The 128,243-nt window shown below is 44.8% G+C and overlaps 11 protein-coding genes and 1 non-coding gene across 22 annotated transcripts; 6 read left to right on the top strand and 6 right to left on the bottom strand.

Annotated features, from left to right (window-relative positions):
- Positions 1-1,354: 1,354 nt before the first annotated feature.
- ppp1r13bb (protein phosphatase 1, regulatory subunit 13Bb) lies at positions 1,355-18,697 on the bottom strand. Its single transcript, XM_062559758.1, has 18 exons — positions 18,448-18,697; positions 15,902-16,049; positions 15,016-15,135; positions 13,720-13,790; positions 11,948-12,049; positions 10,833-11,007; positions 10,495-10,694; positions 10,226-10,366; positions 9,113-9,305; positions 8,515-8,619; positions 6,648-6,952; positions 6,048-6,501; positions 4,751-5,532; positions 4,503-4,640; positions 4,269-4,402; positions 4,011-4,177; positions 3,655-3,854; positions 1,355-3,291 (listed from the first exon to the last, which is right to left on the bottom strand). The coding sequence occupies exons 1-18, from the start codon at positions 18,610-18,612 to the stop codon at positions 3,250-3,252; spliced, it is 3,642 nt and encodes a 1,213-aa protein (XP_062415742.1). The 5' UTR covers positions 18,613-18,697; the 3' UTR covers positions 1,355-3,249.
- Positions 18,698-22,723: 4,026 nt separating this feature from the next.
- LOC119194550 (adenosine 5'-monophosphoramidase HINT3-like) lies at positions 22,724-25,268 on the bottom strand. Its single transcript, XM_037448659.2, has 5 exons — positions 25,058-25,268; positions 24,873-24,990; positions 24,391-24,460; positions 24,117-24,243; positions 22,724-23,828 (listed from the first exon to the last, which is right to left on the bottom strand). Exons 1-5 carry the CDS (start codon positions 25,142-25,144, stop codon positions 23,781-23,783), a joined length of 450 nt encoding a protein of 149 aa, XP_037304556.2. The 5' UTR covers positions 25,145-25,268; the 3' UTR covers positions 22,724-23,780.
- Positions 25,269-26,450: 1,182 nt separating this feature from the next.
- Positions 26,451-28,453, bottom strand: LOC119194978 (adenosine 5'-monophosphoramidase HINT3-like). 3 transcript variants are annotated; one of them, XM_037449526.2, is made up of 5 exons: positions 28,327-28,453; positions 27,672-27,789; positions 27,354-27,423; positions 27,048-27,174; positions 26,451-26,801 (listed from the first exon to the last, which is right to left on the bottom strand). In XM_037449526.2, the coding sequence occupies exons 1-5, from the start codon at positions 28,417-28,419 to the stop codon at positions 26,730-26,732; spliced, it is 480 nt and encodes a 159-aa protein (XP_037305423.2). In that variant the 5' UTR covers positions 28,420-28,453; the 3' UTR covers positions 26,451-26,729. The 3 variants fall into 3 exon arrangements, with proteins under 3 accessions (XP_037305423.2, XP_037305425.1, XP_037305426.2); XM_037449528.2 differs by having other exon boundaries at positions 27,058-27,174; XM_037449529.2 differs by having other exon boundaries at positions 27,672-27,766.
- A 1,768-nt stretch (positions 28,454-30,221) lies between these two features.
- LOC119195043 (nuclear receptor coactivator 7) lies at positions 30,222-39,435 on the bottom strand. 4 transcript variants are annotated; one of them, XM_037449635.2, is made up of 17 exons: positions 39,284-39,435; positions 38,183-38,387; positions 36,008-36,165; positions 34,651-34,724; positions 34,447-34,554; positions 34,230-34,331; positions 33,787-33,900; positions 33,495-33,679; positions 33,012-33,166; positions 32,230-32,718; positions 31,880-32,048; positions 31,617-31,764; positions 31,396-31,521; positions 31,131-31,283; positions 30,959-31,054; positions 30,799-30,872; positions 30,222-30,669 (listed from the first exon to the last, which is right to left on the bottom strand). In XM_037449635.2, exons 2-17 carry the CDS (start codon positions 38,218-38,220, stop codon positions 30,534-30,536), a joined length of 2,325 nt encoding a protein of 774 aa, XP_037305532.2. In that variant the 5' UTR covers positions 38,221-38,387; positions 39,284-39,435; the 3' UTR covers positions 30,222-30,533. The 4 variants fall into 4 exon arrangements, with proteins under 4 accessions (XP_037305532.2, XP_037305530.2, XP_037305533.2 ...); XM_037449633.2 differs by lacking the exon at positions 39,284-39,435 and adding an exon at positions 38,782-39,016; XM_037449636.2 differs by lacking the exon at positions 39,284-39,435 and adding an exon at positions 38,868-39,016.
- Positions 39,436-39,563: 128 nt separating this feature from the next.
- On the top strand, positions 39,564-39,635 carry trnae-cuc (transfer RNA glutamic acid (anticodon CUC)). Its single transcript has one exon. It is a non-coding gene; the product is annotated as a tRNA-Glu (tRNA).
- Positions 39,636-51,411: 11,776 nt separating this feature from the next.
- Positions 51,412-56,914, top strand: gata4 (GATA binding protein 4). The gene is made up of 6 exons (XM_037449647.2): positions 51,412-52,013; positions 54,843-55,009; positions 55,131-55,256; positions 55,341-55,422; positions 55,548-55,687; positions 55,977-56,914. Exons 1-6 carry the CDS (start codon positions 51,479-51,481, stop codon positions 56,100-56,102), a joined length of 1,176 nt encoding a protein of 391 aa, XP_037305544.2. The 5' UTR covers positions 51,412-51,478; the 3' UTR covers positions 56,103-56,914.
- Positions 56,915-56,929: 15 nt separating this feature from the next.
- Positions 56,930-63,223, bottom strand: LOC119195049 (uncharacterized). 2 transcript variants are annotated; one of them, XM_037449644.2, is made up of 3 exons: positions 60,051-63,223; positions 59,815-59,931; positions 56,930-58,973 (listed from the first exon to the last, which is right to left on the bottom strand). In XM_037449644.2, coding segments are annotated over exons 1-3 (1,314 nt in total). In that variant the 5' UTR covers positions 60,053-63,223; the 3' UTR covers positions 56,930-57,778. The 2 variants fall into 2 exon arrangements, with proteins under 2 accessions (XP_037305541.2, XP_037305542.2); XM_037449645.2 differs by having other exon boundaries at positions 60,200-63,223.
- On the top strand, positions 61,898-67,303 carry fdft1 (farnesyl-diphosphate farnesyltransferase 1). 2 transcript variants are annotated; one of them, XM_037448921.2, is made up of 8 exons: positions 61,898-62,028; positions 63,631-63,728; positions 64,492-64,675; positions 64,862-64,990; positions 65,161-65,352; positions 65,472-65,648; positions 66,121-66,273; positions 66,378-67,303. In XM_037448921.2, exons 1-8 carry the CDS (start codon positions 61,930-61,932, stop codon positions 66,600-66,602), a joined length of 1,257 nt encoding a protein of 418 aa, XP_037304818.1. In that variant the 5' UTR covers positions 61,898-61,929; the 3' UTR covers positions 66,603-67,303. The 2 variants fall into 2 exon arrangements, with proteins under 2 accessions (XP_037304818.1, XP_037304817.2); XM_037448920.2 differs by lacking the exon at positions 61,898-62,028 and having other exon boundaries at positions 63,418-63,728.
- Positions 67,304-67,447: 144 nt separating this feature from the next.
- LOC119194664 (cathepsin B-like) lies at positions 67,448-70,925 on the top strand. Its single transcript, XM_062559563.1, has 9 exons — positions 67,448-68,644; positions 68,716-68,801; positions 68,887-69,001; positions 69,106-69,221; positions 69,296-69,381; positions 69,458-69,601; positions 69,687-69,803; positions 70,116-70,244; positions 70,323-70,925. Exons 1-9 carry the CDS (start codon positions 68,531-68,533, stop codon positions 70,397-70,399), a joined length of 984 nt encoding a protein of 327 aa, XP_062415547.1. The 5' UTR covers positions 67,448-68,530; the 3' UTR covers positions 70,400-70,925.
- A 539-nt stretch (positions 70,926-71,464) lies between these two features.
- Positions 71,465-76,525, top strand: LOC119194663 (phospholipase ABHD3-like). 2 transcript variants are annotated; one of them, XM_037448922.2, is made up of 9 exons: positions 71,465-72,044; positions 72,559-72,719; positions 72,815-72,997; positions 73,235-73,280; positions 73,950-74,062; positions 74,159-74,332; positions 74,416-74,464; positions 74,545-74,710; positions 74,978-76,525. In XM_037448922.2, the coding sequence occupies exons 1-9, from the start codon at positions 71,925-71,927 to the stop codon at positions 75,190-75,192; spliced, it is 1,227 nt and encodes a 408-aa protein (XP_037304819.2). In that variant the 5' UTR covers positions 71,465-71,924; the 3' UTR covers positions 75,193-76,525. The 2 variants fall into 2 exon arrangements, with proteins under 2 accessions (XP_037304819.2, XP_037304820.2); XM_037448923.2 differs by having other exon boundaries at positions 71,467-71,790; positions 74,978-76,524.
- A 742-nt stretch (positions 76,526-77,267) lies between these two features.
- On the top strand, positions 77,268-85,343 carry prkg3 (protein kinase cGMP-dependent 3). 3 transcript variants are annotated; one of them, XM_037450297.2, is made up of 23 exons: positions 77,268-77,543; positions 78,669-78,783; positions 78,940-79,029; positions 79,155-79,217; positions 79,318-79,441; positions 79,530-79,696; positions 79,789-79,902; positions 80,015-80,120; positions 80,271-80,334; positions 80,608-80,685; positions 80,781-80,869; positions 81,391-81,456; positions 81,575-81,622; positions 81,715-81,756; positions 81,886-81,994; positions 82,202-82,338; positions 82,451-82,540; positions 82,757-82,898; positions 82,987-83,150; positions 83,395-83,511; positions 83,812-83,874; positions 84,030-84,105; positions 84,579-85,343. In XM_037450297.2, exons 3-23 carry the CDS (start codon positions 78,942-78,944, stop codon positions 84,663-84,665), a joined length of 2,034 nt encoding a protein of 677 aa, XP_037306194.1. In that variant the 5' UTR covers positions 77,268-77,543; positions 78,669-78,783; positions 78,940-78,941; the 3' UTR covers positions 84,666-85,343. The 3 variants fall into 3 exon arrangements, with proteins under 3 accessions (XP_037306194.1, XP_037306192.1, XP_037306193.1); XM_037450295.2 differs by having other exon boundaries at positions 81,883-81,994; XM_037450296.2 differs by lacking the exon at positions 78,669-78,783 and having other exon boundaries at positions 81,883-81,994.
- Positions 85,344-92,274: 6,931 nt separating this feature from the next.
- LOC119195223 (potassium channel subfamily K member 2-like) lies at positions 92,275-112,444 on the bottom strand. The gene is made up of 7 exons (XM_037449992.2): positions 112,233-112,444; positions 110,705-111,018; positions 106,313-106,430; positions 101,974-102,134; positions 99,354-99,549; positions 98,493-98,635; positions 92,275-95,208 (listed from the first exon to the last, which is right to left on the bottom strand). Coding segments are annotated over exons 1-7 (1,290 nt in total). The 5' UTR covers positions 112,234-112,444; the 3' UTR covers positions 92,275-94,851.
- Between the last annotated feature and the right edge of the window lie 15,799 nt (positions 112,445-128,243).

The following is a 128,243-nucleotide window of genomic DNA, read 5'->3' as shown; positions in this document are numbered from 1 at the left end:
CAGGGGATGAACATTTATCGGATTGGCAAACATTTGCTTTTGGACCACATTCAAGAATCAATATCTTCAATAGCCCCTTTATGTCCCCTTATTCTCCCCCACCCTGGACACTGAACTCCATCTTCCATTTGCTTTTTTTAAAATCAGCTAACACATCCTGTGTGGTCTTTACTATAACAGGAGCTTAAGTACCAAACAATCACATGAATTTTAATGATAATGTAACCAACTGGCACTTTACACAACATGAATTCTCTCTCCTGTTTAACTATTTTTGTAGTTATGTTCTAATACTCCTCGCCCTCTTCTTCATCCAGTCTCTTCATTACCCTTGTCCAGAGTTGCCATGCCTTCGAGAGATCTCTTCCTCCTCCACACCCTCACCTACATACCAGTGAACAAACCCACGCTTTGCTCACATCAGATCAAACTCGTGATCCAGCAGAGCCTGCAGTCCACCAACTGGATATTGCGTTTGGTCTGAATGGTTGCAACGGCAGCTTCAGCGGGTCTTTGGGCACCACATCACTTCGGTACAAAAACAACTGTGTAAACCTCATCCCTGTTGAATCTGTAGACCTGTGTGTGGCGTGATGACAAAAACAAACAAACAAACAGGGGAACTGTTTCAGGAGAGCAATGTTCATGCTAAATGTTTGTGTCTGTGAGGAACAAAGTCCCATTCACCTGCAATGCACGCAGCTAAAAATGTCAGAAGCATGTCTGAAAAACTAAACAATTGCAAAGGAAAACAAATAGCATCACTTAAAATGGGGGTGAGGGAGTGGGAAGAGGGCTGTGCGTTAGTTAATACTCCTTGTAAGAGGATTTGGTGTCCTCTGGTGGTGCAAAGATAAAACTCCATCATTTGTGCATGAGCTGATTCTTTTGGCCAAATTCTATACACGCAAGTGTAAGTTTACAAGCAAAATAACTATTTTAGTTATAACATTTTCTTCTCTTAACTGCTGTGCCAACACATTGGCCATGAGAACAGCAAAGACTCCTTTTGTCACAGACTGGAAATAATCCACCGTGGGCACAGGAAGGCCCTCGTTTTCAACTATTCACTCCGATTCAAAAGAAACTAAAATAGCACTGAATTCTGCAGATTTGTTTGGTCAAATTAGACCACGAGGCCCACGACAGGCTCTAGGTCATTTGGCACAAACAGCGGTGATCCTCTTGCACCAGCTCATCCTTTTTCATTACGCACATTTCTTAAGACGCCGGCTGCTCAGTAAATCGCTCACGACTGCGTTTTTTTTAAAGGAAAAATAAATATCCTTTCCACAATTCATAAAACGTAACGCAACGGCACCCCCCTCGCTGATACAACACTGAAAGACGTGGGTCATGCCAGAGCTTCCGTTTTATTATTCACATTTACACAATTCAACCTGTGAGTACTGCGTTTGCACAGAAAGCCCACACAGACCAAATCTCCTCACACTATGTACAGATCAAGCCGTGGCGGAGCTCGCACACTTGGCATCACACTCAATCACTCGAGGTTCAGAACAGGTTGAAGGACTTTTAAGTGGTGAGACATTGTGTTACACATAACGCACGTGTGAGTGTTACTGGAATGGTGAATACCTGAAGGAGAGGGGGCCGCTGGAGGAAGAGAACCCGGGATTCACATTAAAGACAAAAAAAATAAATAAAACGTTCTCTTCATCTATCACTTTTTTTACCCGTCAGATCTTTTTTTTCTTCTTCCAATTTTGTAGCGTGTTGTACGTAGGTTTGGTACGCTACTAAAATGGAGAAGTTTGGTGGATAGAAAATATAAATATGATCACTAGTTTAGTGGTGGAACAGTGTCAGCAGCACCATGATGGTCCTGAGATTAAGTGTTTAAAGTGGGGTTTGTCAACATTAGACGACCAGAGACACACTCAGCAGCTAGCAGGGAAATAACTAGGTCATTGATATGCAGTGTTTACTTTGTGTAACGTGGTAAACAAAGTTGTGTAAGGGTTCCAGGGATGAAGTCAGGGTGTCCAGACTTCCTTCATTTTCTTGCACTTTGTCCATTTCATGGTCTTGCCATGTTGTCGAATTTAATTGTAGATCTAATCAGGTGCCAGAAGTCAGGAAAAACAAATGCATGAATCTTCAAAAGTGAGAACTAACTGATATGTTGGAAAACACTATACGGTTATTGACTTTAAACTATTACAGCAAACTATTGTGTTGCGGTCTCTGAGGAGCCGTTCTTTCCAGTGAAACCACTGTGAAATCCCTAAATGCAACAATACTTTAAGTAAGATATATTTTACACTTGCACCGTTATACAAAAACAACCTACAGATGTTGGGCAGTCACAGCTTCTAAATCCACCTTTTTTTTGGTAAAGCAAAATATATCCTGTCAACCATTTGCATCAAAGTATCCTTTTGAAAACTGCAGCATTTCAGAGATCAGACGACCACACATAAAAATTCTGTATTTCCACACACGCTTAATAGATCTTGGAATCCCATTTAACAGAAAAACTGGACTACCTTGCATCAACAGATGACGCTGAATGAAAAATAAAAAAAACAAGTCTTCAAATGACGTGTGCTGATAATTTATATTCATCTTTAATATGTGTGATTTGTTCCGAGTAGCCCTGTGTAGTTAACACTTTGGATTCACAACATTTTCCATTCTTAATCATGACAATATCAAGATGGATGTTAACCCCTGGCAGCTGTTCGTTAATGATTGGAGGGTGATTGTCAAATCTATATTCATCTTTTGGTGGTTAGACTTCAGCAAAATCAGAGCACGTTTTTTTTCTGTTAGTTTGTTTTTTTCGTGCCACCACAGAGCGCACGGCCGGATGAGTGTGATCACTGCGAGGAAGTACTGAGACACGGGTTAGTGTTTTATTCTTCTCGTCGACGACGGACACGGAGCCGACGCTGACTCGGGGAAACTCGCGTTGGGGCGGCGACAGAGCACTAGACTGGGGGGGGGGGGGGGGGGGGAGAAAACGGGATCAGGCGTAACAGATTTGGCCTTTGCTTGTGTATGTGTGTCGCCTATGGCAGTGTGTGTGTGTGTGTGTGTTTGTGTCAGAGTTTATTGCCCGCTGCATCGGAGAGAGAAATAAAAAAAAAAAAAAGAAGGGTTCTGGGAAGGTTCTGGGAAGGTTGTGGCCACGGCGAGCAGGCAGAGCACCGGGCCCCTTTGTTCTCGGCTCCTGGGGTTCTGTCACTGGTTGAGCTGATGGCCAGAGGTCGGTGGAGTGAGACACTATGCCAGAGAGCGCTGACGAGGCTTGATCCTTGGATAGAGCTGCAAAGAAAGCAGACAGAAACAGGTTTGGTTGACATGGTGGATTGGTATTCACCTTTGTTGGTATGTACTTTGTCGCTGGACCGTAGCCATGACTCAATTCATTTGTCGTAATCCTATCAAATTAAAGCATTGAATAGCGGCAACAACCAATGACATCCAGGTAGGAAATCAACCCGCCAATCAGTCACAAAAAGTCCTTTCAGGCTGCACTTCAACATCAGATGATAAGTGCAGATTTGGATCAGGCCCGTTAACAAGCAATTCGTTTTCTGCCCGTCACATGAACCATTCATGATTTCAGACCACAACCGCTTCAGTTAAACTGGACAAAATGTGACCATTCATATATTTTGTCGTTACCCCCAGCAGGTTGCGTGGTACGTAGCCCTCGTTGTCCTCCAGCTGCGCCCACCACCACTCGGTCTCACTGTCGTCCTGTCGGCGCAGAATGGTGATGGCGTCCCCCTCGCCGAACGCCAGCTCGTCCTGGTTCTGAGCTTTGTAGTCCCACAGAGCGTACACGGTGCCCTTGTTCATGACACCCATCTTCTCCTGAACACCTGCAGCGGAGTGTCAGAAACAGACGGTCAATATCACCCCATACTTTAAAGAAACAGTCGAGTTTTAAGTTTTCGAGCCTTAAAGTAATTTGGATGGAGGGATCACGACCCAATTCAAATTGCAGTCTTTTTAAAGAGTGATGGGTTGTTTCTCACCGTATAGAAACTGGGAGCACTGGATGTAACCCTCTTCCATTTCCTCGCATTTATCTGCAGCCGTCTCCACGTCACTAATGGTGCTGGCAAAGATGGCCGCCCCCGACTCCACCAACAGCTTGCAGAGATGAACGCTGTTGCAAGAGGCGGCGCAGTGAAGCGGAGTCCTGTTGAGGCCGATGGGAAAGTCATCCAAAATATATAAATAAAAACAAGAGGAAAAATCCACCCGACTGATTAACATGTGTCATCACTCACCATCCGTCGCTGTCTGCAGCGTTGACATTCACACCAAAATCCAGCAGGAACTTGACTATGTGGTGGTGTCCCGCACACACGGCGTTGTGCAGGGGCGTGATGCCCTCGTCGTTGGCGGTGCTAGGGTTTTCCACCTGAAAAAAAAAAAAGGCCGAGATCAAAAGATGAGTGCGTATCACCGAATGCGTGCAATTGCAGATAAATCAAAAGTATACTCACACGGTCGTGACATACCTCATAGATGATCCTCTGGACGAGGTCGAACTCTCCCTCCAACGAGGCATCCAGCAGGAGGGCCAGCGGGTTGAACTTCACCCTGAAGCCGTGGCCCGTGCGCTCCGAGTTGGGCTTCTTCAGGTTGGTGCGCTTGTCCTGTGAAGGTGCAGGAAGGGGACCGTACGCCGACGTTAGTTTTTTTCTTTTTTTTTCAAAAGCGCTCTTAAAAGAATGCGACAGGCGGCTCATGGACGAGTGTCTCTCACCAGGGGCTGCGAGACCAGCGCGCCGCTCTCCTCCGGCGTGGACGCCTGCAGCACGGGGCTCGGCGGCGACGACTCCGAGCCTCCCGCGTTGTTGTTGTTATTGTCGTCGTCGTCGTCTTCCTCCTCCTCCTCCTCCTCCTCCTCCTCCTCGGCGGGATCCATCTCCGGCGGCTCGTTGTCGTTGCCGTCCGTGGATGGAGGTGGAGCCTCCAAGCCCGGCTGCTCCGCCCCCGGCGTCGCTGTCGTTTCCGGGGGGAGGTTACCGTTGTCTTTGTCGGTCACAGCGTCGCCTCCTTGATACACGGGAGGGTTGGCCGGCTGATAAAACGGCGTTCCGCTACCGCCGCCGCCGCCGGACCCGCTGACTCCGTTCCCCTCGATGCCCCCCGCTAGAGTGTTGAATCTCTGGTAGAGCAGTTTCTGGATGTTGGGCCCGCTCGGCCCCTCCGGCTCCGTGATGGAGCTGCGCTTCTTGAGTGGCCTCGGCGCGTTGGCCAGCTTTTTGCGGACCACCTCCAGGTCGGCGTCACTTTGGTAGCGCAGCGGGGAGTGCACCATGGGCGTCAGCTTGGTGGGGCTGAGCGGTCGAGGGATGTTCTCCACGCTGGGAGGAGGCGCCAACGGCTCCGGGTGCTGGAAGAAATCAGGGACATCAAATTCCCCGTCCAGAGCATCCTCGCCGCCGGCGGGGCCTTGGAGCAATGGGAAGGCCCCTCCCGCCTGGACGAAAGGCAGAGGCGAGGGCGGAGTCGAGCTGGGGTTCAGGACGGGCTTCCCATATACTGAGGACAAACAGAAAGTGGGAGATTGTACTGAAGGTCATTGACATCATTTTTTTATGAGACTATTTTCCAGAAAGACGTTCTTTGTCTTTTACTCACTATCCAAAATGTATTTCATTTAACAAAACACGAATCAGGGAAGAACGGCTGAAATAAGCCAGATTTATAGCATTTGTCTGTGACACATGATTAAGGGGCAACATTTCTTTATCAATTCCAACAGAAACAAAAAAATGTCAGTTTAATTGAAATTTTGAAACTACCTATCCGACTAAACGATTGATTTTTCCATTAATCACATAACATCTTACTTTCAATCCCAATACAGATGGAGATAACAATACCAATACCAATTTTGATTAATTGTGCGGAACAGATTATTCTGTCATCTAGTAAGTAGCAGCAACATTAGAAGAGATTGTGTATTGCAAAGCGGAACATACAAGATTCAAATAACCCAGCCCACGCCCCCTTATATGGAAGGTCTCACAAATCCCTTCAAACCCTGCTCTTACCGGCTTTGAGCGCGGACTTGAGCGGCTGGCTCTTTGGCGCTGCCTGCTGGAGGTACATGTGGTAGATGGAGCTCGAGTTCATGGTGGGTGGGCCCTTCCGGGGCGACTGAGGCCGCGACCCTCTGTCTGGGATGAAGGGGCGTACCGCCACGGCGGGCGGGGCCCCCTCCAGCCGCTCGCTCAGCCCGGGCGGGAACAGCGGCGCGTTGGGCTGGAAGGTGGGACTTGGCGGCACAGAGATCCGCTGCTGGATCTGCTGGGAGGAGGAGCCCGTGGAGGGGGCGACGCGGGGCCAAGCGGGAGCCGGCGGGTTGGGGAGCGGGCGGGGAGGGGGCACGTCCTTGCGCCGCTCCAAGGAGCTGGCCGAGTGCGCGGAGGTGAGGTGGGAGCCGTAGGGGGGCGGCTGTGGCTTGGAGACGGCGGGGGAGGACGCAGCCTTTTTGGCGTCTAGCACCTGTGAAGAAGCATGAAATCGCAGACAAATACCCATTAATGAAAGAAATACTTGATCAAGACACGGACTTTGGCACAAACTCAACATAAAACACTTATAGCTTAAAGCTGCAAAACACTGGGCGGATTTGAAGAAAGAGGACAAACCTTTTCTGCGCCCGCAGCGACGGGGGAGCCTGAGGGGGGGCTCTTGCCCTGGGTGTCAGAGTCCCGTCTCTCAGGGGGCTTTAGAGATGTGTTGGTCTTTCCTAAAGTAGGCCAACCTGAATCATTGGCTGGGGAACAAACGGGACACAGTGAGCGACGAGTGATTGAAGCACATCCACACATCAGGTAGGTCAAAACAATTGACCAATTACATTTGAAAAGATGTGACTTGATGAATGCGATGAACCACATGAAGTGGAATATGGGTGGCTTCAAGAACGTGAGCATGAGGAACATTTGTAATCACAAAGAACACATATCTGTACCATTTTGACCGAGGACTGGTGATGAACGCAGGGTTCAGGATTTTGAGAAGCCCATCCTATTAACCAAATGCCATTTAGAGACATTCAAACACATCGATTGTTGCCTTTTGTTGATTTAAGGGCGGCATATTTTACATGCATAGGCAAAGATGATGGGAGAATCAAACCAAGATTCTCAAAATGACTAATTCGTTAACGTTATGATACTTAAAACTGGCATTGCCTGAAGTAAAGGCAATTGTTTAATGTATCATTTGCTTATAACACAGGTAATACATACAATACTTAAATAAGAAACTTCCCGCTGACAAAAATCTGTTACTGGGCGAATTTTTTAGGAAGCCTTTAAACTTTTTAGGATAAGTTGTTCAATCAATCTATGAAATTTTAGGCCTCCGGCCAATTACAAAATGCCCTTATTTGTTGCAAGAAGGATCTCTTCTCTAATTTAAAATGAATGAAAAACATCACCCAACAAATGTTGCAAGATGAGCTATTGATCAATAGGATAAAAATCCTGAGCCTTCACTTCACAGCAATGATGAAAATGAATGTGCATTAGTAATTTGGTAAATGTGACTAAATTGTGAGTTAGGTTCTATGAAAAAACTGATTAAAAATACACATTAATGGGACTGATTGGGAAATCTGCAGCTTCCAATATATTCTTAGACTAATGCAGTAATTATGAAGCCGTTCTACCAACACTACAGGAGTCTGCAAGCAAACAGCTTGAAGCGTCGTCACAGTTTACCAGGGACAGTTGCTAAGTGAACACGATGACAATTTAACACGCACAAGTTCATTCCCTTGTAGCGTGTTAAGTGATACTCCCGGCTCGGTTGTCGTGGCAATGTGAAGTGATGGTTAAGGTTAGGCAGACTAAGAGGGGGATGTAAAATTAGCCCAAAACATTTTGTGTGTGTATTTAGGAGGCGCTCAACTCATTGAACCTTCTCAGTGCACAAACACAGACAGGGACCAGCAGCGCTTTGTCAGGGACACTTTCGTCTCGGGAGGCAGTACGGCAGCTACCACTGAGAGCCTCACATTTCTGCAGTTTGTCACTGCTGCTTTGACGTCATTAGCCAATCAACAGAGGAAACACTCCAAATGGGGAAAAAAAGTCAACATGCGCCTAATGAGGAGAGCTTAATGACGCAGAACAAGGACGCTGCCATCCGTCAGCCATTGTTTGCATTGACCGGGGCACAGATGCTCGTCTCCTACTCAGATTCTCCAGCTGTGCATGTCAGCTTATGGATGTGAAGCTTTAACAGTGAATTTGTTTTGCGAAGCATAAAAAGATCAGATGGGGATAAGACTGTAGAGGGGCTGAGGGAGCGATTGGACAGAGCTGATTTTGATAAATCTTTTATCCGTTGCCAATCAAACAAGAGTATGATATTTCCAAATGCAAAGATTTAGTATGGGGGTAAAAAAAAAAGAAACCTCCAGCGCACACTGAGGATGCTGTGCTACAACCAAGGGAGAAGGTTCAGTAGGTGCCATCTCTTGTTAATGCAGCGCTGTGCACTCACGGGACGCGCCGTCAGAGCCTGAGGAGGCTGCCGTGGAGGCCACCGGGTCCACAACGATGTCTAAATCGGACACCTTCCAGGGGCCGGGAGGCTTGCGTACGCCGTCTGCCCCGGGAAGAGTTGCCCCACCCCCCCGCCAAGCACCCAGTGAGAACAGAGACGTCACAGAGGAAGAGGAAAAGCACAGACGCGTCGGAGAGGAGCCGAGGAGAGGAAAAGGGAACCACAGTGTGCACAGCACAGGTAGAGACACAGGTTAGAGAGGAAGGAAAAGGAAATCAAGTGCAGGCAGAGAATTAGGAAAACAACTCTTTAACAGTTGGCGGCCCGGGGGGCGAGATTTCAGACATGCAAGATGTGTTGAATGTGTCGCTACACATCTGCTTGTGGGACCTCGAGAGTCCAATCTACTTTGTACCTGAATCCTAGACCCTATGCTCTCATTCATCTGTTGTCATAAGTTGTTCCTGCTTTCTTCATTAATCTTCAATCAAAACTACAATTAGTGCAGTTTCCACTGCTACAGAGAAATGCGTTTTATTTGTGGGGGGGAGGTGCCAAGAAATCTGCATGGTAATCCTACGGCTTTTCAACCAACCTGACTTAGTGCGGCCGTGGTTGGCTTGGTTGTTAACCCCCAGAGTCTGAGGCTTCAGGGGATCCGGTGGCATGTTGTAGCCTCCTTCCTGTCGACCCGGTACAGGAACCTGGATGTACGGCCCGACGGCGGCGACGCGGCCAAGAGTACCGGCAGCCGGCTGGGGTGAGGGAGGTCCGTTGGCTCTGTTCAGCTATGGAGGGAGTATCAGGACAGTCAACAGGAGAATAGGGATGGGTATCGTTTTTTTTTTTCTTCCGATACCGGTGCATTTTAAACGATACCGGTGCCTAAAACAATAGCGTTTGAAAAGCATTTATGTTAGATTGACTCTCCTTTTTTGTTACGATGTATTGACATCATGAATGCAGCAGGTTCAACACAGAAGAGCTGCATTAAGCACAAGAGCATATTGTTTATCTACTGTGTGATAGAATTTATTATTATTTCTACGTATAGTTAACGCTTTGCTGCGTAAAATAAAGAATCAGACGATCTGCCGTCATTCGCGTGAGGAAACGGAGTCACGTGTCTGCATCTCAATGCGGCTTGATGACAAACAACACGGAAGGAACGCCGCTACACCCTGGGTTTATTACTTTGAGGGAGAAACCAGCGGACGCACACTCTGTGTCCGCTGCTGAGCGTGTGCTCTACTGTGAACTCGCACGTGTCTGTGTATCCATCAGGGCGATAGTGCCGCACTGTGAAAGAACGATCACACTTTAATAACGGAGGGAAACACTGACTTAATAATAAATAGAAACAGAAGGTTGATGGCTAGCGAGCCGCTGGAGCTACACAAGCGCTAGGCTATCGTTAGCTGCTGCGAGGACGGTGTCATCAGTGTGTAAATGAAGTCTTTCAATCTGCTCAGGAACCGAAATCAAGCACAGAAATCTCCGTTGCGTTTCGTAGGACTCGGTGCTATATTGGTTCTCGGTACCCAACCCTACAGGGGAAACATTTAAAGATTTAAAAGGAGCCATCTAATGTATTAAAAACAAACCAGCAAGTCTGTAGTAAAGATGTCTTAGCATTATTTCTTAGTTATTAACTTTCATATCAGTTGCGCGCTCTTGTTCTTACGGGGAGGTTTTCTTTTTGACGTGCCTCAGCTTTTCTCTTGTAGAGGCGTTCCCGCAGCTCGCTGATGCGCTTGTCCATGAGCGTCACCTCCATGTTGCGTTTGTTGAGGAGATCCTTTTGTTGCTTCAGCTTGCTGTTTTGCTCCTGGTTCAGCTTGTTCCGGATCTGTGGGGGTGACAAAACGCAGCAGCAAAACTGCCATCACGGAATTCCCGGAGGGTGAAGACAACATGGCTGAACATGAAAAAACTATGAATACATTTGTAAAAAGGCGTATTCCTTGGACACGGTACCTGAAGCTCCTGGTAGAGTTTGCGGAGCTCCAGGGCGGCGGCGCCGGTGACTTGGCTGCCCAGGGCGGTCTGGATGCCGTTGAGCTTCCCCTTGCGCAGGTCCTCCAGCTGCAGGCTGAGCTGCTCCACCCTCAGAACCGCCGACTGTAGCTCGGCCTGCTTCTCCTGGAACAGGCTGCTGACTTGCTCGATCTCGGCCGCTGGATGTGAGGAATGAAACATTTAATTAAAATTTTTGTTTAAATAAAGACACGAGGTCAGCTTGTTTGATGTGGAAAAAAAACACTACTCTATCCTATTGAATTGTTGAATGATGTGCACATTCAAAGTATACATACACAAGTTGCCGTTGATGACCTTGCTGTAGTCCACCTGGCCTCTCATGGCCCGAATCTTCTTGAGCTTTGCCTCCTGGCTCTCCACGCGCTCCTTGAGCTTCTGCAGTTTCTCGCTCTCCGACGCGGTTTGCTGCTGACGGCGCTCCTGCTGCTTCAGGTAACGCAAGCGTTGCTCCTTCAGGGGGACGGACGTTTTGTTTTATTATTGGCAACACGAGCAAAAAATGGACCCCCCCCCCCCCCCCCCCCCCCATAGGTTACAAGAAATCTCCGCAGCAGACAGGCCCGGAAACTAGGCTAAACCCTTCTACTGTATGCACGGAATGAAATGCTGTGATTCGTTCAGACTGACTGAAGTTAGGGTCAGATGACTCCATATCTCCATCCAACTGAGAACTGCTCCAGTTCAGGTCCTAAAATAGGAAATGACAGGCCCAGGTTTCCAAATGACTGCAGGGCTTTACGTGGGCCTATTTCCCCCCCCCCCCGCAACTACCACAAAGGCAATGAATGACTTTCTATCCGAGCGTCTACACTGGGCTTCATCCTGCATGACTGATCCTGACTGATCGGCGCACATCGAGCCGGGTGGTCAGCCTCTTGTTGCGCACTGAGGTGGGAGACTGGTTCTGTGAAGCTCCTTATTCCTCCCAGTTACAAGATTAAATCTCCTTTTTGTGACTGAACTGACAAAAAAAAAAACGGTAGTATCCCTGGTCCTTAAAACCATGAGTTATGTACATGCTCGAGTAAACACAGCAATGTCTGTGCATGAGTTTCCATAAAGGCGGTATGAAGTATGAATTCTGACAGACTGGACAATCGCAGCACAGTGACTTATCCCGCCTCCCGTCTCATTTGTTACATAAGCGTTTGTCCCGGTTTCGGGTCACGGCGCAGCCTCTTTGGGTCAGAGTAGAGCAACACGAGTGTATTCAGCCTTTGAAAATTGGGTAAAGACCAATTTAATTCTGACATCATTTCCCATGTCATTCTGAAGTAGTGCGTCAGATTGAACAATTAAACTGGAACAGCGGCAGGATATCGCAGTTGTGAGGCATTGAACCGTAACTTTTCATTCGCTCGAAGAGAAAATAGAGGAGACGGGACTTTACCTTTGCGACGAGCATCTGCTGCTGAGCCTCGATTTGCTGCTGCTGCCGGGTGGCCATCTCCTGCAGCTCTGACAGCGTGAGCTCAACGCGCTGATTCCCCACCTACACACACACACACACACACACACACGAGAATTGTTCAACAAAACATTGAAATCTGAACAGTGACTGCGATACATAAGCATTTTTTTAGGTTTAAGGCTGCATTTGCGAGGAGGACTCATTTCATTGAGTAGATCCGAGAATGAATACAATCATAGTCATTAATGAATAATGTATTTCGTATTTTCACACGCTGTCTTGGTAGAAAACACCAATAGGATAAAGATTTATATTTTGTCCACTATTGAGTCATCTCAATACAGCCAACACGCTGTCATTATCAAGTCTGGATGCTAAAATATAACATTAAAATATATTGGTTGAGATAGTGTGATGTCAAGGCAACTCTACTCGGAGGCGGGGGCGGGTGGGGTAGGGGGGCGGGGGGGGGGGTTGGGCAGCAGCCGTGGAAAAGCCGACGCAATGATCCTCTTAGGGCCCGTTATGTCATCCGGCGGGCCCACTGATATAATCCGCTAAATCGGATATTAGGAAAAAACTCGGGACACAACTGGGCCTCTGTGGAGGTTAAGCAGAGTCGGCAGTGCGAACTGATAACGTTTGCACTAAAGTGGCAGTGAATTAGTGGTCACTGCTTGGTGGTGGGGGTTAATAGGTTTTGATATCGAACGAGCTACGAGACTTGAACATTAACCGATCTCAGGATTTGTAAAAATGTTAGCATGTGATGCTTCCTGACAGGGTCAAAACCTGAATAGTAGCAAGAATGGCTTGCGGGTGCTTGGGGTCTTGATTTTGAAAAACAAAAATCCTTTCATTTCCTGCTGTTCCGGATTCGTTCCCTCCACCCTTAAGGTCCAATTAGCTACGATTCCTTGAACGCAACACTTTGCTTTTGTGAAATCTGGGACGTCTGGTCGGAGGGAGAAAGGATGCCGCCGCAGGATGCTCTTACCAGAGTATCTCATATCTCAGAGAACACACATCCTGAAGTGAGAGCTCAACTTGCACAACAATGGGTACACCTGAGAGGGAAATATGATGTGGAAATGGAGCACATCTGAATCACCAGTCTGTGATGTTACCCTCAAAACGCGCCACAGATACTGATCCTCTACCAGAAGCTGTACAATGAAAACCCAGAATCTCTGCAACACACTTGATATTGTCCAGAGAACGTGGAGCTTTTGATGCAGAGAAATCACACAAGTCAAACCCACTGGGACAATGACCGAGGCAAATACTTGCTTTGCAGTATTTAAAGTACAGTGTTCAAGCCTAAAACTGCTTGCATATAAGATATATTCCCGCAGAGCGAATAGAGGCTAGACGTCCCTCCTTTCCAGGGACAATTCTAACAACCTGCAGGGGTTTGTCAAAGGCAGATGTTAGAATAGCGTGAACAAAACGTCTCTTGGGAATCAGTACTAACGCTATCTAGCTAAGTAGCTTAAATCTTTTACACAGACTTAACAGCACAATGGGCCCTCTAAGATTAGGAAAATTGTTCAGAGCTCAAGACTCCTTAAGGGAGGATAGACTTTCATTTTGTTTAAGTAATTTATTGATTTTGTTTCTATTTTTGTCCCTCCTTATCCAATTGTGCACCTACGCTACGAAGGACTTCATAATGCCCCGAGGAGTTGGTTTGTTCTAGTAAAGTACATTTCTACTAAACATAATTTAGAGAATACTACTAATAGACTCACCCCATTCTCACTGTGCTTCTCTCCAGTGCTTCCACTTCTGCGACTCGTTTGATCCTGAGACTGCTGACTCCCTGCAAAAAGAAAAGAGTTGCCATCACAAACAGGGCCAGAGAGACACACACACACACACACAGACAGACAGACAACCATTGTCAAGAATAGTTTCAGAATTCACTGACATGATTGCTCATGACGGAAGCATTTAGGAACTGGGCCAGGCTCTGCTGACTAAAGCCACCTAACTCAAACGCTTTTTAGAAATGCTTGATGGAAAGATGAGGGTAGATGATTTAAGACATAAGAGACAGAAACACTCTACTTCTAAAAGATATTTTGATGGTATTTTTGCTGAAAAAGTACACTTTCTAAATCAGGTTTCACATTTGTATTAAATATGAATTCGTCAGAAGGAGCCTCTCTGCCGCCTGTTAACTTTTTGAGTGCTATGTGTGTCGACCTCAAAGTACCTCAATGAGTATCTGATAACCTGCAAGGCACGGATGACGGATTTTAAGCTTGGATGCAATTTACACCTGGATTGTTACTCCACCTAACCCACTATGCAAAAAAGAACCAAGTCATACAATGGAAGTGTGTGTGAAATGTTAGACCCTTTTACTGCATGTCTGTTGAATTTGTTTAAACCGGCAGATAAAGGCAGCGTAACCGTTTCCCTACATTCCTTTGGCAGTACGGTTTACGCCTCACTCAGAACGGGTCACCCTGGAGTGACGATATCAGTACTGAATAGGTTTGTTTTACCATTTGTAGCATTAGAGTAGATGGTGGCTACGTAGGATTGTTTCAGACTGGAGATTTCCAAGAAGTACAGAGCATCAAAATGTGCGGAAGTCAAAATTCCTTGTAAAAAATATATATATGTACTCATGTAACTAAAGTTAAAACATTCCGATGCAATATTGTCATTTGGGTCTAACAATGGGACGCAGAATCTTACAGTGGGCATTCATTAAAGAATGTTGATTTTAAGAAAAACAACTCTTTCAAGCCGACGAACCAGTTGAGAATTTTATTTGAGGCTTTACTGAATTTTGTTTTCAAAGTGACGACAGCAGAAACCACTGAAGCACGATTTAAAAACCTCAACAGAAGCTGCGTTTTAATTTATTATCGACGTCTGGTAAAAAGCCCTAAATACCAGCGCCCATAGCCGAGCGGCCATGCGGAACAGGTGTCAGCTGTTACCCCGGCAACACTCGACTCCACCCTCCACTCCCTCCCCCAGGGAGAGACTACACAGACCTCCAGGCAGAGGAGACTTCCAACCACACGCACCTTGATCGCTGCTCTCCGTCGGGGAATCTTCGTGCCGGAGGAAGAACTTCACTTCTTGTTTCCGAGGCCCCCATTTCTGTAGATGTTCGTACATCATGTGCTCGAAGGGGATCGCTCGCTCTATGGAGACAGAAGAAGTTCAATTTGTTAAACCTATTTGATGTTGAAACAGACCTTGGAGCGTAATAACATTTTGCCATTACTTTACGCTGTCGTCTGTCTGTTGGCAGTAGGTTTTTAGAAGGATGAATATTTAAAAAAGGGACCGCAGAGATTAGTGAATTGAAACTTTTCCGGGCTGGGCATCGGTTTTTTATTTTTTTTACATTTCAGGAGGACGGCACTCTGTGTGAGCATAGCGCGACAAAGGGACAAAGACAGAGGTTTTAGGAGGTTTCGGGGGCAGACAGCCGCATTGTGAGGCGCCAGCCGAACACGATTGCATAACGCGGGTTAATAAAGCCCCTCGGCTCCGACTATTTTATTTTTTTTTTTTCAACCGGGGAGTGACCCCCTCAGCAAAATAATGCTGATAACACTGCGTGTGTCAGCACGACTGTGGCGATGGGAGCCAATCGTTTGGCCCAAGTAGGATGTGTTGTGACAGCGCTGCGGGACTGTAGCAACACGAAAGTAGATTATTGTAGTGTGACAGTAGCCGACGTGCTCTTGTGAATGCACACATTCATTTCCATTCGTGGTGTAGAACTTATGCATCATCTGCGGCTTCGCCATTACTCTCCCCCGGGGAGTCATGCGTAACCCTGCTCGCCGCCTTGACTTTCTTTAATGAGGTTCTTCTTCATAATTAAATTATCACGCATGTAGGCGAAGCGTCACGCTCGGCAATAATGGACTTTCACAAAGTGGGTGTGACTGTTCTTACCGTTGCCTCTCCAGACCTCGGCCAGGTGGCAGCCGCTCTCACCGGGCTCTTTGCAGAACTCGACCACGTCGCGGCACGTCGTTTCCGGGGTGATGGGCACCTCGGTCGCAGCCTGTTCTCCATCGCTGAGGTACACCGTCAGTATCATCTGAAAACACAGCGGCCACTTTAAGACGTGCTTGAAGATGGTCACCTGAACAGTCCAGGGTATTTGTGGTGTAAAAACTAATTCAAATGAATATGCCGGTGTCTGATGTTGTGGTTAGAGGACAAACACAGAGAGAGAGGGGGGAAAAAAAGAGAAAAGACCCGTCTGCTGATGCGACATTTTGCTGTCGGCCAGCATCAAGTGTTGCTCTGAGCTGCTGGTGGACTCATGCCTGCGCCTGCCACATTTCTGTTTACCGTGATTACGGCCTGCCGGAGCGCTGTTTGAGGGAGGACGTAGCAACACAAGCCCCCACATGCTTCTCTGTGTTCTCCCATAGAGATAATGACACATTCATCAAGAAACAACTTTTAAAAAGGACAAGACGAGTCATGTCTGAGGAAACTGCAGATCTATAGAATAGAAATGCAGAAATATATCCTCCTAAATGTGAGCAACGGAATAGCTGAACGGAATAGCCTGGAGCCAGAGGACGTGATGGGGACTTAAATGAACCTCATTCTAAATGTAGCATCTTCACCCGCCATCACCTGAGAGGGTGTCCAGCGGTCTGCAGGTGCTCTCGAAGCTATCAAGACTACATCCTCAGCTGGAGGTAAATGTATATGTGACCTTTGGAACCATCCATAAAGTGCTGCCGAAAATAAAAAGGCTAGAATTATTGGGTGACAACAAAAATAAAATCCAAATTGATAGCAACAAATCTCAGAAGATTCGATGAGTGAGACTCACTGGGTTAAACACATCTGTCGGGCATGAATTCAGGAGTTAAAATGTGTGTCAACTCTGGGGGGGGGGGGCAATCATTTCATCATGTGAACATCATCTTTGACTTCTTTTGTACAATAAAATGAAAACGAGCAGAACTGATTTGTACGAACTCCTCTATATCGAGTGTGAGAGCACATCCGTTTTTCCAACTGCCAAATTACCCCAGTTTTCTGTGGCCAAGGCACTTTGGGGGAGTTAAGGTGTGCCTTCCTGTTTCATGTGGCAGGCCTCACTTTTTGTGTCACTCACTGCGGATGAACAGGAAAGTGAAGACATCATGAAATAAAGTGCAGGGAGCCAGAAAGGAGAATTTGTCTAAAACGAAGCCAAAAGTTTGGAGGGATGTTCACAATGACAGAAAGAAACGAAAGATTATTATTGAGGCCTTTGTGCATTTTGGATGCGAGTTCAGCTAGAATCCAGATTCCTGCTCTTTCAGTAGCTCGCTTTTGACGTTCACCTGTCACCGTTTTTGCTCATGCTGGTTGAGCAGATGAGGCAAAACCCCCCAAAACAGTTCAATAATAGACAACTGAATCCTGAAGACTTTTTACTGAAACACTGCTATGTAAGGGCTCGGCTGACCTTCTCTCGCCATCTAGACACATAAGCAGCACTTTATTTACCTACATCTCAGTGTCAAACCTGATGAACGAACCGAACCCTCCGACTGGGACTATAGCTGCATTTCAGGTGTTTTACTCATGAATCATTTAGTATGTGATCCACGCAGAGTGCGATGGCGATTCTTTAGTGCAGAACCGTACGCAGGGCCTCTGGGTGCGTTAATAGTGCTTCAATAATTGTCTGTGCGTATCGCATGTCATCCGAGTTTAGTCACTGAGCTACATATACGTTACGACTCCGGGTGTTTCTCCGAGACAAAGTGACTCACCCTTTAATAATGCAGCCGTGTGATTCATTGACATTTTCTGCAGCAGCTTGAGTGAAAGAGTATAATCACTTGTGCTTGGGAGCCTCTGCAATTTAACTCGGCTGATTATGAGTCTGAAAGTATATATTTTGGCAAACTACGTATGATGAAACGATACCGGAGCTGTGGCATTTGTTCTGAGGCAACGCTGTCCACCCATCTACGGGTTTCATGTCGCTTCTTAGAGCGTCAGTGAGACCCACGACAAGACTAGTAGATGTTATTTTATTGGGACCTGGTCTGAAGGAGCAAAAGGGATGGTTATGTCTACATTTTAGTGATAATTACTTTGCTAATCCCCCGGGGACATTGGAGAGCAGCCAGCGGGATAAGACACAAAACCTTCACTTTGAATACAGATAAGAATTAAAGAAGCAATGGGGGACATTTTGCATCCTTATTCACAACAATGTTTAATGTAAGAAATTAAATAGCCGAGAGAAAGTATTGTAAAAACAACGTAAAACAAAAACAGTCAATCACAATCTGCACCCAGATCAGTTTTTTCTCCTTCAAAACAAACCTTCAATAACTAGGGGTGCAAATCACAAAAAGCCGACAACACATTTAGTAATATATACCTTCAAGTAAAAAGCGACTACCTACTCAGGTGAATGTGTATTCAGAGAGGGACAGTACAGAAAAGAAACTGGCCACCGGAGAGATACTAACCGCCCTCACTAAGTTGCGTCTGCCCATTGCCTTGGCTCTTTTGGCCGCCCTCCGTTTCCTCCTGATCTCCTTCTTTGGCGGCCGGTGGTGCTCCTTCGCCCAAATGGGGTTTTCCTTGGAGATGCTAACAAGGCTGCGCAAAACTATAGTCACAAACCTCTTCATCGTAGCAACGGCGCCCCGTGCAGCCACGCAACTTAATTGCTATGCCATCCCTGAGCGAAGCCTTTCGAAACCGACAGCGGTGCGCGCGCGCGCCGGAAAACTGCTGCAGAGGAGACTCGGGAGGAAAAAACACTTGCTGTATGTGTAATTCAGGGAGGGAGGGGGCGGGCGGGCGGGGGAGAGAGAGAGCTAGACCGAAACAAACAGTAAGATAGAGAGAGAGAGAGAGAGAGAGAGAGAGGGAGAGAGAGAGAGAGAGGAGAGGAGAGAGGGAGTCACAGGGTGCTGGATAAGGGTGCCGATAAGTTCTTCAATTGGAAAATTGTCCTCTGGAATGGCCAGTAGCTGCAACGCCAATGACTGCCTGCTAATGAGAATGCGCTGGCCATAGCTTGGAGGTCAGCGCGCTGCCATGTGCGAGATGGAGGGGGGGGGGGGGGGGGATCAGCCTCATGCTGTCTGTGGATTTGACTGCGTTTGACCAGAAACATGCATCCATAATGCAACATTTGGCAATACATCGATGCAAAATTGTGGCACGAGACATCGGAGCATGAAGGGTTTCCTGGCTGTGGACCTTGCGTCACAATAAAGTGACGTCGGACTGTTGCAATGGTGATAATATCCACGTTACTGATGATCCACATCAAAAATCCCAGTGTTAATATTTACCAGTCAACCCTACAAGATCATTGCATTATCTGCATTGTGGTATAATATATTGGATTTCCTCCATATCGCCCGGGCGGCCCCTGCTACAGTTGGCATCATCCGGACATGGGGGCATTCATCATTTACCTCCTGAGAGGGAGAGCGGGATGCATGGGTGGCCTAATCTCCAGTGGGAGGATTCAGTCATTTCCTATCACAAGTGCTGTCACTCGTAAACTCACAAAGAGGTTCCCACAATGAAGAAGAAAGATCCAGCAGGATATTGCTTCTGAGGAACTATAACTTTAAGAGATTGCAATGAAAAAAAAAAAAGGATGAACCTTCTCCCACGTATCTCACGTATTTGTACTCAATGTGACGAGAATAAAAAACATTGAACAGTATTGTATGTCCAACCAAACACAAGCGCAAATGTAATGTAACAACTAGATACCCGGTAATGTAATAAAACTAAACCGGCTTTGCAATTACAGACTAATCTAGAAGCGCTTGCACCTCTAATGGCTATCAAGCACAAACGCCTCCGATATTTTGAGATTTCATAATCTTTTGCTTTATGGAGACTCACAAAATATGAATGCGGACTTAAGCATGGGAACGGATCAGGCTCCTATTCAATGTAATCTGCCGTTTAAAACTAAAGTCTCCCTTTAATTGTAAGCTGACTAATGTGCAGAGAGGAAGAAAGTGAAATAAATATTGTATACTTCAACCAATAAGAAAAAAGATCCACAGGGTTGAAACCTCCCATTTTTTCCCATCTTTTCACAGTGTGAAGGATTAAAGGTCTAACAGTAATACTAATATATTAAACGTATATAGTGTTTTATGATATAACTGATGGCCTGTCTGATGTCATATTTAAACCGGTGAACAGCACAATACCATGCAATGTTTACATTTCCTGTAAGTCGAGCTCTGCCCGGCTCCACTGTGTGAGATTAATGCTACTCGACAATCTACTCAGCTCAAAAGTTCCCCTCAACAACAGAGCATTAGTCGACGCAGCCACACAGACCTAGATCTGCCGCGGCCTCATTGGCTGCCAGAGTCACGCGAGACCCGGGTGCCGGGCTGCCTGCTCTGCTCCACTGGCTCTTTGACTCTGATAGCCTGTTGGTGCCACGGGGCACAAACGTCTACAGAGGCAACCAACGCAGTCAATCCCGAGAGCTCGGCCGGCTGCAGAGAGTATATGGACTTACTTCGACGTTAGCCAGTGCTCCTGAAAGCTCACGGGCCTCTGGGAGGTTGTGCTGATGACAACTTTTTTTTTTTAAATGTCACTGCGGTGCTTATTTTGGTATGGTGGTATTTTCAAGGTGGATAAATGCAAGGTGTTGATGACGACACCTTTCTGTATCGGGCAGGTAACCTGCTTCTGAAATCACGATTCCCCTCCCTCAGGGCCAGAAATGCAGTGTTCACTTTTCCCACCATTCACCCCTGCGATCTCAGCACATCAGACAACAAAGAAGGTCACAACAAAGCATGTTTCCATTCAGGTATTCTGTTCTTTGCAACACGCAGCTTCCAGCAAACATTTAGCTTCAACAGAAAGTCTGACATTACAATCATGTGCCATCACGTTATGCAGAGGCCATGTTAAATGTGCCTTTTCTATAAGTTCTTTGTAACCACCAACAAGAAAAACAACTATGGAACGAGGCTGCAGAAATATTGTACCATAATTCACAGATACGATTATCATACTCGATAAGATAAAGCTTTTCGCTCCCAAGAATTGAGTTAACTTACAGATTAGCTAAGGAGTAGTAGTGGTGTGTGTGTGGGGCTGCATATGGACAGATATTAATCTTGCAACTTGTGAGCACTGACAGCCACAGTTAAACTGTGTGCTCTTTATCTTTTTTGTCCTAATGAAAGCCCCCAAAATGTAACTGATCCAGTTTAAAGGCTTAGTTACACACCTATTACGCCTCTGGAGTGCGTGATACCTGCACTGACTTACTCATGGATCGGATGTTGAATATGTAACAGCACGAGTCAAGTAGTAGAACAACTGGGGCAAGACTTCTGTTATCACTCACCGGCATCATATTGGCAGCTGTGGCAGGTCAAAAGGAGGGTTGCATCGGCAGGTTGACTGACGGCCACCCGCGTATCTCCAGAGGCACCACCGTGCAGCGGTACCTGTTACCTTCGGCTATTTCTGGGCTCTGGTTACTCCAACGTGACAAGCGACTGGGCCTCGGTCCTCTCTGTGAACCGAAACAGTTGGAATTACACTGTGGGCAGTACAGCGGAACATTAAACGCCACGTAACGTCGATGCCCTCAGCCTCAAACGTGGATTTAAATGGCCCAGGCGTGGCTCCGTGGAGCCGCTGCTATAAGCAGGCGACGGTTAGCCTGGCAGTTAGCTCGCGAAGCAAATGGCATTAATTTATATAACACTACTGAGGCGGAACACATTGATTATACTCACAAACGTCAGGGACAGTTCATGGTTTCGCGGAGTAAATCTGAGCTACGTGACTGTTTTTTTTTTTTTAAAAGGCACGTAGTCAGCGGAACCAGCTGTCAGCCAGCCAGCTAGCGAGATGTCTACTACGGGGTTAGTTGTTAGCCGTTAGCTGGTTTCAGAGGCGGCTAAAGGACGGGGTGCACGGCGATCCCTCCGCTTTCGTCGGTCCTTTAGCTCGCATTGACCGCACAGCGACGCAAGCCATCGACGGAGGAGGGGTTTCAAGCAGACAACACTGGACACACGTCTATCCTTGGAGGCTACCTAGTTTTTTGCGACAGCAATTGGTCATAGTTAGCAGGCTAGCGGCGCTAGTTGACGAAAAATACAAATAGCTGGAATCCAGTTGTTGACGGTGGGAGGGGCGTGGCTACACCGCAGCAGCCTGCGCGTCACAGTTACGTAGCATTTTGAGTTACTGACGTCAGCCGTCACGGAACCACGTTTTCGACGCTTAGTGGGATTTCACTGATTTCACTTTTCTCCAGCTGACACGACGTGGCCCAAATCACACGGGGCATTCTTTATATTATGCCTAATTTAACGTGTATCTCTCTGGGCGTGGTTGATGGGTGTGGCTATAACGTTGAAGGGTAACCTTAGGGTATTTGTGTTAACAGCAGGTTATAAGCACTTGACGTGTTTGTTTTTAACATTTTATGCTCAGGGGTTGCATATTCTTATACTTATTATCCTTTTGTCAACAATGGTTAATGGGGTATTTAATGAAAAATGTGTTGAGACAATATTTTATCTCTGACTTCTAAACATTTTAACTTAATTTGGTGCAAAAGATGTTCTTTTTGCTCTTTGCTTCTTCCAGACTCTGTGATGTTGATGACAGATGTGATTGTTTTGGGTGGGTTCATCATTTTGACAAATTTCTGATGAGTCTTTTAATTATTTTTTTTCTTCAAAAAATTAATAAGAAAATTGATACATTGCAGAACCTTTTAGGAAAAAAACAGAGTTATATGTCTATATGATGATGTAAAAATACTGAGCATGAAAGTAAAGTATTACAGCAGGATGCTGTCAGGTTGAAATAACAATGAGGATCTTTTTTTATTGTTCCTGCTTCATCATTTTTAAATAAGTAATAAAAAAAGAGACAGTTTGTGAATCCCATCGAAGCCTGTTAGCTCTCTCCATCAAACAGAAAGCAAGGTACAGGGACATCCAGTGGCTCTCAGAAAGAACTGACATTGTTTTTGATGCCAGCAATGCATCTTGAATCTTTCTTTAAAAAGGTGTCTACAAAAATTATACTTTGAGGACAAAACAAAAACCTGCCAACAAACTCTTCAGAGATCTATGCAACCGTGAAGCAACAAAAACAGTAAATACTGACAAGGAAGGAATTATGGATGTCATTGGTTTCCGAATTGAAGTCCATTAGGACAACGAGTGTTCTCTTGGGCAATCTAATATTTGTTTTGTTTTTGTGTTCTTATTATTGTTATCCCCTCCAAACCGTGTTGTTCAGACATTTGTGTAGATGCTGGCAGAGGATAAAAGACACAAATTATTTTATTCCCCTTTGAATATTAAAGTAATCATTATTATTGCAACCCAAGACTGTCAGAGATGATCCAATTATTTGAAGCTAGACAGTCATCTTTAATTGAAATTTAATTTATTAAAATATATCAATTAAAAATGATTACACAACCCAAAAAATATAAATACAATATTGGACGAATAAAATGTGATTTTTAAACTGTATCAATGTGTTTTTCAGTTAGTCTTAAAGGTTTATATTTTAATAAATAATAAAACTACGTAAAGCTGTAGTTATATTCTCATTGCACAACATTATATTTCACAAGGATACGAATCCATTTGAAAAATACATTTCCATTTAAGAAACAGAGCCCTTTCCCTAACAAATCAATCATCAACTAGAGTGGATAAATACACATCGTTATTACTTATCAACATAAAAAGGTCCAAAAAAGCGGGATGACCGATTGACATAAACAAAAATGCTTCAGACTCTTTGTATCTCATCAATTCACTTTGCCTCGAGTCTTCAGCTGAGAAAGCACCTTGTCGACCTGCAACAGAGCAAAGCAAGGAACTTGCAGTATTCTCAATATAGTGGTTCAGTGTAATTGTGATTGAAAAGTGCTCATTAATTACATTTATACATACATCCACTTAAATTGTGTACAGTGTTGCCTACAACATCAATGATGATAATCATATAATGGAACCAAAATAAAAACAAAAAAAGCTGCAGATTAGGAAAGTCTGCTGTATGTATTCAGTTTCAAGCAATCAAATTTTTAGCAGTCTAGACTCATTCTATTGCTACATAAACTTTTTTCAGGACAAAAACTCACTGTGATGAACCAGTGACTCTGCGGCCCGTATCGTCGCAGCGACGCAAAGCTCATCTCACTGGCTGGAGCCAGGGCGTGGAGGTGGAGGTGGGGAACTGATGAGAACGGAGGCACGTGAAAGCCCATCCTACAACGCGGGATTGAACAGGCCATGGGGAAAACAAACAAATGAAATCACATGAACCTAAATCAACGCAAAGAACCACCGCACGCTATTAAAATTTGATCACAAGTCACAACTCTGCTGACATCATTTTGTGAGATAAATGTTTACCTGACGTCCTCCAAGTCACTAATTTTGTTCTTCTTCAGTATGCTCCACCCCATTTCTACCATCCGCTCCACTGTCAACAAACAAATGACATCGAAATGGTCACGTCAAACAGCCTAGAAAAAAATGCCATGGTACATTTACCTTGTAGAATTGCATTACAAGCAGAATATAACACGGATGGTCCCATCCAAAGTTTCAGTGTCTCTGGGTTAGAGTGCACTGACATTCATGTTATTCCTGTTCCACTGGAAGGTTTACTGAGGGGATGACATGATGTCACTGGCATGTAACGTACTGAACTCACATCAGAACAATTAGTTTACAGGTTTGTATTTATCAGTTAAGCACCACAGGCAGCAAACCATATGACGTCTTTCCTGTAATCAATAAAACGGTGCTGCCTCATCGGTGTATACTGATCAACCAACGTTACCAAATACCATAAGACTGTCAAACAGGACCATTATAAACATGACAGTCACCGAGAGACACGTCGTCCCCCTGGAGACGTGTGCAGTTGTCGATATGCGTCCTGGGAACAACGAGGTAATGATGCGTGGCGCCGGGCTTTGTGTCACGGAAGCAGAGCAGCTCGTCATCCTGAAAAAACAGAGTCGGACAGTTGTTGAAATTCTTCTAATTATATGTATGAACCGTCGGTACTTACGCTCAGCAGGATTTCCGTGTCAGTCTGGTGGTCAGCTATCCGGCAGAAATGACAGTCTTCTCCCCCGCAGGCGTCTCGAGTCTCCATTTGTGTTTATACATGTGTGTGTATTCACCTGAACGCTCATGAGTGTAAAGTTCTGTCTGTAAGACGATGAAGCCTGGGCGTGACCCCGAGCCGATCGATGCAGCCAGGAAAACAAGCCGCTGACCGAGCTGATCCAACCAGGAAAACAAGCCGCTGACCGAGCTGATCGATGCAACCAGGAAAACAAGCCGCTGACCGAGCTGACCGATGCAACCAGGAAAACAAGCCGCTGACCGAGCTGATCGATGCAACCAGGAAAACAAGCCGCTGACCGAGCTGATCGATGCAAACAGGAAAACAATCCGCTGACCGAGTGCATCGATGCAACCAGGAAAACAAGCCGCTGACTGAACTGATCGATGCAACCAGGAAACAATCCGCTGACCGAGCTGCTCGATGCAACCAGGAAAACAATCCGCTGACCGAGCTGCCCGATGCAACCAGGAAAACAAGCCGCTGCAGTCTACGGTGGTCTTCCTGCTGCGTTTAAGCCCAGGGACCCCGTAAATTCTCAACTCTTAAATACGAAACAATTCGTACAAATCTACTCTTTTTACTAATAACTCTCAAAATGTCACAGTTTGGTTCTCGGGAAAATAAAAATTAGAATTTTTTTTTTGCCGGTTCGTCTGTCCATGTTTTCAGCAGCGTTTGCCAGGTTGGGTCAAACCATTGTGATATGGGGGAGACATTGGGTTTTTAGGATAATTAAACATCCTGAATATAAAATTCAGCTTATGAACTTCATTTTGAATAAATTTGAGATGTTGAGAATGTTTCTCGATTTGGGTCGCGGCTTGTCGTTGAGGGGTGATGATGGGTCCCGGAGCCAGACCAGTTGAGAACCACTGCCCTAGTGTTTTTAAGCCCTGTGTGCCTGTTGTCCCCTGTCGCGTCATTGCACATTGTTCCGTGTTGCATGTGGAGGCGGGTTCTGATTCCCGGCATTATTTTCAGTTTCATTAAAGAAGCATGTTTTTGGAAACCGGATACTCTGCGTCTGAGTCCTCCCTGTGCCTACTAGCACCAGCCATACGTGACACAAAAGTAGAGATATAGGGGAAAAGACACAACATGGTCACACAAAGTTTTGTTTCAAAGAAAAGACAGTAATTTCCTGGATTAGCTGCTGTTTACTTGGAAACTCTAAACTGTATAAGCAACTCCTCTCTCAGAGAAAATAAGCCCACCTTACATTTCCAACTAATAATACTAGTTCTCCTGGCTGTTTTTTGTCGTTTGTAACAATAAACACAAATTATATTCAATCCCTAATAGACACACTGTATGCACACATGTACACAGATTTAGGCAAAAATTGTATTTAAAGAAAAATCACAACAAACCCATATACACAGATCTGTGGTGTTCAATGGAGTCAATCCATTTTTTTCACAGATCACTGACCATGAAAGTACAATTCATTTTGCAAAGTGTCAACGTGAGACTTAATATACTTTTGTTCACACAAAGTCCACAACAAACTGTGTGTAGACAGCTGTTTACAGTGACATCTCAATGCAACAACTTCCAGATAATGTTCTTCCCAGACAACAGCATATAACGTTGTCATCGCTATAGTGTCTCATAGTGTCCAACAGCGAGAATCTTTGACCGGTGAAGGATTATGCTTCAGTTTCTCCCGAAGACATTTTTCCTGTAAAGAGACAAACTTTCATTTGGATGGGGCAACACAATGGCGTTAAATGGTCCAAAGGAGAAAGCCACTATATATCTTTTAGTAACTAAATTTACATCTGATTTCTGATCTGATTGTGCACATATTTCTTTTTTCTCAATTCGGATAACATCCCTATGACTATGAACAGCAATAATAATATAATTGAAGACTAAATGAAATAGGGATCAAGAAAGGGGGCATTTTCTAGTCCTGGACACTCACAGTAACAAACCTGTAGGAATTTGGAATAAATTTATACTCCACATCCTTGTAGATTTGGCTGGCGGGGGCGAGGACATGGAGGTGGAGGTGAGCAACTGAAGTGTAGGGAGGTTGGTGGAACCCCAGGCTGCGGAGGAGAACCCATCAATGCAATGTGTGCACACTGGCGAGCAAGACAGAGTATAGCGTTTTAAACTTTCCCATTACTGAATGCAACTCCTCAGCAAATAGCAGACTTTCTGGTGGAGGTTTTGTCAAACTGTGTTTGTTAAAGGTCACGCAGACACACTTCCTGTCTTCATCTACCTTATGTCCTTCATATCAGAGACCCCTTGGTCGTGTAGTACAGCCGTCCCCATTTTAGCCATCATTTTAACTGTTGAATATAAGACGCAGTTATTTCCCTGCAAAGATCTGACTTCATACAAGTTAAAGAGGTGTAGATTCTCTTCATTAAAACGAAGCTGTTGAAGAAGACACACGAATTGAGATGCTATTGTAGATGTAAAGGTAATCTCAACACAGTGGTAATAAAAGTAGTTGTAGGAGTATTAGAAGCAGGTCGGAAGGATCGCTGGCATTTGTAGTACTTCTACCAGTTTGCAGTGATCCTCTGTAACTGACCGAGGTCCACGTGTCCTGCGTGCAGCGAGAGGCAGTCGGGTATGTGTTCTTTGGGTACAACCAGGTAATGGTGAGGAGCAGCCGGGACGATGTCTCTGAAACACACCAGCTCCTTGTTCTGTCAGAAGGGATGGATATGGAGAGACAAAACACATACACACACACACAGTGTACGGCGTGTGAGTGTTGGGGGCACACAGTTTGTACTCATGGTTGAGGTGCACTTATTGTATCACCATGTACAAGAAGGCACTTCCTCTTTTCACTTCGTCGTGAAGTTGCCACAGGGAGGGATAGTTTATTTCACATAACCACAATAGTAATGCATAGGAGTCTGCCATCTAAGCAACCCCATCATTTATTTGGATTCAGAACATTCTTAATTGTAATGTACGTTTTTCTCGCACTGTTTTTTCAACCTACTAGCCCTCTCACTCTCCATTAAGTACAGTTTCTGACCTACAATCTAAAATTTTATTTTGCGTTTACTTCAAGCTGAAAGCTCCAGTAGAATATAGTCAATATTATGTAATAAACGTCGTTATTATTAACAGCGGATGCACGTCTACCCAGTGTCCGACACAGCACGATATGATCCCGTATCGATGAGTTAACACCTTCTATGGTGGGATTCACTTGCAGGTCGGGATCTTACCGCTTTGATAACTTCCGTGTTATGGTCTTGGTCATTGGCTATTAAACAGAAAATACAAGTTTCCGTACTTGAATCGGAGTTGAGTTCCGTCATTTTTACGATACAGGGTTGAAATGCATGTTGTTTCCTCCTCTTTATACGTCATAAACGTGCCCAAGATCGTCTATTGTTGCAAAGCAATGTTACTGGATTCAGTTTCCCCGAATCGTCCCGCGAAACACCGCAGGAACTACACGGCTCCATGAAAAAAATATTTTCCTGTCTATAACATGAATACTATTCGAAGCATTTTCTTACTCTTTAATGAATGCAAACTTATTTTTTCACGATTCACTTCTTTTTGCATGATATTCTAATTTTTTGAGTTTCACCTGTAAAAGCTAAGTTCTTGCTCTACAGATGAGTTAACTTGCTCAAAATTTTTGAAAATAACTAATTTTGTTCTTTTTAGGACATGGGGCCACACGGTATGCTACTACATTTAGTATGTACATGATGCACTGTTAACAAATCTAGATTTGTACTATGAAGACTAATGTACCAATGACACAATGATAACATATAATCTGTCAGAAATACAATGAGATTTAACATCATGATACATTTAAGGTTAAACAAATTTAAACTGCAGTGCTTAAAATTAGAAGTACGTTGAAACTTTTATCCATTTATTAATTTGCAATCAAATAACACGAATATATTCAGGAAAAAAAAACCTTAATAAAGATGTGGAGATACACATTTGAAACACAGCCCACATATGTGTATATATATAGTCAACATTTATTTAAGTTTAAAGGTGTTTGCTATAACAACACAATAAATAAATCCTTTGTGATAAACACAGCAGTTTTGGATTCACAAGAAATAATACTCAGGGACCATTCACAGTTACAAGACAACGAAGCTCATTTTCACATCAAGCGCTATCTGGTATTGGTGAATATTGTGGCAGGTATCATAACAGTGGCGTCACACATGCAGTCTTGCATTACCGCATATTCATGCACCACAAGCCTGTACCAGAACTAGATGAACATTTCCTTTCAGTGTTAGTAGTTAGTGGCAAACCAGAGTGTAAAAAATAAACCGTCCATTTTACACCCACTTTAATAGTAAAGCGGAGGCTGACATGTGGCAGGAAGCGTCTCTCCCCAAGTGGTGATCGAATAACACTCTGTAACAATCTAACAATCAAGCGAATGTTCGATTACACCAGGCTTCAATGCAGCATTGACTGCCGATTACTCTTGTAGTGCAAAGTGATGTCACGTTGAACCTCTAACGGCTTTATGATCAAAAATGACCTCGGGTGAAAACAAAAAGGGATACAATCAGCCGACGTGAGATATGAATTCCAGACTGACAAACAGTCATCAATAGTGCTTATTGGGTCCAAGCAGAAACCAAAACTAACACAAAATTTCTATAAAAGTACAACCGTTTAAAAAAATAAACACAACTGAACATTCTTTGTAAAAAACAGAATGTAAAAAAAGAAGAAAAATCTAAAATATTTTATAAAATGAGCTTAAACAACCGTGAAATTCAAAGACAACTTATTTGGTCATCGCAAACCTGGCTTTACCGCTTATTTTAGAGAATACGGGGGATCTATAACAAAAAAATCTAGTGTGAGAAAATGCAATGGAACGTTTTTATTCAGGTTGTCTAAAACTCGAAGAAGGGAGAACAAGATAGTTCTCAGAGGAAGTGCAAAACCTCCATTGTAAACAACATTTCTTTTTATGAAAGCTTATGTAATGGTCAGAGGATCCCTAAAAAAAAAAATAAAGAAAAAAGAAAATCTTCCTGACAAACTTTCCTCCCTTTGTCATCCGCACATAACCCTGTAAAGACACTTATTACATCATTATTATTTCTGTGAAAAAAAAAAAAAAAAAAAAAAAGTGATATAGGATACCTTGTTCTTTCGCACAGACTGAAAATATTTTTCGGGATAACCTCAGCCCCCTTCTTCTCTTCTTCTCATTCTCTCTTGGTCTCTTATGAGCTAGTGGCAGTCTGCATGCTGGACAGCTGGAGGCATCTAAAAGGCAGCTAATGAACGACCACGTTTCCTCCCGCGTTAAACACACCGCAGGCCGCAGCAACATTTAGTGTCAACGTGCGACTGTCTAGGGTCCGTCCTTCCTAAGCAGGTGCGTAACAGACTCGGGGAGGGGGGAGGGGGGGGGCAGGCGGTGCTACTCAAAGGTCCAGACCTCCACGCTGTGGATGTTGAAGTCCTGCCGGACGGAGAGCGGCTGGTTGTTGAAGGTGGCGCACTTGGTGGTGGTCCCTCGGTACAGCTCTGCGTCCAGCCACAGGCCCAGCTGACCGCTGCAGAGGGGGGGGGGGGGGGGGGGGGTACAGAGGGTTAGAAAGCTAGAGAACAGCTGTACGTTATATAGAGGGGAAAAAGTTTAGATTGTTCATAACGGCACAAAAGCTATTGTTTGGCCAACGTACCCTCCTCCTCCCATCTGTAGAGAGTCGATGTTGCCCTTCACGAAGTACGAGTTCTCTCCCGTCCAGCGGTACACCTAAAAAAAAAAAAAAAAAATCAAAAGAGCAAACAATGAGCCTGATGGAACCCGCAACGCAGTTCCTATACGGACGTGAAACACACCTTGATCTCAGGACAGAAGCTGTAGAGGAACGTCTCCCCCGTCCCGTAGCAGTGTTCGCTGACTCTGAAGGGATGCGTCGAGAAAGCCCCAAATACCTGCGACGACAATCGGATTCAGTTGAAGGGGAGAGGAGGAGGAGGAGGAAGGGAGGGGGTGGGGGGGGGCACCTACCTGGTTATCCATGTCTTTGACCACCAGCAGCACGGGGCCGTCCACGTCCACCAGGCTCCTGTACAAGGTCTTCAGGCTGGTCCCGTTTCTCACGGTGCTGTAGGCCAGGCTCCAGGGGTAGATCTGCACGCGGGGCGGCAAGCGACTGGCCAGCTGTGGGGGGGGAGGGGGTATGAGGCTGACCGATCGGCACGCTGCACGGCATTGTTGTTGTTGCATATGGTTCGCAGGGAGAGGAGAGCAGTTGCGGTAGGTGGCACGTTACCTTCTCAACGTGTGCGTCCTGCAGCAGGTCGCTAGCATCTCGGAGCACGGGCAGCGCATCCGTCGACAGTTCCCCGTCGCAGCTGCTGAAACTCTGCCTGCGCTTGGCCTCGTCGATGGTGATGATCTTGGAGCCAAACAACGTGCCGGAGCGAGTCAACATCAGTCGAAAGGAATCAACGCGACGGCCACGCGAATGGACTCCTCCTCCGCTCGGCTTACCTCCCAGCTGCAAGACGCGGGGTCGCTGAAGAAGTTGTCAATCATGTCCAGCTCGTCTTTCTCCACCACAACAAAGCCCTGCTCTCGAGCCTCCCTCCCGTACACATCAGGGGACCACTGGACGAAAAATGCATACAGTTGTTCCACCCTGGAACACACACACACACACACACACACACACACACACACACACACAGGATTGGTCCAAAGCCCATGCTAGCTCACCCAAGAGGAGGCTCGAGTCTCATCCATCACCGCCTCACCTCTCCTGCGGCACAGCAAACCAGTACTCCTGTTTGCCTCGGCCCCCAAGTGAGTGGCCAGGGCTAAGGGTCCTCCCGGTGGCAAAGGACTTCCTCATCGGCTTCCCCACTTTGAAACACAGGAACATGGGTGGGATTTTACTCTTCTCCTCTGATGAGAAGAGCATGTCTGCAGAGAAAAGGAACAGTCGGTCAGAGAAAGACTTTTTAATGCTACACTCTTTGAACTATTCATAGCGTAGACATATTTATAAGATAAAAAGATCTGGGTGATGATGCTGCAGGGTGCATTTGTGATATTGGGTAAAATAAAAAACCTATGGGTTTAATGTTCAGTTCATAAAGCTTACCTTCTATTGGGGCCTGCATCCTCTCCAGCAGCCATGACTTCACTTCTGCCTTGTAGCTTTTCCTGCGCCTCTCCTCCTCACTGAGTTCAGCGCCACCCGCTGGCGTGTCCGGGCTGTGTTTGGCCGGATTAGACTCGGAGGCCTCCCTCAGACTCGACCTCCTGTTTGGGTCGACCGGTGCGCCGACCCTTTGGCCGCGTGCACCGTTTAGCAGCTCCTCGGCCCCTGCGTCTTTGGTTTCCTTGTCGCCCAAGTCTCCCGGCGGTTCGGCCTCTGGGGAGGGCCGCATCGCCTCGTCGACCTCGACGGAGCCGCTCCGAGCGACGCCCTCTTTGTCGCCGAGCTTCACTTCTGCGCGAGCGGGAACGGTCTCGTCTTCAAGGTCTCCCTGGACCCGGCGGCTCGGCCCCAGCGCGGAGGTCCCCTCTGCCTCCGGCTCCAACTCTGTGAATCCCTCATCTGAAGGAGACTTCTCCGTCTGCTCGCACCCTGGTACAAAAAAAACAACAACATTAAAACAGTTTGTTATGACATTATTAATCCCTTTTGATCAATTTAATATGTGGATTCTAAAAAATTTGAGAAAGAGTAAAGGCTTGTAGGCAAAATCAAAAGCTAATTTGGACGCTAAAGTTGCAAGTTGAATTTAACTTCTCATAAAGAAACAAACAAATATTTGCCCTTTCTGTAAATGGCAAAGGTCCTGACCCCAGGTCAAAAGAATGACTTAAGGTCACGAAGAGGCACAAGCCGACTGCAGTCGAGAGAACGCGTGACGCTACCAGCTTCTGGGAGCGTCGTCTCGATGTCGTCCAACACGATCGGCCTCCTCGGGTCGAGAGCCTCGTAGCGGCTGAAGCGGTTCAGGTCTCGCTCCGACGGCAGTTGCTCCCACTCGCCGGGCCTGTACACAGGACATAAATCCTGGGGTAGGTCTCTGTGGGGGTCACAGGACATCGCACAAACCGCACCGCAAACCGGGATGAGGATGAAAAAGGGGAAACACAAAAACAGAAAAAAATCCAAACTGAAATTATAAAGAATGATGAAAAGACATGTGATGCAAAACAGTGAATAAAACTATTAAAAGACGAAAAGAAACTCAAAACCACTGGAGACGAGAAGCGAGAATAAAAATTCTGCATTAAAGAAAAGGATGAGTGAATGGAAAGTGCTTTGAACAGTTTGATTCAGGAATAGAAACGGGAAGGAACCAGGGCCGAGGGCCTAGAAGAGGAACCATGTGGCGGAGCGCGGCGTCTTACGATGGCAGGGCGTCCTTGAGCTTCATGCGCGACACGTCGTCGTACAGCGCCACGGAGACGACCTCCTCCATGGGGCAGATCAGGCCGTACTCCTCGCAGCCGTGCTCGATCACCAGCGGGTCCGACTTGTGGGGGTCGAACATTATGTTGTTGGGGGTCACAATCAGCACGCCGCCCACGACTCCCTGTGAGTAGGAGAGAGAGAGAGAGACTCAGGGGTGCAACGACAACAACAACAGCGTGGTAACCGCTGAGAAGACAACGTTCTGTCGAGTACATCCAGTGTCGTTACCATGCCGTCAGTGAAATATTTGCAGCTCATCTTGATGAACTTAACCGTTGCCGGGCTCTCGTCCTCTGAGGTTGGGGAGAGCTGGCGCCGGAGGGACTTTGTCAACGTGCGGTCCTGCAGGAAATCAAAGTCGTTTTTTTTTAATCATTCATCAGCCCTTTAGGCCACCAGATGACATCACATTTTGTGCTCACTTTTCAAAGTGCCCAAAAGTAGCTTCCCGCCCCCCTTACAGCTGAAATGCTGGAGGATTATGTCCCCCTACTGCTGCAACGTATTTAATCTACATTCCGTACTAGGGATTGGATTTGTAAGCCATCATGGAGGGGAATAAGACATTAAATTAGGAGAACCACAAAAGCCTACCACAACATATAAAAGTACCCAGCGAAGGAAAAAAAAAGTCCCTCAAATCGCTACTGCCAACTAAGGTCTTTACTCACGTGCGGCGCTTTCTCCGACGGGCCATTTGTGCAGCAGGGATCAGAGAAGCTCTGAGGCTTCAAGTCGGCTTCCGCACGGCTCACATCGGGGACGAACAGCTTCTGTAACGGCGACGACGACGAAGATGATGATGATGGAGGGGCAATGGTCAGACAGTCGCAGGAATAAAAAAAAGGAAGAGCAGAGGTTGGGGCGCTGCTGCAGAGTTCTTCTCACCTGACCCGGGTAGACGCTGCGGGAGAAGAGCTTGTTCAGCTGCACCAGTTTGTTCGGGGTGACGTTGAACTTGAGCGCGATGCTGGAGAGCGAGTCGTCGGGTCCCACCTGGGGCGGGAGAACGCGACGCATCTTAAACCGCTCTGCTGACGAGGTTTTATTGTGCTCTTGGGAATAAGGCCTTTTCACTGGAGTTTTACTCACAATGAACTCCACTGTCCCCGGGGGTCCCTTCTTCTTCTCCCCCTTTGCCCGAATGCTACTTTTCCTGCCGTCGTCTAGGAGGGAAACAGAGGGTGGGAAGGAAAAACAACATTTAGGAGAATAATTTCATTTTTTGTGAGAGGGAAATATATGGTCTTATTCTAAAATCCCCACAGATGCAAATAAACATCAAAAATAAAAACGCCATCCATTGAGTGAGCAGTAAAAATATATATTTAAGTCTAAAAATATAGCGTGACGTTTGTCCCTTATCATTATCCAGCCTTCAAACACCGGCCCACACATGCCCAAGCAGCTATCATAAACACACACACCCATAATCGGATCCTTGTAGTCAACAAGGTCCACAGTCAGCAATTTCTTCTTGCCAAGAGCACAGAAGCCATTAGCGTACCGCTCCCTGAATGCTAAAGCGTTGTGCCGCCTCCGCCAGGGGAACAGGGCATGACTGAGCAGCGGACAGAGAGACACTTAAGAGACGAGGGCCGCTGTCCCTCCCGTGGACACAGCTGCTCGGTCGTCCCGTCCACGCCTGCGTCTGGTGACGTACCGGGGAGCGCTCCGCAGGAGACGGACTGGCAGCTGAAAGCGCGTACGTGACCTAAAAGGGCCCCGCGTTTCGTCTGTTGCACTGCAGGAAAATCACATTTTTTGGGGATTTGATGCACTGCGCGAAACTTTATTGGAAATTCATCCTGCCGAGTTTACACAGCTGTCTGACCGGCTGCACGCATGACTATGGTCAATTATTAGTCAACACGAAGGGGATTTGGGCTGCAAACAAACCCAGAGACACATGACAGCCTGGTATATCATTTAGTATACACTCAATGCAGAATAGGTTAGATGTAGATATGTCCAGCTTACTTGTTGATTATTTATTAATGAATGAATGTGATTTTCTTCACAGTAACAGCAGAAATGAGGACCTTCACAGCATTTCCACTGTGACACAAGCAACTCGAACAGCTCTCAGGATGTTGACATCACAGCGCCTTACATTTTCTTCAACTTTAAACAGCTCAGGATAAAAAGGTTATGCAACATCCTGTTGAAAAGTGCTGAGGTCGAATAAAAGCGCTTGAGGAACATTGCTAGGAAACAAAAAGTCTGATTTCTCCTGGTGAGTTTATAGAAATCTGGCCTGCACACCTCTGTGTAAGTTGTATTCACGACTAATTCACAATCACACACAAGTTTGATTGGAATTGCCAAACAGTGGAACATGACTATAATATTTACAATTGTTTGGGACTTCACCCAGGTGATTGCCTCGGGGCTCTTTGGCTCATACTGACCCCGCCGAAGGAGACCCGCACGTTATTGAAGGTCTTACCGGAGGCCGCGTGCGGCTTCGCCGTTGTTCTCTGCACGTCTGTGTTCTCGTTGGGGTCCTTGTCGCTTGGAACGTCCGGACAGGAAATCACCGCCGGGTTGGGCTCAGTCACGCTCTTCTCCGATTGGCTGTGCTTGAGCTGCCGCCGCCTCTTCAGCCTGACGGGACGCCAGAGGAGAGACGGCCATGTGTGTGCGTTGAATGTGAACGGTAGTTTGTTGCAACTCATGCGGGGCCAAGTTTGACAGGTTGGTTTGATACACATCATGCGCGCACGTTAACACGGGTTCACTCAGAGGGCCTAAAATGACCTTCACCTGTAAACACATCGCTAACAGAAACACATCCCAACCAGGAACGCAACTTGTCATCTTTCACGACACTTGCAGAGCGTCGGTTTGGTGTTGCTTCCGTTGTGCTCGCAAGTTTTCAAAAGAGTCAACATCCCTCTCTCTCTCTTCACTTTGCTGCCTCAGCTGTATTTTCATCTCGGGCTGTACCTTAACCCCTGTTAAATCATTGATAGTGGAGGCGATGACGCAATGGCCTCCCCAGGTTCATTAAGGGCGGACTGCAGTGCAGGAGAACCAGGGGGCCCACTTAGTGCCCTCCGGGTGAGCCTCAAAGACGGCGGGTCGATTAAGGCTGCAGGTGGACAGTGTCCTCGGGTCTCTCTCCCACACGGGTCACTCGCACACATCTGGCAGCGGTGAACTGCAGAATCTGCACCAACAGCCTCGACCGCACAGGCCGTTCCTCTTTAGGGTAAATTCACTTTCTCTTTGCAAGCAGTGGGCCAGTGACAAACAAAATGCCCATGTGAGATCACTGATCCCATTAACAATCACACCACTGGAGACATGTGGCAGCAAGAGTCTATTTTTCTTTTGCAATTTGAATGTTTACAAAAGGATTAATGTTGCTTTGGGCTTTCAAATTGACGTAGTGTGCAGCTTTGATATAATCGTATTATTCAGCGCTGCTGTTGTAACGAACTATTGTTGTGGTTTGTATGAACAAATGGTACAAACATAGTTTGTTTGGATATGAACCCAAGTAAGAGTTGCCTTTTCCCACTTTATTTTGAGTTCCCCCCCCCCCGCATATCTTGCGGAAAACACCGTCCGGGATTCTAATCGATAATCCATGTTTGGTGTGTCTCCATCTCATTCAAAGCTGCCACAAGCCCACCGGGGGCCTAAATCACTCGTCTACGTGCACAGCCGCCTCTCAGCTGATTTTCGGCTTACCTTTGTGCTTGCAATGGTGTTCACGGCTGCTTTGAAAGTCAAACTTGCTGCACATTTACATCATATATAAAAAAAGTTTTTTTCTTCGTAAAACACTAAAGACATGTTATTGACGTCGGTCAGGAAGCGAGGCAGCATAATGGTTGCAGAGAGCGAGAGAGGGGCCACGCGTTCCGGCTGTAGCTGCGTTCAGAGATAAGGCCGACGTTCCTTCCTGACGCGTTCGGCCGCCTCTCCCCTTTCTACTGTTGGCTTTCTGCTCCCTCGCGCACACACAGGGGAAAAACTAATGATCTAACATTTCCAACATAAGGCAAAAAGATGTAAAGAGAAATCAATGAAGCAGAAGACAAATTGCAGGGTTGTACCAGGCCGTCAGCTTGGCCTGAACACGTAACCGAAGACATAATAAGAAGGGATGAAAGCCATTAGGCCTACACTGCATTACCTCACACCATCCATCACAAGCCCACACTCAACGACTCCCCACACTGACTGCACACCACTTCTGCCCGTCCATCGAATAACACGGCTGCCCCAATGTAGGTCTACTTTGGGCTTTAGTTGCTTATGGGCAGCTGTCAAGCGTTAGTTCACCTAAATAGCCGATTGCTGATGTACAAACGACTTTGGAAACGTCACAGCTGACAAGGTCCCCTCCCAACAAGCAGACCACTAGGGTGTTCACCTTTCAATCAAGCATCAGATACCTGGAGTTGTCGAAGTTGCAGAGATAAGTGACTGGTTGGGACTGTCGGATTCTTAAATCAAACTGAAGATGGCATCTCCGGGTAAACGTCATGTCATCGTATAGGCGGATAAAATAAGGTCAATGTTAGCTGGTAAGGTCTTGGATGAAAGGTTATTGATGCTTTAGCTGCACGACAGATACCTCGCCAAAACGAACACATCACAAGCTGCTTACCTGGCAAAATATCCCGGCTTCCTGTCCCTCTTTTCCATCGGGCCAAGGTCCTAAATGTGCACGCCGTGCAAGCGCATCAATGCCAACAGCAACACTCTCACACACACAGACACACACACACCGCCCGCTCAGTGCGTCCAAGCCAGCGGACCTCAGGAGGGGAGGGGGGGGAAAGAGAGATCACCTCTCACGCTTCTTCCTTGTCCTGCAGAGGAAATGAGAAGAGGGGATTAGCGGGCCCGCCCTCCTCACTCAACGACATTCAATTCAATGCAAAAATCCGATAACTGCTGGTGAAAGCTAATCAGACTAAGAGGGAGGGGGGGAGAAAGAAGAGACTAAGCATGTCAGGCTACTCGGAACACGCTTGAACCAACAGGACGGGGAGAGACGGTTTAATGTTGCCACAGCCCCCCCACTCCCACTCCGCGTTTCTGTTACGATAAAATCACGCTCCTTTACGGTAGTAATGCAATCAGCGGCATCGCTTTAGGCAATCGAGTGTGGACATCGGGATTAACCGCTGACGTGAACGCAACAAACGAAACAAGCGGTGACAGGCGCACGTGTCGCCCTAAAAACAGAAATCAGGCAAATACGTTTCACCCCGCGCGGCGCTGGAGAGGTGAGCGATCAGGTGAGCGGCTGAGCCCAGACAACAGGTTTACGTGAGAGGAAACGTCACCCCGCTCAGCCGCGTCCTCCAGTTCGTGGCAACTTGCTGAATGTATTCCTTCTGAGCGAGGGGCGGATATTTGAGCCCGTCCTTAAATGTGCAGATGTGACAAAAAAAACAACAACCCCAACAGGCAGATGTCGATATGTCGAATCGATGTGTTCGACCGCGTCAAGTCTCGGCAAACATTGGCACAGTGTGCAAGGTCCAGATTCCAGATCGATTCATCAGCTGCTGCTAACCAGCTAGCCACTTTGTTTACTGGACAATGGCAACCTGGGGATGATGGTAAATGCGTTTTTTTTATGTTATTGGATCTCTTAAAATAAAGGGGACGTCGTCGCCTTCGTGTTTATGCGAGATCAACTAACGACGACGCATTCACACGCTAAATCAGAAATAGGAGGCTAAAATTGCCCACTTACCTTGCGTGCATCCTCGGAGCAGCTAACGGATCAAAATGAAGCTCCTCTTCACGACGCCCTCTGGTGTTTTGTGTGCTGTGAAAACATAAACCCACCACTAACTTATCTTCACCAGAAACGGTACGAAAGCTAATTCTCGTTAGCTGAAGCTAATTTCCGGTCGGGTTAAGCTAAATATCTGAATTTTTGTGGAATTTCCACTGCCAGATATAGTAAACCGATGAAAAGAAAAATATGTTTACAGTTTATTTAGCATCAGAAGGCCCCGACGTGATAACAGTCCCTGGTGGTCTAGTGGTTAGGATTCGGCGCTCTCACCGCCGCGGCCCGGGTTCGATTCCCGGTCAGGGAACTTGTCTTTTTTGGGCCAGCTCGTTGAAATTCGTTCGGATCTTTATTGTGTGCCGTTTTAGCCGATCCGTTACTACATAGAGTCTTAAGTTCTTTCATTGCATCGCAAGATATAATAAAATGTCGTTTTACTGCGCTCTTACACACACGAAGCGATTAATCCTTAGTACCTTCAGTGCAATAACTCACTGAAGGTAGCTAGGGGATTATTTAGTTGCCATTAGTTTACAGAAAACTACTTTTTCTTTTGCCTATCGTATTTACTCGTATTTATTTATCCATTGAAAAAATATATGTTTGTCTCTTGAAATAAACTTTTCTTTGCAATGAAAACCTTCACCGCTTGGTGGCGACAGTTTACAGCAAAAAATGACACGTTAAAACACGTTGCATGTTTTAACAACGTTCACATCAAGAACCTTGAGTTTAAAAAATAACAAAAAGAACAACATCCACAACTCTCTGTGCCATATGAGCAAACAATACATGTTTCAAAAAGAGAAGACTGAGGTGATGGAGCAATTATTACATTTGTTTTCAATATAATAAATGTGTTTATTGTTTTTTATCTTAAGTTTGCACATCGTCCACAGCAAATATGTAAATATAAATCTAATATAGTTGCTATAGCAATTTCTAATATCTTAAATATAATCAAGATATAAATAGAATGTAGTGATAACACCCACTCGCTCCTTTCATTAAAGCCTAGTTGAAGGGAACTGGTTGGAGATAGAGACATGGAGATAATGTGTGTTTGTGGAGCTTGCGCTCAAGAGGTGGGACAGACGCGAAACCCCCGCTGCAGGCCCTCTGATTGGACAAGGCCGGAATTAACCAGTTCCTGGCTGGCTATGTATCTTTGCAGTTATTTTGACAGGCGTTATCATTGTGAGAGAGGAGATAAGTTGTCTTAGGGATCGCCATGGCGCCTGTGTGTCCCTCCTCTGTCCTGCTCAGACTCCAATCGACCCCTCTCCACCCCCTCCGCTCTCCCTACCCCGCTCGGAGCAAAGTATTGCGGGGAACGGATTTTGGTTGGAAGCCGGGTTTTTGTTGGCAGGGACCCCGGGGCTCTGGGTATCATCGAGGCCCTTTAGGACCACAGAGCAAATGGACCTAGATGTCCACTCCCCCGATGTCTTAAACATGTTCTCCTTGGCTCTTTGTCCCTTTGGCTGTTTTCTAATATTTTCTAATATTCTTCCCCTACATAAACGCACAGACGAGGCCTCGAAAGCTCTAAGATACAAAAGAAAAGAGGGAAAGCACGCTAAAGCTCAAACATAAGCGAAGAATGAGCTCTAAACGTTTGACTCTTTACTTTGAAATGTTCCCTCAGACGGCGGCTATAAAAACAAATATCCCAATTTCACACCTGGTTCCTCTTTTTATGGTACCGTTCCATCAGGGAACACAAACAGATACAGTGTTTTGGGTTTTTTTAATAATCCTGCCACACACACACACACACACACACACACACACATTTACACAAACATAGAAAAGAAGAAAGTTGGAAAATAAAATACATAAAACCCATTTCCAGAACATAACACTTGTATTTTTTACACTGAAATGTGTCATTTTTTATTCATAAAAGTCCCATCTCCAGTACATCTTTTGCTATTATAACACTCTTTTTTCGTTGTCTGCTGTTGCAAAAGAAGAGTTAAACAGCGAAAGTGGCAGCAAATCAAATTGTTTCTCATTTCATCCAGTGCCTCGATTTGCCCGTGTGCCGCGCACATAAAGAAACTTTCTTGCTTATATCGGCTAGAACTGTTGTGATCTCAGTGGTCTGACCCAGCGCCGGCCTTGGAGAGATATAAAATCATTTTGCTCAGACGTCACACACTTCTAGCTTAGACTACAACCACTGATAGCTTCAAGTACACCGTGGCAGCAGGAAGCTGCGAAACCTAAACATTTAAAAGCATATGTCACACAAATGATAATTGATAGGAATTATGGGAGCCGTTATTCACTTCTATGAGCCACACCCGGGGAAAAAACAGCAGTTTTCGTTATCTACGTCTCGTTTCGAGCAGGAGGAATTAGGAGATGGGATCTCTAAAGGAGAGAGTCGTTCCCTTCGAGGACTGAGAGCCCCACTTGAGAAGCCGTGACGGATGTATCTGCTCGGGCCAAGTGAATCGGCTCACAAAGCTAGCGTTAGCTCGCACAACTGTGACCTGACACAGCCGACGTGACACGTGGTCAAAATACGGTTTGAAATCAATATCAAATATACAACATTAAATATTCAGGATTATCCTCCACATGCACGACTCAACGTAGATTCAAAGCAGCTAGCAGATGTATCCAGTTGGAACCACCTTTTGTTCCTTCTCCACATTTTTTTTAGGTTTAAGTGACAAAGAACCCTAAAAACAATTTTGTATGCATATTTTTAATCTCTGTTAATTAGAAAAGTTAAATAAGCTTTAACGGTGATGAAAGGATAATCATATTTAGCTGTTTCCCCTGCGTGTCTTTGTTTGAAGCTAAGCTAAGCTAAGCTAACTGACTGTTGATTTATAGCTCCATATCTATTAGACGTGATCATGACACTCTCAGCAAACTCTTGGCAAAAAGTCAACAAAAAACCAAGAACTCAAAAAGAAAAAGTCAAAAATGCGGTTGGACGCATCACAAGCCGTGATTGAGACACCTTTATCTCTCCCCTGGTGGTCTACGAGGGTCCAGAGTGAGAGAAAGACAGACCACCTTCTGGGTTACCAGGAGGTTAATGAACCTTGGTCAACAGAGACAGAGAGGGGAAGGAAAGTGATGGAGACACGGCATGAAGCGGCTCCTTACTGTATACCATCCAGTGCCACTCCACCCACTGTCAATCTGCCAAGTCAGCTGAGGCACCACAGCCATGACCTTTGACCCAGGAGTTACACGGCAGGGGGGCGGGGGTTATCAATGTCGGGTTTTTTTTTTCGTTCGCTGAGTTAAATGTCCCGTCGGTGAAGGAGCCTCACCTCGAAGGCAAGGAGCTTTAGGTAGGAAGCCAAAAGGAGGGATGGACATTAAGCGCTATCTCACCGTCTCAAACACACACACACACCAAAGCTCATCAGTGTGTTTTTGATCACATGACCATGGTAGGGGGGCAAACAGTGCATGGTTGTTTAACCTCCTTATCAGTGGTGTTGTAACTAGTAGAGGAACACAGAGGCTGACCCCAACACGCACACGCACACACACACACACACACACACACACACACACACACACACACACACACACAAGAAGCCTCACCAAAGCTCTAAAAAACAAACACAGCAAATGTTTCTTTTTTTAACATTTTATTACCTTGCCTTACGTAAGCTCACGCTAAACGAGGTCCATATTCTGACACTCGTGATAGCGAGCAACATATCGCGACCTATTAGCTAACATCACTAATAAATCTCCCCGTGGACTCCTTAACTCTCCCCTGATCTCATCTGCCATAAAAAAGCAGCCATCTCCCCTCAGGAGAAAAGGCACAGCTCCACGCGCAGATAAAACCGAAAGCACCCAGCGAGCACACGAGGAAACCAGCGTGACTTACGACCGCGGAGCCTCGTTTACATAAGTCAACCTTTGGTGTACAGTATAGGTATGCGTCCAAAGACATAAGGGGCTTTGTCAAAGGCAACTTGAGTGTGTGCGTACATGTGTATGCCGTTAGCTGTGTGTGTGTGTGTGTGTGTGTGTTCTACTGTGTGTGCGCTCGTACGTGCACTCCCACTCTCACACTCAGACTCTCGTTAGGCCGAGCCAGCGCCACATCAGTCCATCATCACAGATATGGCCTGCGGTTAGATAGCAGGTCTGGCGGCGCACAAGACATTTTGTCCACTCTGTCATGTTTACTTCTAATGATAAGCTTTGATGGATTTCCCCCCCGCAAGCTATAGACGCCGCGCCGCGCACACGCACGCGCACACACTATCGAGCATTAACAGGGACAGACGGATCAACTCCTTTCAAATATTACCAATAAATGATAATCAAAGAAATAGGAGGTCTTATAGAAAAAACGCAAGTCATGGATGGAAGAAGAAAATGCCTTGGAAGGTTAAAGGTCACACCTAGAGGTGGATGAGAAGATAATGTAGTTTTCAGAGCTGATAAAAACTTTTTTCTTAATTTAAACTGGAGTCATTTGTGTGGGCACAAAAAAAGGCCAAGAGACAGAAATGTGTGTGTTGTGGAATATTTTTCAAATCTCACAACTCCGGTCCATGAGAAATGTTTCACGACCACACAATTTGCCGTAACTGGTGTTAAACTCAGGATTTCGTATGAGTCTTTGGCCTGTGCAATGTTTCCATTGGGTGGGTTTACTTTAGCCTGGCGTGTGGCCAGGCCACAGACCGGCTCGCTATAACTCTTCTGGACCAATTAAAGAGACTAATGAGGCCCAAGCTTATCATGTCAGAGCCCCCCCCCCCCCCCCCCCATCACACACACACACACACACACCTCTGGCTCCCTCTAAACTAAGACGGGCAGCGAGGAGACCACGCACTGCTGGTTGGGAGCTAATCACGCGACGCCTACTGCCTCAGATTGATGACTTCATTATCGAAACACGCCATTTGTCTCTCAGTTCTATTAATAAATAAATCTTCTGTTCAAACACATCAGCGCTCATAAAATCTGACCATTGCATGAGGAAGAAAAGACATCCAAATATTTTGTAACGTGGTCCGCGGTTTGCCCGCAAATATGCAAAGTTAGGTTTATTTAACAGAATACACTAATGACTGTTAATAACTGTATTTCTAGGATATATAGGTCAATTCTAATCTTTTATTCTGATGTTGACAGTGTGGTTGAGGATTTGCATTTTACATTCACTGTATTTCTGCACAATCCTTTTTTTTCCTTTTTTTTGAAATACAGTGTTTACTTCTTCACGAGGCCCCGAACCTTTTGTTGGGAAAAGCGTTGGTGCAGATACAGACTCAACAGACCAGCGCCATGACGCTTCAGGCTTCTTTATCGCTCTGGCTCAGTCAAACTCTGTTATTTTTGAATGCCTTAGACTATCGGGTTATTATTTAGCTATGAGCATTTTCGGAGCGCGCCCGAGAGCGTATCATTGCTTTGGCCGGAATTGTCGGCCTGTGATAAATAAACAATTTACATTACTTTAAAGAGCTTTGGGCTGAATTTGTGTTTCTGAAGAAATTTAGGGTAAGAGTGGTTTTGGTGTCAGTTTACTGACCAGAAGAACTCCATCCTTAGGCGCTTGTACATTACCTTTTTTTAACAATTCCATAAAAAGTTGTTATTGAAAATAAAAATGTATTACAAGTCATTTGAACAATGTTGAATCAAAAGGGCAGACTGCTTCCAGAGAGTCGTACGCGGTTGCATTTTTTAAATACTCCCATGCATTAAAAGTCGTTTAGAGTGCACTCTAAGTTCAATTCTCTCGTATATTAATATTTATTGTCACCCAAGGACACAGCAGCCGCCGGTGAAATTCAGGGAGTGAGTGTGTGTGACAAAGAGAGTGAGCGAAAACGGCAAGAAACGAGCAACTCGGAAACAACGGTCCGATTCTTATTTTTACATCTCACCCCTCCTCTCGCTCTGTCAAGGCCGCTCTTTTCTTCCTCCTACTCGTTGGGCCGGGAAAGAGGTCAGAGTAAGTGAGAGAGCAACACACACACACACACACACACACACACGGCGCAACCGTTACAAATCTTCTCCGCCGTATCGAGGAAAACACACTGATAAGCGTGTCTCCACTCCCCATCCGACAGATCCATCTCCGAAAAACATCTGAGACGCTTGCAGGAAGATGTGGAAATATATCTCAGTGTTGGTGGCAGATTGATGGTTCAATTCCCTCCCACGACACGGGCCGAGCCGCAGTGGACCCGTGCAAAAGGGTCGAGTGGGTTTCACCGGGCACACAGATGTTACGGGATGATAATTAACTGGGTTTAGTTGACATGAGTTGTGTAAGAGTGTGTGCGTGTATTTGGGAGTGTGTGTGTGTGTGTTTGCGCATGTTGGGAGTGCTGCACCTGCAGCTAATGATGTGAAACCTGCCAAACTCATCTGCTGCAGGCCTCCACGCTCCACACACTCCCCTCAGATCAAACTTGCACCTGTTGACCCGTACACACACACACACACACACACACACACACACACATGTACACACCTTTTACAGATGCTATTTTTTTAGGGGGACATTCCAGCACTCAGGGCTAAGTGCCTCCTTAACCTGTTCTCAAGAAATTAATTTGCTTCATTGCATATTTCATGGAGCAACACCAACTGAGGCATCACACTCAATCTGTCAAGTGTGTTTTATGTGGAGATACGAGGTGACGGACGTCAGAAAGAAGGTCAACCTCAGATTCATCTTAAAAGCAAATGGCATAATATCTGTCATATACAGTTTTTATCAGGCTGAAAAGGTGCCTGGGGAACACACATTTCTAAGGAGGGAGGTTGAAAACGTGTAACCAATGAAGCGTAAAGTGATTCCCGGGAACTTGTGCACTTTATTTTGTCGAACTGGAAATGAGAGGCAGTGCATCAAACATGATTGCAGGTAACAAAGTACAGTAATATTATTCCCTCGGGACCTCTTTGAAGCAAAGACACATGCTACTTTAATAGAAGGGGATGAGAAGATAAATAGGAAGTATTTGGTAAGAAATCAGCTCATTACCTGAACTATCTTGTAGCAGCTGTTTGTTCACAAAAGCCTCAAAAAGATTACAGTTTTTAATGGAAGATGCTTATAATAGAAAGATGTGAATATGTGTGCACACAAGCAGTTTGTATGCATGTAGATGTGCGTATTGTTCCCTTAAGATGTGCCGTAGATGTATACGTACTGTCTGAGCTGTATAGGCACAGATCAGAGTGCAAGGTGGAGGGTTTTAGGATTCATCGAGAGTCATGCAATGCAAAATGCAAAAATAACTTAATTGTGTTTCAGCCTTTTTAAAAATACTGTCTAAATTAATTTGTGAGTGGAAAAATGTCTCAGTTTCAGAAATTTCACCGCGTGTGTGTGAGGTTTCGCAGAGTGACCGTACGTCCTCACCTCTGCGTGCGTGCGTGTGTGTGTGTGTGTGTGTGTGTGTCGGCGGTGGACGTGTGGGGCCACCGGGTCGAGGTGGGCCCGGCCCGTGGTTCCCACAGCCTGCGCGGAGGCAGCCTCTGCCGCGCTATCGGCCTCCGTCTCCGGCCCCTCCCCCCCCCCCCCCCCCCCCCCCCAGCACCAGCGGGCCCCCTGACGTCAGGCCTGATAACGGGGCCAGCGGCAAGAGGAGGAGGGGCGGGGGGGGGGGGGGGTGGATGGAGATGGAGGGATGAGGTGGAAGGAGAGCGGCCTACAGGGAGGGACCGAATGGGGTTACACTAACAGAGCCAGCGGTGGATAAGACCCTCAGACAGATAAGGCGGAGCAGAGTGTGTGGAGCCTCTTTTGTTTTCCTGCTGCTCCTCCTGTCTGGCGGCTTCTCCCTTCTCCTCCACTCCGACATTCTCCTGAACCTTTTGCTCCTCCTGCGCCGGCCCTCCTCTCGACTGGACGCTGGGGACCTTTTCTCCTCGCGCTTCCTGGTGTTTTGAGAGCGTGGGGAAGCCGGCCTATGACTGACAGCGGAAGACAAGTTTTTCTTTTTGGACAAAGTTCTCACACTTTTTTTTTTTCCTCCCCAAAATCCTCCATCCTTCTCACACTCTGAATCGTCACACAGTGACCGGCTGTTTAACCCTCTCTGTATGCACTCTGCGTGAACCCTAGAGACACCAGAACCCATTGTTTTGATGATGTCACTTCACCTTTACCTAACCTGCGTCTTACCCTTAACTTGCCCCTCCACGTTCAAACAAAAAGCTTTCTCTCTGCAACTAAGCCTTGTGTATCAGCATATTAAACACAGTCTTTGCATGTGTCTGTGTGTGTGTGTGTGTGTGTGTGTGTGTGTTCCCTATTTGCTCTTCAGGCCTTCGCTACCCTGCGGACTTTGGCCACTGCTTATCACAGGGAGAGGTCCTGGGATCCCTGATTCTTCACTGCTAAAAATACACTGGCTATAGTTTACACACACACACACACACACACATGCACACACACCCTGGGTACCATGAGGCACCCGGCTTTCAGGCGGGCGGTCAGATGTTGAGCCAATTTAACCAGTGGAGAATTTAGAGGATGGGGCCATCCGTGAAAAGCTTAAACTCCCCTTCAAATGTTCTGAGTTTTAAAGTAACACCCAGGAGTGGAATTTCAAACGTTATCCTCCAAAGCATCCAAGAAATATTCAAACGAACCTTGCTTTACAAACAGCAAACTCCGTCCCAACCGAATCGAGGGTGTTGGGGAGGAGGTGGGGGGGTTGATAAATTAAACGTTATCGTCCGTAATTGGAGTGTTGCGTGACGTGTTTGCGCTGCTCTTCAAACAGTGTGAAGCGAGACTCGAATTCAACACTTGAGTTCGTCACATATGAGAACCTGCAATGGAGGAGTTAATGATTTAGCAAAAATAAAGAATCACACTCGTGGGTAAGGGTGTGTGTGTGTGTGTGTGTGTGTGTGTGTGTGTGTGTGTGTGTGTGTGTCTTGCTGAGCAGACTCGTGTCTCCTGAGGGAATCCCTTTCCTTGCCTACATTCCAACACACTTAATCCACAAGCTCAACCTGTGGAGATGCCTTGGAATAACACAAATCGACACGCTTACTTCCACGCACACAAAGAGACAGGAGAGACAGCAAAATACATACTAAATACAACCAGAGTACACCTGAATAAAGCTTTATTTAACTAAATTACTTTTCAATGCTCAGAAACACACCGCTTTCACTTTGATAAGACAGAATTGAAAATGTTGCCTTTATTAAGATTTGCAGTATAACATAAACGGAAGTTTGTGAACCCTGTTTTGTGACGAGCAGAGCAGGAGAAAAGCGAATAATAGAAAGAAAAGAAACCTGAAACAATGAAAAGCCAGACCATTTGTGACTGCTCAAGGGCCAAATTGAAATAAATAGATAATAGAAGGACTACTCACTGCAAACCTTTGTAAAATGTACCATTTTAAACTTTTGCTCAACAAAGTCGGTCATTCAGAAGCTGTTTGGGGTTTATAAAAAAAAACTTTTGGGGCTTTTTTGGGGAGAATCGGATGGAAAACAACACAAAAAGCGGTTCTGAGAGTCGTCAAACATCAGCACAAGTCTTCAACGATCCGCACTGTTTCACCATCACCAACATCACATGATCGGATCCATGCAGATCAATCGGATCAGATGTGACCTGGTGTCAGCAGGAGCAGACAACAAACACCTTCTGCTTACGCTGCAAAACAGCAAGAAAAAAAAACAAAAGGCATGAGCGTGTGCGTGTGTGTGTGTGTGTGTGTGTGTGTGTGTGAGAGAGAGTGTGTGTTCTACTTCCTGGGTTTTCACCGTTTTGAGGTCTTCTTCCTGGAGCCGGGAGCCTGCAAGTCTCGGTGAGTGTGTTTGAGTGTGCGTTTTTTGTGTGTGTGTGACGCAGGCACCAGGAAAGCTGTCCCCGTCTCGGCTGGGGCAGAGATTCGATCATTCGGGGTCGGTGACTTACTTTGGCCCTTCGGCCCTTCTTCCTCTCACACACACACACACACACATTCAATTGAGTGCTATCTAGTCCCTCACCAACACCTCTTCAGTCATGCACACTGAAAACACACAGTTGCACATAATAGTGGCTATAAACACACACACACACAGAGCTGTCATGGGCTCTGGCCTCTGTCACTGTCAGTGATACAGTCCGGCATGTGCAAACACACAAGTGAAAACACTGTACAAAAACAGAAAAGCGACTGAACTCTGTTTGATTTTTCTCTTGACGTTTTGTAAACTTAAGAGACTTGAACTCCTGGGTTCTGGTTCCACCAGAAGAGGAAGCGACAGACCTCTCGAGGCACCACATGTTGAACTGGGACGCGGAAGCTGTGCAGGAACACATTACCTGGAAGGGTGCACTCATGAATCCTTTTCCGTGGCACGCAGGGCGGCCCACGCCTCGATACTATTAGCCACCAATTGGTGGTTCTGTTATCAGCCCGCAGTTACACATTGATGACGGTTCCTCATTTCCATTGAGGCAATATTGCTCTATTTGCCCTGCCGTCCATAGGAGAGTAAGAGGGGGCAGTGAATCAATACTCCTGTATGGTTACAGGTTATTGTAAGCGGTCCATGTATATAATATATGGAGGATGTCACCAGACTTCTGCATTCATTTATTTTTTTTATTTTTTTTACAGTAACTAGTGAGTTCAGTTATGTTTTTAAAATATAATGCCGAATCTGTGGAATTTTTTATGTGGGGCTTTGCAGGTGATTTTTGCCACACCTCTTAGATTAGGATAATTTACACATGGTTCTTTTTTCATCTTAAATAATATAATTGAGAGGGTAAATGTAATATAATGTGATATTATGATAAATTGTTGATTATATTATCATAAATCGTTATTCTTATTGTTGTAACTTGTCGTTTAGACACACGAACACTCGCACACACACGCAGACCCACGCGCGCGGACACACACACACACACACACACACACACACACACACACACTGGGCCGTAGAGTCACATAACTCAGTGTCTTGTGGGAAGTGGCTGCACAATGAAATGGCCTCGTGTGTTTACGTTCACTGGTGTTGATGACAGGTATAAATCTGTCCTCCAAGGGGACAACAACCGCCGGAGACTTCCGAGTTAAGACGCGTCAAGCATCCACCACCATTTTTCATTTTTGTCATGAAGTGAAAGAAAAAAAAGGAGGGCGTGGGGGTCCTTAATATGGAAATGTCCGTTCAGCACATTGAAACGAATCGAGTAACTCGAAGTTCTCTCCAGCTCGTCCACAAAGGCCTGAGATCTTTATCTGATATTCTGGACTCGGATATTTCGCCAAATTGGATTGATGAGACGAGCACATTTAATTGACGTGTTGACATCTGAATATCAAGAACAATCGAAACTATAGATGTGTGCAAGGCAGCACAAGGCCGCACAGTGGGCATGATTATTCATACACAATAGTTTAACATGATCATGAAGAAATATCGCGACTGTATAGGGCCACAGACACCGGAGAAGGATCACCAAGGAGGATTAAAGGCCATTGTAGGTAAATTGCATTTACAAAGTAGACTTCATTTTGGATTAACGAAAACATGTTTCGAGGCATTTTATTTGCATTTATTTGTTGGAAACTTTGATTTGATCTGAACAGGTGTTCATGACATTATTATAAATGTGTGTGTGTGTGTGTCACATGTATACATCGTATGTAAATTAGTTAAACTAATAAAAGAACGGAACGGAATAAAAGAAAATCCTTAAAAACGAAAAACATCCATTTTTAACGAACCAAGGGGCTTCAAACATCTGCAATACGATATACGTTTAATTAAAAGTACTGTCACCGATTTCTGTGAAAGAGAGAGAGAGAGAGAGAGAGAGAGAGAGAGAGAGCAAGAGCGAGAGAGAGAGAGAGAGAGAGAGAGAGAGAGAGAGGGAGAGAGGGAGATGATGGGTCTCGATCACAGTGTCTCACTCCGCCTCCTCCCTCTCGGGCCTTTCTCTCAGTTTATTGTAGATTTCTGGATCGTTGCGGTCGCTTCACTCCTTTGTCCTGCGCATCTGATTTCGATGAGGTACACGGCGCTCTGCGGATTCTATTAAATCTCCCGTTTTGGCCTTAAACCCCCCTCCCCTCCCCGCCCAGCCGTGCCCGCATCCATACCACCAACATCCACACTATCAACACGGATGTCCAGCTTCAAGGAGAGGACATGTATCAGGGCATAATGACAACCAACCACGGACCCCACTCCTATGAGGCCGGATTTCTGCACAACGCCTCGACGGGCACGTCGCCGGTTTACGTGCCCACCACCCGGGTCGTCACCCCCATGATGCCCGCGCTGCCTTACCTCCAGACGCCCGGCGCGTCGCAGCAGCAGGGCGGCCCCGCGTCCAGCCACTCGGCGTGGGCGCAGCCGTGCGCCGACGCGGTGCCCACGTACAACCACTCCCCGGTGTCTCCGCGCTTCGCCTTCTCCACCAGCCCTCCTCTGTCCTCCGGCACGGCCGCGGCTCGGGACACGGCGGCCTCGTACAGCAGCAGCGGCGGCCCGTTGAACATCTCCGCCAACGGGAGGGAGCACTACGGCGCGCGGAGCCTCGGCGGCTCGTACCACAGCCCTTACCCGGCCTACATGAGCCCGAACGTGGGTGGAGCGTGGTCGGCTTCTCCGTTTGATAACCCGGTCCTCCATGGTCTCCCAGGCGGAGGCCCCCACGGCGCGGCGCGCCACCCAAACATAGGTAAGCACAACAGTCGCATTTGTTTGAGAATGTTTTTCTACTTTGTGCAGGCCGAAGTGTCCCGCTAAACATTTTTCTTTCCAATAACATGATTTGTGACGTTAGGAAATTCGTTAAGAATGTCAAACTCTCATATTCACTGTTACAAAAAGGAAACGTGCAAAAAAATGGGTAAAAAAGGTATTTTCTTTATTTCGATATGTCAATGATAGGCCTACAATTTATGGCCATGAAAAAAAACGTGAATAAGGTGAAAGGTAGCAAGGCCTGAAATGTTTTTTTGTCAATATTCTAAAGAAAAATAAAGAAATAAAGTTCTTTAAAAATGGGTGAAATTCATTGAAAGTCATCAAGATTAAGGCAGTAACTAACACTATTGTAACGATACAATACAAAACGATTTTATTTCTCACAACCACAGACTAATTTAATTAATTAAATTAATTAGACGTCTTTGTCAAGGTTACACGTCTTTTTTTGTAAGTTCCAAAACGAGGAAAATTCTTGTTCCTCAAATTTCTGCTGAACGAAAATGAAACACGGCGTGTGCATGTTATGTTTTCCATTTGATCAAAACGAGCAAGTCACAAACTGCCACTTGAGATGAATCATGAGGGCCTGCAGAAAGATTTAAGAAAAGTTGTCACCTTATTTCTTTAACACGAGTAATTCACCGATGCATTTTTTGTTATTTTTTATTAAATACAATTGTTATTGATTATTCTGTTATGTCTGGCAAAATGTGTTCCTTAAAGAGATGTTAGTTTAACCTGAGAGGATTGTTTAATCCCGAGGTTTTTGGAAGGTCAGGCAGGTTCATCCTATTTGTAACAATTACTTTGAGAAAGTCATTAAGTGAAACTGATTTATATTTTACTTTTATTGTGAACTTCTAGAAATACAATAATTTATTTTATGGATCAAATAAGCCAATAGGTCAGTCATGAGTATGAATCACAATTGATAATATTATGTTTAATTTAATACTCCAGCATTATTTAGCCACTCAAATCGTAACTTTAAATACCATAACAAACATGTTTGGTTTATCTTCAAGTAATAAGGATTTCTGATTGGGTTTGATTGTGACCTTGTGTATCAGTTAAGATTTGCAATGAACTCGACCTTATTCCAACACATTGATTTTGCTTATTTGTCCATTTCTTTCAAAGACTGATCCATTATTATAATTATCATATCATTATTATATCATGTAATATTATATTATTGGTTTTATCTTATTCATATTTGATTAGCAGCAGATTAACCCCTCGTTAATACAATGAGTTCCTGTCTGACACACTGCTCATTATAATGGTTTGTGTGATAATCATTTGCATGTTTTACCGACGAGGTCATCTCTTTTAATCTGTTTCCACCTTCCAACAGTGTGACCGATAACAGCATTGATCCACACTGACCTCATCAGGGGATGACAGTGACAATCAAGTCACGGTGCTCAGCCCGCTCACTCACTGCTTTTCTTCAGAGGTGTTTCGGCCTCATTGTTTTACACTCACATGAAATGAAATCCCATCTCTGTGCTGTTTGATGACGCGCTGATTTGGAGGGAAGGGAAACTGAAAGCTTGGACGTTTCCTTAAGGGTCAATGGGAGAAGAAGCACAAACTTGAATGATCCGAAATATCTGTGACAATAGTACTTCATTGCTTAATTAAAATGCCCTTATTGACTTGGTCTTTTCCAGAGAATCATTTACAGGACTACATTATTTGTTCAAACTCTATTTGAATATCACCACGCCTCCTAATTTTAATGTGGACGGAGCTCATAAACTATTAAAAAAAAAAAAGTTTGGTAGTTAATCTACAGCAATGTATCATATTTTTACAACAAACAAAAATGTTAAACTACATCCTTCAAATAGTTTTAGAGTAAAACGTGTAATATAAAGTGTAAAAGGATAAAATTGAATAAAATAATAATAGTCAAGTTAAGTTAACCTAGTCTGAGGGAATTTATTTAAAAAAAGGCCCCGCCCAATATCATTATATCTGATCTGAAGTCTTTATATGAGATATCATTAGAAGGGTCCAGTGATTTCTCCAAAAAGAAAATACGTGCGTGTAAAGCCAATAAATAATCATTGTTCTTGTACATTTGAATGCTGCCACAATTAAAGCTGTACCCCCCCCCCCCCCACACACACACACACACACACCTCAGAACCCCTGATAAGTACACACGCTGACATTGACAACGCGAACAAAAAAAAAGAACAAGAACCCCTTTTCAGACAAACGCACGGTGCAGTGCTTCTTTTTGTGCAGCGTATTGTGTCGCTGCGTTGTGTTGGCTGCGAGCGGCTCAAGGTCAGTTTGCCCCGCTGCGTCTGCCTTGCTCTCAGCCTTGGAGGAGGCCTGCAGCGAGGAAGGAGCAGATGGAGCCCAGATTCGTCCCTTTTCGTTACGACCAACGCGAGTGTGAGAGATGGGCACAAAGTCTCTGATGACGCTCAATTCCGTCAATAGCTGCAGCCGATTCGTAATCATTCACCGAGGTGAGGGATGAGGAGGGGTTCTGTAGCTGTTGTGTGGGCCTGTAAGAGTGCAGCCGGCACCTCCTGGTGGTGTGGAGACGCCCCTGCACCCGTTAACGGGTGGAGAGCATGTGTCATGTGACGATAACTGTCCTGAAGGTTATGACAGCGCGCTCAGCTTGGTCTGTGAAATGATACCAGGGGTATATGTAACGTCTATTTTAAAGTTCCATATATCAACGGTATATTCTGTTGGTTTTGTAATAAGTGCTGTAGTGAGTTTGTGGTCGAATAGAAGAAATCACCCTTTCTGGTCGTCCTTCCATCAGACCTTTTCGACGACTTCGCCGAGGGGCGAGAGTGTGTGAACTGCGGGGCGATGTCGACCCCCCTGTGGAGGCGAGATGGGACGGGCCACTACCTGTGCAATGCCTGCGGACTCTACCACAAGATGAACGGCATCAACAGACCTCTCATCAAACCTCAGCGGCGGCTGGTGGGTGACAGCGGTGCACGCTCGCCAACGGGCGATAGATCCACCTGCGGCGTTTTTCACCGGGAGGTGTAGGCCGCCTTTTTTTTTTTTTTTAACGTGTGACATTCTTTACATGCTGCAGTCTGCCTCGAGGAGGGTTGGCTTGTCCTGCACCAACTGTCACACCACCACCACCACCCTTTGGCGACGGAACGCGGAGGGAGAGCCGGTTTGCAACGCCTGCGGCCTCTACATGAAACTCCACGGGGTGAGCAGCGCAACAACAGATCAACAGGCCACACTTCCCCTCCACGTGGGTCTTCTGTACGTCATTGTCCATGTGTCTCGACAGGTAGCACGACCCCTGGCCATGAAGAAAGAGGGGATCCAGACCCGCAAACGTAAACCCAAAAACCTCAACAAGTCCCAAGCGGGTGAGTTTCAGAGCAGGTCTGTGCAGATGTTGGATCTCTGTGGCCCACACTTCCCGAGGAGGCCCGTTCCTCGTGTGCATTCCGTCTGCGAAATGTGCAATGACTTCTGTTCTGGCGCTGCGCAGGGACCCCGGGCGGTGACGGGACTCAGGTCACGGGCAGCAGCACTCCCCGGGCCCCCAGCGCCGCCGCCGAGGAGCCTCGGCCGATAAAGACGGAGCCCGACACCCACAGCTTGTACACACACCGCAGCGCACACGCACAGGTTGGACAGCTTTTGAGGTCAAATCGTTAGTCTGAACATTAGAGTCTGTAATTGGGATCATGAGAGAACCTAATAAGCCCAATTAGATTACCGGAAGGCCTAATGACAAGGTCCAAAAGGTCCTTTAAAACTGAATTAATGGAAGGTTCAGGATGGTTTTGCATGAAATATATGAATATATATATATATCATACATGCCAAATGATAAAAGAAAAAGTAAACATGTCAAACTATGAAGGACAGATAACGCAGATTCCCTTACTGGTCTTTTTCTACTCCCTGGCTTTAGATCTCAGCCCTGCCGGCCTACATGGCAGCCCAAAGCGGGGCCATTCCTCTCAAGATGCCCCCCGGGGGCCACGGCGTGTCTTCTGGCTCCAAAGCTGAGCCCTGGAACAACCTCATCCTGGCCTAGAGGACCCGGGCGACACTGCGAATTCAAACCCCACCGACTAAACTCTCCAGAGAGAGACGGGCGTCTCCGGGAAAGCAGACTGTCGCTCTGGGCGCAGATGTTCCTGCAGCCTTCATACCGTTCAGCGCTTTGGGACAAAGGGAACGGAGCACTCTAACAGAACTGCAGAGAGTCCGTGCATCCAGCAGCAGCAACCCATGGACCGGGTGGAGTTTGTTTTTAAGAGCACCACTGCAATTGGACAACTCCTGATGTCATCTGGTCACCCTAACACGCCAGTGCGGGGGGGCGTAAAGTGCCGGATGCTGTAACATAAATCAGTGACAAATCACAGTAATGTCTATTTTATTTCAATATAATTGTTTTCATTTCCATCTTGACAATTTTGCCAAAAAATGATGAATGCTAAAATCATGGAAATAATCACAGGACACCTTCATTTTAAAGGTTCCACAATGAGGAGCTGGAAGTGTACTTAAAGGGTCAGCTGACCCCAAAACAACAACTAGATCTTCACACTTTCATGGTGTTTCCTTGCAGAAATGATTTACAGTGCAAATCACATTATATTTGCAAAAATCCAATCTCTTTATTGATCAATTTGCCGGTTACTTACTAATACACAAACCTCATGATCCGTTTTCAGTATTTTGTATTTTCGTAGAAGTTTTAAACTGTTGATTATCCAGAATATTTAATAAAGCACGTTACTATTAAACCTAAACCTTAAAGGATGAATCTAGTTCCACATTACAGTAATTTTAGCAGTAATAAAGCCGCTCAGTCTCAGCGCCAGTATCTCTGAAGTCAAGCAAATACAAAAAGAACATGGGTTTAACTGACTCTTTGCACGCTCCCCAAATTAACACAGTGATTACAGTCACTTAAATGTGATACCAACGATTGCAAAGAACAGTTACAATTTCATCTAATTGTACAAAGAACAGCTAATCAAACTTACTGTAATTTAGAAAGAATTCCTCAAAACACTCCTCACTCCTCAGCACCAGAAATATAAACTTCAGTAAACATAATTTCCAACGCGTTACAAAGAATTCCCTGTTGGCCTTCTGTTCCTGGATCAGTCCTGAACTATGTGCCTTTTTTATATTTAAAATGTAAAAAACACACCAAGTCAGTATTGACACCTCTCTGGAAAAAAATACGTGTAAAACTACCTATACAGCGAGCATGATGAATGTGGGTGGAAGTAAATGTACATACAGCGCCCTCTGCTGACCACAAGAGCAGATGTGCATCCATAAGACGGCTTAAACATCTTCAACCCCCCCCCCCCAGTATTTATTATTATTAAATGACCCCTCAGTCATCTACCTATCATCTACTAGCTGAGGGTTGTGGGACTTGTTGATGTGCTGCATCAGACTGTACAGATCGTTATTAATACCCATCGCTTTGCTTTGCTTGTGACAATCATAGGGCGGCGTGTGTAAACGTGGGATCGACACATGTACCAACAGATATATGAGCATATATGTAAAAAAAAACACAAAAAAACAATCCACTCCAGTATAATTGTAGGTCACCATTTTTGTTGTGTTGTAAGCGAAGACTTGTGGACCTTCTGCACTGATGCCTCTGTGTGCAACTGTATCTCTACAGAGGAACCTAATAAAGACAAAGCATTTTGACATGATGCAAATGTCTGATGCCATTCACTCCACCTCAAGGTCAACCTGTGGAGCTTCTTCTGAAATCTGTATCCTTCCAATTTCCAAGTATTCTTTAGTGAACATCGCGATATCCTTGATGAAAAGCTGGACGGTGCGTTGGTTGAAGTCTTCGGTCAGCTTCTCCCGGATGAACTCTGCATATTTGTCCTTCACCATCTCCTTCCAGCACTGTTGGAACCTGAGTCTTATTTGGGCCTGCAGGCTCGCAGATAACTGCGAGCTGAACGTGTAATCAAGAGCGAACGCACATCCTCTCTCTAAATATTCCTCAAAACTGTCCCCTCTTTCTGAAAGCAGAACCCGTGCAGCTTCCATCACGGCGTTTGCCTCCCGCGTGCAGATTTCTTTCTCCTCTTCTGGCACACTTTCAAAAATGCTCTGCATATTTGTAAAGTAACTCTTCCAGTCTCGCCCCTGCGCAATGTGTCTCGGGGCAAAAGCGGCAGATGTCAGCAGGGTGTGTTTCACGGCAGCGAACACGCCTTCACTCAGGGGATTCATGCCAGCCTTTTCAGCGGCTCTGACGTAGCCCGCGTGGTCCTCGCTCTGATCCACGCAGTCCACTTGGCCGCGGTCCACACCCCTGAACAGCTGCTCTTTAGTTCCTTTGAATCCCCAGCATCTCAAATAGCCAACGCGAGTCTTTACGCCGTACCCGCTCCACCACTCGTGCGCTTTGTGGACCAGGTTCAGCATGCACGCGCCCGCGTCCGCGCCCGCGTCTCGGGCCAAGCACGGGCTGTTCACGGTGAAAACGTACACGGTGGTGTCCTCCGAGGCGGAGCGGGCCTCCAGGAGTTCCTGCGTCTGCTCGATGACGACGTCCTCGCTGTGTTCTCCCTTGTTGTAGTTCGGGTAATACGGTCCATGCATGACAACCTCCTCGCGGGTCTCGATCACGGCCCACGCGTGCTGCTGCTGCTGCTGATTGAAGCGGGCGCCACTTTCCTCGGTGACGTCGCGGTGAAACTCCCGAAATTTCTCGTTGACCGTCTCGTCGAGGCAGACGTCGTCGTTGGCTCGGCCGGACTTGAGATGCTGCGACACTTTGTTCGCCGAGTGCCGCGCGTCGGCCCAGGAGCACATCTGCTCCCAGAGGCTCCAGCTGTTCCGCAGCCCAGTCGTGCCCGCGTGCCCACGGGTGTCCCCCGTGCAGCTCGCCCTGTGAGCCAGGGGCCTGTTATTTTAAAGGCATTCGAGTTTAGGGTAAATAGCGGGAACGCCGGGACAGTGGTGATGTTTTTGAAAAGCAACACGTGTGAGGGATACAACTCATTTTAGGGTTATAAAGTAAGAGTTTGACATTTGGGGAAATGAACTTATTTGCTTTCCTACAGAGAGTTAAAACGAGAGGACGGAAACACCTCTTGTGCCTTTAATATGAATCCGCTTATTATTCCTATATTGAATCAGAAATAGAAATAATAAGCCGCCTCTATAAAGGTAACAAAGGAAACCAAGTACTCCTAATGAGTAACACCTTACAACTTGTTTGTTCAACACAAATATTACTGAGAAGAAGAAAAAAAAAACACGACTGGTTTTGACCATTTGCAATTTCCTTGAAATCACCAAGTAAATGCAAATAAGTAGTAGCGGTTAGTCGGGTATAGTACTGTATAGACCTCTGGTTGTATTTCTCCCTCCATCGCGGTTTATTCCTCTCAGAGAACTACAATGGCCTGCAGGAAGAGTGAATACGTGACGCGGAGCAGACTGTGTGCAGAGGGACCTGCTCACTACGAAGGCCTCATCCAAAGCAAAAACCCAACCATTCATATAAGGTTAGGGTGACTATAAAAAAGTTAGTAATATTTTATTGTATTTCTGCCTCATAAAGGAAATACTCTTTGGAACAAAAATAATCATGCAGACAAAATGACTGTAATACGGTTACTCTTGCAGAGGAGACTTTTCCTGCAACTAAAAGGAAGTGAAAAAGTCCTTTCCTGTTGAAACATGTTTCAGTTTCACCTCACGCACGAGCCTCATGTATACAGTACACTGTAAGTACTCACTTCAGTCCGGCACGCTGTGGCGTTGAGTCGCTCTCACATCTCCGCCGCAGAGGTTCAGGACTTTCCAAACACGGCTGCTTTTCGTTTCCATTAAACAGAGGTCGTTTACGGCCCGACCTGAACCAAAAAGAAACGAGCCGATTAGCAGCAAACACCACAAGGATGCAAGGCTAAGTGCGGACAGCTGTCCTTCAGGTCACACACTGGATGATGTTCTGTCAACTGTGTTTACTTACATGGGAAGTTCAAACCGGAGTCCCTCGCCCTGGTATTTCAAGAATCTAATTAAATGGAAATGTGCCTCCTCCTTTCTCTTGGGCGGTCAGTTGGTAGATGAACCAATGCTCTCCGGTCTACTGAAATAAAAGCTCTGAGACGCGTTTACCTGGATCTGCTTGAGAGTTTATGACTTTCAGCACTCAGCTCCTCCTCTTAGTAACGCTCAAGGCCATGTAGTGATCCCCTGTCGATCAGGTGCCTCCATGGAAGCTGTGACACCTCACACTCACACACACACACACACACACACACACACACACACACACACTGATTTGGAGGGTGGCGGAAGATCGCAACAAGTTCAAAACCTAAGGTGATCAGTGAAGTATGAGTGCAACAATAAAACCTGGGTAAATGTCAAATATTGCCAGAGGGATGAAAACAGGAAAGTCCGGTTTTGGCTGGGTGAGACAAAATGACATCTAGTAAATCATTAAGATGATTTTTAACTGATAAAGTCAAAAGAGGCAATCTGGGAGAATACTACAGCCATCCTGATATCCAGCCTATGGCAACATCACACTGTCATCGCCTCTGTGCTTTCACATGGCTCATGAGAAGTAAAACATGTACAGACGGTGTGGCTTTAAGGTGAATTATATGAGGAGGGTTCGCTACAAACAGCCATGCTGAGGAGCGTGTTTGACAGGAACTGTGCGGTACTCTTCTTGTGTAGCTTATCCTTGCCTTCGGGTCATTGTTTGTTTCTAATCTTAAATGCTACAATAAAGAGTATAACATTTGATTTAATTTTTCATAAAATTTCTCAATAAATATCGGATGGACCGCAAGGAAATAGTATCATGGCCTTCACGGTGCGTAGATAATCAATCTCACTGGCTTTGGCATTCCTCAAGTTCTAAAATGTGCTGCCAAAGAGGGAGGGAGAGAGAGAGAGAGAGATTTTTGGAGCTAATAAACTTACTTTTTTTGCTGCAGGCCTTCACACACACTCACACACACACACACACACACACACACACACACACACACACAGACACACACATACACACACACACACACACACACACACACACACGGACACACACACGGACACACACACGGACACACATACACCAGACTGCAGCTTTCTCTTCAACTTTCACTGGAAATAGTATATTTTGTACTTTTATGTAATTGTGTGTTGAGTGGATTATCATAGTAACCCATTACGTAATGGATTGTACTCTTACTCACTTAGTTACTTATATAAACAATCCATATCCTCTTTTATTGCAAACATATTTCCATTTTCCTGCATTGGATCTAAAAAGTGTATCCTACCACAACCCTTTCATATTATGGATTAAATGAATAATCATAAAAATGATAACCTGCCTCCATGCTGGACAAAATGGCATAAACGGATGAGCACAGTCAGACCAGACACAATATACAAAGAAATTAATTTTACTCATTCTAATGCACAAAATAAAGCGAAGGTAAGAGCAGTAAAATAATGTAAGTGTTTGACCACACAGGGAGCCTCACAGTCCCACGATTACATAAATTCGATGAGCAGGTATGGTTTCCCTCAAGGATGAACAACGGACCAATCAGAAACCGCGCTGCACCGACCGTCCGCTTAGGCGGGCCATCACACCAGACGCTCTGGTCACCCATTGGACGCCGCTCCCTGTGCCCATGGCCCGGCAGCCAATCGGAAGCGTCGCTTGATCTGACGACTTCTCAGACTGGAAAGCCGCCCTCCTTCCGTGGTCCCGCCGCAGCTCGCTGTATCTCCGCGACGCCTCGCTCGGATGGGAAACATCTCTCTCCGGGTTTACACGCCAGTTTTGTCAGAGTAACAGCCGACAGCCCCCCCCCCGGAGCGACATGGACATCCTGAAGTCACTCGGCCACCCGGAAGAGATATTCAACCTGTTCAAATTTAAAATGGGGGGATGCAGAACCATCATGCCAAAGTTGGATTATGTGAGTAAACCATCTGTTTTTGCCGGGCGTAAACGCATGAGGAAGACATGCGGGATGGACACGCGGTTGCATTAACGTTATTTTGGCGTGAGGCTGCACTGTAATAGGTCGACCTACATGGATACAACGGAGTCGGCTGGTTGAACCACTTAGATCACTCACTCCTGCTTTAGGTCGGATGTACACAAGAAGATCTGACTATAGGGATTTACTTTACATAATGAGCTTGGGGGGTTCAACGGCGGTGTTGGGTGTTGTGCGCATGTTTAGCAGCTAATCCCGATGTTTTAACCTCAATGTGACCCAGCTAGAGTCATAGAGACCGCATACTGGTTTAACCAGAAAGTATTTAGTCCCCCTTTATTTGGGTTTGCAGGAGTTTTAAACGACCCAGACAAAGGGTTAACCTAAGTAAATCTAATCATAGTGATCTATCATCTAATAATAGTGCTGACATGATATTCAGATACTAAATACTATATACTATCGCACCTGTGCACAAACCAACCATCCTGTGCTTCCCTGATGCGTAGCAACTTCCCCAAAACGGCTTATGACCTGTAGGTCCTGTTCTGCAAATGATCTCTCTATTCATAAATCCATAGTCTAACCTGCTGTTATCCAGCTCATGTAATCCTGTTTATTCCCAGTCAGCTAGTTTCATTCAGCGAGGAGAGATTTGTTAAAACGCTGGATGACGTTATCTTGAGGAGCACTGCGCTCTTATTTTGAAATACAGGCAAAACTAGTAGAGCGTTGACACCCCGATCGGCCCTCATATTATTGGTTAACTGCTGATCGTGTGATTGTAATGTCAGATACGTGACGTAGTAGGCGACATGCTCGCAAGTTTTCTCCACACTTAATGTAAAAAATGAAATACTCAGTATCAGTGGTTACATACCACATGAGATTAGAGGGGTCTTCAGGATCCATCGAGCTTTTAGTATATAACTATTTGGGGGGGGGGGGTTAATGCGAGTGCTTTTTGAACGGACGCACTTGTATTAGTTGCTACCACGCATGATAGGGATCAGCTAAACCGCAATCATTTCCAAATAATACCCACATATGCAGAAGGAGAAGCCTGTCTGCTATTCGTGTCGTTTTTTTTCTTCATAACGTACGCAGTCCCAAATTGACTGGACGTGCAGATGGCGTTGTTGTTGGTTGGGTGGAGGTGGGTGGAGCCACGCCGTCACAACAGCAGCAGAGCTACACCTCCGCTCCCCTGCGCAGCGAGCTGAGACTGTTCTGAGGTCAGCGCGGAGCTCTCCCACCAGAGTCTAAAAAAAAAAAAAAGAAAAGAAAAAAAGTTTTACCCCACTCGACCCCCTTCGTGTCCTCTGCGTCGACACGCACGCAGCCCCGCCGTCCAGGTGACTTCGTATGGCCGGAGCTTGCTGCAAGTGTCCCGCCTCGCTCTCCGTGCTCAGGCGCTCCCTCTCGGTCGCGCCGCGGGGCGGCGGGTCTGCTCCTCGGTCCCTGCTCCTGGGCTGGAGGGTGGGCGAGCGGGGCCTGCAGGAGGCCTGCCGACCCTCCAGCGCCTTCCGACCCCCGGGCTACTGCCGACATAAGAGCCTCCTCTGTGTCTCCTACCAGGGGTCCATGAGCGAGAGTCTGCGGACCTGCTACCTGTACCTGAACCAGACCAGCCGCAGCTTCGCAGCTGTGATCCAGGCGCTGGACGGGGAGCTGAGGTGGGTGAAAGGCTGTGTGCACGGGGGACAGGGGGGGGGGGGGGTCTGCATGCATGCATGCATGTGTCTCCCCTTCAAGGGCAGAACTAGAGATTGTTGTTGGGTTCAGTTCCCCTTTCTGTAAATATAAAAAAAAGGAAAACCTACTACTAGTGGTTGGGACATTATGTCAACAACAACGTGTTGCTGTGTCCTGCGGAGAGAAGCAATAGTGACACAAAGATAGCGTTGAGCTAATAGGCTCAATAAAACCAAAACGCACTGCAACACATATGTAGTTTACCAGTATACCAGAAACCACTCAAACATACATCTTCTCCATGATAGAAGAGAAACATATTTATATTTATTCATGGCAATTACCAATGAAATCAAACTAAACTGTAAAACGTGTTCCTTAGTACTGCTACTCATGATCTATTCTTCTATTGATATTTTGATACCATGATTTAAGCAGGCATATGCAGGGCACAAGATCGATATCTTAAAATTGCTTTTGCCGTTATCCCCACAATTTATAGGCCTATGAAACGGATAATTGCATCAGATAATCTTGATCCAACAATATTTGGGATTGTTGTTATTGATAAAACTGCTTGGATGATGGCATTGAAAACAATGAGTCCATTTGCTGCAGATGTATTGCAGTAATAACTCAAATGAACACCCACACAAACATCAGTGTCTGTGTGTGTGTGTGTGTGTGTGTGTGCGTGCTCTTCCGTCACACATGACAGGTTTCTCCTGTGTTTGTCTTATCCAGACACGCCGTGTGTATCTTCTACCTGGTGCTGCGAGCGCTGGACACGGTGGAGGACGACATGACCATCCCTCTGGACAAGAAGGTGCCCATGCTGAACGACTTCCACACCTACCTGTACCAGGACGCGTGGTGCTTCACCGAGAGCCAGGAGAAAGACCGGCAGGTCCTGGCCGATTTCCCCACGGTCAGTGTGCACCGCACATATCGCGTATTACCCTCCCTCCTCCTGAATAGGATTCATTGTTTAGTTCTTACTCAATAACAGAATAGCCCACCGTGTTTGAGTTTAGTTTGCTAGTTGTTCTCAAACAGTCTTAGTCGCTGAGGTTCATAGCTCTTATAAATACCTTCAACCCCCCCCCCCCCCCAGATATCACTGGAATTCAGAAACCTCGCTCAGGAGTACAGAGACGTCATCTCGGACATCTGCCACCGTATGGGAGGTGGGATGGCCGAGTTCCTGGAGAAGAAAGTGGGATCCATGAAGGAGTGGGACTTGGTAAAAGCTGTTTTTTTTCCCCAATAATATCAATGGCGAACTTCCTGCAAACGCAACAAAAGAAACAATGTCGTGTAGACGTTTTCATTTAAATGCTTTCATCTTATAATGCACACCGTGCCGGGACAATAAAAAAAACTGAAGCCAGTGTTTCCTCCTCTCGCTCTCAGTATTGCCATTACGTGGCGGGGCTGGTGGGCGTCGGCCTGTCTCAGCTCTTCTCCGCGTCCCAGCTGGAGGACCCCGAGGTGGGCCGTGACACTGAGCTGGCCAACTCCATGGGCCTGTTCCTCCAGAAGACAAACATCATCCGGGACTATCTGGAGGACACGCAAGTGGCACGTGCCTTTTGGCCACAAGAGGTAGAACGTGTTAGCAGTGCGTTTGCTTTTTTGTGTCTTGACCGGAAACCAGAACGGAAAGTGCTTTTTGGTGTCACGGGTGAAGCTCGGTAGATAACACCCGGTGTCCCCCCGTGCAGGCCTGGAGTCAGTTCGCGGGCCGCCTGGAGGACCTGGCCCATCCGGAGAAGCTGGAGTCGGCTCTCTCCTGTCTCAACCTGCTGGTCACCGACGCTCTGAGACACGTTCCGGACGTCATCACCTACCTGTCCCGCCTGCGCAACCAGAGCGTCTTCAACTTCTGTGCCATTCCGCAGGTGACCGCCGACTCGATACCTGGCGAGACCTAGCGATGCTGTGATTGTGTGGCAGCCTGGTAGCTTTTTATCCTCTCCTTTTGATAATATCAAATTACATTTTTTATTTTAATAAAACAATAGTTACACCGCGGATGAATAAAGAAGAGATAAAAATAAGACCAGTTAAAATTGTCAAGTGAACAAAAGAAGAAAGAATAAAACAATGATTATGGAAATGATTATAGAAATAGGATCTGGTAGGTTGGAGGTGACTGAACTCACTGAGACTGTTGAGACACCTTAAACCAACAGAGAAAGAATCTCCTGCATAGAAACATAACTGAAGGGTCCTTAGAAATATTCTGTGTGGCTTAATACATGTTGCCATATGTTTGCACAAGATATTGTCTCACTAGACTCTCGTCAAGACAGATGTAGTTTGAAAATATTTGTTTCCAGTCAACTGAATTTCTACGCCTCTCCCGACCAGGTGATGGCGATAGCGACACTGTCCTCATGCTACAACAACCCCATGGTGTTCAAGGGAGTGGTGAAGATCAGGAAGGGACAAGCCGTCACACTCATGATGGAAGCCACCAACATGAGCGCCGTGCAGACCATCATCTCCCAGTACAGCCAGGAGGTGTGTGTGTGTCTGTCTGTCTGTGTGTGTGTGTGTGTGTCGTCCTATTTACGCCACATTGGAGGACTTTAACTAAACGGGTCTTGCCGTGCGTCCCTCTGCAGATTTTACAGAAGGTCTCCCAGGCGGACCCGACGCGGGACAAAACCCTGCACGTCCTGGCCGTGATCAAAGAGAAGTCGTCCCCGTCCCCGTCCAGCCTGCCCGCCAGGGCCCACATGTCCCCCATGTACCTGTCTGCCGCCATGCTGCTCGCCGCTCTCAGCTGGCAGTACCTCAGCACCACCGCGGCACAGGCTCAGGGCACGGGCGACGTGCACGGACAGTGAATACCCCCCCCACCACGCCCCTCCTCTGACTGCGTTCCTCTTCATCACAGCCGTCACAGGACCATGGACATGTGTTAAGCACCACATGAGGAAAAAATGTGACGACGTTGAATGTCACAAAGGAGACAATGCTCCTGAGGGATGAACAGATATCAGCTCCGCTGCTTTCACAACACGGCTAAGAGGCAACAGGAAATATGAAACGGAAAATATGGACGCTGACCTTTTTTTAGATTTTTCTAAAATATCATATTATTTTGAGATATAACACTGTGCAGCCCATAAAACGGAGGTGTCCCAGAGTGCAGGAGTCTTTAGGTTGATTGATACTGATCTCTACTAGTCCATGATGCATCTCGGTAAATAATTGTCATTGATGTACGGTTATATTCACCAGCACAAATAGCACTTATATTGCAACAATTTAGTGCGTTTTGCTTTTTCATGTTGATGTTGATTGTGTTATATTGTCAATTTTTTCTTTTGTTGAACTTTCTAATTGAGGGAAATGATTTGTCATCATTCAACATTTCGAAACAAAAGGTTTGATTCTATTCACGGTGAAATGCACCCTACTGCCCGCTTTAAGAATTTGGTGAACACATCAAGGTTTTGTTTGTTTTTGGGTGATATCTAAGCTACTTAAATCTATTGCACTCACATGAAAGAACATGCCATGGAGAGCATCCTTCATATCAACACTTAAATGTCTGCGTTTTCTCTGTTTTAACTCCACGGATACATCGAGAAGGAGAAAAGAACAGCGATACCCCAAGGTAGTTTTGGCTTCGACTGATCGAATGTGCTCAAATGTCATTTCTGGTGCATTTGATGTCTGAAATAAATGCAAACTGAGCTAGTTATAAAGTGTCCTTAACAGAGCTTTGGTGAGTAGAAAGGCGAGTGCACAGCAACCTTGTACGGAACCAAAGGAGAGCTACAAACATTGCTATGTAATGTGTCATTTTGATTTGTACATATTTTAACAAAGATAATTTGAATGGTGATTTTATGAATAGCAGTTTTTATTTTATGTAGTTAATTCTTATATAATCAAATTATTATGCAGGGGTTAAACACAGTTACATTTCAACACTTTAAAGGTCTTAATTAGGGACTTCTAATCATATTTCTATATTGCAGAAATTGTTGTGGACAATAAAATATTGAAACATTTTCATCAAGTTCATAAAAATGATAAGTCACACACAGTCATCTGCTTTATTGTTTGATTTAAGATCATCTTTCAACCTTTGGAAGGAGACTTTTGATGGGTCACATGAGATGCAACCTGACCGTGCATTCATTTACCGAACATGTGATTCCATAACTTATAAAAAGGAAGGTGAAGTTATTTTCTTCAGTAAGAAAAGGAAATTTCCAGAAGAAAGTCCATTAAAACCTCAACTCAGGTAAACATTAAATGATATTCTGAGATATTCTTGGTTTTTGGTTTTAAGGGGTAATTAAGAATTCAATTTATGTTTTCAATGATACTTGGTGTTTAGCAGGTTTTTGTATTTGACTTGATGTCAATTAGAAACAAGTTCAACGTTGTCTATGCCAGACTTGATACGGGTTCTTGTACCAGCAATTATACTTTCAATTCATCAGATATTATTCTGTCGTAAATGAAAGATGTTGATTTGAGAAAATAACAGCTGATATTCTTGCAAGCAAAAAATATAACAAGCCCCTCCTTTTGAATTGGTTTTAACTATGACTTGCAAAGTATAAAGTTACACGCTAACAAATAAATAAATTACCTGTAACTATATTGTGTCCTCTGTACGTCAAATTCTGCAACATGAACTACAACACAAAGGTCACTCTGCATAAAAAGGACACTCCCGAGCGTCGCCCCCTGGTGGACGTATCTCAGTCCAGGTGCTTCTGTCCGATTCGACTGCCGTGTGCTTTTCCTCAGGATGCATCCACCGGCTCTCCTGTGTGCGCTTGTGACGCTCTCCGTCGCCCGGGCTCGGCCTCACCTCCCCGACGAGATGGTCGAGCTCGTCAACGGGGCCGACACCACCTGGACGGTGAGTCATTTCGGGGGCGTTTCACGGGTATTGGGTGTCTCTCATTTAAACCGCCACTCCTCCACCTCCAGGCCGGCCTGAACTTCCACAACGTCGACGTCGGCCACGTGAAGGGACTGTGTGGGACGTTACTGAACGGGCCGAAGCTGCCAGAGGTGTAAGTTTAACCACGAGGGAGTGTGTGTCCGCGGGGGGCCCACTCTGCCCGGGCTGCTCAGTGACCGTTTCTCTCTTGGGTCAAGGGTGCACAGTACCGAAGGCATGAAGCTCCCGGACAGCTTCGACGCGCGCCAGCAGTGGCCCGACTGTCCCACCGTCCGGCAGATCAGAGACCAGGGATCGTGCGGCTCCTGCTGGGTGAGACACACACCCAAATAAAAGACACAGCGGCGGTGGATCGGGGGAAAGTCATCTGGTATCTTAAACCCTTGTGTTGCCTTCGATCCATTTCCCCCCCGCAGGCCTTCGGGGCTGTGGAGGCGATGTCGGACAGGCTGTGCATCCACAGCGGCGGTAAGATCTCTTTGGAGATCTCTGCTGAAGACCTGCTGTCCTGCTGCGAAGAATGTGGCATGGGGTTGGTATTTGAGCAGAACAAAGCAGTGTATTTCCAGAGGAAGATTTTAAGTCACATTTTTCTTGTGGACGCAGCTGTTTGGGCGGTTATCCGGCTGCTGCTTGGGAGTTCTGGGCAAAGAGGGGCCTGGTGACGGGCGGCCTGTACGCCTCCGACGTTGGTAAGTGGGTCTGTGCAGCTTTCTCAGGAAGTATTCGAAAGAAAGTGACGCTCATGAGGTGCCCGGCGCGTGACAGGCTGCCGACCCTACAGCATCGCTTCCTGCGAGCACCACGTGAACGGGACCCGTCCCCCCTGCCAGGGGGAGGTGGAGACTCCCAAGTGCAAAGAGCAGTGCGTCGATGGACACTCGCCCTCCTATCAGAAGGACAAGCACTTCGGTACGGACCTCCGAAAACGAGCCGGCGAGGCGAGAGACTCGCCGGCTGGGCCTCCCGTGGTCACATATGGTGTCTCCCTCCGCAGGCAGACGCTCGTACAGCGTCCCGTCCCAGGAGGAGCAGATCATGACCGAGCTGCTCAAGTACGGGCCCGTGGAGGCCGCCTTCTCCGTGTACGCAGACTTCCTGCTCTATAAGACGGGTGAGGCCGGTTTGACTTTGTCTCTCGAATAGCCACTACTCTGAAAACTGTATGGTGTAGAAACCTCTCGTCAACGCACGGCCCTCAGGCAAAATCAAACTTAAAACCTTCTAAAACCTGGCATGTGTGCAGTTCCACCAAAGAGGGATTTGTCCTTCTCAGATTGTTGCATTTGAATTAGCAAAATTACATTTTTACAAAGGTAACCTCAGATGGGTCTGTCTGTCCTCGACTCAAATCTTAAAATGAGGAAAACCACCGTAGTGGTCGCACCAGACCTGTTTCATTGTACTCCGTGCTGCTCTACTGAAGGTGTGTACCAGCACGTGACAGGTGAGATGCTGGGAGGTCATGCCATTAAGATCCTTGGCTGGGGGGAGGAGAACGGGACGCCTTACTGGTTGGCTGCAAACTCCTGGAACAGTGACTGGGGAGATAAAGGTGCGACAAAACCAGGGTTTGGAACGTTCTGGGCCACTTATTCTGTATGTCACATGATTCTGTGTCTTATCATTTCAGGTTTCTTCAAGATCAAGCGTGGAAATGATGAGTGTGGTATTGAGTCGGAGGTGGTTACGGGAATTCCACTTAACTAAAATAAACTAGTCGTGGCACTTAAGTATTGCATTTAAAAAAAGAAATTATTATGAGATTTCATGTAATAAACAGAGAATAAATGGACAGCTTTGTGTGCTTGCTTTGTTATTGTTAATAGATTAATCAAAATGTTTATGTCCAGTTTCTTTCTCAAATGAGAGTGTTTCTAGAGCTTCACAAGGGAATTTAAAAGGTCTGTAGGACAAGTTAGACTATCTAATAGGGTACAGCTGGGACTTCTTGTTTGAGGCTGAATGTGAAGTTTTTATGTGCATGTAAAAGGGATCATCTGTTATGGCCTGTGAGTTGTCAACATGGCCAGTACACAAGAAGTGGACATAAATAGACTTAAAGATTACGGATTCTTTTTTCTATCCTTACAAAGCTTGAACATATAGAAAAGAGCTCTCACTCTACTTCGATTTCTAGGAAGGAAAAAGGCGGTATTTTATGTTCAAAGTCAAGAGCAAATTTGATTGTTTAACCATAATATTGCCGTTCTGGCAAAATGCAACAAGATCCCACCTAACTGATTCGTTCTTTTCAACTGGAGTTGTCTGTTTAAAAAAAAAACTTATGCAAGTGAAAATTAGAATGATGCATTGTTTATGTCACCCATGTAATGACAAATGAACACCAAATAAAACGTAGTCTTGTGAAAAAAAAGGGGAAAGCAAGAAGTGCACTTTACATATAGACCCACAAATATAGTAAATCTCCCCATAAGCCCCCAAAACCATCATCTTATCAAACACACACTTGTGCAGGGTGACGTTAGCTATGGAAAGTACTGTAACGCTCAGTGCTGCAGCGTAAATAAGGAGGCGATGACTGGCTTGCAACTCCGGTGCATTTATTTATGGAAATACAGCTCAACTTCGGTCACTAATGGCCATGACCACGCCGTTCGAACACTTCCGCAAACACGGCCCCCCCAAAACTCGGGTTGTCTCGCGAGACAATCCCCCCACCTCAATGGTCTCGTATAACCACAGCTGGTAACATTAATGCATAACGCGAATTGCAGATTTTAAAAAGGAAGAAGGAGAAAGATAATGACGGCGCATGCGCATCAGTTAACTTCCATATTTGTAGTCCGTCTGTAAATACCCGCACCCATCGTGAAGGACGTACCGTTATGACACGAGACGGAGGCGTCCTTTGACATTGGAGGCGTCTGTTTCAGCACACGATCTTCGGTTGCCGGTCCGAGTGAACCAGGAAGAAGCGGCGGGCTACCGGAGGGGGAAAAAAAACCGTTAACGAACCCGCAGGTGGATGGCGGCTTTTTTTTTTTTTCGCCATCACTGTCAGAGGTGATGAGGACGCGTCGCTGAAAAAACGGAGCGGCTGTAACCACATCTGTACACGTTAGCCGCCGGTGATGAAGGCAGGTTGTCAGGCGTTACCGTAACCTTTCCTTTGATGCATCTCTGTGCCGTGGTGTCGGTCACGGAACCGTTAAACCGCTAAGCTAGCCGGGTGTTAGCTCTCTTCTGCAGCTAACCAAGTAAGACGATAGCGATGTTTTTAACACATTCGGAGCTCTGGAGAACATACTGGGAGTGTGTTTCCAGACCGTACACCGTGTTCCTGTGCTCCCTCACGGCCGCGCTGTGCTACCTGTGGGGCCGCAAGCGTCAGGTCAGTCTCCGCTGCATCGACCTCTCTCCCCCGGGAGGAGTTATAACCGCTGACAGACACATTCATAAACACTTGGGATTGAAATGAAGTGTTGCCGTTTATTATGTTACGCATCCATTTATATAAAACTATGAAAAACAGCAAATCCAGGACGTGCAAATGTTTTCCATTTATTACTTGATATCGTACTTTGACATGTATTCAAGGTCCAGCCATCGATTGGATGTCAAGTAACGTTACTCAAGTGGGTGTTGGTTTCCTGCCACGTAATACTCGTGTTGTGTGCTATGTTCCAAAAGTCATCTGCACTTTAACTTGTACAGAACTAATTTTCGGGTTGTGTTTTTTTTACCATCACTACAACCCCCTTTAAACAGATGTTGTGGTACCTCACATACCACACCATCTGTGTTTTTACGTGTATTCCTGTCTTGTCACAAACACTCATTTCTAGAAACCTGTCTTTTTTTCTTCTTTTTTTTTTTTTTGTCACTTGGCCTCGTTTCCTCCGTAGACACCAGCCCTGGTCTCTGGCCAGGCCTTCGGTGCATTCCTCTACAAGCACTGCCCCGTGGTGGCCGAGCGCTTCAGTCCCACTCCGTGGTGCTGGGGAGGCCGCCTGCAAACCCTGGTCTGCGCCGTCCTCAAGTCCCGCCCCCCCGTCACCTATCGCAAGTGAGAAGAACCTCATGCTCGCGTTCCCTTTGCGCTGATGTGGACCCTTAACCTACGTGTTCTTGTGATCCCCCCCCCCCCCCTTCATCCATCAGTGAGCTGATCCCTACGGTCGACGGGGGTCAGATTTCTCTGGACTGGATGGACAATCCGGACAGCGCGACCTACCCGGACTCCTCTACGCGGCCCACAGTGCTGATCCTCCCGGGCCTGACGGGCAACAGCAAGCAGCCCTACGTGCTGCACGCCCTCAACCAGGCTTGCCGCCGCGGCTACAGGTGCGTTGTGCTCCTGGCGTGTCCCCCTCCCTCTTTGATGATACATCCTTAAGAAGGATTTTATCTGTGAGACACTGTCAGAACTGACAGAACTTTCATTCAAGCGACTTAATCAGAACTAAATGACCTTGACGGAGTAAGAGTAAAGTTTGACTTAAACAGAGCATGCATCATTTCTTTTCATTTCATTGAATTTAATATCCGGTAGCAGTGATCCTAGATGTGGTCTTTTTCCAGATGTGTGGTTTTCAACAACAGAGGGCTCGGAGGCGAAGAGTTGTTGGTGAGTGCAATCATTACCGAATGAACTATGACCTGCAATGAGAACTGCGCTGTTGTTTGGTTGGATTTATATTCAAACCACAACTGCCCACCGTCTTAGCAAACACATATTTTACTTACACAAAAAATAGGCTTTTATCTTAACCGTAAAGTACTGCAACTGTGACTATAAGGCTGATAAGGCTATAAGGTTTGGTATTAGGACACACCTGCAGGCTAATTTTAATACATAATCTCCTTGCAGAAGCAATAAGATATTTAGTAGTTTTTTCACTGTTGGAAAATCCTGAGAAAAAAGTTACTTGTTAACAATAGATAAAACAAATATCACTGAGTGTATCCACAGCCTCTTCTAGCTTATACTGTGAGTCTGTGCCTTAGAGCTCCATTGTTGTCTAACATCTATTATTTCATAAAGGTCGACACTGTCATTTCTTTTTTAGTCAAACACCCGTTATTAATTCTTAGATGAAAAAAGTCCATTTGCTCCTGCGTGAGTAACTCTACAGTGGACATACAATTACATTCCCTCTTTGAGTCCCAGTTCTAAAGATGTTAATATTTAGTGGATACATTTGAGTTAAGAGACTTAACTAAGTCAATGTAGGTTTTAGTTGTTAAAGCAGCTGTAACACTGACGCTGCCCCTCTATCCCCTCCGCTCGCTGCAGACGCCCGTCACCTACTGTGCAGCCAATACCTCAGATCTGGAGCACGTGGTGCAGCACATCAAAGGACTTTACCCATCGGCCCCGGTGCTCGGTGCTGGTGTGTCTTTGGGAGGGTGAGTCAAAGCATTTCAACCGCTTGCATTTCTTATTTCATTCTGTCTTTAATCCAAATTTGCTGTTTTATTTTCCTCTCCTATCGCCCTGCACAGCATGTTGCTATTAAACTACCTGGCCCGTAAGCGCACAGACTCGGGGATGGTGGCAGGCATCACCATCTCGGCTCCCTGGAATGCGCTCAAGTCGGCGGCTTCAATGGAAGAGCCGCTCAATTGGCTGCTCTTCAATCGATACCTCACCGCCGGCCTGTGTAGTGCTGTCACCAGGTGGGACAAGTCACATCTTTCTATCAATTCATGCCGTTAGTTTATAAAGGCGTTGTCGACTCAGTTTTACATGTTTCTCACAGGCACAGGAAGGTCCTGGAGAAAGTGGTGGATATCGAACATGTCTTGAAGGTAGGGTTTGCTTTTCTTCAGTCTGAGTTTGTGGTTTCCTTCTGCGGTGTGTTCCATGGTTCCTTTCCCCTTTGATTCAGGCGCAGACTATCCGCGAGTTTGACGAACGCTTCACTTCTCTGCTGTTCGGTTATAAGTCTTGCTCCGACTATTACTTTGATGCCAGCCCGGACAACAAACTGCACAATACAACAGTTCCCATCTTGTGCCTGAACGCTGCAGACGACCCCTTCTCTCCCCAACACGGTGAGTGGACCACAGGGGAAGGCGGGCATTGTGTTGGGCCCTCTGGTTTTGTAGCTCTTCACTCGCCAGATGTTGTGTTCAATTGGCTGCAAACGGGACGCAGTGGTGCGCTTTTTTTTAATGTGGGTTTTGAATGCATTGTGAGAAGGCCGCTGCATAATCCTTTCTCTGGTGGTTAACATTTCAGTCCCCAGTGCAACAAAGGACCGGTCCTAATGAATGTTCTAGTGATGTTTTTTTTTTTTTATTGTGTTTTTTCTCGCTCAGCCTTCCCGCTGAGCACGATCCAGAGCCTGCCTAACGTCGCCCTGCTGTTGACGGCCCACGGTGGACACATCGCCTTCCTGCAGGGTCTGTTCCCCCGGGGGGAGAGCTACATGGAGCGCCTGTTTGGCCAGTTTGTCCAAGCCGCCTTCGAACACCCCAAGGACATCAGGAAAGCCTGCGGCGTTAAGGACGAGCACGCGTCGCCCCGTTTGTAGGATGAATGCAAGCTGAGAAGAGGTAAAAAAAAAAAAGCTGTTCACAAAAGTGCATTGCTCAGCTTTGCATGTCATCAGCATGCGGCAGACATGTTGGGCCACGGCGTGAGCCCAGAGTGACCAGCTGTAATGTACAATCGTGTGGCCTCGCTGCAGCAATGCTCTCTACCTCCTCGTCTTCTCAGGTTCTCCTTTAATGCTTTTCAAAAGTGCATAACTAAGGTAATGCTTCATTAAACCCTACAAAAGGATTAAGAAGAAAAAAAAAGTCAATATAATTGACTATAAATCAATTTTAATCATAATGTTTCTCCCACACGCCGTCCCAACCGGACTTGATGCACTGTAGTGTGTGTTGAAACCAAAATGCACTTTTTATTAAAAACATTGTCTTTTAAGTGCAAAAACTATTCTGAAATGTAATTTAAATTGAAATGAAAGGAATGTTAATCCACACGTATACCGTTTATTTTGCCTGGTGGGCTACTTTGGTTTTGCCAGATTAGCTTTCCTTAAAGTGTGTAACATTTGTAATAGGATTATTCTCCCTGCGTGCATGCTTTACGCACAATACTTTGGAAAGGAAGTCCTGCTAACAGTTCAGTTATTAAAACTCTCTCCACCTGAAAGCACCAACACGGCGGGAATGCACACATCTACCATGGCGATGAAGACCGGTTCATCATCTGAGTTTTGATTTTTAGATAAAAAACTGAACTGTAAATATGAAAAAGTATTGTGTGCTTGAATGTGCTTCTGCAGTGTGTTTGGGTGCTATGTAAATGATGTAGTATATCACAGGTGAATAAGCTGACATTGTATAAAGGACTTGAGGTAGTGTTCTTTTAAAAAAAGAAATAGTGTGAGTTGTAATCTGCCTATTGTTTGACACAGACGCACAATGTCTGCAGAATAGACAATAGAAGAAAAAACAGGATTTAGTTTATCAAAAGACGTTGGTTTGTTTTGAATTTAATCACTGATTTGAGCTCGGTTGGTGTGCGAGCTGAATGTCTTTTCAACTGTGTGTGTGTGCGTGTGTGTGTGTGACCAATGGTGCACTGATGAAACAATTGAAATGACCTTGTTGTTAGTTGTTGGACTCTTAACAAGAAATGTGAATATTGCCACAGCAAATGTTGCCAATAGTTGTTGTATTAGGTTTATTTACTCTTTCACTTGCAATTATCTTTTTCAGTGTTGCTTCTGTATGAGCTGTAGCCACAATCAGAGTGTTTGCAATACCAGTTAAAGATTGTTACCGTGCACCTGAAAAAACTTTTGGCATTCTGAACAATCTTGATGTTTTTTTTTTTTTTGTAATTACACTTGAAATTAAAGAATTATAACCATATGTATGTGATTTCTTTTGCGATTTCACGTCTTGAAGACGTCCATCACACGGGATACAGTGGCTGCCGAGTTCCCTTTAAATCAACTCTAATCGCCATACTGGTCTGAATGGGAAAAGGTCACAAAACACACGCTGCCAGCCACTGAGTTCCTTCCTGCCCCTCAGCTGAAACCCGAGAACCTTTATCTCTGATCGGCGGGGTCGATGTCATTTATTAACCAGTAAGTATCAATAATTAACAGTGAGGGATAAAAAGGCTCACGCCCTCTGTCACAATGCTAACCCTTCAGCCTCATATAGGCTCATTTCATTAATGCCATTTGCTCTGTGGAAAGAACTAACAACTTAGGCACGTTCTAACTTAGCATTTTATAGCAGATGTAATCAAAGTTGTCCTGGTGGCCCCTCAGCATTCATGATTTCCTTCAACTCCAGCTGTCACTTATGTGAACGTGACCCTGAGGGGAAAGACACACACTTCTCATTTGATGAAGAGATTGTTCTTTCTCCTCGGCGTGCAAAACAATTAAAATTGTGCATTTTGGCAGGTGCGCTTTATTTCTTTCACACCCCAAAATGCAGCTTTTTACCAGTGCATCCCCCTCCTCCTCGTCCTCTTCTCCTTCCTCCTGCCTTCCCACACCTCTACCTGATGTGATGTGGGAGGAGCCTAGAGATGTTGTTAATGATTCAACACCGGAGCGGCTGAGATTGACAGAAAGACAACCGGGAAGAAAGATTGAGGGCGAGACAGAGAGCGTAAGAGAAGCTCAGACAGTAAAAAGCCAAAGAGCCGACCTGGGGAAGTGTGCAGCGGCAGAAGATGAGGTGATGCCAGAGGGGGTTGCAGGCTGCTCAGGTGTGTCTGGAGGTCAGGTACAGGTCTCCGATACTCCCGGCGAACTGGTGTGTGAGTGCTTCAGGGGGATTGTTCGGCTCCTATGATCCACGCGGCCTCTGTAGGCGTCTACTCTCCTGATCCACGCGCACACTGCAGGTGAGTGTGTCTTCATATCGCTGGTGCTCTTTTTTTCACAGCTGTCCGTTATGAGGACAAAAGAGGTTGAGTCCATTTGTTTAAAGGGAAAACTTTTACCGTCACAGGCTTTTTTCTTTTTTTGTTTAGCCTTATTGAGGCAATGTGGTTGTTGCCTATTAAGTAAAAGGATGATGATCTTCTAGAAAACCCAAATACACTAAATACCCCTCGCCACCTTTTCTTAACATTTCCCTGCATTTTTTCCATCACCCGTTCCCGTAGCTGCTGACAAACCCGACAGACTGAGAGAAATATCTCAGTATTTTCTTCCCATTGCGTCACCAGAATCAAAGAATACGGCGAATCCTCCCAAACGGTGTTTTTAAGTCCCAGCTGCAATTCGAACTTTAAAATAATGTTCGCTTTCTCTCCCTCTCTTTCTCGGTTTTGCTGGGGGGACAGTGGATTAAACCCCCCCATGGCTGATTTCACTTTCTAGTATGTCTAGTATAAATTTTTTCTAACTCGTAAAACTTAAAGAGATAATTATCTCTCCTGCAGCACGAGGCCTTTCGGCTCTGCAGCGGCCTCGTGTTCTGCACTGGAGCGGAGTAACACACTGTTGTTCATACTGAATCATCTATCACATCCAATTTGGCTCACAGCTGTAAAGATGCTTGGTCGGAATGATGTGTTCTTCTTCAACCTCCTGCACGGACTCACATCCAACAAACATCCCTCTTTAAAAGTAGATCAGCAGCCATTTTATTTTCACGCCAGGGTTTGATTGGCCTTTATGATTGACTCAAACGTAATGTCTAATCTCAGAGCTGTCCAATGTTCACAGCGTGGGGGGGGGGGGGGGGGAGCGGTTACTGGGGATGTGATCTCGTGATCTCGTCCACCTGCTGAAGCCCATGTGTGTGTTTAGGATATTGGTCCCGTGACCTTTGAGGATTTTAAAGGCTCGTGTGCACTTATTTGTTGGGTTGTCTCCCCGTGTCAAACCCAAACACTAAATGATACAGCAGAGCCCGTTAATGTCCCCCTTATTGCCAAAGCAAACACCCTGTGAGGCTTTAATAAACAGCAAAGCGTCTGCAATAAAGGAGCTAATGACAAAGGTTTTGATTCTGTCCACAGCTCTTTAGCGATCGGAAGGCAGGGCCCTGTTGGCTGTCCTTCGTTAGGCTGCATTATTCAGCGGGGGCTCTCGCTGGGTGCAGGCAGCGCAGCGGGTGAAAAGGCATCAGTACAGGTACATGCTGTTGAAGTATGAGAGCACGGCGGTTCGTGCACATGTTGCGTGTTTGGTGGAAAACAGGCGCGATAGTGCTGCAGGCTGTCTTCACTCCGTCCACTCCTTGTCATCTATATTTTGTGGTATATATAAAACATTTCTTTTATCCTGCAGTCATGGAGAAGAAACTGGAGGAGCTGAAGCAGCGGCTAGAAAAACAATGTATGATCAACCAGGAGCTGCAGAGGCAAAACAAAGACCTGGGTGAGTACAATTCTAACTGTGCGCCGTTAAAGAGAGATGACTTCTGCGTGACACTACGTCTCGTCAGCGGCTTCCTTGCGGTACCTGGTGCTTCAGGTGTGTTCTCCTGCTTTTGTCCCCCGCAGAGCAACGACTGCAAGAGAAGGAAAAACTTCTGCAGGAGCTGCACGGCCATTACGAAGACCTGGGTAAAGAAGCCACCCCGGGGGCGAGGTGACCTTTGACACCACATTCAGCTGCAGGACGTCCGCAGTTAATTGTTGTTGCCGCTGTTTTTCCCCGTCTCAGGCGTCCCCTCGCAGGGCGGAAACGCCGTCGAACCGGAGATCAGGAAGAGCCGCGCCGCTGTCATCGCCTCTGAGCCCCTCCCCGAGACCCTGGAGATACGCAAGAGGGCCAAGAAGGTGGCCAGGTTGGTAGCCGGCGCCCTGCCGATGGCAGAATATCTGCCCGGCATCTTTTTAAAAAAGACCTCCCCCCCCACCCCCCCCCACCACCAGCGAGACCAATCTGATCATCAAAGCCATCCAGAAGAATGACTTCCTGAGCCGCCTCGACGAGGAGCAGACGGCCATGATGGTGGATGTGCTGGCGGCGTCCAGCTACAAACCCAACGAGGATGTGATCAAAGAGGGCACTGAAGGAGACAGCATGTACATCGTAGCAGGTGTTGTTTTTTTTTCGTCTGCCCCTGCTGTGGCCGTGGATTTCGTTTTCCACGTTTTTTAAATCTTTGTTTTTTCCCACCCAATCTTTTAGCTGGTGAGCTCGTCGTCACCCAGGCAGGCCAAACCCTCCGCAGCCTGACCACGGGGGATGTGTTCGGGGAACTGGCCATCTTGTACAACTGCAGAAGGACAGCTACGGTCAAAGGTCGGCCCCTGAGGGATCATTTGGGATGAGTCGTGTTTTTCCATTGTAACCTTGTCTAACATGGGGGAAAAAACCAAGACTCCCAGCTGCTCTTCTCTTTCACTTGTTGCAGCTAAGACAGCAGTGCGTCTGTGGTGCATGGAGCGACAGACCTACAGGACCATCATCACCAACAAGTCCAAGAAGAAGCGAGAGCAGCTGCTGGGCTTCCTGAAGACGTTAGTTCATGAGGACAAATTTAATATCTATATTTATATGATTGATTTGGTGGTTTCCTGTTATCGCTCAATGCCATCAAGTAACTGCTTAACTTAAATGATGTGTAACAACTATCTCGGTGCTGCGTCATTATGGGTTCGTCGTCACAGGTCTCGTACTCTGAAGGAGCTGAACGATGTCCAGCTGTCCAAAATAATAGATTCTATGGAGGAGGTGTGTACTTAGATGTCCCAGTGTGAACTTTGTGTGGTATGAGTGACTGCTGATCATGTGAAATCAAAGCAGAAATACACTGTTGGCTGTTTAGTTCCTTGGGTTTTTTATATGTTTTTTTGTTTCTGACACATTTTAAATCTCAGTAGCCTGGTAAGAAGGCACGTTTAATATTTGTGGTGCTGTCCTTTAAATCAAATACTTTATGTCCCCTCACCGGATGGAGTTTTGCATGTGAAAAGGACAGTTTCTAATCCTGTTTGTCTCCCGCAGGTGAAGTACCAGGACAAAGATGTCATAGTTAGAGAAGGAGCAGAAGCAAACGCGTTCTACATCATCCTGAAAGGAGAGGTATGGTGTTGTTTTTGTGCGTTGCACCAGCCTGTTCATAAATATAAATGCACTTGTGATGTCTTCCTCCCCGCCTCGTGTATTTTCGCCCTCAGGTCTTGGTGACCAAGAACGTGAACGGGCATCAGAAGCAGATTCGTAGGATGGGGAAAGGCGAGCATTTCGGGGAACAGGCCCTCATACGGTAACCACGGCGACACATGCCTCAGGGCATTCGTTGGAGACTCGTGCAACCCCTGGTGCTGTGTGCACCTCCTTCAGGCTTCTCTGGCACTATGGTTGCACAACGTGACGGCTAGGTTCTCGCTGTTGAGTAACAGGAACTTGCTTCACCAAGTTAAAAAAAAAAACACATACTTGAACTCTTCTGATCTGTTGGTGTCCAAAATAGTTCAAATCTTATGTAGCCACCTTCTGGCAGAAAACAGCATAAAAACCAAGTACATTACAGTTCAACAAAAGATAGATAGAGGTAATATTGGCTTTTTTAATACAAATGCAATTGTTTTATTGGTTTATTAAACGTAGATGGGGACAGTATAAAGATCAATGGAAAAATAAACAAACATGTGACGAGGGAATGTCCTGTGAAAAATCAAGAAACCATGAGTCATAGTGCATTCAGGTAGAAAAAGAGTCTTATTTCTCTTATTATCCTGACAGTGATGACATATAGTTTCACACGCAGTGTCTCTCCTCCTGCAGGGAAGTCTTGAGAACCGCCACCTGCAGCGCTGAGGGCCCCGTTACCTGCCTCTCCATCGACAAGGAGTGAGTGGCTCCATATCAGGCCCCCCATGTCACATGTGTATCCACTGCATGAGCATTTTGTTGTGTGCTCTTTTTGTTCGGATTGATGCTGTTTTCACTGGCGACACCTTTCGTTTAGGGTGTTTGAAGAGACGATTCCCATAGAGCACCTCGAGCTGTTTGACGAGTAAGTGCAGCCAAACACTTTGTTGTAACATCAACGTGAATCCTTTGAATGTCTAAAAGGCTGCACTGATTCATTCGTTTTTTTACTTCCAGCTCCAAAGTGCTGCAGGAGGCACAAGCTTCGGAAAAGTCGAGGTGAGCGGTTGTTGAAGACGATGAGACCGAGTGGATGGAGGCCATGAGGTGTAAAACGAACATGATAACTGACATAAAAAGGTTCCTTGAGTGAAATAGCCTTTGCTTTCTGATGCGTCTCATCAGTAGCGGCTCCACTCTGAGGTTCAAGGACCTGGTCCCGGTGCTGTACCAGGAGGGACGCTATCAAGGGGATCCCGTCACGCTTGGAATCGGAGGGTTTGGTCGTGTGGAGCTGGTGAGTCTGTTTGTCTTACGTAGGCGGTCAATAAAAACTTTTAAACAGAAAGATGTCTGGACATTCTTAAGAAGTATTATTTCGATTTTTCTTGATCCCTCCCGCTTATAAATCTTGAAATGATGCTGTAAATAAAATATTATATCCAATTTATATTCACAAACACTAAGACTTTAGTGATGACTGTTGTTTTTTTCTCATTTTAAGATGACCACAGTGAACCATGGAGAACTTTACGCTATGAAGCGAGTCAGCAAGAAGCACATTGTTGCTAAGAGACAGGAGGAGCACATGTTGTTTGAGAAAAAGATCCTCAAAGCAACCCAGTGCAACTTCATTGTCAGGTATCTATTCTCCTCCTCATTTATTTGATGCGTAAAGCCAGTTTACTGTGCAGATAACCTGGAGGTGTGAGTCGGTAGTTAATTTAATCCAGTCGTCTTTCTCTCTCTGCAGCCTTCACGCTGCTTTTAAAGACACACGATACATCTACATGGTCATGGAGTTCTGTGTGGGAGGAGAGATCTGGACCAAACTCAAAGAAGTGTGAGAAAATAGAAAAAAAACGCTTTCCTCATTTAGATGTTTGTTCAAGCGGAATATTGGGGGTGCGCTGGTTTTTCGCGAGGTGGAACCATTCCTCTAAAATCCCCTTTTCTGAGCGTCGCTGCCAAGTGTGAAGCAAGGTCATTCGCCGGTTGGTAACCAAACGTAAGCTGGCCGAGGAGAAGGTTGTTGAGGAGTGGTGTCTCTGGTTTTCAGAGGGCGTTTTGACGAGCCCATCGCCGTGTTCTGCACTGCCTGTGTGGTGGAGGCCTACGCCTACCTCCATAAGAAGAACATCATGTACAGAGACCTGAAGCCCGAGAACCTGATGATGGACATAAAGGGCTACGTCAAACTGGTTAGCACCCACCGGAGTTTGAGTGTCCATCTTTAAACTGTTTCAGCTTAATTCGGTTTTCACATGCAGCGCATGTGTGTGTCGGCAGGTGGACTTTGGTTTCTCCAAGGAGATGGTGCATGGAGACAAGACCTATTCGTTTGTGGGTACCCCCGAGTACATGGCACCAGAGATCATCAAGAACCAGGGACATGACTTCGCAGTGGACTTCTGGTCCCTCGGCGTCTTGATTTATGAGCTATTGGTGGGAAGGTAATACTTTCACACCTGACCCTATTTCTGGTATCCTGCAAGGTTTATAACAGACAGACTTAAGATTTAACTATTTTAAGCAGAGTAAGTCACGCAGATGTTAACCAGTAGATGGCAGTAGAGAAATGTGACTTCTGCACAATCTGAAATCCAAAGGCAGGGCTTGAAATTTCTCAGCACCAAACTAGATTTTCTTTTAGACCGTAGAACGATTGAAACAACAGTCTTCTCTTCTACTTGTCAGCCCGCCGTTTTCCAGTTCAGAGCCTCAGAAGATTTATGCAAAAATCTTGGACGGGGTGCTCAAGTACCCACCTTACATGAGCGAGGCCGCCAAGTCCATTATCAGCAAAATGTGCAGGTGAGGCAAATATGTTGATTCAAATCTATTGAATAATCCTCTCCCAAAACGGAGCTGGCTCTTGTAGTATGTATGTAAAAATGCTAATCATACAGTTACCCTCACCTCAACATAGCATGAATTATTGAACACATTAGTTCAATCGATTAAAATATACACTTTTTGTGTTTATGATCATCGATTGGATGGGCTTTGTATTTTGTATTGCTGTTTTGAATGCAAATCTCTTAAAACGTGTAATAAATAAAACATTAGGTGAGTTGGGCCTCTCTGCATGATGTATTGTGTTAATGATTGCAGGCCTCGGCCCGGTCAGAGGTTAGGAAACACCAAGAACGGAATCAGAGAAGTCCGGAATCACAGGTAACGGTAGCCGGGTGATGTGCGTGGGTGTTAGACAGGCGAAATAGAGGTGACCCCTCGTGAACCTTTGTCTAATCCTCTTGTTTTTACCGCTCGCTGGCTTTCTCACTCTCATCGTGTCTGGCGTGTAATCATCCTCCTTCTCCTCCCTTCAGGTGGTTCAGCAGCATGAACTGGCACAAGCTGCGCGTGGGTCAACTCGACGCCCCCACAGTCCGGCTCATACGCAAGGCAAGGAAAACTAGCCGAGCCGTGTTTTGTAATATTGTTACTAGGTGTACAGTGACTTGTACCTTTTGTTTGACTCAAGGAAAATCGAGAAAAAGAACACGTCCGTTTTATAAGATATGTATAAACGTATGAAATATTGGTTCAATGTCACAAGGTCACATGACAATCCATCTTTGTCTGGTGAGCCGGAGCATGGCGGTTCTGTAAAAAAGACAATAACCAAGAGGTCAGCGTGGCATCCGTTGCATCCCACCTGGGAAGTGGGTCTGTGAAAAGAAGAGCAAAGAATGGCACAAAATATTTGCTTTGGTAAAATTAAACAGATTTGTCCAATTACGGGCATGTTTTTTTTTTATGTTCATGGCCAGGCAGGGAGGAAGCAACACGCTATTGATAAAAACTCAGTTTGACAGGAATATGTGTGTTAAATGTATCCACAAGTTTCAATGGACTGATATTTTCTCCTCCTTCAGGGCCCTTGCTACATCAACTTTGATCGTTTCCCTCTTGATCAGACGAAGGCGGAGGAGGAGTTCTCCGGCTGGGACCGCGACTTCTGATGTTAAAAGGATCAAAGGCCCCGAGAGTTTCACCTAAATTTGGAACCAAATAAAAAAATGAATGTACCCTCAGTTGAAGCCAAAAACATGATGGTAGAAGGAGCTTCTTATTGAAACTTCATACTAATTAGATTATAAAATCAGAAGTGGAACTGCAGTATTTTTGTGTTTTCTGTTGTCACAGAGACACATCATAGAGACACATCATAGATACACATCATAGAGACACATCATAGAGACACATCATAGAGACACATCACCTGGGTGGAAAACGGGCCAATAAATATGTGTCAAGCCGCGTTGTTTGAACATTCCGTTTCAATGAAGAAGTGTCGTTAACATCATCCATACGACACTCTTTTCTGATTAGAATACTAATTGGTGCAATCAGTAAAGTAGAGCTCCTACTGAGCCTGACAGGAAGACGTATACTGATTTTATATGTGTATTGTATTCAAATGTGTATTGTTCTTTTGGATCTATGTTGATTTTAGAGATGAAATATGCGTATCTGCTATTCGACAAGTTGGTAAATATTTGAATATTGTTAAAGATGTTTTTATTGTAAACTATCACTTAATCTTTCCCCTTTATGCATGCAGAGTATATTTACCCAACATGATTGTATAATAAGAGAATTTCTACTCAACTTTTAAATAAAAGTACTCTTTTATGAATGAGTTAGCTGTGTTTATTTCATATACTTCTCCACCATTGCATTCCTATCCAATCCCAAATGTATGAAAAGATGCTCCTTTTAGTTTTTCCCAAATCCCACCAAAAACGACCAGAGTAAACAATGATGCAGTGAGGACAATTATCTGGAATGGGGCGCAAAGTTTCCAGGATTATTCTCATTGATTGCAGCTGATTGTTTTGCTCCAGAGGAGCGGGCTTTCTCTTGTCAGCAGGTTGAAGGCAGCAGGTTTTTTTTCCTTCCAATCAATGCCTGTGAATATCCAACTGAGACTGTGGTTTTCCACAACAGAAAGAAAAGACCCTCATCAAGGAAATCATATCTTTCAAGGGGAAAAGCCTACCAATGGTTGAAGCCAAGTATGTTCATGCACATTTTGAAGTATCACATTCAAGAAGCTGTATGGAAATAATCAAACATGATAGAGCTTTCCCAATTCCTGCCTTTGCTTGAGGTGGTTTCTGCATTTGATGCGCTTAATGGGATGTGGAAACGCCTTTGAGGCTTATATTCTGTGAGGGGCCGTTTAGGACTCTCGTGCACACTACTGAGACACTTACACCTACACACATACTCTGTAAAGCTATGCATCCACATATATAAAACATTATACATATTCATCTGAAACACTTACACGTACATTTGAGAAACACACACATGTATATGCACATACATCTTACTAGTATATACACATACATCACACTAGTGAACGTAAGAGAATCTCACTAGTGAGCTTAGGAGCATCTCACTAGTGAACGTAACAGCATCTCACTAGTGAACTTAAGAGCATCTCACTAGTGAACGTAAGAGCATCTCACTATTGAACGTAAGAGCATCTCACTAGTGAGCGTAGGAGCATCTCACTAGTGAACGTAAGAGCATCTCACTATTGAACGTAAGAGCATCTCACTAGTGAGCGTAGGAGGATCTCACTAGTGAACGTAAGAGCATCTCACTAGTGAACGTAAGAGCATCTCACTAGTGAACGTAAGAGCATCTCACTAGTGAACGTAAGAGCATCTCACTAGTGAGCGTAGGAGCATCTCACTAGTGAACGTAAGAGCATCTCACTAGTGAGCGTAGGAGCATCTCACTAGTGAACGTAAGAGCATCTCACTAGTGAGCGTAGGAGCATCTCACTAGTGAACGTAAGAGCATCTCACTAGTGAGCGTAGGAGCATCTCACTAGTGAACGTAAGAGCATCTCACTAGTGAGCGTAGGAGCATCTCACTAGTGAACGTAAGAGCATCTCACTAGTGAACGTAAGAGCATCTCACTAGTGAACGTAAGAGCATCTCACTAGTGAGCGTAGGAGCATCTCACTAGTGAACGTAAGAGCATCTCACTAGTGAGCGTAGGAGCATCTCACTAGTGAACGTAAGAGCATCTCACTAGTGAACGTAAGAGCATCTCACTAGGGAACGTAAGAGCATCTCACTAGGGAACGTAAGAGCATCTCACTAGTGAGCGTAGGAGCATCTCACTAGTGAACGTAATAGCATCTCACTAGTGAACGTAAGAGCATCTCACTAGTGTGTAAATCTGACTAGCATACAGATGGCATCTCAGTTACAAGGCGGAAGCAAAGAGGGCTGTTTTTGAACAGCGCAAAGCGCCAATACACCCTTCCATAATATGCTTTGGACTTGCCCGTCCTTATATAGGTCCAAGTTTGTAAATACTCCCATATTTAAGTCACCGAATGTAATTTTAATATCTTTTTTTTTTTCAAACCAGAAGTTAGTTGTTTAAGCAACATTTCTGCGGTCGAGGTGTCAGCATTCAGCCTTTGTAACAATCACAGTTTACGGGTTCCCTTTTCTCTGCCTGGCAGTCTTAAGTCCATCAGCCTCAGTGTTAACACCTGTGTTGATTAATTATTGGAGGCACCTGTGTGCAGTCGCTCTGCTGTTTGCTCTCCGCTTGGCTCTGCATGTAATGTTTGTGGGTATCTGTTTCCGTGTGATGTAGTCCTTATAAATGATTAGCTAGCCGGCCTTGCTGCAGTGATTTTGTTCCCCACAGTTTCTGTTATTTGCCTCAGTTTTATAGAAAAGAAAACAATTTGATTCATGTTTTTTTTGTTTCTGTTCTGACAATGCTCCTATTCCAATTTCCTATAATCTCTTTGAAAGTCTTTTTTTCTGTGACGCAAAAAAGTCATCCTTTCCTTCTCAATACTCAGCAGTGCGTCGGCGTGCGGCGAAGCTTGCACATGTGTTGAATAAGCTTATGTAGCATGCGAGTTAATGCATCAGCACGTTGCTTGTGATGTGAATGTTATATAACCTCATCAATCAATAATCAGCGTTTGCATTCTGTGGCACTCAACCGTTGGAAAATATATATTTTCTCCTGACACAATGGATGATTGTTAGTCTGCGAGCAGTGAGGAGAGACACCAATTTAGACTAACTGGAGAGAGGGTGTGCAAACACCATCGCTCTACTCGTGCTTCTAAAACCTGATGGAGTCGCCTTGCTTCCCGGAAATGGTCAGATTTAATATAATAGTAATGGATATTAAAAGACAGTATTTCATTTTTTCCCCCCCGCCATTATAAAATAAATGATTTGAACTTGAAAGGGAAATGTTGAAGCGCTTTCCTGCCAGTAATCACAGTGTTGTGTGACGCTGTTCACGAGTATTGAATTAATTGCAGTCGTGATTCAGCTTGTGCATCTATTGAATAAATGGCTCATAAAAGCTCTTCAGACACTTGTCAATAGCTGTGTGGCTCCTCACTGTGATCGATCTTCTTTATTAGTTTACTGAGAGCCTTTCATTAAAAGCTTGAAACCTACCTTATGATGTTGGATACGTTACATTTTTGCAACGTTTTTGAATCTAAAACTTGAATCCAATTACACATAAAACGTTGAGTTGCTGGTGCTGTTGTAATAATAATGCTAGATCTTCTGCATCTGTTTCTCTCAAGAGGCCTGCAGCCATTTCAAATTTCCCAACAGGCCAAACCTTTTTGCAAACCAATCAGTTACAGGAATTTAGTCGTGCTTGAACTTTCCGCGTAGGAAGATGGATCTAAAGCCGTTTCCTCATTTGGCCTCAATGATTGGTTTCTCTTGTGCATGGATGCTCTCGAAGCCCTCTGGAACAGCTGTACTTATAGGATCACACTGGTCTTATTTCCATACTCCAGTACAAACACAGGGGCTGAGGAGGTGAATGTTGCGCAACAGCGTGTCCAAGGTACTTACGGTTAAGGAAGATAGAGGAAAGAACAGTATGCAAACGTTCCTTTAATTAACCTTACCTGCCCGTCATCAAAGCTGTGGTGTAAAATAATTAAGGACCGCTTCAAGGGCACAAGTATTGGGGCCTGCAGCTTTTAAATGTAATGGAGCAGAAGTTTATATTCAATATTTTTTTGTGGAGGATGGCCAAACTATGGCTTATTAATTGGCTTAATCTTTTTGTAATAAACGATAACTTGAGCATATTTCTAATATAGTTCAATGGCACATCCTAGTTCAAACAATTTGTAAAATCTAAATGTCACACTTGCAAATCAAAGTCTTGAATCAGAATCTCTATCCTCTTGTACAGATTTGCACACAACGTCATTTAAACGAACACTTAGGCAGTAAGTACATACAGCAGACTAAGTGTACTTACTTTTATTCAAAATGAATGGCACCAGGCCAAAATAAATGATTATCCTAGTGTATGTAGTTATTGGATGAAATCTATGCATTTATTAAAGGCCCTAAATCCTTGAAACTATCAAAAGCACATGGTCTACAATCTGTGGATTTGCGGTTGTATCGAGTTAAGACTCAAGTGGAACTGGACGTATCGTATAAATAAAACGTATCAATAAAAGTAAAATGAAGGGAATAATTCAAGGTTGGTAGTGGAAGAGTGAGGCTTATCTCCATGGAAACCCTTTCTATCTTACCTGTACTAATTTGAAATTCAGGCAATCATCTCGTAAAAGCACTTATGAATATCCAAATAAACTTTCTTAAGATAATTGTTTCTAGAGGAAAACCTGGAAGAATCAAAAAAAAAATTCAATTCATTAAAAATTGTCCCAATACATGTCAAAGTCGCTGAAGAGCCCTGTCAGCTGTACCGTGCTGTCAAAGCTGAAATGTGTCTAATGGAGTAAAAATCTTTCCACAGCTGATCGTGGGAAGGTAAATAAAATGCTTTGGTTAATGTCCCCAGTCTGCACAGCCTCTCACTTAATATCTGCAAGATTTTGAAATGAAATCAGTGAGGTATTACTTGATATGTTATAACCCCTGAATAGAGTGCATAATGATGGCAATGATTAGACATGAATTTGGAGCTATATTAAAAATCAAAGTGTTGGGTGCTCTCATTACAATTTATCAAGGGAGCTTTCTATTACTGTATATCCAAAGATATATATATATATATATATATATATATATGCATGATCCATCTGGCGCATTGATGCAGTAAAGGTCAGGATGTCATTCATCCCCTCTGCAGCACTCTGGACCCGAAAGGAACATTCCTCAGGGAAAGGTTCTGCTTAAAACCCTTCCCCTTTTTGCTGGTAGAGTTGGTATTCCCCTTAAAATGACTTTTCGAGTCTGTTATTAGGTGATAGAAAAGGTCAATTATGTCAAGGGGCTTGTTGAGTGCATGTAAAATGTAAAACCAAGATTGTGATTATGTTTTTTTCTCTTTCATTTTGCTGGTTAGGTGGAAACCTAAAGGTAATTACAACAGGAAGTCACTGCTTCTGGACCTCCGTCAATAAATAGTTACAACACAAAAGTCTTCAAAAGATAATTGACAGAGTGGCGTCGATGTTCCAATCGAACAGCCGAAGTGCATGTTGTACAATTCCTCTGAAAGTCAACGCAAGACAGACGTTGTTGAGCATTGATCTAATTCCATAAAGCCCCACATGCCTTTCCCTTTTCGTGTTTCTACAGCGACACAAGTACTAGTGACACAGACGCTGACCAACAAAGCAGTCAGGAGATGGAAAACTGCGTCTCTCACAATGGAGAAAGAACTGAACCAAAACCGATCCTCTCTCACTCGTTCAACAGTGAGTTCAGTTCTCCCAGGTGCAAATAACTAAATAAACTAAAAAAAGAACACATTCACACACACACACCACACCGTGTGGTCAAAGTGGGCCCGGGTGATGCCCCGGACAGTAGGGGTTGGGCGCTGAGTCACCGTCTGTCTCTGATGTCCCTGCAGACTGCAGAATCACCGACCTGGTTGTGAGGATATTCCCTCTTTGCATGCAAGCTCTGGTTTGATGACATTTGACAGACTATGCTGTAGATAATACAGTCGCCGCCCCCTTCACATTGATTAGGTCCAATTCAATAAACATATAACATATAAACGTATTTTGTATATTATTGTAGGTTGTGCACGTTCGAAGGCTCACAAATACCCACTGAGCCAAAAAAGAACACTGATGTTTTGGTGTGTCTATATAAAGCCTGTCTACAATCAACTCATTGGTGAACCATGCTGGCTCCCATTTGGAGGGCACAGAGTTGAAGGGGTGGGCAGGGGGGGGGGTACTCTCTCAGTGTAATGCAGCATCGAAGGGATGTGCTCATGGCAGGGATGTAATTTCACTGTACCTTTGGAGTAAATAACTGGAATAACTGGACGGAAACAACCGTCACAGAACTGAATCAGGGAGAGTTTTGTCTTCCTGTGGCTGCTTGTATGTTGCATTCATGTCATTTACACACCAGGAAACAGAGGACGGAAGGTAAGACAATAATCCCACCGTGCAAAAGGTCCGAAGGGAAATCCTTAAAACACGAGGTACGAGGTGAAACTATAACTGAGGGAACCGGTGAGCAGCCTTCTGAACCGTGTTCATCTCCAAAACACTGTGGAGCCAAACAGAGCTGGCAGCTTCAAGTCATTTATCCGTGACAATTGCTGCAAAATTGCTTATAAAAATTAAATTGTGTTGGAACTCAAAAAGACAATGACAAGTAGCAAGCACCGTGAGACAGCAATAATACAGACCAGCTGTTCAGATGGGTTTTCATCCCACTGTTAATAACAAATGAATGTTGTCGCAGTTAAATGTTCTATTGAGATGGAGTAATAAAGAAATGTGAAAAATATGGTATAGTAATAAAGTAAAAAACAGTAAAATATAAATTTTTTCCGCATTTGTTTTTAAGCACTAAAAGAAAACAATAACCGTGAGTGTTTTTTGCATATAAAATATTTTATTCTAAACCTTGTGAAAAGTTCTTCATGATTTTAGGGGACATATACCGACATTAACATATTAACATACTGGAAACAAATAGTTGCCATACTGATGTAATTATAGAGCATTTAAAGTGGCATGCAGCACTGGTTGAAATCATGTAGATTTTGATGAGATATGCGTGTACATTAGCCCTGACATGTTTGCTAGCTTACTGTTATAGATGAGTTTATTTGGAATTTAAACATTACAATGTAAACTTTGAAGTATAATTTTGTCAAAATATATGTTTTATGAAAAATGGATCGTGATAGACATCTTTGTTGTGCACGTGTGATGATTGTGACGATGGTCAGATCATAATCACACTTTTCTGCCATCGTGTTTTGTTTTTTAAATAAAATGAAGGGCAGCAGCTTCAAAAAAGCATCAAGTTGTTTTGACTGCACACCCACAGATCGTACTGAACTCCTTTGCGTTGATAAATCAAAATGTTCCTCAATGTTTTTACATAAAAAATGAGGCTCATCTCTGCAGACATGAATGAAGAGATACATTCAGCATGCTTGAACACAGACTTAATTAAAAACTAGCTCTCTGGGAATAGAAGAGGATGCCCTGTGAAAATGCTGTGGGTGGAAATTAAATTAGTTCTGTCGAATCCCCCCCCCCCCTCGCACACACACATTCAGACGTTCACACACACACACACACACACACCACACACACACACACACACGCATACTGTAACCATGCACGGGTATTGCTCACACGTGCCTTACATCTTACATAACGCTTCATCGACAACACTCCTTGACTTCCTCAGCTCTGACATCTCGCCTCTCAGACGCTGTCAATCACATCGTCCGCCAGCTGCATCAAGGTTGGGACCGCTTTCCCCCCCCCCGGGCACCTCGCCTTTTCTTTAGTCTTTCTTTCAGTGCATTGCACGTTGACATACCATGTTTAAATGCTATTGAGTAAAAAACACGTGTACATATGGGTTCATACTATGAGGAATGTGAAATGTGTCCTGTATCCTTACCGTCCTATTTGCGTTGTTATCAGCTTACATTGCAGTGAAAAGGAACAGAAGCAAACTAGGAAACAGGTGATGCCTTTTATTAAACCAATCTCTTGTAAATGTACTTTATGTATACATGCATTTGAGGGTTAATGTCTTTCAGAATAAATAGCATGTAAAGGCATTTCAGAATGTGGGAGGGGGGGGGGGGGGGCATCAGATGAGGCTAATTGAGCCGGCATTGTTTGGTTTTTTAGTCTAACTGTGTTGGCATTGAGTTGTTTTTACCCGGCGCACCAGATGGTTTGTTAAATGATGGGAAGCCGTCATTACAAACTGTTTTTAAAAAATCTGTCAATAAGAACCCGCCAGCTGGGAGGAGAGCAATAAAACTATTATTAAGAAATAATCTTTAGCAGTTGTGGTAACGTCTTACATTATGATCCTCGCATGAACGCGTAACATCGGCCTCATCTATTTTATATTATATATAATAAAATGTAGTAAAGTATAGGCCAAGTTCTTGAACTTAGAAAGATTTGGTGCGACTGGTTCCTCGAGCAAAAAGCTTTTCCACACGATATCCCATATGTCATACAGCTGGTATTCACACTGACATATTTATAACAGATGTTAATGCTACAAACTGAATGGCACTAAAAGATGTATTGAGAATATAATATATAATACACTTTATCCAAAACCATTCCACCCGGAAGGTTTAAAGCGTGAACAAAACGCCATAGTCTGTGTCGTTGATCAAAGCGAGGTGTGTACCATGCTATTACGTTCCTATCATGCTCATTATCTTTATTCTTCGGCCAAATCAGCCAAAGAGAGGCATTTGCTTGAATCAATGCAACCGGCAAAAAGTCTCGACAAGTTAGAGTTATAAAGGACAATAAATCTCCTGAAAATGAAGAGACTAAAGAGACATTCCTGAACTTTGTAGGTGGTGTTGCGAGCTGCGACTTAAAGGCAGTAAGCTGAGGATGCGCCTCACACCCAGGGCTGTCATTGCTACAGCAGCACACATGCCAGGATTCATTTCCACTTGGAAAAGAACACAGTGCTGACGCATCGAGGGGCATTTTTCAATTTCACGAGCAAAAAAATACAGGGAGTACAATTTAAAAAAAAAAAAAAAAAATGAAAGCACTTCTGATGCTTTGATGACACCGAAGATCCGGTTCTTCAGTGAGAAAAAACGGGATCTTGCTTTGGTATGAGGGAGAAGGAGGTCGGACCAGTGAGTCTGGCACTGTGTGGTTAACTCTTCTGCACGTTGGGACTGGCGGGAAATGGATGAATCACAATGACGGACCAAAGTGGCATTGTCCGAGTTATTAAGAAAACAGATCCATGCAAACCGTGGATTCCTCGTAAAAGAGATGAATAAAAACGCCTTTGTTGCCAATGTGCTCATATTTAACTAGCATGAGTGGACAGCTCCATTCTTCATGCATCATCATCCTCGCATGTTCCGTGGGGTTTTCCAGAAAGGCACAAGTGGGTTATTCCTCAGGGTGAAGGGCTGAATGTCAGTCGTGGAGCAGCAACAACAACAAAAAAAGGCAACTTTCGTCTCTTTAGCGAGGGCACTCTGACAGACAGGCAAATGAAAGGCGTATGAATTCATACTGGAAGAAGCATAAACTGAAGGGGGAAAAAAAGCCACATTCATTGATGTCAGCACAGTACTGCTGAAGAAGAAGCATTCGTTGTTGAGTGTTGTTATGGATCCTCTTTATCTGATGCAGATTCTAAGGTAATTTGACGAGAGATGAGCACATCTATGACTTGCTAAGTTTGAGGAATGCGTTTGTTCATGTGTGCTTACAGGCAGGAGTCCGGTCCGAGGCGACCTCAACTCGGGGGCCTTTCGTATCGCGGGGGGCGTTTCCCAGGAACCCACGTCTCTCGAGTGCAATCGTTCGCTCCACCTCCGGCTGTCAATCAGGTTGGACGCTTTTGGAAAAAAAAAAGGAAGTTGTTTGCCTCCCCACACAACCGGATGAAGGAGCACATCCTTCCGTTTCCTTTCGAGTTCTTAAATCTACTATCACATCAAGTACGCGTCTCGACAGCTGATCCGCGGTTGGGCCCCTTTTTCAAGGTTTCCCAACCGATGCCTGCAGCCAAATCAGACGGCCAATCAATAAGCCCAAAAAGTGTGTTTGCGGTATTTTTTTTTTTTCAAAGCTCTGTCCGCTTCCAGAATGCATTTCACTGCGCTGCCTTGCAGGTCCTCGGCGCCGCTGCTCACTTCAGGTGCTCGATGATGGCGACCTCCCGCCGGTCGGCGTAGTCCGGACTGAGGCCGTTCAGGTAGAGGCTGCCGCTTCGGGCCAGGCGCCCCGAGATGGGACTGAGGGACAGGGTCAAGTTGGGGTAGGCCTCCCTGTCCTCACACAGGCTGGTGGACATGGCTCTCCTGCCGGGGGTCATCTCCTGGTTGAGGGACGGGTTCATTCCCAGCTCGGACGACAGCTTGCGCTTGATGGACGCGGCGCGCTGGAACTTGTCGTAGATGTCGACGCTGAGCCGCCGCCGGGTCTCCTTGAACTCCGCCGACACGTTCGCCGTCCATTCGGCCGCGTGGGCTCGAAACTCGCCGACCTGCAGGGAGAGAGAGAGAGAGAGAGAGAGAGAGACTATGAATGTCTGCAAGGTCGATGAAGCACAAAGCCTCACTCCCTGTTCGGTACGATGTGCTTTGATACCCCTACAAGAGGTCTTTAGCATGCAGGCTATAGAAGCACGCTGGTGGGAAGTAGTGCAAGAAAGGAATCTGAGGGATTATTACATAAAAAAAACAAGTAGAGAATGGAAAATGTGGCTCTGTCTTTGAGGGTTGCAACAGAGAAAAAGGGAAAAAGGGGAGTTTGCAGGTTTGTTATCTGGCCGGGAACACTTTTGATAAAAAAAGGGAAAAAGACAGGCTGAAGAGGTATACAGCATCTGAAATGAAAGGTGGCACGGGTGATTATGACATGTTTGTGAATGCAAATGTCTCCATTGAAGGGTTCTGAGGGTAACCGATAAATGCAAACTGGAAAGAGCTCCTGGAGTGGACGATATTTGAAATGTGAGTCGCCGAGGCCGGTAAATTGTCTTGGTGTTTTTTTCACAGCGGTTTTCTCAGTTCTAGAGGCAAAAGTATTATTAGGTGAGTATTAATAAAGATGTTCTTTGCTTTCGCATGGCAGACTTGATGAAATGAATGAAATCGAGGCGCTTGAGGAACGGAACCTTCTGAGGCCCATTTAATTTGACATTTCTGGGTTAGAAGTCGATCGAGCAGCGAAATAAGCTGTCGTTTTGTAATTGAATGAAACTTAATGAAATGTGTGTCCACTGCAGCGGTATTTTGGTGTCTTATGAACCCATCTGTCTGCCTGAAGATATGAAAAATCAATGATGTGTTGTTGCAAATAAAATCAAACTGAAGGGTTAAAATAATGATATAGTTAAATTGTTAACCATGTTAAAAACATTGTTGAATTCTTTACTGTTGCTTGGTAGTAGTTATGTGTACAAAGAGACAAAATTATACACACTTATACAACAGTTTTGAGGTGTTTTCACTAGATCACATTAAAATTGGTTTCTTTTAGATGGGTAATTAATTAACTAATGACACATTATGCCAAAAAGCCAAACGTCTATTTGTGCATTAATTAAGATGAATTAATTACAATGTGAATTAACATTAATTAATAACACAAAAAATAACACATTAAACATTTTTTGAAAGTATTGGTCTACTTAAAAAAACATAGTTTACAGAAGGTCTACCTACCTACATATAGGCTACCTAATTTCTGAAATGTACTATATTTCTAAATATGCTATTGCTACACTTGTCTGCTGGACAAAAATAAAAATCCATAAAAATCCATGTGAAACAAATTACTTCTCACTGTTCTCAGGTCAAATATTTATGCAATTAAAATGCGATTAATTTCGATTAATTAATCACAAAGCCTCTAATTAATTAGATTAATATTTATAATTGAGTGCTGGTATCTAATCTAAATGTGAAGAGCTCACAAATAATTAAAGGCAAACATAAAGATGTGTTCTAAGTTTGTCACGCGATCTAAATGTGTATCAAGTATATCAAACCTGGTTTGAAAATGTGAGAATCTCTCATCTGAAACAAAAGGGGGCCAACTGCACAGTTGGGCAAGATGTGGTCGCTTTCTGATCTGCTTTCCAACATGTGTTCACGCGGAATATATAACATTTAATGAAATATTGGACTTCGCTCCTGTGTCACGAAAACCGATCAAAGGTGCTTTCTACCAGCTCCTGGCTGCTTTCCAGTAAGCGGCGACTCAGAGTTAATGAGCCACTGTTCTTTGAAGCCATTACGAGACGTTTTGGGAGAAATGAAAGGATTGATACCACTCTCGTGTCTCCATAATGGGCCATTTTGTGACATTGGACGTGCGTGCGCGAGTCCTGGCTTTGTCGTGCAGATGTGACGAGGTGCACGCTCTCCTATTGACTGCAGGGGATTCAGGCAATCAAAACAAAACGTCCATCCAGCGTGACTTGAGTGTCCCGGCTTTCTGCAGAATACGTCTGGTGTCCGCTCGGCCCATTCCGCGTGTTTACGGTGACAACAGAGCACGTTGTTGATCTTGTTTTCATAATGCAGGAGGCTTTCTTTGCAGGCGCTTTGAATTATCCACGAGGCTCTGAGGTGCTCGCGCTCAGAGAGGCTTGTGAGCACTTAAGTGAAAACTCTAAGGGCTGTACGCGCGCTTTCTTCTCCTTCTGACTTTCTCTGCTCGATTGCTCTACGCGGCTCTCCGTGAAAGTTCTCCGCCGCCTGCAGATCGCCGCGTCGCCGTTTTCTTGTGCTGACTGGGACCAAAGAAAGGAGATGTGCTTGTCTGGCTTGTTCGGGCAGGAGGTGGCTTTTGTGTTTCTCTTTATCCTTGTTACATGTAATTAATGAACCTGCCCAAACAACGAGGTTTAAAAAAAAAAAAAAAAAAGTATTACTCAGCAGCAGCCAGTGGAAACACACCAAATATTCAATCCAACAAGATGGCCATTTTTTACTCCAGATAGAAAAAGCAACTGTAAAAGGAAAATCGAGGTGTGAGGCGATGTGACAAATCCAGTCCTCACCTCAATCATTAGAATATGGTTATTACGCCTGAGCTGTGGATGTGGGGACCTCGGGCTGGTTAAATTTCAATCCAGCTAGGGTCAGATTTGTCAAGCCTTGGGAAAGTTATGTGTCCAACGGTATAGTTTTTGTGCCCTCGGGCTTGTCGAGTTTACGCAGAAACACGGAGCACAGCCCCGAACCCCCCCTCCCTATGTGTTACTGAACATTAATCCCTTTTTAAAGTGTAAACTGAACAAAGTTGATGACTCTGCACTACATTTACATTCACATTTAGCTGACTCACACTAAGTGCTTCATTTACTGAAACCTGAAAAAAAGTGTTAACACCAGCTTTTATCCGTTTTAGTTCCTATGACTGACTTGGAGGAGGTTCTTGGGAGGTTGTGTGGGCTCAGTTGGGAACTAATAGCAAAGTATTGCCGCCGGTGGCTCATTAAAAAAAAAGACATCTCCTGCTTTTTCAAAAGTCCCTTTGTTTCAGTTCTTTACTTATAGGAGCTAACGGGGGGGGGCTCTTTCTTGAGCGGTAGGTCAACCGATTAACAATATAACTTTGTGTCCTTTGGCCTCTTTGAGAAAAGGACCACGGTGCCGCTGGGTCTTTATTAACAGGCAACCCCTGTCTCCAACATCCTCCCATCCCGTCTGTGAAGAGCCTCTGGGGTGGAACTCAATGTTTCCTCCTTTAAAGGAGAGAGGTTTCATATTTCTCACAGCCTTTGACTGAGGTGTTCACAGCACATCGGGCACGTACCTCTTCTTTAGTTTTCTTGGAGATGACCCGGAACCAGTCTCCGATCATACTGAGCACAGCGGCAAAGTACGCCAGGCCCACCAGGATCCAGAACAACACCACGGGCTTGTAGTAGTTCAGGAACTCCGGATTCTCAGCCCCGCCTGCAGAACCAAACATGCAACAAGTGGGTTGTACGATCTGTTACGATACAATCCTCTGTGCTATAAGTGTTACTTATAGCTGAACAATTCTAAAATAAGAACAAAAAACAAGCAGGATTGGCTCTTGTGGAGATATATATATATATATTTATATAGATGTGGACTCCCAACCCCCTGCCTCCCTTCTTCCTGACCTTTGACTTCTACCTAATTTGTGATCTGTCTGAAAAAGATAGCAGCTTCCACACTGTGGTGTGAGGAGGCCTTAGTCTTTAACGTTCACACGTGTATCATTTAATGAGCCTCGGTTTTTGGAGAGTAGCCACATCTCTCTTTAGCCACATCGCCTTTAATCGCCCCCGGGCTTTGACTCAATCCTGAGTGAGACCAATTTGCAAGAACTTAAAGAATCTAAAAAAGTCAGGAGACTAATAAGAAATAAAATGGCATATATTATTTTTTCCTATGAATCCATTTGTGTGATCTTGGTAGTCTAACAATGTTGAGTGGATATTGTTCACGGAGCAACATCGTAAAATATTGAAATATTGATGTAATGACAGTGGATGCTTGAATACAGCCTAACGTTATACAGGAGGTAGTGAGTATTTCTGGTCCACAAATGGGGGAGCTAAACAAATTGCAGTGATTCAGGTGAATTTAAAACCTTTAAGATTTTAAAATGAAAGAAGGCCTGTAAATCCAAAAGAAAATCAACCTTTTTCACCGGCGACAAAGTCCCCAAAGCCGATGGTGGTGAGGGTGATGACGACGAAGTAGATGGACTCCAGCGTGCTCCAGCCCTCTATGTGCTTGAAGATGACGACTGGCAGAGCCACGAAGATGAGGCACCCAAACAGGATGAAGATCAGCGTGGATGTGACGCGGATCTTCGTCTGGCTGACCTTCCACTTCTGACGGGAGACAAGAGGATTGTTGATACGGACAAACAGGAAGTACTCATCAGGAGGCCCGGAGATGGTGGATTTTTGTGTGAAGGAAGTGGACGTTCGGCCCATTTCCCACCGCCCAACATATTTTTTTTGGTTTTTTTTGCTCACTTCACATTGGGATGAGTCACTTCCTTCGACCGCCTTCCAGGAATAAATTTGCTGTTTTCTAACATCTCAAATGTCAGTCCGCCAAGCTCGTGTGACATAACGTTTGCAGTCAGATGGCACGCCCACCCGAGCCGCGGAGAAGGTGGCGAGCGACGTGGCGAGCGACGACGTGGCTCATGTGGCATGTACTGTAAACAACTTATCCCATGCTTCACATGCCCTCGTAATAGCAGCTAGTGGGACGGATGGACTCATTGCAGTTACAGCCTGTGCTTTCCACTACAAGAATTTCAATTCCACAGCTCCCCTTTTTTTTGTTTGTTTGCATCCCAGCATTAGGTCACATTCCACATGCTGCTGCTCCCTCTTCCTCCTTTTTTCACCCGAGTTGACTGCAGCTGGTTGGCGGTGTAACGTGCCCTTTTCCCTTCCAGTTATGTAAGCCAGCAGCGTCGTGCCTCAGAGGGGAAGCATTAATAAGAGCAGGCAGACCTCAGATCATTTAGTCAGTGACTTCTCGGTCCACTGGTATACGGACGGGGCCGAGACCTTCAGTGAGCCTCTCAAAGGCACAGGAGCAGAAATCCAAATCACCTCTAACGGTCGAGTGCAAACCAGGAAGCTCACTCCATTGGTTTTTCAAAATCTCTCTTGTTGTGTTAAACAGAAATGGAAATAACAGCAAAAGACAAGGACAAAAACAATGGAAAAATCAATGTAAAAAGAGTAGACCGCTCTGTAGCTAAAACATTCCGAAGGGATTTGTGAAGCCGAGGTGATTTCTCACTCAGCATCTTTACTTCAGCAGCTGCTCCGGTCCCTCTATTAGCATTGTTTTCATCAAGCTGACAACCTCTTTCCCTTTTTCCCCAAGGAGAGAAGACACAAAGCTACGCTAGGAATCCATAACCAACCTGTTGAGACCAATGTGTGCTTAAAAAAGACTGCTTTAGTGAAGATCCTTTTGTATTTGATCTCACTTGCCTTGCAGTAGTGCTGGTGTTCCAGCCCTGCACCCATGCATGTGAGTGCAAACGGCACAGATATATATATATATATATATATATATCTATATATACAGATATATAGTTCATGATTGGGGCATTCTCCACCTTTCTGGTCTGCGTAGCACTGTTCCCAAGAAATAGCACTTGGCTACCAGTTATTGACTTCACCATATTAACATTTTATTTCCAAACCCCCATGAATTGCCGAATGTAACTAGAGTTACTTCTCACGCTTTGGGGGACTTTGTCATCGGGGACTTAAAGATATCTGATGGCGATAATAACAACACCTCGCCGCCGGCGCTCGGAACAGTTTCAAATCACAGAGGGTCCACCATGGAAAAATAATTTTACCCTGCAGGTCCCCCGGCCCATTAGGTAATGCTATTAGCCGGTTGCTATGACTCCCCAACCAACATACTGCATTTGGGTGACAGAGTGCATGGACACCTAATCAACTCTTTACACCCATGTAAAGGCAATTATCTGTAACTTCAAGCATCTGTGCGGTTTTTCTTCATCAAACAGCTCGTGAAGGGATTTTATGTTTTCTTTCACTACTGCTAAACTGCAGTGCTGCTTAATTCTGAATTAAACCCTATAACTGTATGATACAATTATATTATAGTGCCCCACAAACTGCAACATCTTTCCAAGTGTTTTAACGATGTGCATCGATAAACCTTTTAATGGAAACACAATTTGTGATCATATTCTTTATGTATTTAAGATATTCACACCTGCAACTGTTTCAACAATGCAACTAAATTAAACTTTATTCTTTAAAAAGAAAGAACATTAACTGCTAAATGACCAACCATAAGCTGGAAGGTCCATTATTTTCTTGAAATCACACATCTGCTTGGCAGAGGTGATTTTGCTAGCGTGCTCACACTGTGTGCTTCTATGTGGACCGAATCAATAGTCAATGTGTGACTTACATCATTGGGATTGATTTGTTTGCTGCTGTGTAGTTTATTCTGCCAGGAGCAAGAAATAAGATAGAACCTTCTGAAATGTTGCTCTACAAAAAACAGCTATTTACTCTTCTGGGTTTTGAGCACTAAAACTGCATGCATTTTAAAATGGACCTAAAGAAAAAAGAGGCTTTTTCAGGCGGAGAAAAAAAAATCTAATTCATTGTTGTTATTGTTATAGGGGTAATTATGTGGCACCTCTTTATATGAAGTGCATCACCGCACACGTGTGAAAACACAGAGTACAAATGACTCAGAGACAAACACAAGCTCACACAGATGAAGGAGCTCACCACAATCATCTTCTCTACTTTGGCGATCCCCTTCCCAAAAATCGTCCCCAGCTGGTCCCCGACGCCGGCCAATAGGAATCCAAACAGGGGAATCCCGAGCACAGCGTAGATTATACAGAAGATCCGCCCGCCTTCCGTGTGAGGAGAGATGTTCCCGAATCCTGACAGAGAGGAGACACGGGTCCTTCATTAGCATTTCATTCAAAACATCAGTTCACATTAGCTCCAACATTGCATTGTAGAGTGTGTTGTTGCCCTTTGAACGGGACATTTTATATTAAGACTCATAGTGTATGAAGGGTCATAATTCCACACTGTTAACTGTTGATACTATTCCATCAGTTTAAATGCGTTCTGATAGAATAATAAAACAATTGTTGTGTGTGCTGTAGCACTGTGTGTGTTGCACCTCTCTGCTAAGAAGCTACACATTCGTCATTTTTTTTTGTTTTCATGAATGTATTGATTAGACTCTTCTGATGGAACTTTCCACAAAGCATGACGGAGCTGCAACGTGGCTGCGGACAGATGCAGAGGAAGCAGCAGAAGGAGCCGCAGAGGACGTGTCAGCAGTGAAGATGTGGAAGTCGTGCCGAAGCCCTGAGTTCATTATTCACAACCTCAGTCCTCGAGTGAGTCTGACAAAAAGGAAATGAACAGCAAAAATAAAGAGACACTAGTACGCTGTCGTATGTGCCCACACAGACACAAACCCACCCACACACACCCACACACACACATACACCCACACACACACAGACACACTAATCTGAATCCACCACTGGTTCACTGCCTTTCATCTTCTCTCCAAACTCATCATCAAGTACAGCTAGAAAAGCAGATGGGGCCTGTGCTTTATTTAAAGCTGACCTCACACATTCAACAGAGTGACATTTACGAGTTAAACTTTGATAATGGGTGTGCATAATGAACCACATCCACTTCTCCTTTATTAATACCCTCATCTCAGGATATGAGCTGCAGGGCGCCCGCTAATCACTCTGATGATACTGAACTTGTCGATCGAGTCTCCCCAATTTCATGATTAGTTCAAAGGGGAAACAGGGCGCCCGGTTGGTTTTTTAACACCTCTGGATGTTGGATGAGATACAACAGCTCCTTAATGTGTGAGTTAAGTTCTTTTAAATCCTGAATTAAACAGAATTATTGTTGTTTGTATTCTCACAATAGCAGAGGTGAGGTCCTTTCATTCAACTAGGGTGAAACAAATTGGCAAAATGTTACACATTGAGTAAAGGGGGATTTTGTGATGCAATGATATAAAAATACAGATTACAACATTAGGAATATATATATATTGAATCAAACCTATGTTAAAACTAAAAAAATTTAAATAAATTACTTAAAGGTTAAACACCAAATTCAGGTAAATACCAATAAGTCGTTCAATGAGTTTCTTAAGTCAACATTGCCATTAAACTTGAGATTTTGACTTTATATTGAGCTAAAGCCTTGAAATGGACAAACCCATTTCTCATTATAGGCCCCAAATCACTGCATTCGTGACAGCACCGACTCGGTTACGTAACGATCACCTGGCGTTTAGGCGTCACGCTCGCTCTCCTACGGGAACGAACGCAATCGCAACGAAAGCTTAATGACTTCCTTCTAAATAAATGAAGTGATGCCGGAGGAGGAAACGAGCAGTAAAACATTTTACTGATTGACTTTATTCATTTCAGACAAGGACACACGGGGCTTCTTTTATTGCCCATTTTCCTTTGAGAAGCAAAAAGAAACGAGTGAACAATAGATTTAATATTAATCACACTTATGCCGGTGTACTTGATGTCCTTTTTGTGTCCTAAATAAGGATCACATGGTGTTGGCGGTTGACTCTGGCAAACAGATCACAGTTTCATCCTCTTTTTTTCATTTATAAAAAGCTCTGGACTCGGGTTGAAACACTTAGTTCCAATTTACTAGAAAGATTTTCAGTGATTTCAGCAAAGTTGCTCTACAGCTCTATTAAAGTAAAGTCTGGCACGACTCCATGATCTGATATTCGAGTCAAAGGGATCAAAGCGGGCTTCAACCTCTTTCTCCCCATGACGCAGCTTTAAACCAATCATATTAAAGCAAGCTCTTAGTAAGGCATTAAAACATCCAAACAAAAGAATTGCCATTAGGCAGCTATGAGACAACAACATTCTCTCTTCTTAAAAGATTCTGCTGGGAGAAGTGGATCTGTAGATATAATACACGGGTTCCAGAGACGGATCGAGGCGTGTTGACGATGTATCGATGTGAATTATTGACAGTTGCTGAATCGCAAACATTCTTGTTAAAGATGCAGCGACACGTACGTTAAGTTCAATACAAAAAGCACATAGGAAATGTAATCAGTGGCTTCTAAGGGATCTGTATTTAAAAGGTACAACTGTAATAATGAAAGCAGAGGGCATATGTGGGCTCATTTAAACTCATTTACAATTTGATAATAAAACAATTAGAGATATTCAAACACATTGCACAACAAAATGAATGCATCAAATGGGGGAATCAATCTATGTACAGATAAATGGCATAAAGCATTTATTTGCAACAAAATTTAAAAAATTGTTTTTCAAATCGTATTCTATGCAATTTTCTAAAATCCACAAAAAACTCTGCTTGTGTCACTGCTTAAGTTTAACATGTAAGTGATTGTTTAATTGTATTGTAAAGTCAAACCTAATATCAATGCATGTGAAAAAGAAACATAGCCAAATAGTACAATAACTTCAGCATAAAAGCTAAAACAAAAAAGTAATGTTATTAATATTTCTATAATGTTTTGTGTTTTATCCTATTTTTGTTGGTTCTGGGGCGGTTTTATAGGAGTTACTCGGCCCACACCTGCAATGCACCACTTAGTGCACCTGCTCCACTCCCACCCAAACCAATTACAGAGCCCTGTATAAACAAGTCAATATGTGAACATGGATTCCTGCTCATCCGTCTTCAGCTGAGGCAGAGCCCGAACAATAGAAGAAACAACCACGTCCCGTCTCCTTTCAACACATCAAAGGCTGCTCTCGGACATGGAAATGACGCAGCGGCTTTAGGGCCAGTGCAGCCACAGTGTTTTCCACTAATCAGGCAGAATTATGGTGATTGCCGGCCGGCAGCACGGCAATTATGTGCTTTTACACCAACACGGATCAAAGGTCACGCGCGCAAAAACACACTACCGCCGAAAGAGGCAAAATCTAATCTGTGGAAACTCAAGCCTTTGTCCAAGTGCCTCGGAAAGCTCAGCTTTTACTCTTCACGCTGTTACCTTGAACGCACCAGAACACCCGTTTGCCCACCGAGGGGGGGGGGGGGGGGCATAAAGTTGTTGAAACGCTTTGACGAGATCCCGGGGAAGTGAAGTGAAGCTCAACAGCTGGCCGTAGTGTGTGTGTGTGTCTGTGTGTGCCTGTGTGTTTGTGTGTGTGTGTGTGTGTGCGCTGTGGCTTTGGCCAATGCAATTTTTGTCAAATTTGGAGCGCAAAGCAACAAGCACAAGTCGGTGGAGCTGAATGTGGAGAAGGAGCTGGAGCTGTGTTTGGCTTGGAAGTAATATTTCATGCCGTTATATGCGTGGGGAGTCAAATGCATCGATATGAACTCAAAGGTATCGGAGAAGGAGGTCTGACGAGATGGACAGAAGGAAACCGAGCCAAACCGAGCCGAATGCACTGAGCTCTGGATCCTTCTAGACTACAAGAACCAGACGTTTTTGGTAAAATACATTAAAATACAGTAAAATGCCCACAGGCCTTGAAAAGTTTGTTCTTCTTCATCGTCGGATCAGTTTAATCTCTTAAGGCTTCTCTTCCAGTTTGTTGACTGTTTAAAATGTTTTTCACGTTTGTTTGAACCATCCCTCCTATTAACAGCATGTCATATTTTATGTTGTATATATTAAATGTGGAGGAAAACTGACTTTTCGTGAGTTGAATAAACTATGTTTTGCAGGTATAAGCATTTGTTTTGCTTTGTTGCTGGTGTATAGAAGTTAATGCATCCCAGTAATACATTTTTTGCAATTTTGGTGACTGGTAGACTAAAAGCGATGGTCCAATACAGTGCAATCTGAAAAAGATTCAGTGCCACAGAGTCATTTTGCTGTGCAATTTCACGCTAAAATGGACATCTAAATTGCGCAGTTCCTCTGACAGCGTTGTGATGAATTGATTTTGCTTATGAAGACGAAATTGTTTTGACGTCTAAAGAGTGAAATTTCTTCACACCTTTTAGCATCCTCAAAGCACTGCGTTGCGAGCAGAGAGAGTAATTGTCAAAACAGTGCGGATTGAGTTGTGTAGGAGTGAGAAACCACGTCTCTTACCGATGGTGGTGATAACAGTCCCGGCAAAGAAAAAGGAAGAACTGATGTCCCAGAGGCTCGTCTGATTGGACGCGTTTTCCGAAGGGTTCACACCTGCTCGGACTGCAGAAAACACTTGCTGGAGTGGAAAGAAACAGAAAAAAGAGTCAGCGCATAGCAGAGTGGCACCAGGTGAGCTGGAGAAAATCAATTTTCTTGGGGGATCGATCGTTTTGAACCAAAATCTAACTAAGCCATCTGTTGCCTGTAGCAAATAAGTGCAGGTCTTACTTTAAAACCCCTGCTTTCTATACAAAATTACAGTGTGTCATAGTCACAGAATATTCTTGCAAATACAATTACCACACGTACACATCACAGAATGTCCACATATACACTTTTCATCCTCTAAAATTCTCAAACACGAGGCTCTGATGTGCTATCAGCAGCCCCCGGTGACGCATACGCGCGTGCACACGGGGGGGGGGGGATGGTGTTGGTTGGGGCACCGGCGCGACACGGATCGCAGTGGAGCGTATCGGGCCTTCAGGCTGCAGCTGGCTTTACGGGAAGCTGTGCTCGCTTTGACGGGGGACAAGAGGGGAGCAGCAACCAGCTGGAGGGAAAACCCACCGCTGCACCTCTGCTGCTCACACGCACCACGGCAAACGTGCACGCGCACGTGCACACGCGTGACGAGCGGTGAGTTGCATCCAGGCCTGCAGACACAGGTGGTTTCAGCAGGAAATCGTGAACAACTGGTTATGTAAAACCACCAACAACAACAACAACAACAGCCCTTCATACAACCAGCACATCCACTGAGTGAGAGTATTATGAGGCTAAATATAGCAGCTCTGACCTGCAAATTCTTTTTATAATAAGCTTAAAAGTGAAAAATGGCTTTTGTTCGTGACATACAGCTTCATCCTCAGACTCTTTTTTTATTATTATTTATTTAATGCCCAGAACTTCATGTCAACAGTACTTCAGCGATATTAGTGACAAGAAGACAGCCCAAAGGATATTAACAGATAAGATGGAGAGATACAGAAGTATCAGGCCCACACTTAAGAGCAGCTCTCCCCCACCCTCCCAAATATACTGCTTATATGTGTGTCTTCTTCTGTGAAAAATGGATCTACAAACTGCATTTTACTATCAAAGAAAGTAAATAACTCTTTAAACACATGTTGAGCCACGATTGATTAAATATACTGGCATCAGTTGTCATCTCTACTTGAATCCTGATTATCTGCAGTTGAATGAAATGAGGACAAACTGCTTTCAACTTTCAAGATTTTCAAGACGTTTTCTATTTAAACTGTAAATATCTACAGTGCTGGAGGGTAAAGTGTAACAGCTATGTAGAAAAATAGAAGAAACGGCCACCGATGCTAATAAATCACAGACAGCATCAACAAACCCCTACAAACAAGGCAGTGATCATGTGCAGCACACGACACACTCACACCGAAGGAGCACAGTCAGCTCTTTCTGCACAGACAGTTTAGGGTCACTGGGGGTCAGACTGTTCCCCCTCCTCAGGGAGACTGAGAGGGCTCCCGTTACTGTGCGATGAGCCAGTGAAGGGAGAGCTGAGCTGAATGATTGACGGGTGAGAAGGATTACGTATCTGTAGGTTGAAACTTCAACAAACGAATGAGTAGTGTGGTGGAACATTTTGCACAGACAATCGTAAAGTAAGAATCAAAAGGCTCTGAGTCAAATATCTCTTTCTCCGTTTATTTCCCTGCAAGGGAAGAAGGGTCACAACAGCTACGTGCTCTGCAGACTGTCATGAACCTCCTCGCCCCCCAACAGAACGAGGCAGTTCTTATACCCAAGATCAGTCATCGGTGGCGTCAACAGAAACCTTGTTGAGTACAGCCAGGATACTGGGGACAATCCATGGAGGACACGTCAGTTCTTTGACCTCCATGGCCTCGCCCTCCCAACATATACACCACTTTGTTTAGTCTCTACAGCTAGGACGCTGGATTCATCTAATCCATGTAAAACACTTCAGTTCTTTTCCTCTGGCCTCGCCATCCCAGCACTTGCAATTGATAAACTGGTTATACAAATGAAGCATTTAGAAGAGTTACATATATTTTTGCCGTTACAGTAGCTAGTGAACATAGTAGAGCGTTGAGGTGCTGAAGGGACCAACATTTCCTTCAGGAGTTAGTTGGACATTGTATAAAGCAATTTGCTGGTGTAATATATTAAAATTGTGTTGGCAGTCTCTGTCTCTGTGCTCTTCACTGGGGACGAAAACCCAAATAAACCAAATAACGACTGAAAGCCACAGAGGCTTTTTGTAGTCGCACACGCGGGGCGAACATCCAACAGGATTAAACGCTTCTGTGAAGAACGACAACTCCAAAAGACACAGACTCATGTATTTACAGACAAAATAAACAACATCATGTTGAAAGGTTTTTCTTTATCTCGTTTAATTCCATATCATTTCTAAATTTCAACATAAGAGGCGGCAGAGCGATCCGTCCACTGTGCCTGGAAAAAAAACATAATTTGACAAATCAAACAATCAGTTTGGCTCCTTTCGGTCGGGCCCTTTGTTTCGCAGCCAAAGCGCTCACAATTAATTCACTGTATTGGCAAACCAACAATGACCACGGGAGGCGATAAGGCGGATGATGGGAGGACCACAGCGGCTGCTTCCCAGCGGAGCCAAACAGCCGCAGGAGAGATTGAATTGTCAGAGGCTTTTTGACATCACTCACTTTTTTTAATTACTCCCCTTGGGAGCACAGCGCTCCTCAATTTCTCTTCCAACTGACTTTTGATCAGTGGGAGCCTACAAAGGTGTGTGTGTGTGTGTGTGTGTGTGTGTTGGGCACAGAATTCAGTAAAAATGAGTGGTGGCCAGCTGCTTGCATCAATGAATAATCAGGTTTGCAGGGCTGCTGAAGTCTGATGATCTGTTTAGTCTATTAAAGGTACAAAGAGTAAGCGTGGTGTTTTGTACTGTAGAAACCAGGTCCTAAGTAACCTTATTGGACTAGGAAAATAATAAAGTGGTCTTAAATGCGTGGGCAAATTACACAGCTAATAGCTAACAGATTTAGTTTTTTCTCTGAGGTGCAGGGAACTTGTTATTTTACCTTGCAATGAGCACAGATTCAGTGGAAAGGTCGGTGACAGAAAGAGTCAGACTTTGCCTGCAAACCAACTCTTGGGAGACGGAAGACAGTTTACCCTCAATTGACTTTTAGCTGTTCTGAAACAGATGCTCCGGAGTAAGTCACAACCTCATAGGCTGATACCAAAGGGCAACCTCACCAAAAGATGCCACCTGGTCCTACACACTTGACCTTTAAAGACAATCTGATTGAATGTCACAGCGACTCTGATTCGGCAGGGCTTTGAACTAAATGCTTGCATTCAGGCTGAATATGCGTGTTGTTGTATTCTATTTTATTGCTTTGGTCTGGATTGTTTGTCATCCGTCATCTTGATCCACACTTGTTCTGTCTTATCTCGACGTATCATGCACGTCGTGTTCATTCATTCTTCTGCCTCCAACCCAAACCATCTCAGCCCAATGTTTTCAGCACTAGCCGAAAGCAGCAGTAACAATGTGGTGTGTGTGTTATGCCAGCTAAAGGGCTGCCAAGCAGAAGGAAAAATAACAACGAGGGGAATGGTACGCAGCATTAATAGCGACACGCTATATTTTGAGTTGTTTTGAGTTATCGATTTGTGAAGACACAAAGCATCATCTTTGAATATTAAATCAGCACCTTAAAGTTAAATAAACACCATCTGTTACCAGCCCTTAACCAACAACAGTGTCCTTTACATCCAAGTAGGTGGTATACCTGATAAGGAATTCAATTATATCAGCTCGAGACTAGGTTTAAAAATATGTTAAGAAAATACACTTGTAATGTGGCTGAAGCCAACACAGTGGCAACAACTGCAGAAACCGTTTAAAGCAAACCAAGAAATGGAAATATTGATAAACCACTTAAAAATAACACATTCTTCTTCGGAAAACGGTGAATATTAATGGACCTGCCATTCATATCATCACGGTTTGGCTCTAAAATGTTTGCACCGTAGTCCAATCATTATTTCTTAACCTGAGCCCAATTCTGTGTTATTTCAGTTACTTCTTGTATTTAAATTGCTTATTTCCTTATTAAATATCCTCAGGTGAAAGCTAAGCAGTTTACTGAAAATAATGCAAACATTTCCAAAATTACACATACAACTTAAAGCTGCCAAATACCCGTCATAACCTCTGCAGGTATAGAGAAAGAAATGCTCCAATCATAATAATAATGATTAACTAATCATTTTATTAGATTTTGTGGGTCATCACCAGGTCCTGCAGAGGAGAAAATAGTTTAGACATTGATAGATTCTCATGCTTCCACCTACCTTCACCAAATCCTCCAGCTCAGACGAGTTCACGCAGGCATGCATGGCCAGGAATTCCAGTTTTTGTTCCAGAATGGCCAGTTTCTGTGAGCTCTCGTGAGGCTGCTCCAGCGCTCTGAACACCGTCGCCCCGATGATGAGGTAAACCACCACCAAGAAGAAGATGGCCGACACCGTTTTCCACCTCATGACAATAGTCCGGGCGTCGCACTCGTCCTCTGGAGTGTTCAGCACCACCGGGTTGACGGAGAATGACAGGCGAGGTTTGGAGTTGTGGGCGGCAGACTTCGGGTCAAGGAGGTCAGGTGCCGCCACTGCGAGGATGGAAGTGATGAACGTGGATCAATTTGTTCCCATTAGAAGAGACTCCCCTCGAGACATACTCGTCTTAGTCCAATTTGTCACTTCATATCCATCTAGCTATCCAGCTACTGTACAGTTCTATCCGTTAGATAAGTAGGCCACAATCTGTCCCCTTCAGGTGCATACAAACTATTTTTAAACTAGTGTTTAAATTGCTCTTTTTGTCCAATTAACTGTCCAAAAAAACATGTTTGCAATAAAAAGAGAATCTGAGGTGCGAGAACCAGATTCATGTTGACATGTCTGCTTGTAAAGGTCTTAAAAGCACTGCATTAATAACCATGATTGTTGATACTGAAACTGTCTTTCAGTCATTTGACTAATCCACTTCAGCTTTATGAAACAAGTCAATGTGAATACGTTATTTGAAAAAACATCTGGGGAAAATATATTGTTGTATTTACTTTAAACTCCACCATTGATGGTTATTGCAATAAATTCCCTACTGTCAATAAGTCATGAATATTAAACTCATACAAAGAGTCCCAGGATTGCCACTAAACTGTGTAATGGTTGAGGATGGAGCTTCAGCAGGAGGAGCACGTCCTACTAAGTCCTGCATTTACAATAATATCTCCACTTCCACATCTTCCTCCTCAGAGACCACTTTCAAGAGGGGACATCCTGGATTTAACCCCGTAAGGCTGTGTTAAAATAAATGACGTGATGGATACCCACAACTTGTGATAGTATTTACAGTCTTGTCACAGGAAACAGACGTGTCTCCCTACAGGAAACAAAACGATGTCGTTCGTGCTTTTGGGACCCACGATACAAATGATTCATCGACTAAATGGAAGCTCATTAAAAATTAAACACTCTTTGTCACAATTCCTTTTCCCCCCAACAGCTTGCTGAGGTATGCCATTACATAACCACCCCGTGAGGTTTAAGACAGTAAACCACTTATGAACAGCATCACTGTCTAAACTCAGCTGACCCCATGGAAAATAAACCCAGAATGATTATTATTCATTTGATCATATTTTCTTTTATAATGACAGCACGAATAGGTTTGTACACGCAGAAATATTGTACATTTACAGTCAAAGCTCAGCGCTGAAGCAGAACTAGTACATAACGACCACATGTGTGTATTTGATCTGTTATCATCACTCTCACAGGGTGCACAGTCGTATGCATGACTTGTAATCTTTACACTTACTTCTCTACCATCTCGTCCCTCTTTGTTTCCTCATCGACGGATCGTTTTCTTCTCCACGAAAGAAGCAAAAAAGAAAAAAGGATCTCCGGTTATTGTCTCCTTTTACCGACGGCGATCCGTCCGAGGGACGCGGACGCTCTCCTCATGGCTTCCTCGGCGAGCTGCTCCTCCATCCACCTCACAAACATCCGAATAAAATACACGCGAGGGGAGGGGGAGGTGGGGGGGGGGGGGGGGGGCATCGAGTTCCAACGCAGAAGAAGCGCCAGGACGCAGCGTAAAATGAACCAGCGGAACGGGTCGCGTCCATGAACGTTTGGAGACGTGGATGCGCCTTGTTGATGGACGCGCGCGGATCGGTTGTGGATCGTACCGGTTAGAGGAGGTATGCTGCACTGCCGTGGATAGCGTGGAAGCAGAGTGAGGAGATCTTCAGAGGCTTCCCGTTCTGCACAATGTGACACGACGATGGATGGACGGAAAAAGAAGAAGAAGAAGAAGAAGAAGAAAAAGCTTCAACCTTCCTTGCGGTTGAGCCTGAGCACCGTGTCTCACATCTGGATCTGCAGTGTGGTGGTGCATTTGGAAAGACATCTCCTTTCTAGCATCATTCAAGTAGCTGCTGCCCACAGACCCCCTGAGCAGCCATTAAGGCTCACTGGTTGGGTCATTTCTTTTGAAAGGGAACGTTAACATTCCCTAAGCTGCAAAGGAGCCACATCTGGTCTGCAGAACACTATATGTTTGCAGTACATAACTCACCCAAGACTTTTGATTCATATCTCAAAGCCTAAGAGCACGCTGGAAGATGTTCACAAGAGACTCCTGGTTTGGTACAGTATACATTTGAGTAAAAAACAACCACATTCACTTGACCTTTCTTGACCTTTGCTTGTTCCCCCTCTACAAGGCCTTCTTGATAGAGCTATGGAGTTATTGTAGAAATAATAGAGGCACAAATGCAAAGAAATACACTACTTCTTTTGTAGTTAAAGGTCTGCAAAAAACATATTTGAATACAGTTCAGTTTTTCTTTTAGTCTGGATGTTACCTGCAACTACTCACTCCTGTTTTTTTGTTTCCCTGCTTCCTCCCCGAGGGCCTCCCCCCCCCCCCCCGGTTTAAGGGAGAGAAAAGAGAGCTCTTTCCTGTTTTGCTCAGTTGTTTTGAACTGTCCACATCTCACACAACAGAAACTGCCCTCTGATCAGCGAGAAGAAGCAGACTTTGGGCTGCACCCAAAGTCAGTGTCAGTGCGGTAATTAAATTCATCTGAGTTAGCGAGTGAGTCTTTAGGGTGTGGGCCCCTCGTGTAAGTTATTATTCATCACGGCATGCGGTCGTTAACGTGAATTTAGAAAACCAATACTGACAGGAGTTTTCAGTGATTTCGTTATCAGATGAGGTTCAGCCCTCCTCTGCCCTTGTGTGGGTGTGTGTGTATTTAAAATGAAGGGAGTGTGCAGATGAGTCCACACTTTTCATTTGCATGAGCTCCATGCTGCTAATTGAATTGTGCGCCTCGCACAGCTGCACTGTTTTGTGCTCTGATTCAAACCCGTACACACACACACACACGCACACACACGCACACAGAAAGACGTGTCAATTAAGCTATTAAAAAAAATCGCTACAACCGATGATTTTTGCTGACATTTCAAGTCTTCCAGTAGCTGAATTTGAGGCACAATGGACCCGTTTGTGATTCCACACATGCTCGTTGTCTAAGAAGGATTTCACTGCTCGGACCCGCCATTCATCACCGGAACATTTAGTGTTCTACTTGGTCCTTCCCACCCTTTGGCCGTCTCCTCTTCTTCGAAACGAATCTGATCCGCGCTGACATGCTCGATGAATGACACGTTCGTTTTGAGGGCCATGGCGTGACCGGCTTCCTCCGATGCCTCCATCACTCGAGATGTGATGACGGTGGATGCTTTTTGATGCAATAGTCATAAGGCTAAATTATTTCTGTGATCAACTTAAATCTCTCCCGGTTCTCTCCATCCTTTTTATAGACACCCATTATTAATAAAAGGGGCTCTGATGGGCTACAAAGCTTTGTTGAATCTCCCGTTGCAGCCTCTGTCACATCCAGTCATGTCACGGTGTGTTCGAGGAGTCAAGTAGATACTTTTTGCTTATGCTGCGGCGGTTGCTGTGCTGCTATAATTGTAGTAATGGGTGCTTTAGTTACGTAATTGTGGCAACAACTATTTTTAAACCACAGCCGAAGCAAATCAAGCTTTCTGTACAGGAGCTTTTATTAACATACAATGCATAACATACTTGATAAGAACAATCAATAAACTTTCCACGAAAAGAGATGGGCCTTAAAAAATGACTTCCTACCGCCATTGCATTCATGTTTCACCAGCAGAGCTGCAGGATGCCTGCAGGGGCCCCTTAGTGGGAATATGTCACTCAGTGTTTTGCTCCTGGCCTGTTTTCTGACTTTTGCACACATCCATCTGTTTGTGTACAGATGCTGGAAAGTGGTCCATATGTAATATGATGATCTTTTCCTGTAACTTCACTGCCTGTCATTTACTGAACTTTCTGTTTCTTCAACTTGTTAGTCCTTCCGAATGTTGATCTAATTTGGAGTAATACCACACAATTACATTTCTCATCAAGTTCAAAGTAGGAAAAAATCAATTCAGCCTCTATTTCCATTAAAGAAGCTATTACGGCGTGTGTCATAGATAGATATCTCTCTCTGTTTTAATACTGTGTGTTGAAGTCATATCGGAGTGGAGTGTTATTTGCATACATAGTTGTAAGGTAAGTGACAGGGATATAATACCATCTTTGAACATAATGCAGAATGAAACAAATCAACCATTCAAATTAGACCTTTATATTGAGGTGAAGTTTAAATGATGTGTTTTTGAAAAAGCCCTGTTTCTCTCAAATGGGGCTTCACCTGCAGCAGTAACATGTGGCTTGTGTTGCATGACAGTAATCTTTTTATTGGTGACATTGTTTTGGCTAATGGATTCTATTACCATAGTAATGTACCTTAATGTCATTACAAAATGCCAGAAACATGGTGTACTGAGCCATTCTACAGGTTCCCTGTGACCTGTTTGACGTAAGGTGCCTACCGAGTGGCGTCCTACTGAAGTCTGATGTTAATTTGAATTTTAGTTCTAAGGTTTCAACTCAATCCGTAATTATAACCGGATTCCCTGGTTAAACTTTGCCCGAAAGGGTTCTGCGACATAAAGCTAACAGGGATGCAGAAGGATGCAATTCCATTAATACGTTTTCTCGAAAACAAATCCTGCTGAATCTACCTGAATCATTTCTACTGAGGTTGCAGTCTCCTCTTCCTGCAGGGAATTACCAGCAGTATTTCCCGCATTCAGCCGGGCCTTTAGTGAACGTAAACCTATTACTTTTAGATTGATCTATCATCTGTGGTGCTGTGATGTACAATCCCATAGAGATTTCGATTATCTGTCATTGAATATCGTGAATAAAGCAGAGGTTTCCTCTCCTCGGGGTCGGTGTTTAAAAATATGGCTCTAAAGACGACCTCACCTTTTAAGTCTGGGGAGTGAGATCATGAAGAACATTTGTTTCATGCAGCAAAGGGTCCAGTCAACTCTCCTGGTCAGAGGGGAGAGCAGATGAACCGTTGTTTGGGACGCAGTCAGCGCTCACGTGGAACCTGTTACTGATGGATGCCGCTCTCCAGCTTCGCCCTCGTTAAACGACACTCAGCGTCTGAGCCTGAGCTTTCTCCACCGGCGGCTCGAAAAAGAACAATTGGGCTTTGGCGGTAGACTAATCTCTCCTCTCTCCTGCTTATTTGACTGAGCCCCGCGCACATCGATCACCACGAACAATTGAGCGAAATGAGCTCGTGCAGTATATGCGTGTGCACGGGAAGCTCCTGCAAACATTGTCATTAAGAATAAGGACCTGCTTGTGTTCCTGCAGTTATTCGTAGGACAAAAGCCTGCAGCAGAGCAGGGGAGGAAAATCAGCACTTTGCAACAATAAGTGCTTAACAGGTATCCATTATGCAGTGGAGGGCACCTATCGAAGAAAAGGCCAACAGTCTCTCACTGTTTCTCGTCTTTAATGAAGAGAAGATGTTAAGGGTCATGTTGTTAATCATCCTTTTTATTGCCGTGTCCAAACTGTAACACTGACCTTTTTTTTTGTCGGCTCACTTCTTTTGTATAGTTTAAAAACACAATAGAAACTCTTGCATGGGTGGCCTTTATTCCCATCGTGAGACTCTTTGTCATATATACTTTATAAAGTACTAGACATCGAAATGATCTCAATAGAAAAAAAAAGGAGATGTAGCGAGCCTGATATGAGATGTGAATGCAACTGGTAGAATGGAAGGACGGCAGTGAAAAGGCCGAACTCAACTGCAGGCAGAGAATGTTCCAGTCTCTCTGACTCCCTCAATGGGGTTGGACATGCTGTGTGCTTGGATGGAAAATGAAAGCATGGAAAAACACCTCAAGTTAAAAAGGCTCCCTGCCGAGATAAATGCACAGATGTTGTCGTTATTTTTCGACTAGAAATGGATTGTCACCCAGCTCAGCTTATATTGTCTGAAGTGCGATTTTAAGTCTAATTTTAGCATCAAATTTCATGTTTACTCTCCCCTCCTTTGATTACATCCCACTTTAATGAACCCCGTGATCTGTATCCACTGAGACGTCAGCGTCACCCATCGCACCACTTTGTTACTTTCCTAAGTGATACGATGTAAAGGCACTACTGCGCATTAACTGCACCTAACAATGCATGCGATGCACAGGTTGCCACGGATACGACACAACAGACTTTCATACATTCGTACCTGGCTCTGGTCTCTTCAGGGGAATTAGGTATTTTTTTTAAAACAATGAGCTTGAATTAGGTTTAGGCGATTTACAGTAGGTTTAAGGTTACAGTAGGTTTAAGGTTGAATCTCCATCTGCTGTTGAGGAATCAGCAACAGGTGGTATGGCTGAATGTATTCTAATATGCATTAGTGACATTGATTCACTTTTTCAGCATATTAATAATACTAAATATTTATGCTTGTGCATGAATTCAATTTAAATGTATGCTTATTTACTGGTCTATTCATGATGATAACAGACATTTAAGGCGGTTTCTTTGTAACCAATGACTCCTTTTTTCAGATCATTTTTTTGTGTGGAAGAAAATGCACACACACACACACACACACACACACACACAATACTGGCCACAGCGGCAACAACTCAGGGGTTAGTTCTGAAAATGATTGCATTCTATGTGGTGTAATTATGGCTTTTATTCAGCACTGACAGAAGGGAAAATAACTCCCTTTTCTTGATAAAAACGTTCTTTTAATCAAAAATTCTGATTGTCTGTCTCTTCTTCAGAGAGAGGCACACAATCACTCACACACACACCTTAACACAAGGGGATCTTCTCTTTATCTTTAACTCCCTACACGTCCTGCACTCCTGACGCAAGCACCAAACAGCAAAGCACAGAAGTTTGATTTTGATCTTCAGGGACGAGGATGAAGAAATCATCAAAAGTCATTCAAGATATACTCGTGTTTTTTGGAGGTGCGAGTGTGCTGCAGCATATAGGTTTTGCACCGTGCATGAGAAGCTCTCTCCTAAAGATGATATTTTGTGTTGGGCTTTATTAAGCACCCCCCCCTCCCCCTCCTCCCTCCCATCTAGCGACTCCACGGTTACCCGTTTCCTTTTGGAGCTTTAAACCCACGCCATCCCAAAGGCTCATTATCTGTCGGAGAAGACTCTGTACTTGGGAGGCGGATGTTGTATGCATGTCTGTGCGTTTTGCAGCATCCACATCACACAGCCCCGTGATTACAGGTTGCATGACTCAATGTTTGTAAAACTGTGCTGCAGCTCTGACCAAACATGCGTATGTCTTCACACAGTCGCTGTGCTAAACGTCAGTAAGATGAAGCGACAGTCCAAGGTTGTGATGCTTACTGCCATTGTAGGTCACGCCATGTACAGACACAATAGAAAGGGGGGAAACGGCATTAGCAGTGTTTGTGGTTCATCTCCAGGTGTTCCCTGCCATCTCAGGTGATAAGCAGGTGCAATCTGTGTGGAAAGTGCAGTGGCAGGGAACAGGTATGTGCTAACCTCCATGTTAATCCATTGCCTTGTGTCTACCTGCGAGGGGCAACATGGGATTAGTCTGCAATGATCTCTGGTTTCTCACAACTTCTGCAGTGACACTGTTTTGCTGTAGAAATGAATGGGTGAGTCTTTTGATGTTGTACATTGTTTTTATTTGGAAAGCCCAAAGTCAACTTTTTATTATAAAAAGTAAAAATCACTCCCAAATCCTTAACATTTGCCAACACTATACTTCCCGGTGGTAGTGATTCATGACCAGTAGATGTCTTCTTTCAGCTAAAACACCAAAGTCACTCACAACTGGAAGACATTAGTGCTGGATATGAAATATGTGTGAATATGTCACGAGGCCAGTATCACTACATGATCCGTGTTCATCCCCCACACACAAGAATGTCGCCCGTGCTGTTTAACCGTAAACTGTGAATTTCGTTTAAAAAAGACTTTTAGTTCAACGTCTGGAGGAAAATGAATTGCAAACACTCAGTAAAACCTGCTCTTTGCAATGCATGTTTCAAAAGCTCTTTCTCCGTCTTTGGCTTGTGGTACCTTCCCACGCAGGGGGGGGGGAAATTAAGTGGAAGTGTAGTGCTGTCACGGACCTAAAAAGCTTTTATCATTTTGATTAGAACACTGGGAAAGAAGCACAGAGTCGTGCACAAAATACAGAGCCTCAAGGTTTGAATGAAAGTGGTGCGAAGGGCGCGTCGAAATGTGCTCAAAAGAACTAATCACAACATCTGGGATGAGCAGAAGAGCCTCAAACATACAAAGCCCGGCGTTTCTTTCTTATTGCTGCAGTTCAAAGATCAAAAGTTGTTGTTTCTTCCCACAAACGCTCCATTGTGGATGTAACGGCTCCCTCCCACAACGCGGCCTCGCTGCTGTGAAACATATGCGCTGTGGGCTGATCATTCTTTGCAAGGGTGTAGCTGTCAACCTGAGGGGCCAGTTAGGACCAGATGGCTGCAGCGACACATACTTCGGTCCCAGAAAAAGTTGGTAACTCTCCCGGAGGGCTCCTTCTTCACGCCTCGAGTAGCCCTCCGATCGTATTTACAGCTAATGTAGCTGTCTCGACACAATTGCCTCAGTCCATTTTTCGGGAAAAGTACATGGTTTTGACTGTAATTGCAAATGTTTCTCCCCCAGACACAGGTATCTCACGCTCCATTAGCTGAGCAGCAGCCTGATGTGAGGTTGGCCCCTGGCTGGCTGGTAAATGAGACTATTATTTATAATATTATAATATCACATTAGGATTTGAGTTTCCACTTGGGGTTAACCAAGGGGACCGATTCGTTATTGCTCAATACATCCCCCTTTCATGGGTTTGTCATCATTTTCAGGTTTTTTTTTAAACGTCCGAAGATGGTTTAGCGCCTTCGTGGCACCTTCTGCCATTACTGTGTAAGTGAGTCTGTGAATGGGTGAATGTTGACTTGTAGTGCGAGGTGCTTTGTGCTGTCTGAAGGCCATTAAGGCCCTCAAAGCTCATTCTCACATCCAAGACAATCAAATAGAGACGCTAAGGTTGTGCAGAGAGATCAAAGGAGTGTGAATGGGTCAAACAACACAGGACCTTCAACCAGGAGACTCCAGATTCTTATTCTAGCTCCTTATTTTAAGGCCAAGTGGGATGACTTTCGAAATTCAACCTTGTGGTTTCGCTGCCTCAACCCGGTGGCCTCCTGCGGTTATTTGAACACAAACAACATAATTCATCAGTTTTGTTGCCTAAACATAACTGAGTTGTTTCCTGCAAAGAGGGATTTCCTTTTGAAAGGATTATAGGCATGTTATAAGCAGAAAACACACACACACACACACACAGAAACGCTGTGACGGTGGTGCAGCAATGAGCTGGGGAGCAGAGTTGTGTCACGCACAGTCATGCGTCGACGTTCTGCTCACACGTCTCTTCTCTGAGTCTTTTATGCACTGCAGAAAGAAAACTAACCGAACGAGGTGATTCAATGGTTTTAAACATTTTCTTCTTCATAATTGGTGAATCGGTGGGGGTCATCCAGCGGCTCTTCAGAGGGCACATCAGTGTTATCCCTCATCAAACGTCTGCTGCGATATGAAAGACCACATGGCTGCATTAACTGCAGTGTGTTCTACACGTACTATGACATCACTCACTCTTCTTCTAACGATGAAATGATCCCTTTAACAGGTGTTGACCGTGAAGTCTTCGTCGTTTGATTATTTCCAAAGTATATTTTTCCACATCAAAGCACACATCACGCACATCACATCACAGCAAATTTCAGAGCGTTACATTGACTCTGTGAGATTCAATTTTAACTCTAAGCTGCTGTTTATATTGTCTCAATCTTGTGTTAAATCAACACTCAACACAGCGTTAACAAGTTAACTCGGAATAAGTGTCAAAATAAATCTTAATTTAGCTGATTTAGCTTATATCAAAAGCAACTTATGTTGCACGTTCAGGGTTGGGTGTATTGCTCAGGGACACTTTGACATGGAACATGTATAAGCCAGGGCTTGAGCCAACAACCCTGTGGTTCCTGGTGTTTCCTCACCAATCCTTGCACCATGTTACATGGAGTTAAGCCCGATACCAAGAAGTGTGACTCTGTACAGTTACATTTCAATCCTATCAACTCTACTAAGTGTTGCAAATGAATCTGATCTTGACACTGGAAAATGACTCCAGCTCTTTCGTACAATTGACTCTGTAAGAGTTGAATCTTTTTTCAAGTGTGATTTCAACTCTGCACTTCAACACTTTTGCCCAACGCTGGAAAATGAACTCTAAGGATTTTGCTGTGCAGACAAAAATAGTCCCAATCGAATGCATAATTCACTGATGTTTCGTACTTAAATCGACCTGCACCTTAGCTTGTCACTCAGAGATTCAGCAGTTTAACAGCTCACTGCTCGCATCATTGCATCATACACACATAAATCCATCGGATCTTATCAAAAAGAAGCACTCGCAAAAGATTTTAAAAAAAATACAAATGGCAAATCCTTATTTTTGTATATAATCTTGAATAAATTCATGCAATAATGGGTTAGACATGCACCATTCCACTTTCTGTGTTGCAAAATCCTCTCTCCAAAAACACGCTGCAACGTCATGTAGAAGCCAGGAGGCTTGAATCTCCAGAGACACCCGAGACTTGACCTAAACGGAGCCTTCTGTATTTGTCACAATTAATTACCCCAGAATTTTTTAGAAATGAAATGACCCTGCTCGACCATATGAAGTATGTTCCTTGATTAAATGAAAGAAAACCCCTTGCGTTATCTTTGTAGGCGCTGGTGCAGGGCTCTCAGACATGGAGGCAGGCTCTAAGTGTCAAAAGATCTGCAAAATGTAAATCCCGGGTTATAAATGCATTCTGCAATGGAGGGTGATATCAGAATCCCATTGGACTTTGATTGCATTTCACATCGGCTCGTGTAAAGACCGATGAGTCATTTGCAGGATTCCCGGCTTTTAAGCAGCAATTAGCTGCTGGTTATGGAGATCCTCAGTGGAAACGGTTTCATAGCACAAATGGTAAATACACCTCCAAGCTGTCGAATGGCTAAACACACACACACACACATTCATCGTGTCCATATCAATCTGTGGAGGCAAAGGAAAAATAAGGCATGCCGCTTTGATTAGCACACAAAGTGGGAGGAGAGAGCTGTACATTCAGTGGGAGGATGGAGCTGTCACTCATTGAAGGGCAGCAGCACGGCCTGCTTCCAACGCTTCAACCGTACCGCCGCGCAAATGCCGTCAGGTTACGGCATTTCAATTTGTCATTCTTTTATTCGCTTTTTTTTTTTTTTTTACTTTCATCTGAGCCGGAAGGAGACTTTTTACACGCCGCCAATGATCGTGCATTGTTGCCATGGCTACCAGGTTACTGCCAGTACCGACAGGGTGTTATTTGTGGATGGTGGTTCATAAAATCACAGCATATGTTCATGTGCTAACTGAAACATTTGTCAGTTTTCAGCCTGTGGATTATTCTGAATGACCTTTTTTGATATTTGGTCTTATTTTCTTTTTGCACGCTGCACACTTCTTCCCACTTCCCTCATCCGCTCTGCAGTGGCCTGACCTCACCCGCCCACCTGCTCACCTGTTTCCACTTGAACCCTGTCAGCCATGCAACATTTATTTCTACTCCTTCCCTCGGCATTTTGCCAAAAGCGCCAACTCTGCTTGTCTCTGCTTTTGAGATTATTCACTCATGGCAATAAGTCTCCTTCCATTTTGCCTTCAGTTTGGCTTGGAGACCCGCATTGTGGAAAAGTGGTGATAATTTGTGACCTACTTTGTGACCCACACTCACCCCTATCACGTTCTGCTTCATGTCTGTGCAAACTAATTCAGTGTGGGAGGTATGAGGTTTTTCAAACTAAAATGTGGTGCTTGGAGCCTGCATAGAATCTTCTTCTGCTAACACAGCTGCTCTGATTCAGTGTGATTGAGCAAATTCACCCCGCGACGAAGTGCGTTATTCAGCATTTACATTTACCGCAAACACTTGTTTCACACTTGATTACATTAAAACCCTCAAGTGGGAGTCATCATCACGGCTCTCGAGAACATAACAAGAAGGGAACAAAGACACACCGAGTGTGGTTACGGGATTTCACTCAAGGAAACGGCCAGAAGCTCTGCTGAGGTCAGCGTGACACCAGAGAGGGAGAGAGAGAGAGAGAGAGAGAGAGAGAGAGAGAGAGAGAGAGAGAGAGAGAGAGAGAGATTTTCACAGCACAGTAAGAAGGATTTGTGAGAAATTTGACTCAGTACTGACAACAAACGCGTGTTTCATCAACCAAAAAAAAAGAAAAAATGTGTTTATTGCATTTTTTTCAATGCACAAACATGTACCAGAAACCAAACGATAGTCGTTTACATATATATCATTTTTTGAGTTTACTAACATATTCACATTTTCATCCCATCCTGGGCATTTTAAATATAACATTGTGAAATACTACGGTTGCAACCAAGACCTTAAATTGTGTCATATCGACAGAAGGACCCATCCATTTTTTTTACCAGAGACAGGCAGGCTGCAGGTTCATCAAACATTCATGACCCACTGCACGCTGCTCCGAATTCACTATGTCAAATACACAGACACATCTTCACAACGATTCCTAGGGTTAGGCTTTGAAAATATTCATTCGGTTTTAGTTTTAGAGTTCACACCTGTGACACATATGGCGAAACATCATTTGTCGCTTATTTGTTGTGACTCACCAGTTAAACAGCCTGAGGTCTAACGTAACCTTTGCAATGATCAAATCAATGGTATTATCCGTATTTGTGATCATAAAAAGTCCCACAAAGAGCGTGTAAACCTTGGAGGCAGAGCATGTTTGCATGTGTGTGCGTTGTGTCGCCGCTGCCTCGTTGTGCGGCCTTTGAATGTCCCCGTGACACAGCTGGCCGCAGGGTATGTAGACACATCAGGTGGGTACAAAAATAACAATTCAATCAGTACTCTTTGTCCTATTTTAGATTAGAGTTCTAAAAATAGCAGGACAACAAAAAAAACCCCAACATTTCTAGGAACCAGGAAGCCACGGCGCGTTGGCTCAGGAACCATCGGTGCTCTTCTTCTGTTGTATTGGCTGAGGAGCGGTCCATCTCGGACTGAAACCTGCACGACTGACTGGATTGTGGTGTTATTTTCTACATTGAAATGTTTCTCACTCTAGTGGGTCTTTTTACTGGCTCCTCAGAGCTGCTGCTGCTGTCTCTCTATGTGTTAAATGGTTTCATTTGCACACCTTGCAGAGATCCCTCAAGGAAGAACCAAAGAGCCTATCGAGGCTAGTTGCTGTACTAAAATATCCAAAATGTCCGTTGTCAAAAATGGACTTTTTTCTTTATTTTTACGCTTTGATGCCCATAAGAGAGAATTTGCATGGCTCAACCAAAACAATTGGATAAAAGAAACATCTGAGGGAGGGTTCAATGCATCTCATCAGAAGCCTCGCTCAGTCTTTGTAACTACACTTGTCCAATGCACACATCCCTCTCTCTCCCTCTCTCTCTCCCTCTCTTCCTCTCTCTCTCCCTCTCTCCCTCTCTCTCTCCCTCCCTCTCTCTCTGCTGTCCTTCCCTTAAGGTTTCTTCCTTTGCTCCTCTTGCTGTTGGAGTTTTCCTAGTGCCGGCGTGAGGGTTTTCGGGGAATGGATTTTACGTGTGTAGGGATTGTAAAGCCAAGAGGCAAATTTGTCATTTGTGATTTCGGGCCATCCAAAATAAATAAGTAATTGAATGTTTGAGAGGGTGGACATGTCTGGAGTTCTCTGAATCCCTTCTTAGCAACAAATAGGGAGCTTGTTGTTCTGAAAAAATACCTTTTCTTTGTTATTGAGAAATACTTTTCTTTCATCCTTGATAAATGAAATAGCACAGCCCTGTTTGATGATCTAAATCTATTATTCAGTCCTTTTCATTTCTTTATTCTTTCATAAATATTTCAAGAGGTCTTTTCAAAACAGTATTGATTTTAATACAAAAAATATCTATCATTTAAACTTGAAGTCCTGTTGTTGGATGTTGAGTGTGTTTGAATTGGACCGACACCCCTTTCTTTTAAAACAAGTCTATTCACTCTATTCAGGTTTTTTCCTACTTAAAAATCTCTTCCTTTACAATAAAACCATATGCTACAGTAATAATGTTAGAATGTTCGTACTGCGAGGGTGTTGACAACATGAAGCCCCCCCCCCACACATGCACACAGACACACACTTACTCCCCGTGGTCTCACGGCGGTTCAGGATGAGAACCACTTTATGTGTGAAGTGCTGTTTCTGTCCCGTGAAGAAGAGGTCGAGGCAGCTGTGTCCTCAGGAGACTCAAGCAGTGGGGATTCTTTGCTGACTTCATGATACGTCCGTCGGCTCGATGTGAGACACAACCAGCTCGAAGCCCGAGACGTCCTGCTGACACGCGCGTTTTATCTCTTTCAAAAGAAGAAGGTTAGGCCCGAATCTGTTTTGCTTCCCTCTCACTGCTCTTATTGGATCAGGTCAAATCATAACATTCAGATCAATGTGTTTGGGTTCAGCTCAAGAAAACTATATATCAGTGAGTTCAGAACGAAAACAGTTAAAACAATGAAAGAAACTGAGTTTGAGATAATTAAAACAATCATCATCATGTCTGTGCTCCAGCTAAAAACCTCAAAACGAGTTCATTTGAACAAAGGTCAGGACTCAAGACGATTCCTTCCTGGACGCGTAAATGAGTTAAATGTTTTCTAATCTTGAAATAAAGACATGGTCTCATGGACAGCCGGCCCGACTGTTGCTTGGGATGTGTACAATAAATAGATTAGAGGACATTAACTAACTCTTCCCTGCTCCAATAGACTCCCTCCAGGCAAGGAGCTTGATCAACCTGCCACCGCGCCAGCGACATGCTAAATGAGGCCCGCTGAACTTTCCCGAGTTGAGCGTAATTAGTTCTTGCTGCGGAGGAAGGTGAAGCCTCTGGTTCTTCTCCTAAAGTATTCAGAGAGGCGTCGGCCGAACAAAAAAAAAAAGAGGGATTTCTTTACAGACGCCTCCCTGTGCAGCATCTGTAAAATGAAAATGGGGTGGTGACACAGAAGTGGTGAAAGCAGACGTCGCAACGCCCCTACTGACTCACCCGCTTGCCTTATGTGTGACCCCCCCCCCCCCCCTCAGTCCAAAGTGGTTACCATCAAACACAGGATCCCTCTCAGCCACCTCTCTCAGTCCTTTCCACCTTTCTTAGTCCGGGTCAAGTGTCCTTCTGGTGCTCTCAGGTAATAAAGGTGCGCTTGATACATGACACCAGGGGGGGGTACCGTGATGAAAAGAACCGATTTATCTTCAGCCTCATGATTGACCTTGACGTCTATTGATGTTTGCGTGCGTGTGTGTGTGTGTGTGTGTGTGTGTGTGTGTGACGAGTCGCGGCCCGGTGGAACGGCGTGCGCTCCAGATGAATATGCGTCCAGAGGAGGGTGCAGACGGGCGATGCGCTGATCGACGGATCGATGGGGACAGGCACGCAGAGACACGCGACTTGAGTTGTGATGGGTTTTTATGAGCAGCTCGATTTTATTGGAAAGTAAGACGTGTTCGTGTGTGTGTGTGCTGGCCACGAGTCCCTCTGTATTCAGTTGTCTGGTATTCTCTTAGAATAAACCCCATATGGAGATTTTTGGGCTTCCTGACGCTGATTAGAAGCTAAAGGTGATTCTGTTACATAAATGTATGTTCTGTACTTTTAAATCCCACAAGCGTCTGAAATGAAAAAGCACCTCTTCTCTCTGTCTCTTTCAAGGATGTCGTGTCGTGACGCCTGGTTCATTTTAATCTTTAAAAAGTGTCAGTCAGCCGCAGCTCTGAAGTCTCACTCCATTATTCACAGACATTAGTGTGAAGTGATTTAGTTGATTGATGACACAATGGATTATTTAAGTTTTCATTGTTAGATTAATGGTTTTGGTGCTGGTGTCATTGAAACACACACACACACAAAGTGTTTGCGGTTTGAGAAATGAAAAGTGTCCTGGACCATTCGGATCTTTTACCAATTATAAGGAAATGAATAGATTCCTGATGAACTAGTGTAACCGAGAGGAGTCTTTAATTGGAGCACAGCAGACAATGTAAGATGTAAGACATGTTTTCCTAATTAATAAGTGATACATGACCTGTTCTTTAATCACAGACACTCCAGACACTGAGAAATTAGAATTTTGGACTTCATTCTTGTTCCTTTTTCTCTCAGGCAACATAAACCTTGCATCTGAGTGTTTGCAACAGGCTGCAGATGAAGATATTTTTGAAGACACACACACACACACTTAGAGATGGGTGACAAATTGAAGGATAAACCAAACACAAAAGGTGTCAAGCCAACATAAAAGGCTATAACAGCTTTACTTTGCGGCTCCTTTGATTATTCAAGCCGGTAAGAAACTACCGCGTGGATGAAAAAAACATTCTTCTTCCAAGACACTTCTTCATTTGGTGCAGATGAGCAGGTCCACGACATCGGACCACAATATAAAAGGCTTGCCGAGGTCGTTGTGATTCGCTTATTTTTCATGATCAAACAACCATCTGGATTCATTACGGCTCATTTAATCATCTTTTATAACATCCCCCAAAGTGACTGTGTGTGAATACACGGCACGGTGAAAGCTTGCCTTTCTGTTGCCCTCGGGGTCTTCAGGTCACATATCAGCAGCAGCCCCCATGGCTCGTCCTCTCTGTGGGGGAGCAGGGAATGAGTTGTTACATGGTGCCTCCCTGTGGCCTTACACGCATCTCTCACACGCAGCAGATAACAGCCGCGCTTTCTATTGTTCCATTTATGATGCCCTGGCCGAGTTAATCACTGTCTTCTGTGTGATGTGCAAGCCCTTTATAAGTAGCATGCTGCTCAATGTGTTCCTGTTCAAAGCCCCCTGGCAATGTTTACCATTGACATGCATTCTCGGCTGGTTTAGGAAAAGCATTTGTGGATTTTATAAAAGTCTGTTGAAAAGCCCATTTGCTTGAAAACAAATAGAAAGTGCTCTAAATAGCATGGCGTTTTTTTCTTTAAAAGAAGGGAGAACGTGCACGCAGACACATAGCCGAGAGTATAAAGATGTAAAGAGCAGCTTGGCTGCTGTAATGGGATCAGCACCCCTGATGCTCCCATTCACATCAGCCTTCATTACGACTGGCTTTGAGCAGGATTATTGTGCCTGCAGGTGATTTGCTTATTTACTGAAGGGGCTGATGTGTGCGGGCGTTTTGCCCGATGCATGTCATGTATGTGTATTCAATTCAAATGGAACGCTGTGCTAACATTCTGTTCCTTTTTTTATGAACCTGTCAATCGGGCCGATTG

The sequence above is a fragment of the Pungitius pungitius genome, chromosome 20 (assembly GCF_949316345.1).
Source record: "Pungitius pungitius chromosome 20, fPunPun2.1, whole genome shotgun sequence".
In the NCBI taxonomy this organism is placed as follows: Eukaryota; Metazoa; Chordata; class Actinopteri; order Perciformes; family Gasterosteidae; genus Pungitius; species Pungitius pungitius.
Note: the sequence above shows the minus strand (reverse complement) of the source record. Positions and strands in the feature narration are given on the sequence as shown.

What these genes read in the sequence shown, in the direction of transcription:
- ppp1r13bb (XM_062559758.1), bottom strand. Translation starts at nt 18,612, where the DNA reads ATGAAGAGGTTTGTGACTATAGTTTTGCGCAGCCTTGTTAGCATCTCC. An exon ending in AGCAGATGCTCGTCGCAAAG is followed by an intron (nt 11,008 to 11,947) that starts GTAAAGTCCCGT and finishes GTCCCCCTGAAG; the next exon opens with GAGCAACGCTTGCGTTACCT. An exon ending in GGTCATCAACGGCAACTTGT is followed by an intron (nt 10,695 to 10,832) that starts GTATGTATACTT and finishes CCTCACATCCAG; the next exon opens with CGGCCGAGATCGAGCAAGTC.
- LOC119194550 (XM_037448659.2), bottom strand. Translation starts at nt 25,144, where the DNA reads ATGGAGACTCGAGACGCCTGCGGGGGAGAAGACTGTCATTTCTGCCGG. An exon ending in ACACGGAAATCCTGCTGAGC is followed by an intron (nt 24,991 to 25,057) that starts GTAAGTACCGAC and finishes CTGTTTTTTCAG; the next exon opens with GATGACGAGCTGCTCTGCTT. An exon ending in AGTGACTTGGAGGACGTCAG is followed by an intron (nt 24,244 to 24,390) that starts GTAAACATTTAT and finishes CCCGCGTTGTAG; the next exon opens with GATGGGCTTTCACGTGCCTC.
- LOC119194978 (XM_037449526.2), bottom strand. Translation starts at nt 28,419, where the DNA reads ATGACGGAACTCAACTCCGATTCAAGTACGGAAACTTGTATTTTCTGT. An exon ending in CGCAGGACACGTGGACCTCG is followed by an intron (nt 27,424 to 27,671) that starts GTCAGTTACAGA and finishes TATATTCAACAG; the next exon opens with TTAAAATGATGGCTAAAATG. An exon ending in ATTCCTACAGGTTTGTTACT is followed by an intron (nt 26,802 to 27,047) that starts GTGAGTGTCCAG and finishes GTCTCTTTACAG; the next exon opens with GAAAAATGTCTTCGGGAGAA.
- LOC119195043 (XM_037449635.2), bottom strand. Translation starts at nt 38,220, where the DNA reads ATGGAAAAGAGGGACAGGAAGCCGGGATATTTTGCCAG. An exon ending in GACGACGCTCCCAGAAGCTG is followed by an intron (nt 32,719 to 33,011) that starts GTAGCGTCACGC and finishes TTTTTGTACCAG; the next exon opens with GGTGCGAGCAGACGGAGAAG. An exon ending in GATGCAGGCCCCAATAGAAG is followed by an intron (nt 32,049 to 32,229) that starts GTAAGCTTTATG and finishes TTTTCTCTGCAG; the next exon opens with ACATGCTCTTCTCATCAGAG.
- gata4 (XM_037449647.2), top strand. Translation starts at nt 51,479, where the DNA reads ATGTATCAGGGCATAATGACAACCAACCACGGACCCCACTCCTATGAG. An exon ending in TCTACATGAAACTCCACGGG is followed by an intron (nt 55,257 to 55,340) that starts GTGAGCAGCGCA and finishes GTGTCTCGACAG; the next exon opens with GTAGCACGACCCCTGGCCAT. An exon ending in ACCGCAGCGCACACGCACAG is followed by an intron (nt 55,688 to 55,976) that starts GTTGGACAGCTT and finishes CCCTGGCTTTAG; the next exon opens with ATCTCAGCCCTGCCGGCCTA.
- LOC119195049 (XM_037449644.2), bottom strand. An exon ending in CCACAGCGTGCCGGACTGAA is followed by an intron (nt 58,974 to 59,814) that starts GTGAGTACTTAC and finishes TTAAAATAACAG; the next exon opens with GCCCCTGGCTCACAGGGCGA.
- fdft1 (XM_037448920.2), top strand. Translation starts at nt 63,418, where the DNA reads ATGGCCGGAGCTTGCTGCAAGTGTCCCGCCTCGCTCTCCGTGCTCAGG. An exon ending in CCATGAAGGAGTGGGACTTG is followed by an intron (nt 64,991 to 65,160) that starts GTAAAAGCTGTT and finishes TCTCGCTCTCAG; the next exon opens with TATTGCCATTACGTGGCGGG. An exon ending in TCTCCCAGTACAGCCAGGAG is followed by an intron (nt 66,274 to 66,377) that starts GTGTGTGTGTGT and finishes GTCCCTCTGCAG; the next exon opens with ATTTTACAGAAGGTCTCCCA.
- LOC119194664 (XM_062559563.1), top strand. Translation starts at nt 68,531, where the DNA reads ATGCATCCACCGGCTCTCCTGTGTGCGCTTGTGACGCTCTCCGTCGCC. An exon ending in TGCGAAGAATGTGGCATGGG is followed by an intron (nt 69,222 to 69,295) that starts GTTGGTATTTGA and finishes TTGTGGACGCAG; the next exon opens with CTGTTTGGGCGGTTATCCGG. An exon ending in CAGTGACTGGGGAGATAAAG is followed by an intron (nt 70,245 to 70,322) that starts GTGCGACAAAAC and finishes TTATCATTTCAG; the next exon opens with GTTTCTTCAAGATCAAGCGT.
- LOC119194663 (XM_037448922.2), top strand. Translation starts at nt 71,925, where the DNA reads ATGTTTTTAACACATTCGGAGCTCTGGAGAACATACTGGGAGTGTGTT. An exon ending in TCGGAGGCGAAGAGTTGTTG is followed by an intron (nt 73,281 to 73,949) that starts GTGAGTGCAATC and finishes CGCTCGCTGCAG; the next exon opens with ACGCCCGTCACCTACTGTGC. An exon ending in ATATCGAACATGTCTTGAAG is followed by an intron (nt 74,465 to 74,544) that starts GTAGGGTTTGCT and finishes CCTTTGATTCAG; the next exon opens with GCGCAGACTATCCGCGAGTT.
- prkg3 (XM_037450296.2), top strand. Translation starts at nt 78,942, where the DNA reads ATGGAGAAGAAACTGGAGGAGCTGAAGCAGCGGCTAGAAAAACAATGT. An exon ending in AAGGACAGCTACGGTCAAAG is followed by an intron (nt 79,903 to 80,014) that starts GTCGGCCCCTGA and finishes CACTTGTTGCAG; the next exon opens with CTAAGACAGCAGTGCGTCTG. An exon ending in ACATCATCCTGAAAGGAGAG is followed by an intron (nt 80,686 to 80,780) that starts GTATGGTGTTGT and finishes TTTCGCCCTCAG; the next exon opens with GTCTTGGTGACCAAGAACGT.
- LOC119195223 (XM_037449992.2), bottom strand. An exon ending in AGCTGGAGGATTTGGTGAAG is followed by an intron (nt 106,431 to 110,704) that starts GTAGGTGGAAGC and finishes TTTCCACTCCAG; the next exon opens with CAAGTGTTTTCTGCAGTCCG. An exon ending in CTTTGTCGCCGGTGAAAAAG is followed by an intron (nt 98,636 to 99,353) that starts GTTGATTTTCTT and finishes TTGGTTCTGCAG; the next exon opens with GCGGGGCTGAGAATCCGGAG.